The sequence below is a fragment of the Synchiropus splendidus genome, chromosome 18 (assembly GCF_027744825.2).
Source record: "Synchiropus splendidus isolate RoL2022-P1 chromosome 18, RoL_Sspl_1.0, whole genome shotgun sequence".
Lineage (NCBI taxonomy): Eukaryota > Metazoa > Chordata > Actinopteri > Syngnathiformes > Callionymidae > Synchiropus > Synchiropus splendidus.
The window spans coordinates 2,325,180-2,434,970 of record NC_071351.1 but is presented as its reverse complement, the minus strand read 5'-3'; the positions used below and the strand labels follow the sequence as shown (position 1 = coordinate 2,434,970).

The 109,791-nt window shown below is 44.7% G+C and overlaps 7 protein-coding genes across 27 annotated transcripts; 6 read left to right on the top strand and 1 right to left on the bottom strand.

Annotated features, from left to right (window-relative positions):
* The first annotated feature begins 6,849 nt into the window (after positions 1–6,849).
* On the top strand, positions 6,850–22,727 carry LOC128749215 (cryptochrome-1-like). Its single transcript, XM_053848581.1, has 15 exons — positions 6,850–7,020; positions 9,292–9,455; positions 13,959–14,067; positions 14,135–14,277; positions 14,356–14,540; positions 15,631–15,719; positions 15,834–15,974; positions 16,044–16,355; positions 16,429–16,580; positions 19,336–19,538; positions 19,783–19,896; positions 19,963–20,109; positions 20,244–20,324; positions 20,416–20,534; positions 20,656–22,727. The coding sequence occupies exons 2-15, from the start codon at positions 9,298–9,300 to the stop codon at positions 20,662–20,664; spliced, it is 1,962 nt and encodes a 653-aa protein (XP_053704556.1). The 5' UTR covers positions 6,850–7,020; positions 9,292–9,297; the 3' UTR covers positions 20,665–22,727.
* Positions 22,728–23,184: 457 nt separating this feature from the next.
* Positions 23,185–25,072, top strand: rps21 (ribosomal protein S21). Of its 2 annotated transcripts, XM_053848582.1 has the most exons (6): positions 23,186–23,225; positions 23,691–23,761; positions 23,850–23,913; positions 24,543–24,614; positions 24,758–24,813; positions 25,023–25,072. In XM_053848582.1, exons 2-6 carry the CDS (start codon positions 23,712–23,714, stop codon positions 25,030–25,032), a joined length of 252 nt encoding a protein of 83 aa, XP_053704557.1. In that variant the 5' UTR covers positions 23,186–23,225; positions 23,691–23,711; the 3' UTR covers positions 25,033–25,072. The 2 variants fall into 2 exon arrangements, with proteins under 2 accessions (XP_053704558.1, XP_053704557.1); XM_053848583.1 differs by lacking the exon at positions 25,023–25,072 and having other exon boundaries at positions 23,185–23,225; positions 24,758–24,817.
* Positions 25,073–26,035: 963 nt separating this feature from the next.
* Positions 26,036–76,717, top strand: lama5 (laminin, alpha 5). 4 transcript variants are annotated; one of them, XM_053848754.1, is made up of 83 exons: positions 26,036–26,168; positions 27,479–27,526; positions 27,791–27,886; positions 32,458–32,764; positions 36,568–36,720; positions 48,117–48,234; positions 49,711–49,829; positions 49,988–50,158; positions 50,769–50,866; positions 54,802–54,917; positions 57,258–57,376; positions 57,451–57,541; positions 57,627–57,761; positions 57,837–57,899; positions 58,061–58,201; positions 58,685–58,822; positions 58,895–59,029; positions 59,209–59,343; positions 59,419–59,556; positions 59,705–59,757; positions 59,868–59,967; positions 60,047–60,099; positions 60,179–60,284; positions 60,361–60,460; positions 60,591–60,747; positions 61,115–61,253; positions 61,891–62,033; positions 62,109–62,212; positions 62,342–62,495; positions 62,581–62,744; positions 63,441–63,549; positions 63,691–63,788; positions 63,855–64,068; positions 64,258–64,384; positions 64,449–64,588; positions 64,659–64,774; positions 64,851–65,062; positions 65,136–65,337; positions 65,455–65,599; positions 65,673–65,813; positions 65,898–66,059; positions 66,415–66,522; positions 66,600–66,683; positions 66,950–67,180; positions 67,257–67,370; positions 67,445–67,575; positions 67,651–67,731; positions 67,815–68,029; positions 68,105–68,205; positions 68,335–68,518; positions 68,611–68,751; positions 68,822–68,973; positions 69,037–69,147; positions 69,223–69,334; positions 69,424–69,597; positions 69,665–69,861; positions 69,922–70,038; positions 70,161–70,315; positions 70,817–70,946; positions 71,005–71,107; positions 71,179–71,292; positions 71,380–71,562; positions 71,627–71,769; positions 71,841–72,020; positions 72,080–72,219; positions 72,292–72,451; positions 72,531–72,664; positions 72,732–72,897; positions 72,968–73,102; positions 73,177–73,325; positions 73,392–73,524; positions 73,600–73,743; positions 73,802–73,932; positions 73,993–74,163; positions 74,226–74,352; positions 74,419–74,573; positions 74,645–74,834; positions 74,907–75,044; positions 75,112–75,271; positions 75,330–75,460; positions 75,525–75,618; positions 75,784–75,903; positions 75,978–76,717. In XM_053848754.1, the coding sequence occupies exons 4-83, from the start codon at positions 32,474–32,476 to the stop codon at positions 76,124–76,126; spliced, it is 11,088 nt and encodes a 3,695-aa protein (XP_053704729.1). In that variant the 5' UTR covers positions 26,036–26,168; positions 27,479–27,526; positions 27,791–27,886; positions 32,458–32,473; the 3' UTR covers positions 76,127–76,717. The 4 variants fall into 4 exon arrangements, with proteins under 4 accessions (XP_053704729.1, XP_053704728.1, XP_053704730.1 ...); XM_053848753.1 differs by having other exon boundaries at positions 27,791–27,890; positions 32,454–32,764; XM_053848755.1 differs by lacking the exons at positions 26,036–26,168; positions 27,479–27,526; positions 27,791–27,886; positions 61,115–61,253 and adding an exon at positions 61,557–61,686 and having other exon boundaries at positions 31,562–32,764.
* Positions 76,706–79,491, bottom strand: adrm1 (ADRM1 26S proteasome ubiquitin receptor). 2 transcript variants are annotated; one of them, XM_053848756.1, is made up of 10 exons: positions 79,359–79,491; positions 78,576–78,808; positions 78,392–78,508; positions 78,107–78,317; positions 77,960–78,038; positions 77,759–77,895; positions 77,520–77,648; positions 77,291–77,448; positions 77,123–77,225; positions 76,706–77,040 (listed from the first exon to the last, which is right to left on the bottom strand). In XM_053848756.1, the coding sequence occupies exons 2-10, from the start codon at positions 78,783–78,785 to the stop codon at positions 76,952–76,954; spliced, it is 1,233 nt and encodes a 410-aa protein (XP_053704731.1). In that variant the 5' UTR covers positions 78,786–78,808; positions 79,359–79,491; the 3' UTR covers positions 76,706–76,951. The 2 variants fall into 2 exon arrangements, with proteins under 2 accessions (XP_053704731.1, XP_053704732.1); XM_053848757.1 differs by having other exon boundaries at positions 78,576–78,805; positions 79,359–79,417.
* Positions 79,492–79,707: 216 nt separating this feature from the next.
* dnajc5ab (DnaJ (Hsp40) homolog, subfamily C, member 5ab) lies at positions 79,708–87,006 on the top strand. Of its 4 annotated transcripts, none has more exons than XM_053850113.1 (5): positions 79,708–79,910; positions 84,696–84,844; positions 84,997–85,210; positions 85,286–85,457; positions 85,650–87,006. In XM_053850113.1, exons 2-5 carry the CDS (start codon positions 84,738–84,740, stop codon positions 85,745–85,747), a joined length of 591 nt encoding a protein of 196 aa, XP_053706088.1. In that variant the 5' UTR covers positions 79,708–79,910; positions 84,696–84,737; the 3' UTR covers positions 85,748–87,006. The 4 variants fall into 4 exon arrangements, with proteins under 4 accessions (XP_053706088.1, XP_053706090.1, XP_053706091.1 ...); XM_053850115.1 differs by having other exon boundaries at positions 79,708–79,915; positions 84,699–84,844; XM_053850116.1 differs by having other exon boundaries at positions 79,708–79,915.
* Positions 87,007–87,313: 307 nt separating this feature from the next.
* tpd52l2b (tpd52 like 2b) lies at positions 87,314–102,807 on the top strand. Of its 13 annotated transcripts, XM_053850091.1 has the most exons (12): positions 87,341–87,913; positions 88,001–88,015; positions 88,082–88,234; positions 88,911–89,092; positions 89,154–89,328; positions 89,443–89,538; positions 89,593–89,670; positions 89,741–89,896; positions 90,048–90,070; positions 90,191–90,315; positions 91,070–91,479; positions 91,734–92,126. In XM_053850091.1, the coding sequence occupies exons 1-12, from the start codon at positions 87,899–87,901 to the stop codon at positions 91,818–91,820; spliced, it is 1,515 nt and encodes a 504-aa protein (XP_053706066.1). In that variant the 5' UTR covers positions 87,341–87,898; the 3' UTR covers positions 91,821–92,126. The 13 variants fall into 13 exon arrangements, 12 of the variants coding, with proteins under 12 accessions (XP_053706070.1, XP_053706066.1, XP_053706067.1 ...); XM_053850092.1 differs by lacking the exon at positions 91,734–92,126 and adding an exon at positions 94,564–94,717 and having other exon boundaries at positions 88,001–88,234; XM_053850090.1 differs by having other exon boundaries at positions 88,001–88,234.
* Positions 102,808–103,709: 902 nt separating this feature from the next.
* On the top strand, positions 103,710–106,957 carry ppdpfb (pancreatic progenitor cell differentiation and proliferation factor b). Its single transcript, XM_053850104.1, has 5 exons — positions 103,710–103,885; positions 105,094–105,191; positions 105,386–105,463; positions 106,251–106,344; positions 106,447–106,957. The coding sequence occupies exons 2-5, from the start codon at positions 105,137–105,139 to the stop codon at positions 106,559–106,561; spliced, it is 342 nt and encodes a 113-aa protein (XP_053706079.1). The 5' UTR covers positions 103,710–103,885; positions 105,094–105,136; the 3' UTR covers positions 106,562–106,957.
* The last annotated feature ends 2,834 nt before the right edge of the window (positions 106,958–109,791 follow it).

The following is a 109,791-nucleotide window of genomic DNA, read 5'->3' as shown; positions in this document are numbered from 1 at the left end:
TGCATAATAAACAAAAAAGGTTTGGTTTTTTTTTTTTTGGTTGGTTTCTACCCTCATGTAAGACTGAATTAAATGGGTTGATCTGATATAACTATAAGAATATATAAATAATAGTATTAACAATAATAACAATGCATAATAAACAAAAAAGGTTTGGTTTTTTTTTTTTGGTTGGTTTCTACCCTCATGTAAGACTGAATTAAATGGGTTGATCTGATATAACTATAAGAATATATAAATAATAGTATTAACAATAATAACAATGCATAATAAACAAAAAAGGTTTGTTGTTTTTTTTTTGGTTGGTTTCTACCCTCATGTAAGACTGAATTAAATGGGTTGATCTGATATAACTATAAGAATATATAAATAATAGTATTAACAATAATAACAATGCATAATAAACAAAAAAGGTTTGGGTTTTTTTTGGTTGGTTTCTACCCTCATGTAAGACTGAATTAAATGGGTTGATCTGATATAACTATAAGAATATATAAATAATAGTATTAACAATAATAACAATGCATAATAAACAAAAAAGGTTTGGGTTTTGTTTTTTTTTGGTTGGTTTCTACCCTCATGTAAGACTGAATTAAATGGGTTGATCTGATATAACTATAAGAATATATAAATAATAGTATTGACAATAATAACAATAAATAATAAACCTCTTTTTTTGGTTGGTTTCTACCCTCATGTAAGACTAAATTAAAATTCACTCAAAATAGAGCCATCCCATTTGGGGAGTTAGATCAGACTATCAGACCAAGGAACCGGACATGTTATTTAACCATCTAAAGCTGATAATGTGTCTCTCATCAAAACAGTTCCTCAAGAGATCAAGGACTATCCACTTTGGGGAGTTTATTTTCAGGCACACCAAGGAGAACAACAGTGACATGTCTTTGTTTGGCTGGCTTTGTTTTGATATTGTCTTGGCAAATGAGCCAAATCCGAAACAGGAGTTGTGATAGTGATTCATCCTCCGTCGCGCACTGAAACATGTTTTCAAGCCAACTGGCCCATTTGGCACGCCAGACAATCTGTCATTGTGTGTGAAGGCGATATTACGAATACTGTGAGGACATCTTGTTTTCTGATGGTGACAAGGTGTCCCTCTCTAAAAAAGAAATCGAGGTTAGTAAGACCAGTAAAGTATGTCAGCGCTCGTCACTCATGTAAACAGAATCTTATTGGTCAACAACAAATTGACGAAGTTGGGGGAAATGACAAAATGTGGAGGAGGACGAACAGCTGTGATGATGGTGATGGAGACGTAGATGGGGGCAGACGAATATGGAGCGACGGATCGTCGGAATTGGGAAAGCAGGAGGGAAGCTAGGTCATTGTCAATGAGATGAATCTTTGGCAGTGTTGTGTTATTTGTCACTGGCAACTGTTTTCAAATAAGGATCAGACACTGATTTATTTTTAAATTGAGAGAATCGATAAACCCATCAGCTAACAAATCTAAAAAAAAACAGTGCCACTTTTATGATCAAATTGCACCAGGATTTCTGTGCAGTGAAATGAATTATTTAAGATCAGTTTCACATTGAGCAACTTTGAAAATTCCTAGCAAATGAATGCGTTTGAGTCTCTTCATGTGGGATGCTCAAATTAAGTCAGCTAGGCAATAAATTGATGGATAGCATGTGTCTCATTTTCAATTCAAAACCATTTTCTCCCCAGCGCCTAATCCCAGGATCTGTGCGATTGGTTTGACGTCAGCGGCTCATCCAGCTTCTTCAGTTGTTGCCCCTGGAGACGGGACAACGGGGGCATCTTACCAAATAGGGAGCGATATGTCCCTGTATCCTGTGGCTGAGCGAGGTGAGTCAGAGCTTTTGGTTTTGAATGAAACAGCAACATACTTGCTGACCCTTTGTAAAAATGAATGGACAGGCTGTTAGATCAAATGTCTGCTGGATTGGTTATTGACTCTGTTCTGCTTTACTGTATTCAGGGGGCAAATAGATTAAGAAAAATATACCTTATAGTCAAATGCTGATCCATTGCCAGGCTACTTGTTTTTTAGGTGCGAAAGAAGAGAAGAATAACAGGAGAAAGTTACAAAGAAAGTGAGTCTGGCCTCCCTACAAATCCTTCCCTATGTCCTCCTCAACTCTGCCACTTCTTACTCTGCTTCTTGTCTTTGAGTCAGAACATTCGTCTCTAAGCCAGACCTGGGCAACGTGCAGCCCTTTGCTTGGCTCTCATGAGCTTCCTGCAAAGCTACAAAATTACATTGTACATTTCAGTACTATTTGATTTCGAGATAAAATTCAGGTATTTCGAGACCTTTCATTTCAGCTTTTCTTACCCCTTAACTATTGGTATTTATATCGTAAACTAAAAAAAGTTTCTTTGAACAGTATTTATTGTCCTGCAAAATGAATGAACGCTGTCTCCAACATATTCACCACACAAAATATAACTTCCTAAATGTAAAATATAACTCAATAACTTTGAAATTCTATGGAGAATCTTTATATAAGATCTGTATTTGAATATACTGTAATTGCACCTTTCCTCCCGTATTTTTCTTCCGTCTTTCTTCTAGCTTGACAGTGAAAGTTTTTTACCGAATATTCTCAATTTTTCATCAGAAAGAAATGAGAAAGAACCAAAGACACTGCATGTTCTAGAATTTGACTTTACTCTATGATAGTCATGGTGTTCATAAAAGATGATGATGACTTAGGTATGCTGTTGAAACACTGTTCAGATGAATGTTTTGTAATCACAAAAAAAGTATGTGCCTGTCCTCATCCTAAAGAAGCACTCGATGATGTAGCCAAGTGGGTGGAGGGAATCAGAAACAATTCAGACATAATAAGTGGTGAAGGTTGAACAACCATTAAAGAGAAAGGGAAAAAGCTAGATGTTTTCCTTCACAGTGTGGAGCGGATGCAAAATAAAGCAGGCAGACGTTGGCGGGCTCTGAGATGAGACAGAGCAAGTCATATTATTATTCAAGCATAATTTCAAGCCACAGACCTCCAGAGAGAATTTAAAAGCCAAGCAATCACTGAACCGGAAATGAGTGGGACATGGCAACAGTTTTGCTCCTGTGCCAGACCGTAGAGGAGGTTTAAATGATATGGATGGATTATGCAGATGACAGAAGACCAAAGTGCAGCACCGATACTTTTTAAAACAGCTTGTTCATTCTTAAAAATGAACTCGCAATACAAACATTTGATTTATTTGTTACTTCTGTTATTGCTGTTTATTTGTATTCATTTTTAATTTATTTAAATAATGTTTTATAATGTTCATGTTTGCATGTTATTCCAGAGCACTTTCCTCGTTTTTGGGATCCTCACTGACCATGGCAATAAAGCTGATTCTTATTTTCAAGCTGGAGCTGTGAGCTCTTCCATTTTCATATGCTGAAATAGAAATGGCTGTTGGTACAACTGAAAGTGTTCTGTCGTCTGATTCCAGTTCTACGCAAATAAAGAAGTCCTTAAATCAAGTCTATATGTGACAAGAAGCTACTTGAGCATTCCTTGTTATTTCTTATTATTTACGTTATTTCAAGTTATTTCCTATTATTTATGAACAATACGTTCAATTGAATGATGTAAACATTGAATGAATGCACCTATACATTTCAATCGACATCCTGACTTGTGAACGGATGACGGCTATAGAAGATTCAGAGGGCGAGGTAGTTATTTATAACCACCAAAGCACAGCAGGGGAGCTGGTGCTGAAAATGGGCCTTTATTAACTCTGACAACAATGGTGAACAGCAAGCTCCAGCCTGCTAGTTCGACTCCTTTGGGTATTTGCTTCAACTCAGGGTACTTTTTGAGGGTGTAAGAAAAAAATCTGAAAATTACTTAAGTGGCCACCATCAGACAATTGACGTCATCTTTCCCTTGGCTTAAAACATAATAGTTTGGCTCCCTCTTAAAATGGGACCATCATTTTCTTTCATATGATGTGATATCCTTTTTCCTCGTGTACCAGTTTCCATAATTTGGCGAGTACAAACGCGCTGTGTTGCCTGTTTACTGCCTTTTTTCATCCATCATATGCTTTATTAAATACATGATGAAAATGAAAAAAATAAAACTGTTGGGTTAGTATGAATCCAAACTACTTTGTTTTCATATTTGGATTTTTTCAGCTGTACCTAATGGGTCATGTAAGAAATGTGGTTTTGTTCACTGAAAGGGTTAATGCTGCATTAATTATCGTTTATCGAAGGCAAAGGGAGACAGAAGGCACAGGAGGAAGGTGTCTCCCTCCAGAAGATGAGGCCTCTCGGTGTGAAAACGAGGCGAAGAACGTGCTGAGTGCGGCCACCTAGTCGCATCCTCCCACAGCTTGAGTCAGTCAAACATGCTGCGTCCTCGTGATGAGGTATACGCCAGCAATTGCAAAGGGGTGTAGGAGATGATGCGCATGGATGATCGTGTCAGGACTCGTGGATCTGGAGGTGGTACAGTTGGAACCACTGACACTGTCTATGGCGAAATCCACTGCATTGTTTGTGAAGAGAAATAAAATGAATAACACATGAACTTTAAAGGTTTAAGTACTGAGTATAAATAGTATTATACAGACAAAGAATCTACCTTTGCTGGACACTACAGTGATTTTAAGGCCACCTCTTATCCAAGACAGCGTCCAAGAATAAAGTTTTAAAAAGCTTGAATATGACCTCAAAAGAGAAAATTGTTGTGTCTATTAGGATAAACTGGCACTTCTCATTTACCTTCAGATTGGGTTTCCATTTATTCAATTCTTGCCAATGAGGTCGACAAAACACTGGACAGTGACTCAGCAAATCCCATCTTCCAATCCCGGAGAACAACCAACAGAATGGCCGGATGTCGGACAGATGGACGCTTGATCATTTTGCGTGGCTGCAGCAGTCGTCATCGGAATGAAATAATTTCCCACACGTCTTCTGTTCCAAGTGACTGAGTTGAAATTGTTCAGCTGTACATATTTTTTGACGTCATACTTGGTCATCATGGCAATTAAAAATACACGTGTAACAGATCTGATCGACTGATGCGTCTTCACGTTCTCATTTAGAAACAAAGCCACCTGCTGATCAAAACAATTCTAGGATTATTGTCTTCCTCACATGATGAAAATATCAATTAAATGCCTTGATCCTCCATGTAGGTATCCATTTGTCTTACGTTTTAAATGTAAAACTTATGATTAAAGTGCTGCGTAAGTAAAATAAAATAATCACAGGTTATGTGCTCTTTTAAAGACATAATTTTAAAATGTATAAAAAGGAGAGAGATCAGGAAATACATGGCCATAAATGCGTCAACATTAGTAATCTTCCGAGACATTGTATTTGCATCATTGACGCTTGTGTAAGGTTCAGAATAGTATGTGCCTCGATAACAACTATTTGCCACGTTATCTTTTTCAAACCTTCAAACGCTAGTGTGGATAGTTCCCATTTCCTCAGAAGTCACGTACAACCTTGAGACAATACGTCACTTGCATAAAGGAACGCAGAAGGAGTAAAACTATTTCGATCCTTGACATTTTCAACTGGATGGTGTGACATCACAAACAGATAAAATACATCATCTACCACCTGCGACTCCTTAATTTAACCCTGAAAAAAAGTCTAGTCCATTTGTTCTCCACTTGTTTGACTTTATGAAGGTCAAAGGGCCAGCAAACCTGAGGACTGTGCTTGGGACAGTAGTGTAGTACATTTCTATCTATTCCTTTCTACCTGTGACTGTGCTCTCCCATCTAAATCAAGGCTTTCTGATAAGTAAGTCGCCTTTGCCCTCTGTGATATAAGTTTCCTTTTTACTGTCCGATAACTTAACATAAGAGACCATGATCAAGTCAGAATGATTTGACATTTGTCACAATTTTTTCTCATCAGGCATTATGGATGTAAACTGAAGTTTGAAGAGGATTAGTAAGAAGAACTTGTGTAAAACTATATTTCCGGAGGCAAAATATACATCTTTATGATTATTAGATGGATGTATTTATGCATTATTAATTTCAATAAGTCACTAATAAATATCACTGGTCTGTTGGTAGACTGAGGTCAACGAAACACACACCATTACTTATTAATTTAAATCATAAAAATGAAAATGAATGATTTCTATGCAGCCCAATGTCACAGTGAAACATTCGTATTAAGGTGACGCTAAATTCCGCGTAATTATCTATTTATATATAAGCATTCAGGAGTATGTAAAAACAATAATACGCTCTCACTTCGATGCTCTAATATGCGTGATTGACGACGACCGCCGTGTACATCGCTGTGCACTGCACAGAACACATGCCGATCTGTTGTGTGAATGAACTTCCGCCTTTCCATGCCTCTTAAACGTGACTCGGCAAAGCACACGTGTCCACCAACTGACCAATTGAAACGATTTATTTCAAGCTCGCCGGGTTTCACGTTAATGGTGCGTTTGTAGGGAGTTGGATAAAATAGCTCTCCAAGCTTTTTCATCTAATTTCCGTTTTACATTTAATCTTTACGTCTAGATACGCCATAGGCGACGCCATAACTCAATAGCCAAGTCATTTAAGACCAAATTCAACATAAAAACAATCCCGCAAAGATAAAAAATACAACGAACAGAACAACTCTGAGAATATTGACGTAAATTGATGAAATAATTAAATACGATATCGTTTGTAATGCCATCATGCTCCATTCATCATTCCTTCTAATTTTATCATGCAACGAATGTCCGAATATATTTGCCGCTCACAAACTGTATGAGGTGGGACGAAGCGATTTCCGTTTCCTTGTTTGGTCCCTTAATGCAGCACAAGAGTGTGGAATTGGGGCCAAGCATGCGCAGTGAGTGAAACTCTTATGAAACCAACTAGTGCGGCATCAGGTAGAGTGAGGCCAGAGGGAGACAAGTAGGTTGACTCCAGGCAGTAGGCTGACACACAGGACACCCCTGCACCTCAAAACCAAGGGAAGAAATGCTTCTGTCTTTGGGCTTGACATAAATATTACCCCCGGGGAGCCAGCGCAAGGTAAGACGGCATGTTTTGTTGGGTTTGGAGAGTAAGTGAAGAGGCTATAGAATAGAAAAACAGCGCCACTCGTTACATAAGGATCACTCTGGTGACCCCGTTTTGATGTTGTTTCCTTGGACGTACACTTGGACTTCATCTGACTTATCTTTTAATACTGCGTTTTAAACAACTCGCTGTGCCTTACACAATAATTCTGCATTGTAGTTACACATTTGGGTAGTGTTTATTGGCGGGGTACAGTGTGTGTTCACCACCATTCACTGAGGAACGGCGTGACCTAATTTCCATTTTGAGAACTCACTGGAACTTTTTTAATGCAGTTTGATGATTTTAATAAAATACATTCAGCATTTTAAATTAAGAATAACAATAATAATTTCCTGGGTAGTTCATTTTTTTTCAGTAATTACTGTTTTCATATTTTAGCCTAACTATAGCCAACATTTGGATGTTTAAACATTCTCTGGAAATGCAAATATCACCCAAATCTGGGGTTAGGTCAAGTATAATGAATCAAGAAATGATGTGTTGATGACATTGAAATGTATTCCAACACATGTTTATTGTCCTCAAATAAAGTTGATACACATATTTTTTAGATTATTTGTGCCTGGTCTAACAACGCTAAACAAGTGTGACATTATTTTTGCCATATCTCATTTGCAGGAACAGACTGAGCATGTGTTGGCGTTTGAATGAGCTTCAATGTTTTTATGAATGAAATGGACTGTGGCCCCATTACTTTTCCTTTTAATGAAAGACTGACATATGGGGATGATTAATAGGTGGGAGGACGATAATAAATCAAAAGTAGTCGATGAGGGTTATTTCATGTGTTGGTTTAACTCATTAATTAGATGCATTATACTTGTGGTTTAGGGAGGCTGTGAGAAATGTGTACAGCATTAACATTCATTTGTTGCTGTATCTGTTTTTGTGAAACTGTGGTACTCCAAATGTGTTCCAAAATGCAAGGTGCATGTGTGCACGTCTGACTGCTTAATCCATCGAGTGCTAGTGTGGGCATTTGATGGGCCTCATCACATACAATGATTGTTGTGTCAAAGCAAAACTCAGAGGGCGTGAGAAAAAAGAAGCCTTAATGAAGGTCAAAGGCACCTTAAAGAAAAATGATGTGAATTGGATCCAGTATTAATGTCAAGTTAAAGATGTTGGTAATATTGGAAAACAAATCATTCTCTTACGGAATTGGAATTTCATCCCTCAAAAAAGAAATGATCTAAATGATCTCGACCAGGGATCTTGCAAGATTCTTCGTCCAACTCATCACCAGAGACACAGGTCACATTGGTCAGACACAGGTCACACTGACACACTTTCTAAAGGAAACCCACGAAAGAGGCGAGAAGTCACGTAATCGATGTTAGTATGTGTCCTTGATGAAATTAGAAATAAATGCTGCTGTTCTTGTTCATTTCTTTTTTGGGGAAATTGTCTGCTTGTTGCATGATTATTATTGTTTGTGTTTCAAAGTTTTCATGACTATTTATGTTGATGAGCTGTGTGTGCTCATAAAGCAACATGTTATGAGAAGCATCGTTGTGAGACTTGAAATAAATGCTGGGTTGTTATTCGTCCACTAGAGGGCACCGTGTAGCGTCTCACGCTCCCGAATCTGCCCTCCAAAAATCCATCCACTCATAATTTACAGACAACTACTTCATAAATTGACATCTTAATCAAGTAGGTTTAGATTATTTCTTTGTTTGACGTTTGTGTTGTTGTGTAGCTTCCAAGGCTTCTGCCCACTCTCCAGGCTCTTGCTAGTCCTCATTTACTTCTCTCAAGTCTTCAATGCTGTGAAATCCTTTGTGTGGGCCATGAGAAGGAGGCGTCCTGCTCTCATTTTTTGGCAGTCCTATTGCCAGATCATAGATGAGCAGAAGATGTGTCCCCGCCAAAAGAAGGTCTGAAGAAAAAAAAAAAAAAAGAACAAAGGGGTGTTTGTTAAAATACACTCAAGCAAAGTTGAGCATCACATCAGTTGCTGAAATGAAAATGGGTGAAATTTGGACACAAGCAAATTAAATTAACTTGTCAGCCCATTCCCTATTAGTGTCACACGATTTTCGATGTGCAAAATGTTATTGATCACTTGGGCAATTAAAAGGAGACAGTTATTGAGCATCAATCACCATTGTGACCCTCACCAACATATTTGTGGCGCATGTGGTTTTGCTCGAAAATACTTAGATATAATTTGATAATAGTCAAATAGTCACAATTTTCCTTTTTTTTCTCTGGCAGATAAATATGGCCCCAAATTCCATCCATTGGTTCCGTAAGGGACTCCGTCTCCATGACAATCCAGCGCTGCGGGAGGCGATTCGGGGGGCTGGCACAGTTCGCTGTGTATACTTCCTGGACCCGTGGTTTGCTGGCTCTTCAAATGTCGGGGTCAACAGGTGGAGGTAAGATCTGCTTCTCCCGATGCATGAACTTCTGAATGCAAACTCCAACTGACTCAACTCAGGCAATGATCCACTGCCAGCCACGGCAGGTGAGGTGCATCACCTGAAGCATCCAACTGTGTTGAGCTAACTTCTGGCCAACCATGAGCGTAACATATTCATACATTGGTTAATAATTTATGCTGCAGCTGATGCCTTACACTGCTATCATCTGGAAATGTATTTCAACTTATCATTTGTCACAGAGACGTGTGGGAAATTGGGTTAGTGCAACTCACCTCAGGGTATTTGAGTGAATAAAAAAGTGAATGAAACATGATGACTATCCAACCACAGTGTTTACCTCTTTGCTGTTTTTTGTGCTGGAAATTGTTTTGCTGGAGGGAATTTGTCTCCAGCACACTTCACATTTGTTTAATGATGTGCAATTCAGGTCCACAGTACTAATGGTCTGATCCACCAATTGTCTGTCAAATGGAGATGCATTCTGAAAGGAGAATCGGGTTTGTGTTGCAGTTCCCAAATCAATCAGCCTGATGTCAGTAGTTCTCTGTTTTTCATCTCAATGTTGTTCTTATATGAGGCTGTCAAATTCGAAGGGTTGACTTAAATCCACTCATACTGTCAAGTGCTTCCAATCATGTCACTGCTATTTGGCTGCCTATCCAAAGTGATGTATGTTTCACAGGATTGCTGAACCACATGAGGGGCTGCTGCCCTTTACGCCTATTTGCCTCATGTTCACACCTCTCTCTCTCTCTCTCTCTCTCTCTCTCTCTCTCTATCTCTCTCTCTCTCTCTATATATATATATATATATATATAATTATTTATATTATTTTTTTATTTATTTTAGATGTAGGTGTTCTGTGGGGAATAAACAGGTCATACTGGTTGGGTTATTGCATAAAGAACAATCTCTTTGACTTGGCTGAATCATCATATCACAAAGACAAAATCACCACCCTGCAATTAGAGGGAACAACATGCACAGCTGACATCGTTCTTTTCTTTTTGTTTTGAAGTGGGCACTTCTTGTACATCTGTGATGCACAAGAGGTGTTTGTGTTAACTCAGCAAAAGTATTCTCCGCTCCACCTCACCGTTTTTAGCTTCACTTCCCACCACACAAAGCATATGTCGGCTGCAGTAATAGCTCAGCTACAGTCAGATCAGCATTGCAATCCGTCCAGCTGCCATGACACCTGCTTGTCTGGACCTTGCAGACTGTCAGCCTATTGGCTTTGGTATTGCTGTCTTAAACCAGGTGCATCGTGTGAGTGTTAGCCGCTCTCGTTAGAAGGCCAGCACTAACGGGAATCTCATTAAAACAGTGCCAGGTTGATGTTTGTATTCACACTTGTTCATCACGCAAGGTGACTAATAAGACACACATTGTAGGTATTTCAAACTTGACTGTGAAACGTGGTATTTCTGAGTTTCCCGTGAAATCTTTTTCCATCCCAGTGCTACTCGCCAAAAAAAACCTTGAATATGAGGCGCAAGTACATTGGCACAATTATTTGGAGTTGGTCATAAAAGGCCTGCCATGTTTCATGCCAAAATTAATTTGATCAATGTTTAATAATGCTTCTAAACAAGGTCAGTGCAAAACAATTAGGTCAGGACTACAGAATAATGTGATCATTAGCATGTTTTGAGATGATTTAAGTAATTCTTATCAAAGATTTCATAGTCAGTATTTAAAAAGTTAGATATGTAAAATATAGTAAAATATTATTCTAATGACTTTGTATCCTGACTATACAATCACTTGTCTTTATGTCAAGATAATTGACATAAAGCCTAAGATTGTTTTTTATTACTCGAGGATTTGTCCCTCCATTGAAATGTATGGGAATCTCTTCAACTGCTGACTGGCTGGCTGTCTTTCATGCGACAGATGCCGTTCAGACGTATATTTTAAATATATCGCATACACTGTCTTCCAAAATCAGTTCTGCTCTTATCTTGTGTACACTTGTCTTTCACAACAGCACATGTTTAATGTAAGACAATCTGTATTTCAATGGTGCCGACAAAATGCACCAACCACCACGGTTACATTCTAGCCACGTGCTGCGATGATCTTTTTCCCTTTGCGGGGGAAACACTGTCCTTATATTCTCATAATAACTGCTACATAAGAGGCTACATGAATAAATAAGAATATAGTTTTTTTCCACTTAATTGTCAAGTTGTTCCTTGATGGAAAATCAGCTCGCATATCATAACCTGAACTCACAGTCCGAGCTTTAGCTTGCTCACATATTGCTAGGTTATGAAAGATGCGCTCCATGGTTACGAAGTAGATGGAGAAGATCAATAGTTTGTTTTTTTATTGTCCACTCAAAATTCTGAGAATGTGATGTGGGTCAGTGTGCCAGTGCATGAAAATTGTCAGTGGTTGTGTGATTGTGACCTACTTGTTCCGAGGCTTTCTCGCGTGGCCAGTCATCTGACGGATACACGCTAATTCACACTCAAAAGCGCAGATAAAACGCAATGGTGGAATACTGGTTTTATAACTGCTTACCAGATCAACATGTTAATGTTGCCTCTGAGGATTTGAGGAAAGGCTGTGGCCAAAAGTTGTTTCCTTTCTCATTTTTATCCTGACTGTCCATGTCCATGACCCATATGAGGGTTACTTTTGGATCATTTTATTATGAAAATAAAATTTAGCATAAAACTCAGTACTTTTCTATTTATTTTATCGTTGGCATGTCTGTGAAACCACAAATATATTACGCAAATAATATCTATTTTAAGATATAAAATTACTGAATTAAAAAGCAGAGTAGTTTTGTTGATGGAATTTCCTTCATTTCATTAACCTCCTTTTGTTAATTCTGTGTCTATTTGACAAGAGTTAAGATTTTATTTATGTTATCTTTAGCAGTCCCAACAGGACTGAATGAGTCCTTGCACTATGTTCTTTTCAACTTTTTTTCCTGTGACATATATCTAATGATTTATCTTCTCTTCCAGTCAGTATGGTTTTGGGCTTTATTCTGGGGTACTATGGTGTGACAAAATACAGGACATATAAATGTATTTACCAGCACCTAATCTCTGCAGTCAAGTTTGACAGTGTCTGCAGTTCTGGTTAATACTCTGTTGAATTTAAAAATTAATAGTGCATACAAACAATTGAACAAGTAGAGTTAATGCCACGTCATGAGGCTTCCCTCTTATACTGAACTGTACCAGAGGTCAGAGTGAAAATATGTACAGTGACCAGTAATCCTATGAATAAAACAGATTATCCTCTTAATTTTAACACATAGTATTTACATATACATGAGTATTGTCAGCCTGAAGATAACTGGCCCTCTTTCAAACATTTTGATATCTTTGGCTTAAGGTTGCATGTTTATTGCATGAAAAAACAAGACTATTTCACTTCATGTTTTTGCTTTGTTCTGTCAGAGAAGTTTCACCTTATGAATGAATGAGTGTTGTTTCTCATGTGTGGATGTGTGTGAGTGTGCGCAGACAGAAAAGAGGTCACTGGGCTAAGGGATTGTGCTTGTGGTGAGGCTGAAATGAAGTGTCTATTCCAGCAAATGTAGGTCGTCAGTTATATAAGGATCTGCGCTTGCACTGCCATTACTGCAGAGGGCAGATGAGCCGGCTTCTACTTCCTTCATAATTTCCCATGAGTACATTAGATTCCTACTTTTTTGCAATTTAAATGATGGATAACAATGCATAGGTATTGTGTGTATCTATTTTTTAATGTGTACAGTACATTATTAATAGTTGAAAGTACATAACTTCTTTATTACGGTTCGCTAGAGCACACTCCTATAGAAAGTCAAGAACGAATGTAAAATATTTTGGTAACTGGCTTGTCAAGATTTTATATGAAGAGAAACTAGTTTGGCGTGAGAAGAAATTTGAATCCAATGATGTTAACATAATTTCGTATGAACAGTTTTCATGGATTCATGCGACAAATTGATGAAAACCACTTCACAGGTGAGTGGTTAAGTCTCCTAGATGCCTTGTGTTTTTTCAGTGATTGGGGTCAACCCAATACGGCAAGCCTGTAGCCTATTAGAGTCACATGTGCACGGCAGACAGGCGACGTCTCCTCGCTACTGCTGCCTCGCGCCTAGCATGGGTTAAGTTAATCAATAAACAAGGGCTGGACTTCCTCCCAGGCAAAGCTCCATTTGCTCCCAATCCCAACTAGGCTATTGCCAACAGAGCGGTAGTCCAGTATGTTGTAACATACTTCATATTCTTTGCAATGTCAAAGTTGAGTTTGATTAATTCATTTATTTCACAATTATCTGTTTTTCTTTGCCTTGAAAGTGCTGAAACAATAAATTAGACATGATCACCTTCACATTGTGTTAAATTGGATCTTCACCTCAGCAAATACTGGTGGTGAAACTGTCAAATGAATAAACAAATGTATAATAATATGCTGTGCAAGTTGTCCTGTGAATTCTCATAGCATTGGTAGATCATTGTTCCAACTTTTTTTTCCTAGGTTTCTCCTCCAATGTCTGGAAGATCTGGACGCCAACCTTCGGAAGCTCAACTCCCGCCTTTTTGTCATCAGGGGCCAACCAGCCAACGTGTTCCCACGACTCTTTAAGGTCAATGTGCTCAACATAAGACAAGTAAAATGAAGTTTAAGGTGCTAAGTTTTGAACTTGCTTTCAGGAGTGGAAAATATCTCGACTGACGTTTGAGTACGATTCAGAGCCGTTTGGTAAGGAAAGGGATGCTGCCATCAAAAAACTGGCCATGGAAGCTGGAGTGGAGGTCATCGTCAAGATATCGCACACCCTCTATGACCTGGACAAGTAAGAAAGATCGGCTGTGCATCTGTTTTTATCATGCATAAAAGGTCTGATAATGAATGAGATCGGTGCCCCCTCTAGGATCATTGAGCTGAATGGTGGCCAGCCTCCTCTGACGTATAAGCGTTTCCAGACCTTGATCAGTCGAATGGATCCACCTGAGATGCCTGAGGAGACCCTATCTGGTAGCTCAATGGGTCGCTGTGTTACACCCGTCTCTGACGACCATGGAGACAAGTACGGGGTACCGTCACTGGAGGAGCTTGGTGAGTCAACTTAGTGCACAATTTCACCAATAAAACACCTGGTTAAAATTGAGACAAAGGTTCACTGTACCCACCGTATCCTCCAACTACAGTCTTCAACAGTGTGGACCGTAAAAGGTTCATTGCTGTCTGGCACGTTATTGACATGCAGAGGAATTATATCCATTTGGACAATGCTTAGATGCTTATTTTCATTCCTGAGAAACTAAGAATTAGGGCAGTCTACACTGGGTGAAGCAGTCTTTGAGCCTCATTTAGTGCTTATTTACGGTCAAAGGGCACTTTCCTAAAGAGTTTTTAATGAGCAGTTTTCAATATCCTTCCTTCCTGCATGTGATGATCTCAGAAATTCAAGTCTCTTTGTTATTGGTAAACAAATGAATTGACTTAAGACGATATAATGACAATCATCCTGGCTTATTCATTCAAACCAAGAAAAATGATGAATAAAATTCTATGTACACTGAAGGAGTTCTTTCAATCCTGTGAAACCTGGCGACAGGTTTCTGTTCAGTGTCGAGGACATTCTGTCACCATCTGCTGCTGACACCTGTTATGTGTGTTCAGTTTGATTAGATGTTAAAGGTATGAAGCCTTAAATACCAGCTCCTTTTTAGGCTTCTCCCAGTCATGATTTATCCCACTCAAGCTGTTAATTTGTCCTCAACGTGCCACGTGACATGGTAACCCTCTTACCATCTGTCTGATTCCCATTCATAGATCTGCCCATTCTCGCTGCTGAAGTCCTGACGCCATCTGCTTTTCTATGTTGATCTATTTCAGTGCTTCCTGAAACTTTTTCTGGGGCCGATGGTACCCTCTGAAATATCCTTCAAAAGACGAGGCCAGTAGGCAGCGCCACTTGCATAGTTACTAGGCAACAGAGCAGTGCACCACTGAGGATCCTGTACATGAATGTTTATGAGTGTAGAGCCCGTTTGTTTTTGCTGTATCTTGTTGGCCTCGCAGGCTGTACAATTGTAGAGAGAGGTCAGAAAGGTCACACAAAATTTTCTTCTCTATTCTGCAAGCTTGTTATGTGATGCTTTTTTACTTGCATTGGAAACTTATATGAGCTAAACATTTGTAGGCTTTGACATTGAGGGACTGCCTTCAGCAGTGTGGCCGGGAGGAGAGACTGAGGCATTGACCAGAATTGAGCGCCATCTAGAGAGGAAGGTCGGTAGTGAATTTTCTTGTATTGATAAATGTGTTTTTCTCCACATTTTATAGTATTGTCACCACTTTTGTGATCACATTTATTAAAGAGGTTCTCTGGTCTTTCTCCTTCAGGCATGGGTGGCCAATTTTGAGCGTCCCAGAATGAATGCAAACTCCCTATTGGCCAGCCCCACCGGCCTCAGCCCCTACCTGCGCTTCGGCTGCCTGTCTTGCCGCCTTTTTTACTTCAAGCTCACGGACCTCTACCGCAAGGTGAGCTGACTACAACTCAGTATATGTGTCGGAATATCAGTGTACTTACATACTGTTGTTCATTTTTAGGTGAAAAAGAACAGCTCCCCTCCACTCTCCCTTTATGGCCAGTTACTCTGGAGAGAGTTTTTCTACACTGCCGCGACCAACAACCCACGGTTTGATAAGATGGAGGGAAACCCCATTTGTGTTCGCATCCCTTGGGACAAAAATCCTGAAGCACTTGCAAAGTGGGCTGAGGCCAAGACGGGCTTTCCTTGGATCGACGCTATCATGACCCAGCTTAGGCAGGAGGGCTGGATCCATCACCTGGCCCGACATGCGGTAGCCTGCTTCCTCACGAGAGGGGACTTGTGGATCAGCTGGGAGGAGGGGATGAAAGTGAGTCATTTCCTGTCGCTAGTCTGCGCCTTAAGCTGTGTCGATCTAACGTGATTTCATTGCGGCACCGCAGGTTTTTGAAGAGTTGCTTCTAGACGCTGACTGGAGCGTGAATGCAGGCAGCTGGATGTGGCTGTCTTGCAGTTCATTTTTCCAGCAGTTTTTCCACTGCTACTGCCCCGTGGGCTTCGGCAGACGGACCGACCCCAACGGGGACTTCATTAGGTGGGTTCCTTTCTTGGCATCGACTATTGGTGCCAACTGCTGACCCCCGCTGGATGGCACCCTTCCTCCTTCTGTCTCTCTGCACGACACACACTCAGGCAGCCATGGAACCCCGCAGTAGCTTTTAGAGATCAAACAAATGCCCAGGCATTCTGGTTTAAATCTGTGTGACAAATCCAAAAAGGCATTCGGAGCACCGTAGTTTAGCCATAGATGTCACCTCAGCTTCTTGACCGTATGCTGTCATAGTAACACTTCAATGCTATGTGCACTGATGAAATTCCATATTCCTAAAGAGAATCAAAGCAGATGTTGAGATGTCTTAACAGATATTAATGACCCCATAACACAAAACCCCACACACAACCATTTCGAGGGAGTAACGAGAAGATAGGGAGAGGGACAAATGGGACTCCCTGATCTCTTGGTAAGTCAAAAAGAGGATACACATCTCGCCACTTATTTTCAAGCGTCCGTGTGCTTTATGTTATACTTCTATGTGAAGTGTTTACAACTAGTCTTGTCTTCTGTTAGTATCCAGTGCTCAGTTTTCAGTGACTTTGGGAATGTCTGGTGACTGTGTACACGGGTGTTTGTGTAGTTTCTGCTGAACATTTGTCTCCAGTTTTTTTTTTCTTTTCCCTCAAATGGCTTAGATTACTTCTTCACTTTCTTTGGATGTGGCTATGTGTCTTTGTTTTGGCTCATTTGTTTTCAGGGGACCTTGGAGAGAGTTCAGCTATCCCTCTCTCCTTCTTAGATTGTAGCTGATTGCTTTTAAGTTGATTGGCCATTCTCACACCTCCGGCCAGGTGCAGCTAGTGCTGATAGCCAGGGCTGCCTTGGATGGAATTAGAGTGCCGTGGTGAGAATTTGTGGTCGATCTTGTACTGTACTTGTGCACCCCTGATGGACGGGTCTTTGCTCACTATCCAGCAGCACCCTTAAGGCAGGTTGGTCATTCGGTCGCTTCTCATTTCGTCAAAAGGGACTCCAACCACTTTGAAGGGAAAACGTCGTGCCTTCTCTGCATTCATTGGATAGAGGACTATGAAGCATTTCTTGGAAGGTAGTGAGAAGATGGCCAGCTGCAGGACGGCCATGTTTCTCACTCACAGATCTTTGCTGAAGCGCTGACCAAAGCCCCTCGTCTGACCTTTCCTGAAATGCTCAGTGGTGCTCTGTTTAAGAAATGTAGAGCTGCTGTTGTAGGTGCTCCTGGGAGAGTGGTTGGTTTAGACACTTACGCACCATTCATGACATGAAACCAATCATCTGAAGTTTTCCAACAAGCTTTTGCGCCCCATTACGTAGATTTGGAATGGAACTTCTTGTGTATTTTAATGTGGATCCTTTTGCACCATGTTTGTGTAGCTTCTACATAGATGGACTGGAAACTCCCCACTCACCACTTTCCTCAGTGAACACTTACTGGCAGGCTTCTCATCTTCAGAGGAAAGGGTTGTGGTCACTTTTGTTGAAATGAGCGGACCTCCATGTTTTCCCGCCTTAATAGTGTTGCTGCGGCTGTGAGATGGGACAGTCGGCAGGGGAGCCTGTGGCCGGCTGACCACTTAAAAGACAACGACTACACTCTGAAAGGCAGAGGGAGTAGAATGAGCTCTTTTCTTAGTCCACCACTGTTTGATCGTGGGAGGGAGGTTGGGGGGTTAGTGGAAGGGTCAGACCAGGAGCTGTGAGGTATATTGGAAGACTTCTGTCATCAACAAATGACTTTTTATTTCACCTTTTGATTTTTTATTTAATTGTAAAGCTCATCACAATTTACAGTAACGTTACATGCAAGCACATATGACGTCCACTAATGACATGTTATTTTTACTTTTCAATACTGTTGATGATGCAATTCGTCCACTATGCACCTGCTCTGGTCAGGGTGGGATGGGGGGGTGGGCTGCAGGTGGGTAGGGTTAAAAGCGCTCTGCTTTCTTATAGTAGACACCTGTAAGCAACATCAACCCATTTGGCAGTGATCTTTCTAGCAATGGGGCAATCTCCGTAGCAACCGGAGCACCATCCGCCGCATATGTGTTGGTCCTCAAGGCCGCACCGCCCCGCCCCACCCCTCTCTCTGCCGCTCAGGGCTGCACTGTGCTGCTTCCCACAGTTCCACTTGCCCCCCTCCTCTATCCTGTCTGTCTCCCCTCCTTGGACTCGGTAAGATTGGACCAAGTGTAGGTAGGTGGCCTCTCTTTGTCACATGGAGCAAATTCAGACCAGCCCTGGAAAAAAAAGCGACGTCAGCAAGTTGTACGGCTCTTTGAGATGTCGATGTCTCTGGTTAATCATTGTTGGAGTCTCATTTCTGGTTTGGCTGCCTGCTCACAAGCGGCGCATGTTGTTCAGGACCACAGAGCCCGTTGTTTCCTTTGTCTGCACTGTGACTTTTAACTGATGTCAGTGCTGGTATATTACTCCATAAGAGCTGCAGAGCAGTGATTCGTTTCACAATTTTTTGTACTGTAGCCATACTGTGCTGTGACTGTTTGTGCCTTCATTTTAAAGAAACTAATTCCTTATTGACTGTAAACGTGAAGTAATCGATGAATGAGATCATGTATGCAAGAAATGAACAACTATTTGCCCAGCATTATTTTTCATCATAACCTATATCAGAGCTCAATGTGTTTAGAATTATTACGACAAAGATACACACGTCTTTCTCCGCTTCATGCCACGAGTTTTTAAAACCCCTTACGCAAGCATGTGTATCTAATCCTCCCTGTGCTTTCAGACGATATTTACCTGTCCTCCGAGGTTTCCCTGCCAAGTACATTTACGACCCATGGAACGCGCCAGACTCCGTGCAGGCAGCTGCCAGGTGTGTCATCGGTGTCCACTACCCGAAGCCCATGGTTCACCATGCAGAGGCAAGCCGTCTCAACATCGAGAGGATGAAGCAGATCTACCAGCAACTCAGCCGATACAGGGGGCTCGGTAAGACACCGTCCTTGGGGGAGTCATGCAGTGAAGCCCACTTGACCAACCTTATGTTTTACGCTAGTGATTTATAATTATTAGAGGTATATATAGTTTGCGATTTTTCCATGCGTTTTGAGCCATGACTTCACATTAAGCAAAACACAACAGTACGCCTGACACCTGTCTGTCATCGATGTGTGGCCCGCCCTCACTCTGCAGAAAAATAAAAAGAATGAACACCTCCATTCTTGTCATGTAGGACTGCTGGCATCTGTGCCATCCACAAATGGCAACGGAAACGGAGGGATGATGGCCTACTCTCCTGGAGAGCAACAACCAGGGACCAACAACAACAACAGCAACAACTCACAATGTAAGTCCATTTAGTGCAAATGTGGAGCGTATTAACTAGCTAATCACGATGGTGCTGACCTCCTAGGTTCAGGAGTGTCCGGGACCTCTGTCACAGCAGGGAACGGAAGTGGCAGCATCCTCCTCAACTTTGACAGTGAAGAACATTCGGAGTCCAGGAACGTTGGACAGCAGCAACAGCGTCCACCATCACTGCCTCAACAGCAACAGCAAGGTGCGCTGGGACCCAGTAGTTTCAACACACAGCTCATCCGAGAACATAGATCTATGTTGGTTTTTGTGACCACCGTAACTTCAGTTGTACTTTACCTTGAACGCAATAAGAAAAATGTGACCGCTGTGTCGCAGGATATCACTCAGTGCCAGATGCCAGCCAGACCATCACCAGCAGTCGGCTTTACCACGAGTTTGCTGTGCCTCAAAATCCAGGTGAGGAGGTCACGGAAGGTGGAGAAACATTTGCATCCGCTGTAGCACTGTTTCTCTCCAGTTCCCTAAATTCGAGTGTCTCTCTGCGCAGGACTCTTACACTCAAGAGGCGGGATCACAGGGAAACGTGAGCGTGAGTCGGAGCGGCATGGATCGGGGGAGGAAGATGCCGTGTCCTGCTCTGTGCACAAAATGCAGCGGCAGACTGAGGTGTGTAATTATATGTGTAGTAGTAGACCATATTACATACTCTGAAGTGCTCAGGTTGATGTTGAGTAGAAATATTTCTGAGTGTGTAGTTTTTAAAGATCCTCCTTCTGTCTGCCTGCAGACCACCTAAAGAAAGAGGAGACTTTCTTAACTCACATCGCCATCAAACCAGCAGAGAGGAAAACGCAGCATCATTGCCTGTCCTCCAAACACACACGCAGACAGGGCTGCCTCCTCGTCCTCCTCCTCCTCTCCCTCATGCTTCCCCTCCTACTCCTCCGTCATATCTCAAACTGTTCTGGAGCCTTTTTTCATTCATACACTCATCGGGATGGAAAGGTGAAAATGTGATTTTTAAAAGCCCAGAATATTGTCTTAAAAAAATGCTGACACCAGCAAGTGAGTTCCATGCTGGCTCAGTTGTCAATGTGAGCAGGCGAATGTCATGAAGCGACAAAAAACACACACTTATTTCATCAGACTCCACTCCGTCGCTTTGATTTGATTGTCTCACGTACGCCCTGTTGTCACGGATAGTTGTAAATAGACATTTTTACCACAAACTAGTCCATTGCTGTTTGTCATCAGCGCTCACACAGGTTAGCATCTTCTCGCCGACACACTTACTGCAAAGGTAGCTCTACATCCATGATGGCAGCTAAAACAGAGTCACACAAAGCAGGGTGGTGAACAAGTTTACAAGTGAGATATCAGGTTTCCCTTGGCTGTACAACTGCCTTTATTATTGTGGCATTATTGATCTTTGTAGCTACGACATTTGACAGTCTTTACTCAGACAAACTGACGGAGCATTTGCAACAAAACATCAATATTTCATTTAGAAGTCACATTTTCACCACCATATCCCCCTGCATCACCAACTGTCCGAGGATGTTTTCTACCATCACTGAAACATTCTGTTATGTCAGAGTGAGCTGAACCTTTTTTTTTTTACCACTCTTCATGTTCAACAACCAAAACCAAGAGAAACCAAACCCAGGCTACTGGAACAGAACGCTCCTGTTTGATCATGTACACCTAACAAGTAGCCGGTGAGGGGCTCAAACCAAAAACACAAAGACTATAAATCAGACGACGGCGAGCTGGGATTTGATCCAAACCACATTCCTCTGTAGAAGAACACATGAAGGATTTTCAACATGTCATCACACATGAAGCTACATCCACGAGAGCAACCGTCTTGGTAAGAAGAATGCCGTTGAACTGAACCAGAGAATGTACTGTTAACCTGATAACATCTCCATCTTTAGCTTCTAAGCCCACAATGATGTTTGCATACATTGTATTTAAAGGAAAACTCTTGATATATAGACTTTTTTTTCGCCAAGTTTGGAAGAAAAACCCAAAACATTTTGATGTCACTTGATTAAATAAAATACACTGATATCTGATTTTTTTTTCGTCTTTGATTTTGTAATCCATTTTTTTACAAAGTGAAATATTAACATGCACCCACTACAGAATCACGACAATGCTGAAAACGAATCATAAGTGTATTCAAGTAACGGGAAACTTGTCTTCTCTCGGAGCCCCAATGTGATTGTTCCAGCGCCCTCTGTCGGTCAGTCGCTGTAACACCAGACGAGAAATAAACTACGTTTCCATTTGACAAACTGGTTGGAAAATATGACGCTTTCCGAGTCTCCACTGGACTGCTGTTATTTCATTGTTTTTATATTCACGGTGTCTCTGCAGGCACTTACTTTGGAATTCAGTTGTAATCTTTCAGTTGTGCATCCATCAGAGCTGTGCACATTGGGGCTGCGACAAGACGGTTTCACAACACTCTCGAGAATTTGTGGTTTCAGTGGAGCTGTGGTGACTTCTGTCTGTGTACAGTACTTAATAGTTGTTCACCTGTGATTGTACTGTCCTCGGCTTCAGGGGGGTGGGGTGGCACGCTCGAGGGGCCAGGAACGCAGAAGTGTTTTAATGTGTCTGTATTATGATTCTGTATGTTCTCTCCGCAAACTTAGTTTCATAGCGCCGTAGATCCAAGTTTTCTTTTGGCTTCTTTTGTGCTCCCTTCTGTGACTTGAAGGTTCCAGCCGATGCAGTCCATCATCGTTGTAATATAACGCTCTTTCTGTCCATCTTTGTGTTGTGGAAGGCTTTTCTTGCGCTTGATCGAGCTTAAAGCAGAAAATTAAACTTGTTACAACATGGAAGAAAGTTGGCTCCCTCATTATTTAAAACTTTTTATTTCATGATTTGCTGCTTGAGAAGGACCTGGTTTTGCCTGGAATATAGACTGGATGTTGTTCGATTGCAGTGTCGTTGGCGAACACTTCAGGAGATTAGCAAGATTCAAGAGGCTCTTTCAGAGTCAGTGGTCTCGTGACTGGATGAAGCACGAATGCCTCCATGTCATTGACATGACAAGCAACTTAAGATACAGTTGGATGGCGTGTTCTGCCTTAAAATGGATCAACAAATGTTCATCCTGTAAATATAAAATAAATAGTATAATACTGCCAATTGTACTCACAATCCCAGGTCTGAAATGTTGGACACACACGTAAAATTATCATGATTTATTGTTTTTATTCACGTTCCTTTGAATGCTTTCTATGTACAGCCCAACAGGGGGCGACAGAGACCAGGTCAAATGGACATCTTTCCTTCCGGGTCGGTCGTCCTTCCTTTCCTGTCGGCCATTAGTCGCATACGGTGGGTGTCTCTCGCGCTCTTGTTTTAGAACGCTTGAAAAACTACATTCGTCTCCTGTTTTGCGTCTTTTCGCCATCCAGTATATACAGTTATACCACCGGCGTAGTAGATGTGTTGCTAAAAGACTGTTTTGGTTAAACAAAACGGGTAAACGACGTGTTGTGAATGGCTTCGGTGGACAGTCACATGCGGCCAGATGCTAACGGCTAAGCTAGGTGGTTTGCACCGTTTGATTGATGTGGCTGTTAAAACACTGGGTTTCTATTATAAATGTGTTGTCGATGTTTCATATTCATTCGGTTGCTTTTCAACATGGTGAGAGTTGCTGTCAGTGTTTATGGTTTCTGTCAGTGTAATTGGTCCACGAAGCGTCTAATTTACGAGTGACTTTATTTCCTTCTGTTAGACGTTGAACGTCTTTTCCTCCCTGTCACTTGACCAATTACATCCGTTATTGTATTTCAGGAGACCTTTCATCTGTCAATCATGCAGAACGACGCTGGTGAATTTGTGGACCTGTACGTCCCACGTAAATGGTGAGCTTATTGTCATTTTAAACGTGAGCAGATGTAGCTGTTTTGGTTTAATCTCAATGTCTCCTTTCTTCTGTATTGCATCTTTTAGCTCTGCTAGCAACAGAATCATTGGTGCCAAGGACCATGCATCTGTCCAGCTCAATATCGCAGAGGTACGGTTTGGTTTAATCGCTTGATGTGCCTTTTGTTTTTATTTTTCTCTCGCCTTTCTGTCACCAGCTTTGTTGTTTTGTGGTGGCTGATCGTGTGAATGTGTCAGGATTGTCTTATCGGTTGAGCACTTTCTAGGTTTCTACTTCAGTCTATTTTAAAACCCTTACTGTCTGCCAAAGTAAACTTTGTTCTGAGTTCATGTAACTGAGTTATTTGAATGTGCTACATGCGAATTGCAAAATGTGTGTAGTTTTTAACAACATGACATCTGCGCTGTTACCATGCTTGTTTTTAGAAGTTTCCTCAGTCTGTCTCCCCAGGAAGCGTGTGTAGTGTCCTGCACTGATAATATAAAGCAGAAATGAACCGGGGAGCGAGACTGAACGCATCATTTAAGATGTCATGCTTATATTCTGATTCAAATGAAACACGCTGACCATGAGGTGCATGTTTGTACATTTATGTTTTTGAACTGTTCACAAGGCCCTCGTTCTCACTTAGAAATTGGACTGTTGAGCTCTATCAACAATTTTTCTTAAATACATTAGGATAAATGTGGTTGTTCTCATCTTCTCATTACTCACCAATGGCTTGAGGAAAACTATTTCAAAGCTTCTGCCTTCTGCAGGTTGACAAGGTGACTGGACGCTTCAACGGTCAGTTTAAGACCTACGCCATCTGTGGCGCCATCCGCAGAATGGTGAGTGGTTGTGCGTGTGTATTGAATGTCGAAAATATTCATGTTCAGCAGGGTTTTTTTGTGCACTGCGGTTGAGGTGGATTGTTGTCATTAGATTACCAGGTTATATTGCTGTCGATTTTAACTGTTTTGTCATTCAACAGGGCGAGTCTGACGACTCCATCCTCCGGCTCGCTAAGACCGACGGCATTGTTGCAAAGTAAGAAGCCGTTCAGTCCATTTGAATGCTTTGAAGTGGTCTGCTGTGTTAATATTATTATATCGAACATGAATGTGCATTGAGTCAATGGGCTTAGGAGCTGCAGATTTGTGTGAACAATTTTAGTGCCAAGTATTGATGTCATGTCTGACAGGTGCATTCATCGACAATAAGAATATTGATGTGCTTCTGGTACTTGTCTTCTACAGGAACATCTGAAGCTGTCGAAACTTTGTAAAAAATAAAAATGACAACAATATCTTGGTCTTTTCTTTGTTTCCAAATGAATGGCTGCTGATCAAAAAGGTTTTGAATAAAGTGTTTAAAAAGGAAAAAAAGCTCCTCACATCGGTGAACTACATACAACTATCCATCACTATCTCTTGTCTTACTCGGGAGAGTTTCCTATGGATTTTTATGGTACCTCAGCCCCATGATGAACCACAATAAACGTTACACGTTTAAGGTGTCAAAATTGTTCAATTCCCGTTGAGGAATCTCTATAGTTTTTCAAAAATTAAAATGAAGGAGTTGGTCACATGGAAACTGCTATCCACATTAACTACTCCAGTTTCTTCATGGCTTGATTTACCTGAGCAGGTAGTTGTTCAAAATAGACTCCTTTTTGGATGTCATTCCTGTGGGTTTTTTTTTTCCTCTCGTCCTTTTTGTCAAGCCTCTTCAAGACATACAAGCTTCATTTCCTGTGCCAGTCACGCCTGTGGCTGACGAATTGAAGACGTACCCTGGTCAAGGTTCAGCTGCAGTTGTGGATTATTCCAGCCTGAAGAAGACGACCAACACATGAAGGTAGCTGCTTGTCACCAAATGGAATGTAGGAAAACATATTGTGATGCTTGTGTGAATGTACTTACTGGTACAGCTGGAAGGTAAGGGCATTCTTAAAGTATGATGTGGGAATGGACAAAATGGATTTCAAAAGATACTTTTGACAAATACAATTCAAATGTTCTCGGAGTGAGTGAACTTCGTTGACTGCAATTTGGAGTTCAGAGTTCAACCCATTGTAAAGTTACTTATTGAAGGTGCTCTATTCACATTCACAAATTGTCTCCCACCGAATCATTAATTCTAACATTTATAGACGTATAAACAAGTCGCTCTTCCCCCAACAGCACTTCCGGTTTTATACCGGAAACGTTTCCATCCGTGTCGGCTAATGCTTTATTCCAGCTCTGACCACAAGGTGATAGCAGAGGACCGGAAATTGGACTTCAAAACCGCCTTCTCCTTGTTCACGTCTACCGGTTAAATGCCATTTAAAGTGCACGAATTTTAAGTAACATGTCTCCATCTGTTCCCATGTCAAAGCCTTGCCAAGGAATACGTGACAGGTAATGAGTGAAACAGGTCAAATTGTATGTATAAAAGGTGTCTTTTTGTTGGTATAAATCACGCTGCACCTCTGTTTTCACCATTAATAATGTCTAAATCACTGGGGTCATTTATTAAAAATTGCAAAGTCATGCTGTTTACACCAGTAAATAGCTACAATAGCATGTGCTAGCCGTTGGGCGCTAACATCCAACTTTGTTCAGCTCATTTAAGTTTTAGAGTAGAATGAAAAGCTTTAAAAACTTAAAATATTTCAACAGACACCGTCACATAGATTTGTGAAGGCGAGGTTGAAGTCGTGGTTGATGATTTGAGTCGATCAGAACACGCTGTGTTTGCTCGACTTCCTCTCTGTCACACCTGGCCTGTGTGGACGGGAGCAGGTCCCACAGAGAATGACAGGGCATAGTGAAGGTTACACCGGTCATTAGGCTAAACACAGTGGATGGTGTGTGAGAGCGCTCTCCGGGCTCCTTTGACCCTGTCCACAGTTAACAACGGCTGTCATCAACTGTTGCTTTAGTGCTTTTTCCCACACATTCTCTCTTTTTTTCCCCCTTCAGGTGAGTGGAAGACGGGGCAGGGGGGATGTCATCATCGCCTCCAGCTCCTCCTCCACCCTCTTTTTTCTCATCACTCCTCATGCATATATGAGAAGCCACGAAACCACTGATATTTTTTTAAAACATCAATTTTATGACCTTTGTTGTTTTCATTTCCTATCAATTTTAACACAATTGGATGCCTCATCCAGACCACATTTAGTTTTCAGAGACACACACACTGTTATATTTTGAATACAAACTCACGGGATGCATCGAATGTCAAACACTGGTGCAAGTCACAGCTCGCCAAACAATGGCCTGAACAGAAAAAGGATGGAAGCCCCTCGCACGGGTGCCTAACCCCCTCACCTGGCCCTCTTGCATACCTCCGACACACACACACACACACACACACACACACATAGACAAAGAACCCCCTGTTTGAGCTTTGAGACAAGAGACTTAGAGATGATATGCACCTATATTAGAGGTCTAACAGAACCCATTTTATACATGTATATTTTCAGAATTAACCAAGCATTTTTTGAGGATTTTTCCGGCATTTTTTAAAAGTAATTCACCAAATATCAGCTAAGATTTTTCCCTGCTGTCACGAAGTTTAAGGCGTATGTCACAACTTCACTCATTATTACAAGCTGAGCAACTTTAGCTGCAGAGTTTTGCAACTATTTTACCTGTCAGCAGAAAGCTCTTCTCCTATCTATCCTATCTGCATGCTCATCTTTTTGTCCATCTTCCGACAGGCATGTCTCTGTGCATCTCCATTCAGACCCTAGCGCACTTCAAAACAGGTAAGCTCCATGAAGGGGTATGATTGAAAGCTCAAGTTTGGAATGAAAGCTGAAGGAAAGGATCTGGAGACAATGGTAGCTTGAAACTGCACTAGTTTTTTAAAATAATTAAGCAAAAGAAACAAAGCAAAATGTTCTTCTTCTATTCAAGTCTTTGCATTTGTGTCTTCTTCACACAATAAGAAAATTGAGTACACTTTAGCACATGAAACATTTGTGGTGTAAAGCAGACACGAATATCAACCTGAGACTCTTGTTCGGCAGATAAAAGAGGAACAGAAGTGCACGAGAACGCAGAGGCCCCACGCCGAGTCTGTGCGGTCTGAAATGTTTTGTTGAAGGAGACAAAGAGAAGGACATGTAGGTACCTGTCTCACACACACTATTAAGTCCGCTGTCAGCCCCAAACATCCCCTCCCCACCCCAGAGCACTTCAAACAGATCTGCCCTCATCTCTGGGTGCGTGTGCATTTGTCTGTCCATGTTAGAGTCCTATCTGATCCACGAGGCAGGCAGAGCATCAGAAGAATGCAGGAAGGAGACAAATCATATTTATTCAATACAGTTATCGTCAATGTTTTGGCTGCTGCAAGGATATTCAAATCATATGCTGGCATTTGGTTCGGTTTAGGCGTATAAAAAATGTTTACAAGGAGGAGATTAAATCTCAGTTTTCAGATGACGAAGAGAGATTTTTTGCATTTTCTGCACCTCAAGTTGAGCAATCTGAACATCATTTTATAAACAATTGGTGATTGTGGAACAAATGCAAATATAAAACAGCACAGTAAATAAAAATAAAAAAAATAACCACAACAGAGTTCCATCAAGAACAGTGGCTCTCAACTGGTCTCCCCAGAACTAAATGACAAGGACTTCTTTACCCAGCAAAAAGCCTCTCTAAATATGTGTTTGTAACCCGCTTTTGGCTCCTGAGCCACTATTTGAGAACCACTACTCTTAAATATCAGTGAGGAATGGCATAAATTAACATGGACACAACACTAAAAAGTGTGTATGGAATGTACAAAATAAGCTGCTATAAATGAACTGAATCCTGGTGTGTTTAGATCTTACACTTGAGGACAGAAATTCATATGCAATGGTCAATTTATTTGAGTGCAATAAACGAATATTCTTCCTATTATATTTCATATGCGTATCGACCTCTTCGTTGGTCAGCTTGTTTGTGTGTTCAAATTGTGACGCCGCAACTCAGCATGTGGTGGAGCTGTGCTCAATTGATGCAGCAGTTAGCAGTTTCCACGGCTACAAGTGGCCCGACTCTCCCTTCCATTCTGGTCCTCCTGGTAACCAGGAAGCAGATTAGTTCTAGAGTTTAGGGAGAATGCAGGGATTAGAGAGGTGAGACCAGAAGCCGCCTTTCATCTCGTCACTTGGTTTTTTTACCCCCCGCCTGGTCCGCCTTTTTTCTGTCTCCTCACATGTTTGTGTTTTTACGGTCTGGAGAGGATGATCTGCTCACAGTTATGCTCTGTCATTCATGGAATAATGGAGACGCCATGTCCGATTCCATTAGAAGAAACGCGGCAATGGCTCCTTAATCACTTTAAAACAGGAAAAACTCCCACCTTCATCTGATAATTACAGTGTTGAGAGACAGGAAATTCACCACGGGCTTAAAGGATCTCAGATCTTTTGCGCCCTAATAGTTACCCCCACCAATGACTTACTTATATGCTTATTACCAAATGATGAGAGTGAGTCATAAAATTCTGATAAGTGTGAGAGTTCATCGATCAGTCCCTGGATGTCTGTGTTTGACACAATAGACTGTGGAATGTTCTAGTGTGTCAGTGAATGGAGTTCTCCTGCATTAACACACTGCTTCAAGACTCCTTTAAACGACAGGAGGTCACTGACCCCTGCCAGTTTGTGTGTGTGTGCGCGCGCGCTTGTGTGTCTGTCTACCTATGTGTGAGTGTGACAAGGAGAAGTTCACGGGTCAGAGTTCAGCGGGCGACGGAGGAAGTGGACGTGTGAGGGCTCTGGACAGGCTTGAACTGAATTACAACTTTGATACACAAACGATCAGCTAAAGCACTGCTTGAACTCTCCTCAGCAGATGTTACCTGTGCTTGGGTGTGTGTTAGTGAGGGACTCTTTCATCCTCTAATGTGGTTCCTGTAGTTTAATTAGATGGTGCTGCTCAGGTACACATGAGAAAAACACAAATACACAGCTGTTCAGGTGCTTCCCGGGTACTTTTTTTTTTTACCTGCAATACAGTACATGCAGTGTTTCTGCATCACCCAGAGCCTTATCTTTGGAGCTGTTTCACAAAAATATATCAGAAACATTTAACCCATGACACGTTTGAATATTCACACATTTCGACGTCCCTTTTTCAGATGCAGTTCCTGGGAACTCCAAACACCCTTTAACCTGTCCTTGATGCAATGCCAGTCCTTGTGGGGCCGCATGCATCCTAAACTGCTTCCAAGTTCTTTCTGGTGACTTAAGTGTCCTCATATATTCTCCTCCTGCTGTATTGAGGCCAGAAGGCTTGCGCAGACTGTGAGCCAGAAACCCCTGTTTTATGTGACAGGAGCCTTTGGAGGGTTGTGGAGCTTGTGTTGAGATAGAGTGATAAGTTGTTGCACACCCCGATGTCTGTTTCAGAGCCAGGAAGGGAGACACTCGACAAGTGCTCATGTTTACAGTGACAGGACTGTGCTGGTGTTGGGGCTCCCAGGCTCGAGCTGACTTTGAATTCATGCTCCGAGAAGAGAGATCTAATCTTACAATCGTGTGTTTTGGCCTGAGGCCTTGTTGTCGGGAGATGCAAGAACAGCTGATAGAGGGGCAAAATCATCACACCGCCTAAAACAGGTCATGTTATTTAGATCCCAATAGTGCTTCAATTAACTCATGAAGAGAACCTCTTAATCATCAAGCCTCACATTACAACCTCCATGACTCCTGACTTCCACCATGTTTTTATGCCTGCCAAGAGCAGACGAGCGCAAATCTTACAAACCATGCGTCACGCCAGTGTGACATCATCAACAAGTGACATATTTTCATTCACAAGATTGATAATTTTGCATATAAATATTTTATGTTTCAAAAATTGCGCTAATAACAGTGTCAATAATGTGTAACAGTGTTAATAATGAAAACATATTTTTGCGCGAAACTGCGTAGCGTGACATAATCAACAAGTAACATATTTTCATTCACAAGATTGATAATTTTGCATATAAATATTATGTTTCAAAAATCGTGCTGACAGTGTCAATAATGTGTAACAGTGTTAATAATGAAAATATATTTTTGCGCAAAACTGCGTAGCATGACATTATCAACAAGTGACATATTTTCATTCACAAGATTGATAATTTTGCATATAAATATGTTTCAAAAATCGTGCTGATGACAGTGTCAATAATGTCTAACAGTGTTAATACTGAAAATATATTTTTGCGCAAAGCTGCGTAGCGTCACATCACCAACAAGTGACATATTCTCATTCGCAAGATTGATAATTTTGCATATAAATATTATGTTTCAAAAATCGTGCTAATAACAGTGTCAATAATGTGTTACAGTGTTAATAATGAAAACTTATTTTTGGGCGCAACTGCGTAGCGTGACATCATCAACAAGTGACATATTTTCATTCACAAGATTGATAATTTTGCATGTTACTCTTACGTGTTGCCAAAATTGCGCTAATAACAGTGTCAATAATGTGTAACAGTGTTAATAATGAAAATATATTTTTGTGCGAAACTGCGTAGCATGACATTATCAACAAGTGATATATTTTCATTCACAAGATTGATAATTTTACATGTTACTCTTTTATGTGTTGCAAAAATTGCGCTAATAACAGTATCAAAAATGTGTAACAGTGTTAATAAGTGTTAATAATGAAAACATCTTTTTGCGCGAAACTGCGTAGCGTGACGTCATCAGAATGCGGCAGCGCGGACGCAGTGTCACTGTCGTCCCTTAGCGACACGCGATGTATTGCGCATGCGTATCCGGTAGGTCTGCCCGTCGAACTTTTGTCGTCAGGATCGTTTTAATGACTTCAACTGTTGCTCTGTGTCATGGACGTTGTGGAGCAACACAAGTGGTTCAATTCCATTTTACTGGCGGTTTATGGAGCAGTGTCATTGGCTTTTAGGGATGACGTGCCTGCCGTACAGTATTGAAAATATATCTTTCAGGATTGAGCTCACGATGTGGATATGAGAGTACAGTTGACAATGCCACTAAATCATATCTCCAGTTGTGTATTGAGATGTCAAGCAGACTGTGTGTGGCCGTCTGTGTCCCCCGTGTTTGTTTTTGGCACCTGTCTGTTTCTGTTTGTGCTGAGATCCCCAGGTTTGCGTTTGAGTGTGTGTGGTTGCTCCACTTCCCATTTGCTGCTGTGTCGCTTGGCGGGGGGCTGCAAGGCAAAGGAATGGGGAAAATGCATCATGGAAGAAAAGCAAACGATGTTAGATTAGATTCTATTCATGGAATTTAGGAGCGCGATTTAAATGGGATTAGTCAGGCCAGAACTAACATTTGCAGGCTACCCAAGCGTTTTATAGAGTGGTGCGTTTGAGTCCTTTGTAGTTTTCAGGTCAGTGTTGTTGAGGCTTTTTTGTATTGTTTAAATGAAGCAAGTGTCTTGGGCATCCAGTCAGTGGGAGGACTGAGGAGATCCTGGAAAAGTTGGCAACACTTGGTTGGTGGCTGTGCCCACCTCCAGCCACTAGGGACGGACCTGCAGACAGAAAGGGGGAGGGAGGACTGAAGTTGGGAAAAGGTGCCTCGGAGAGACGGGCCACAACCTTTACTCCTGCTCCTGTTCCCCTCGATAATCCGTACAGATGCCGCTTCCCCACAGAAGGTAGCAGCTCAAGCCCCGTCTCTGACACGTATCTTCTCTTGCTTATTCTCGGAGCGAGCGGACAGGTGGATCTGATGGCGAGGGGATCGTCTCCGCTGCTGCCGGCTCCTGGCAGCCTGGTGCGGGTCGCGCTCCTGCTCGGCTCGCTGTCTTCCATGTGCCGGATCTTTGCGTCGTGCCAGGAGTTGCCCACGAACGGAGTGAACGGCTACAGCCTCCACCCGCCCTACTTCAACCTGGCGGAAGGCACCAAAATCACGGCGACGGCGACCTGCGGGGAGGACGACACCGGCAGGACCCTGCACGACTTGTACTGCAAGCTGGTTGGCGGCCCAGTCTCTGGAGACCCGAGTCAGACCATCCAGGTGAGTGGAGCCGTCCTATATATTATTTATATGTTGAAAAAACTTCGTAGTGTGGTGTAAACATTTCCATGATGCCACTTCTAGCGGTTACACATGACACACTGGTTCGTCCCAGTTTCATTTCGAAAGTTTGAGCCAAGTGTGACCTGTTGAAATACTTAGAATAACTTTTTTCAATTGTATGTGTTGCGTGTTACTCATCCCCCCTCATCCTATCACGTGAATTACATTTTCCATTTAGTCGTTTGGAATTATTATTTACATAATGCTGATTAAAAAAAAATAAAATTTAAGCCTAAGAAGTAGTCTCAGAAATGAATCTAGCTGTGGCTCTGAGCGGGTGATGCCTTTTATGACCCAAATGATCCGCTCCATACAGTCCAGTCACTTTCATTTCTTTTATCTGAGCTCGTATTTGCAGGCTTACACACTTGACTGCGCTCAGAGTTGAACAGAGGGGGTCAGCAGTGTGCATAAATCTGCTGCTACCCTGCCAAGTCATTATTTCATGCACCGCTTCCTTTGTGGGACTTGGCATCTCGGTCCACTTATGTAAGGACTGCTCTCCCCATCGTTCACTAAAATACAACTTGTCGTCTTTTGTGTTGTGTTGCATGCTCACACAGATGACTTTATGAAGTGCTGATGAGTTTACAGGCCTCTGTTAGAACAATCACCAGCTCATTGTGTGTTGGACCATTAAGCTCCAAGTATCACTAGTAACAGGATTATTGCGGTTCCATGGATTAACCATTAAAAGCATCACTGCAGGCAATAACAGACACGCTCGCTGCTCTTTCTGTCTCCCACCTGCTCCCCACATTCCTCATGGTGATTGACCCATGTCCTCCAATCAGCCTGGGTTTATCTGCGCCGCAGCCAAAGATTATCAGAATGTCGGTGCTGCTCTCTTTGGGAGATCTTGTCTTTTTTTTCCCAGGTCAAGTTCAGCCGTTCGAGAGGCAATTGAAATTTAAACTGACAGGAAAAACCAAGAATGTGTGGCTGGTAACATGAAGATAGACGAGAGGGAAGGAGTGGAGACAAAGAACATGCTGCCTCAGGCTACTGTGGCACAGAGAAATGCCTGACAAGTTATCCTGAAGACAGGACCTTCCTCAGTCATTTCAACTGCAAATATATACACTTAAACTGCTCATATTTTTGTCAGAGCCGTAACAGTTTAAATGCTGACCCATGTAAATGAATGCTTAGTCCCAGTCGAATTACTACTACCCAACTATGACTTGTGACTTGATCAGGACACATCTACGTTTGAATTCGTTTCAAGGCCTACGATGACAGGTCAATGCTGTGCATCTTGTAAGAGTACTAGCAATGACCTTAGGCCCAGATTAGCGTCTGGTTTTAATGGATAGTAATTGATCAAAATGAAGGAGATAATTTCCCGATTATTATGGATGTTTTTGAGTGTTCCCATGAAGAGAGGATAGGTTTTGAAAAACAAGTACAGAGTGCAAGTGCGTTGCTGTGCTTCTAAGTTGTTTCTTTAAATGATGTGAATTTCTGCTGTGCATCCTCTCATCAGTTTTAACTCTACTCAATTTGTTTTAAGTTTGAAAGTTGCTCTGCAATTGACTCAGGAAATCCCCCAAATGTGCCTTAGAAATCCAGTCATTAGATCAAGGAATGGTGCTTCATGTGTTCAGGGCAAGAGGTTTAGCTCACATTGGCGAGCTATTGTGGCTCTACTCAATCCCTCCCTCTTCCACTACAAAACACGCACTTTTTTGTACTCGGCTTAATCCTGTTTTTATTTGGTGGAGAGACGCAGCAGTGTTTTTATTAATTAAAAACAGCAGGACAGTGGAATGTGTGTGTTAGTGTGGGAGACACCTGTCTCATAGACAGCCAATGATAGCTTTGTTCTCACTTACTGAGTAGATCCGACCCAAACCTGCATCACTTTAGCAAGTAAAACCTTTGTTATATATTATATTGTATATCATATTCATGAGACACAGTAGGTAAAAACAAAGGATATGGAACTTGTTTTTTTTTATTACAATTTTAATTATTATTTAAAATGTTATTAGTTTAAATTGTCCATTTAAATCATTGACTATTTGTACAAAGAAATATGGATGGGGAACAAACTTTGGCGATAAAAATGTTCAAAACAACATCACTATTATTCTGTTCATTGTATTACATAAAAAAGAGAGTTTGTGGCTAAAAACCCACTTGTTTCAATTATGATTTTTTTATGCTACATTATTGCCTTACATTTATTGTATCTGTATATGTTGCACTGGAAACATTGCTGACTGCAGTGGGCTAAATTGACAGGTGGCGGTTGCAAGATGGAGGCCCTATGACACACACGAAGAAGAGATTCTAATGAATGAAAAAAACCCTTTAAATGTTTGTGAATACAGATGAAACCAACACCAAACTCTCATTGATTTTAAGTTCGGCTTTTCCAGTTGATGATAAAGTTTCATTTATGAAAATTAAAATAATGAGTGGTAGAAAAATAGTGTTTGACCCTCCTCTAAAATATGAGGAAACGGTGTCTGAGAGTTGGTCACATACTGAGGAAAGTGAAGTGGTTAGGTGACATTGATACCAAGAATCCTCTGTTTAAAGGAGTGAGATGGAAAAAAAAAGGTATTTCATAAATTGACAGGTGTTCCTGGAGAAGCACATCCCCAGGGGACATGGATTCCTCACCCAAAACGTCTGACTTATGCCCCTGAAAGTGTGGAGAGAAATGGGAGTCTCTCTGAAATGCGTCTCTCCCCGATATCCAGATTGAATCCGTGTGTTTATATGCAGGTGACTCCTGATGAGAGGACGTAAAGTTGCAGAAATGATAGAGGATTAACTGTCGATGCATTTCAAGTAGTCTGTTTTTTCTTTCGATTGGTTATCAGGTTAATTGACTGCTAATAGTGATTGTGAGTGGAAGGCAGGAAGGGAAACCAAGGCAAATAGTGGGCAGCGACCTTTGACTCCACTCACCTCCCGTGATAACATCTCCTCACTCATCCTTTTGTTTGAGCTGGCGCTTGTTTAGTTTATGCTAATGCTCTCAGAGCTGACGCTCGTGCTCAGACAACCACCTTGGATTAGACGGGGCAGAGGGAGGGGCCAGCTCAAGTATTCTGTTTTCAGAGTGGCCTTGATTTTAATGTATATTTCTGTGGGGGTTTGGACACTCATATTATGTGATATCGAATAAGATGTGTGTCATGCTATCCTGTAAGTGGTCTTAGAAAGGGTCATAGTAGCTGGGTGGGGTCACATTTCTGTTCAAAGAAGCTCAACTTGGGGCCTTCGGGGTGATTTGTTTTTTCTTCTTTTTGACTGTGACTTTGACTTGTTGGTGTCAAGATAGGACCCGCTCATTGTAACTGACACGTGGCTTTACACACGAGCGTCATTTCGTTATTTGGAGGAAAATGATAAACTTCAGTTGCTGACTGGTTTTGACAGTTTCCACCGCTGCAGGTGAGCCTCTCGTCGGCGTGTTCTGCAGTGAAGCCAGCTGCTGCGTTGATGGACGTGAACTAAAAATATCAGGGTTGATGAAATATGTAATCATCCAAATGTAATTAGCGGCTTTCATCAGTGGAAAAGGGAGGGAATAAGTGTTCAAGTATTCACTTGATTTAAGCGTTGCTGCTGTAAATTGTGTTTGCTGGAAGTAAGCTGTGAGATTGAAAATATATTCACTGTTAGAAGGTGTATTTGACTATTTCAGCGCAGGTAATATTGTTGAGCGGTCTCTCATGTTCTCCCTAAACCTGAGACCTTTTCTCATGCCTCTGTCTCCTCAGGGCCAGTACTGTGACATCTGCAGTCAGGGGGACAGTGATCGCGCCCATCCAATCACCAACGCCATCGATGGAACAGAGAGATGGTGGCAGAGCCCACCTCTCTCACGCAGCACTGAGTACAACGAGGTTAACGTGACGCTGGATCTCGGGCAGGTAAGAGTTTGTGCACTGAAACACCTATGTGTTCTCTCCTTACACAATGTAATAAAAGTTATGAAATTTAAGGCAGCCATTTTCACATTAAGCATTATTTCAAAACAATCCACTCTGTTACTTCCTGTGCTTCAAGTGAAGTGTATTTAAATGTCAGTCTTTCAATGCTGTGCTTTTGTGCCAAGCTCTCCTGCTCGAGTGCCTTTCTTACTCATCAGGAGAGAGACATTCATTCAAGGGTGTGTGCGCGCGCGTGCGCGAGTGTGTGGACTTGTGTTTCCCACTTCTGTGTTGTCTGCCGTGACAGCCTTTTCCCTCGTTCTGTCTTTTATGTTTACTCACGACCGTCGTTCCTCCCTCTCATGCCCCTCGCTCAATAGAGAGGCAGAGAGCTGTGACTGTCACTGTTAGTGTGGGAGCTGCTTGTGAAGGCTTTTAATCAGCTTGTTTACCTAGTGGCGGTAAAAGAAGAATCATGCAATCTCTGGTAAAGCTGGTAAAATGTAAAGAAATGTTACTCAACGCGGCAACATGATTCTGAGGGATTTGCTGCAGTTCCATCCTGCATTTTAATTCTTTTTGTTGTTGTTGAAAATGTGGACGTTCCACCTGCCTTTCCTCTGTAAAGCCAATAATATTTTAAATATTTTGCATGTTTTCCAATTTAAAAAATAGTTGTGGTCTATTGTGCAAACACAGATTCAGAGAAAATCTTTTTACACTCAAGAGATGGAAGGTCAGCGGGAGAGAGAGATTTGTCCTTCATAAATTTGTTGTGTCCAAAGGTAAGAATAAGATACACTTCGCAAAGGTCGTCTTGTAAAGCTGACCTGTGGCGGTTTAGTTAATGCTAAAACCTCAGTCAAGGAGTAGTAGATGGTAAAGGTTTACCACTGTTAAATATTCCCAGGTCGTCCACCAGGACAGATAAAATGCCAGTTAAGACAGGAGAGCGGGATCTGCTTCTACAAAGTGACCCCCACACAAAATTCTGTCCTCTGTCTGAGTGGGAAAAAAAGGATGGAAAGATCGGAATGTTAGTTAACCTGTCTCAACCTGTGAAGGGGAGGGCTTTTTAGATTACCCCCCATGTTTTCTTTCACCCTCCAGCCATGGCTGTGTGTGGAGCAAGTGCTTCCACCTCTTTCCCACTGTACCTTTCAAAAGGCTTCGCTGTTATCTGGCTAATTGCTGTGCTAATTAACAGCTCGGGTCATTTGAGGTTGAGAAGGGTGACATGGCTTCAAGTCAGTTCTGGCTGGCTGAAAGAAGCTAAATATGCATCCTTTTTTCCAATGAACTTCAGTCAAGAGTTTGCCGTTACAAGCTGCCTATCGGTGTTTCTGTCTGTGTCGCTGTGTAGCGTAGAGAGAGGCACCCTTTGAAACTATAGAACCTGAACTGTCCTTTATAATGTTGTGAAGAACAAACAGATTTTTTCAACTTCATGGTGGATTTTGTTTTAGAATAGAACAAGTAAAATTAGTTATAAAAAAGGATGTCTGTATTTCCGTAACGGTGCCCAAATGAATATTCTTAAAATAATCTAATAATTGTATCTATAAATCAGATGGTACGGACAAAAACAACAACCCATTATAGCAGCTCTACGTCAATGGCTGGAGAACGGAAGCGTTTGACTGACACGTTAAACAGCTCCCAGTGCCTCGAACAATCTCAATTCAATCAAACATGGCAAAACAAAGATGGTCCTCATTCAATAGCGGAGGTCGGTTATCAAAGAAACACACACTCTCTCTCAAGTGGCTTTGGTTTCCTGGTCGTTTGGCAGATGTCCCTGTTAGTCAGATATGTGCTGCTGAGGTAGTTGCATTGTTCGCCCAGCGCAACAGTGTGTTTGGTGCCAACTGCTCCTGTTTGCATGCTTCCTGCTGAGCTTCCTGCCATTGATGTGGTTAGAATGTTAGCGTCACCTGTGCAGTGCCACGGACATGCCAGAGTCAGGGGTGTTATGGCATCGGTGAGATTTTATTTTGGAAAATCTCTTATTTTCTTAAGTTAGTGCCCATAAGTTAGGTTTTTTTGTTGCATTTAATACAAGCCAGGTGCTGAAAAAAAATTACACAGTGATCTTTGAACGTATGAGTCAGTCAAACTTGAGCTCTTTTAACACTGAAGTTTGTTCAGTTTAACTTACCGAACTTCATCTTTCAGTCCTACTGTATAATAGATTTGGCTTTTTTGGATCAGTCATTCACTCTCCATCACCAATTTTGGCTTATCACCCTGCGTTGTTCTCATCTGGAACCAAAGAAACTCAATGTTTGTCTGTCATTCAAAGAGAGTTGGAAAAGGAGCTTGAGGAAACAGAAGAGAATGACCTTAATAGGAGAGATTCTGAAGCTCAGAGGAGATGCATACTGGATCTTGTTATTGTGACCTCTATATAAGAGCCAACATTTAAAGTTTAGCTTATAGGGTTAGATGCATTTTTGAAGTAAGGAGGAGGTCAAGCAGACATAGATTTTCTGTCAATCAAATCTGTATAATTGCTATGCCACAGCAACCAACCACTTCCATTTATGGCTTTATCTCACTGCTTATTCAAACATGGCTTCAATCTCTGCAAACTGCCCCTCACTACTGGAGCTCCCTGGTCATGTCTTCAGCTCCTCTATGTCTTTACCATCCGTTTTCAACCCATCCATCTCCTCATGTCTTATCTGTCAGCCTCTTCCTCCAGCTTTCTGTCACCCTTACGTACTCCCATCAGTCTGCTCGAGCTTCTCCCTGACCTCCTACCGCAGGAGAGATAAGTCCAGGGCAGGCCAAAGGTGTTGCAGAGATTGATGGGCAGCTGTGAAAAAGAGGAAAAACTTAAATCACTGGCTGCACTGTTTCGCTTGACATTCTCAACCTGCTAGTTTTTACAGTTGTCCTTGATCCACCATCATGCCAATTTGAGTATGTGGTCAATGCAAACAGGCAGCAGTTAGCAAGTATGGAGGGGAAACTGGGTGTGAGTAGTTTTAGAAATTAACCAGCAAACTGATTTGTGTAGAAAACAATGTTCAATGGTAACTCGAGTAGATCAGTGTGCAGTTGAATGATACAATTAAAGGGAGTATAATGGACTTTCTGTGCCAGCACTGTCCTCAGAGAAACCAATGGCTTGAAACTGTTTACTTCTTGCTCTCCGGACCCAAGAATAGAATGATGCTAATGCGGGTCTGCCATGTTTCCAGAGTTCATTTAATGTCAAATAAGACTTAACCTGTCTTCTATTTCAGTCGGTGCCACTCAACTCATAATTTAATTTCTCATAATAGCGTATATGCTGCCGTGTGCCTGGAATGAATTCAGGCTTGAAATCTACCCCGAGTCTGTTATCATTCCTCGTATTTAACTTTCCAATATTTTCATGAATGGAGACAGATAGGCTGAGCCCCTGACAATCATTTTAAGAAAGGGGCCAGGAAGAACAGAAACCTGGAAGGAGACACAAAAGTTCAGAGACAAAGAAAGAGGTTTGATTGTGGTAATGTGAGAGCAAATATTGGTTTAAACCAGGTCAACCCAGTGTTTGAGTTTCCCTGCTTTTCCCTAGCGCCTGCTTTCAAAAGGTCAGTGAGTTCACATCTACTGATGCTAGGAAATGTGCTTATTCATTACCAAATTTAGTTTCAGTCATTCATTTGTTAAAAGCATATCTCAACCAGCTTCTTCAGTTCATGTTTTCACTTTTCTATATCCCTGTTTTGTCATAAATTGCAGGTTGATTTTGATGATTTAAATGGAATTCTACGCGTTACTAAATGCAGGGAGCGCCGGCATGTTGACCTTAGCGCACAGCTTTTTGGTTGCCGCCCGAAAGTGACCTTTAAGTCGTGCAGATTCAGGAATGTCCCCCTCCTCAGCAAATAAAGGAGTGGATTGAGAGATGAATCAGGAGGAAGATGAGTGAAGCAATCACGTTTTCCCATCGTCATAAATCTGTGACTTGAATGGTGTCTGTGTACATAGTGGTGTCACAACTGGGTGTGTGGATGAGACAATCCACACAAAGAGAAGAAATCGAAGATTTTAAAGTCACTCGATTCATAAGACTCTGGGGTATCCAACCATCTGAGCCCACAACTTATGGTGCGCAGCCATAAATATTGTTTGTCACAACCTGTCAGAGTTGCAACTTTAAATTTGTCTTTGTAACAAACGCCACGGCATAATATAAAGCAGTGTATATATTGATACCTTGTACCCAAGTTATCAATAAATACTCTTCCCAGATTGGATGCTGTAAACAATTCTGTTCATGTTGGTTGTGTGCTCATATTCCTTCTTCTCTTCTATGAGTTTAATGAACGTGAATTGGCTTTTGTTCACCTCTGTGAGGAAATGAACAGGGTCTTTTTAGAAGCTTAGTCAGAGTTCAGCGACTGTGACCGACTGAAGGGCTCCACGGGGGCAAAGTCTGCATTTAAAGCCCAATTACACTGGGAAACTATGGCGATAACCATTGAAAGGGAGGGAGTCTATGCTCGTTCTGGTTCACATACCTCTCTTTAAAAACCGGGGGATTTGACGCATTAAAGAGACACCGTTAGTCGTCAGAAGAGTTTAATCTTTCGGCCAACTGCCGGCTTGTTCTCCTCATCTAAGCGGCCACTGATACATTTAGATATTTGCTGTGACAGGCAGGCTGAGAGAGGTGTTTATGGCTGAAGGAGGCAAACAAGCTGTGCAACTGTGACAGCTTCTATTAAACCCAACAGCTGGCCAGACTCAAGCCAACATTCAAATGAAGTCTTTAACTGTAACACATGCTGGGGATTTTTCAAATAGCAGGGCGCATCTCTGGCTTCACTGCTTCCAACATTATGTGCCTGCGCTAAGTCATGCTTTATATTGCTCTGAAATGTCCATCTCTGACTGATTTCTGTCATTTTTTTTGCCACTGAAAACATTTTTCATTGCTTGAGCTTATCTATCCCTCTTTGTTCTTATCACACTGCTTCCCATCACCCATCCCTCCCTGTTTATTAATTTGCCCTCGCTGTCTGCTGCAGAGAAAGATTCCAACAAATGAAAGGAGTTGCACAAGTGGAACGTGCAGAAAGTCAAGGTCATGGCAAGGGAAGCCTCCCTTCCTTCTGCCTGTCCTCCCTTTCTTGGCCTGTCTCCTTCATTAATTTTCTCTTTCCTCTGGCTTCCGAGTGTTGCCACAGTTGGGATACTTGAAGTTCCAAGTGGAACTGCTCTCCTTCTGCTGGAAGCATTTCAGGCTGTAACATGTCAGACACTTGACATTTCAGTGTAGAGAGTTTTTTGAATGAGTCCTCTCATGAGAGGATGGGGAACAGGAGATATTTATCTTTTTATGATGCCTGTTTTAGCTCCATCTGGAATTATTTTTTGTGCTTTATTTCTTCTGCATAGTAATGGTGATGATGATTTACACAGAGCTGTTGCTTATCCTGAAACAACCCACTTCTCTCCTAAACCCCAAGGAAGGCATTGAAGTGGTGGAACCAGGTTTGTCAGGATAACAAGGAGCCAACACTTTCAGCAGTAGCAGCCCAGTCCTCAAATTTATCTTTCCTACCTTCCTTTCCAGCTCTCCAGCGTCAGCTCCTCCCGCACCTCTAGACATCCCTCTTTATCTTTTCCCCTTTGCTGTCTCGGCCTTTTTCCTGACTTCGTCTGATAAGAAGGCTGAGAAGACAGCGAGGTCGGCCTTTCCATGACGACACCCTTTATCTCTTTCCCTTCTCTGACCAAGGACTCTCACAGATAGTTTAATCTTTCGCTGCTTGTTCTCTGGTTTTCTTCCCTGATACCTTCAAGTCAATGATTTTACTGCTCGAGTTGTGGCACACACTCATGTTCAAGTTCCAAGGTAGATACAGTGTTGTGTGCAGGTTCTCCTCTTCCCTTGACATTGATTCAGCATCAGTGGTATTTTGTCGCTGTGGGTTTCGTTTAGGCAGTTGTCTGGTGCGGCTCTGTAATAGGAACTTAGCATTTGCTTGAGACTTGGAGTAGCGTTGCTGCTTCTATTCTTGGAAAGGTCGCAAAGGAGGTCAGCGCCAACACTAAGCCACCCACCTGTGCTGCCACAGTGTGTCGATCAACATAAAAACAATCAAATTTGGACTGTTGTCTTGTATACCTTGAGTATGCTTGATCATGCTGTCAATTGTTAAGCTAGTGGGCTATCAAAATAGTCAGTGCTAGTCAGTGTTCTCTTTCATTTGGAACCACCCATCCTGCAGGCCTCATAAAGTAACTTGCCGGTCAGATGTGGCCCCCGGGCCTTTGGTTTGACATGCATCTCTCACATTAATAGGAGTTGGTGGACTCTTCACCCAATGTTTGCAGGGTAATATGATGATGGCAAGCTCACCTACCATCACAAACAAAATGTCCATCAGTGGCAGTTATTTAAAATGTATGGTTCATTTTGGATCACAATTAATTCCATCATCAAGTGTCCTGATATTGTTCCATCCCAGTCGTTGTTTCGCTGAAGACTTGCACAAAGTCCTGCAGCTTAAGTTGCCAGTGGCATGTGACATCAGCTCAGAGATTTCCTAACAAAGTCACCGCATTCCTTTTGTAGGAAGTAAATATTTCCGACTTGGTGACATCCCTGGAACGCAGCTTATCACCACGGCTTAACCCCACTTTTCTGTCTTGCCGTGACATGTCAGAACTGTTGGAACATATAGGTATGTGCCGCAGCTCAGCGAGAGGCTGGAAAGATGAAGACAGACGGCCTGTAATCTTTACATTTCTGGAGTGTTGTAGAAACACTGGCTGAGCGTGTACAGGCCGGCACTTGATGAGGAGATGCTCTGGATGTTTCTGGATATCTGTAGCCTGTGGGCAGTGAAACACCAGCTGGAGAACTGTGGGATTCAAATATGGATAGCGAGGACAGCCCAGATGTTTTCCATTATTGGTTTCATTTTAAACAAAGGCAGGACTAGTGGTGGTATTTTTGCTCATGTTTTGATCTACCTTTCCCTGGTTTGCAGAGGAGAGTAAATTATTATTACCTTGGGCTTTAACCCTATTAGCCCAACACTTACAGGTCAGTTTGGAGTGTGGTCACTCCCAAAACGACAAAACGAGTTTTGTATGTGGGTCGTTCACACCCTCACCCTCCCCAGGGCAGCCAAACCCCTCCAGAGAACCACTATGGCCTGGGGCTGAAGACATAAAAAGCTGGAGAGATAGCTAACCTGCCGGAATGCTAGTTTGGTTTCCTTGGGGTTTCATGTCAGATTTCCTCACCAACCTCAGCGGTTTTACACTAGTCAGTTCACCGTTCTTACAAAAACGCTCCTCATCTCTTAAGTAAAGGTAATGACCTGGATTTTGACTTTTTTTTTATCATGAATTTGAGAAGAAAAACCACTGTGTTGCTCTTCCATCTTGACTGGTTCTGCAGGTTATTATGGGAATATTACATCTCCATGCCGCATTGCTTCACATGAAAAATGCCTTGTGTTTTAAGATTCCTCAAACTGGCAAGTGTAACATTATATCCTGTGAATGGAGGGTGTCGCTGTCCAGCCGTCCTGCTATTAAATTTTACACAAAATTTGATTTTGGCTGCCGTCACTGTTGGGACAACACTGGACCATGCTGTTCCCACGTTCAGCCTTTTATGTAAAAGGCGTAATAACGGCAATTTCTCCGCCTCGAACAGGCTCAGTAAAAGACCAGCACAATGGCTGGCTTTTTACACTGCCTTCACCCGAGCCATAAACACACCAGGCGTGTTCAGACAACCCTTCATACAAGCGCCTTTGTTTTGTGCATAGTGAACCCCAAACTGCTTTTGTTTACCCTCGCCAGCAGACTGAGAACACGGCTTCACACCGTGTCAAGTCCTCAGTCAGGCGGATAAATCAGCTGTCAGGTGAAGTCAAACCCGGCTCGCTTCTTATGGAGTTGTTATTCGGCAAGTGGTAAACGGTGAAGCACACATCTATTTGCCGGAACATGATACGAGTGAGAGTATTCCTTTCAGATTCCTCCATTTGAATTGCGTCTGTCGGTGCTCTTCAGGAATTTCAAAGGAAATGCAGACATGCATTTCAGAACCCCTGGAGAGATGACGCGCCAGCTGGAGCAGACATGACAGATCTGTGTTCCTTCCCTTCTCATCTCTTCTCCCTGTCATTTTGTATTGTGTTCTGTAAAGTTTGCAGGATTTAAGAGCCAATGTGATAGAGGGTTATCTCTGCTGTGGAGCAATAAACTGACGTGGGTTTTTGGCAAGCCATGAAAGAGCCAGATCGATTCATCACAGAAGTGAAAGGGATTTTTTTTTCCCCTCGAAAACATGAATGGAACAAAGAGTGGAGAAGGATGACGAAAGAAGAAATTAATACACGTCCAAGTGGGATTAGGACTGGTACAAAGGTTCAAGGAAGACACGTGCTGTAACTTGGAATGCATGGAATGGCCCTGGTTCCTGAGACACTGGTACATACAGACTCAAGCTGGCGTTATTTTGAAATTTGATGTCAGGATCAGAACCGTGTATTTCTGTGTGCATCCAGCTGTCTTCTGTCTGGCACCACCTGATGTGTCACAATCATTGCCAGACAGCAATCTCATAAAAGGATGATTTAGTGGAAGCCGAATAAATTCATTGTACTATTCTTACTCCGTATAACTAGTTCTAACTTGAGTGTAAATAAGGATGATGATGTGAAACATTTACAGTATGTAGTGGCCATTTTAAATCATTTTCTCTATCAATCTTTTTTCCCCTTTGATTCCCCCATGTGATGCAGCAGTAATGAAAACATGCTCAGGACACGATGTCTTTATATAGGAGCTGTTCCAATAATCTCTTCATATGGCCCAGATTGGTAGAGTCTGGTCTTCGCTCACCAGCTGCATCAATTCATCACTTTGATAGGGCTCATTAGTTCAGCAAGGAAACCAGGCAGTTGTCCAGATAACGGCAAGTAATCTCCCACTCAATCACGTCATGTTGGCACTTCTATCATTAGAAGAGTGGCAGCAGCTCAGCAGGCTGTGTCTTCTCTGCAGGAGGTTTTGGACTCAAATGTTCATCTGCTGTGCGTCCCTCAGATCTTTTCCCCAAATTTTTGGTTTCACTCTCTGCGTTTGACATTTACCCATCAGCAAAACCATTTCATTGATAACATTTTTCATGCAAAAGCCACTTAACCCTCACACTTTTTAAAGCATTAAAGCTACCTCCTTGAAATGGCAATTCCTAGCTTGACATCTATTTATTGTTGTCTTATGTTTCTCTAGTCTTTAAAGTGCCCTTAATTCAAATAGGTGACCTGCTCCCCTGCGTTCAGGTTTCCCTCCTCCATCCTTTCGCTGTCCCTTTGTTGTCCCCTCTTATCTCCATGGTTACCTGAGGCACTGGGAATGTGGTGCCACCAAGGAATGTGTACAATTATTAAACCAGCCAGGAGCCAGACACACAAACACACACACACACACACACACACACACACACACACACACACACACACACACACACACACACACACACACACACACACACACACACACACACACACACACACACACACACACACACACACACACACACACACACACCTGCATTCTTTGCACATAGATTGTTGCCTATATGTGGTTGGTATTTCTGAACCTTCATCAGTGTTTGAACCGCAATAATGGATGTAGCTTTTCGTTTTCTGGTTGTGGGTCACCTGTGGTTGCATTTCCACTTCTCCTTATCCTTCACCTGAGTTTGACCCGGTTCTGGCTGTTCAGTTCCACAGCAATAGTGGACTGATTGATGGGTCTGTAGTAGATTTATGGAGACTGACCTCTAAAGCTGCTACTAATCCATAAATTCTTTGGTGGTGCGAGTGTGAGGGGCAAAATGAGTGTCAGAGACGCCAGCCCTTTGTGTGACTGTGTGTGCCATGGACCTTATATGTAGCCCAGTTCTACTTTCATAGTCTGCTTGAGCTTTTCTTGAAAAGCGAAGCAGAATGTCGGCTGCTTCCTGCAAGACATTTATTCCAATAAATTGTCTTGAAATGTAATAAAATCTGTCAGATTTTTTTTCTTTCCGTCATGGTGTTGCACCCAAGCTTTATCTGACATTGAAAAGTTTCATACACATGATGAAGTATTCCTCTCCTCCTCCGTCCTCTTTTCTTCTCATCTGTCAGCTCTGAAAGCTCTGCCCTTCAGAGTGATGGAGTGATAGTTATTTTGAGTAAGTTAGTGGATGTGTTTGTGCCTTGTCATCGCCGAGCCAGAGCCGAGTGTCAAAGGAGGAAGTCTGGAGATCTGAGGCGTCACCTCCATGATGGATGATCAAAGCGTACGTGTTTGTATACATGGGTGTGCAGGAGTGCATGCTTGAACATGTGTCGCTGTGAGGAGAACTCTTCTAAAGCGACCGCTCAGAAGTAAAAAAAGAATAGTTTGGGCCAAATCATTTGTAAATCTTGTTGAAGGTCTTTCAAGATAACTAGATTCAAGATAACTTATCAACAGATGTTAATAGCACTTGCTGTCATGCTGTGTGCACAGAAGAGGGCGGGTCAGTCGCAGCATTTAGATCCCACAGTCCTGATCCATCCAGGGTGTCTCGTGGTACAAGAGCAGTAGGTGAAGAAGACTGACTTATATCTCTGGATTAGTTTGGCATTCGGTGGATGTCTTTTTTCTTCTTTTGCACTTTGTGACTCAGTTACAGAAAGTGAAAGTAAAGTTGCTGTCCTTTCTGTCTCCTCTTTCCCAGCCTATTTAAACTTGTGGATCTGTTCTTCTTCCTCACTCATGGTTTGTGTAAACCCTGGTGTCCTTACTCATTTTGATCACATGCCTTCACATGTTTCTTCTTAAGTGATGCGGTCAAAAATCAGGCTGCAAGTCATCTCACTCACGGAGCTAAAATCTGATGGATTTTTTTAAGGGTTCCCTATTGCAAGGTGCAACACCTTTTCTCAGCATTATTTCTGTGTCAGGCGTGTTTTCTCTCAATGAAGCAATGTCCTATTTCGACAAGTGAACCAAGTGGCTAACCACCCCCGGGAGAATTGTCCTGGTCATCTAACCTGCGTTGCAGTCTGTCAGGAAATGAATGCTGGAGAGCAAAGAGCAGAGGAGCGAAGGGAACATCTGGAGTGTATTACAGACAGGAGATGTAACATGATGTAACAAGACATCAGAGATCAAACAAGGTGCAATGAGAGAGGTGACGAATCCCCAGAGGTTTTACTGTCTTCCAGTCAAAGCAATTTTTCTCTGGCATAAATGGGGTAAATTGAGTTGCCGTCACTTCTTCATTAAATGCATTAATGTCGTCATCCATGAATTTGATGGTTTTAATAGCTCAAATCAGCGAGTCATTTTTATTCATCCAAACCTTTTTTTCTCCGATGTCTTTGCAGCTCTTCCACGTGGCGTACGTGCTGATCAAGTTTGCCAACTCTCCACGTCCAGACCTCTGGGTTCTGGAGAGATCTGTTGATTTTGGCCAAAGCTACCAGCCCTGGCAGTACTTCGCTTGTGAGTAGAAATACCTCTATATTCTGTAGCAATACTCCTGTATGTGACACAAGTCCAGATGGTGAGATGAGCGAGACAGATTCCATCAGCATCACTTCATGCTTTCCTAACCTCCCCCTGGGTTAGACTCACTTCTCACTAATCTCCGGTGAAAAAGCCAGCCTGAGGGGGCTGCTAAACATCCGCCGGTGTTTGGGGGGGGCGTTGCGTCACAGGGCGGCCAGCTGATTGGTCCCAGCAGCTGTCAGTTTGGATGAGCTGTTGGGGAATTCCAGGCATTTTACACTACAGGTTGCTGCTTGATGTTCACCTGAGAAACAGTGGAGGGTCCGCTTTCTTTACATTGCTTTAATCGAGGTCTCCAAAGCTTTCAAGAACCTTTTCTTCATGTTTTTTTTCATGCTAGTACATGATTGACAGCATGCATTCAACCTGCTATTTATCAGATGATGTCAGCAGACATTTAACTCCATGCTCTCATCCCGCTGTGAAAACATTGACATAGTTAAAGCAAGTATGTCACTCATGTTCCAAGTCACTTATCTATTCTCAGTTTTGTGATGTTGGTTTTTATTTTAAATTGGCATTACACATCCACGTTCCCAGTGCATAAAAGTGATGTCAACCTGTTTTCAAGTGGAAAAAGATGGGGCAAGTAAAAACACGTTTTGGTTGCTGAGTCTATATGCTTGTGAAAAATGGACAGGTTCAGCTCAAAGTGTCGTTGAAGCCACGTTTCACAATTTGTTTTATCATTGTCTCATGCTGTTTGAAACCTACGGAGCTGGAAGCATGTCTTGTATGGGGAACCAAATGACACTGTCTTCTCAGGCCGTTTCCAAAGTGAATCCTAAAATTCAGGCTTCTGCGAGCATGAGCCGTTGACAAAGTAAAGTTTATTGCTTCCACTTTCTCTTCCACGTTGAGGATAAATCATGGACCGAGCACCGCAGGAATGTCCCCTCATGCGTTGGCAAACATAGACAGTTGAAATTTCTGTACCATTCTCTCATCATAGCTGAACAGGTCACGTCATGCTGTCGATCGTTGATAAAAGCACTGATACAGGAATTTAGTCTGCAGCTCACAGTGAATATGTCTTTCTTTTATCAGTACTGTTCTTGAGCATCCTGCTTGTACCTGCCTTCACTTTTCTCACCATTGAATTTACTGGTCCGGGGTGCGAGGTTGGAATTTAAGAAAGTTCTGCAGATGTGTGGAGTCAGTTGAGGCTAATGATGGCGATGTTCCAGATGTTGTGAAGCTCCAGCCGGGCTGTATTTAAAAAGGTCTGAGCCGGACCACCTCTTTAATTATCATGCAGAGACGCGTCATTAAAATGCCAGGAGATAGTTTACGCTGCTCAAGTCAAGCGTGACAAGATGTTCGCACATTTCAAATACGAGATTCTCGCTGATGAGAAGTTTTTCTCTCCCCCTTTCGCTGCCTCTTTCTTCCGTGTGTGTGTGTGCAAAGCTTCCAAGAGAGACTGCATTGAGCGATTCGGCCAGAGGACCATCGAAAGAATCAACAGTGATGACGACATAGTCTGCACCACTGAGTATTCACGCATCGTGCCGCTGGAAAATGGAGAGGTGAGTGAGTTAATACAGAGTAATTCCAGCTTCATTTCCTTCACCCCAGTCCAAAATAATAAATGTTTGTGGTTTCCACTGTTCTATTTTATGTGTAACAAGTTTGTTTTTCTGGATCAATTCTTATTCCTGTGTAACGGAACTTTTGATTTCCTTAGATTGTGGTGTCTTTGGTGAACGGCCGACCTGGAGCGATGAACTTCTCCTATTCGCCTGTGTTGAGGGAATTCACAAAGGCAACTAACATTCGACTGCGCTTTTTGAGAACCAACACCCTGCTGGGTCACCTGATGGGAAAGGCACTTCGTGATCCCACTGTCACTCGGAGGGTACGCCAGTGCATCATCTTTGATTCTTACTTGATGTCAATGACAGTTTTGGCATCGTGATCACCTCTCTTTTTCTCATCTAAATTCAAAATAATTCTTCATCTTCAGACCTCTTCAATGAGTTGCTGCCTTGCATGTTGTGAAATAAGGTTTCAAGTGGGAAGAGAAATCAGTTACCCGTTTCTTTTTTCAATGTTTTTGTAAATTATTGAGTGTAATGAGCTCAAACGGACAGCAGGTGTCAATAGCACGACAGAGGGCCTATAACGCCCACGATACAGACGTGAAGAAGAGGCCGCTCTGCTGAGTATTTATGAGCTTCAAAACATTGGTACTTCCACATTTGATCAATATGAAAGTTGCTTCATGACAGTGATTCAATTGTACGCTGTGTTTTAATTCGTCAAAATGTCTGGTGTCTGCTGTTTTTAGCCTCATTGAAAACCAATGGGGGATTTTTAACCCCAAACCAATGAAAGGAACATCACCAAAATCAAATCGCTGTTATGTAATCCCAGTCTCAACAAGTTCTGAGTGTTTCAATAAACATTTTTATAGTTGGGATTTGAAGTCGCTTGCACAAATGTTCATGTTTGTTCTATCTTTGCAGTACTACTACAGTATCAAAGACATCAGTATTGGAGGCCGCTGTGTGTGTAACGGTCATGCCGAAGCCTGCAACGCCAAAGACCCGAGCGATCCTTACAAGTAAGCCCCAAACATTTGCAGTCCTCCATATATATGTATATCACAAGATAACAGGCTCATTCAATAGATAAGACTTTCCACTCACTTGCTGTCATTTATAGTTTCATTTGGTTGAAGGGAGCAGAGGGTCATAAAAGATGATTCTCGTCAGACAATCCTGCACTTCAATATGTGTCTGATCTCCCTGAAAGACAGATGAGTCGACTTGCAGGCATTTAATTTGCGTAGTTTAGAGTTTCTTTTGGTGCCAATTCTCATCAGAGTCTCATTACTGCAGCATTCCTGGGATGATAATAGTGGAGGTTTGTGGCCACACACATGATCCTGCTTGAAGAGGCAGTGTAGAGCTGTCAATTAAAGCCAGTTATATGGATGTGTAAATATACAGCCGCTCGTGACACGAAGAATCTGGCATTAATTTCAATAAAACCATGTGTCAAGGGTCAATTTTCCAGTCATAAGTCATGACTCTCAGTCGAGGAATTTGAAAATGATGTGAGTGTTTAAAGAGGCGTCTGTGTGAAAGCTTCGAGTAGTTCAGCCCTTCATTCAAGGCCAGCAGTTCTGACTACTGGCTCTGGCTTGTTGTAATTCTCTGGTGAGCGGCGAGATTGCTGTGTTGAGCTCACCTTTATTCAGAAAGAGAAATGTCCCACGGTGAGGCGCGAGACTGATTACTACTTGGATCCAGATAAACTTCCTCTCTTTTTATTGTGGAGACGCATCAGCAAGATGGAACATGCTTTGCTTCATTTGGTGAGGATGTGCGGATAAGTACAGTGCAGCGGGGAAGTGGACGGTGTGTGATTAATTTAATGATACAGCAGTCGACTACAGTGTGTTTCGTCGGTGTGTGTATGCATGTATGCATTCAGTGAGTATGTGGGTAGGTAGTGTGTGCAGTTTCCTGCTGGATTTTACAGTCATCTGTCATCTGTTGATTCCACCGTGTCTCCCAGAGGCTCATAAACATTTATGTTTAGTTCAACATATACGTGGGATCGCATTCAGTCAGCCACCCAGTGAGTGCCCTTCTATTATCTTGCATCCCTCCCACCAGTGTATTAAACAATGGATTCATTGACACTCGTACAGACTTGTCGCAGGCATCTGCTACCTCAGAAACATTCAGGGGTGACGTTTCTTTTTCCATGTTGCTGCACCTGAGAGATGTGTGAAAAGTGGAAGGAGTGATGTGAGGTGTTGATGGCAGGGTTTTCCATGTAGCTCGCGCCATGACATGGAAATAAATAGAGAATGTGTCGTCATTTCCAAATTTAGTGCTGCATACTCTTCAAAATCTGTTGTTATATTGTCTATGCTTTTATATTGTTGTGAGTAGTGAGTGATGGGTCTGTGTCCGCATTGCTGTGGCAGAGGCACACACACACACACACACACACACACACACACACACTCAAGAACTGGCGGTCATTGTTGCATAAATGCCTGGAACTGCACCAGAGGTGCACTGAGGTAACACAAGTCAGACGACCAGTTCGGAGATTATACACTCGCATATTTCTTGCGTCCCATTCCCAGCTGCAGGATGCGTGTATGTGAGACAAAGTCCATTGTCGGCGAGAGCGTTTCTTTCAAACAGATGCTCGCTACTCCACATTCCTCCTCGCTGATACAAACCAGACAGTGAATCTACAAAACCTGATGAGGTCATTCCTCCTTTCGTGTTCACATCAGTCAAACATACACCTGAAAATGTCAGTTCAGACTTCATACTGATGCAGTGCACGATAGAATCTCATCCATAGTGATGCATTTATTGCGATCACGGCCGTGATATTAAGTTTATTTAATCCATTTTCATTTTCATTTCATGGTTATGTTTTCCAAGCTTTGCTCCAAGAGTTAATGGTTTTCTTCCTCGGCTTATGACCAAGTTATCCCCGAGATAATTGCGCTCTAATCCTGTTTACAGACAACTGCTTAACAACGACGTATGAAAGCATGACCTTCTTTATTGCTGGACTCAAACTCACCTTGATGAAATGCACACAGAAACACAACCCCATAAGCAGCGATAACGCCTTGCCCAGATGTTCTCTCACCCCCGTGGGTGCAGATCCTGAACTAAAGGTGATGTGGCAAAGTGAAACCAAATGTGTGTCCTTTGGCCAGGTGGCAAGTGTATCGCTGAAATTGTCGCCAGTTAAGTTTTCCCCAAACCAACTTCTAGAAGCTACTGATGGGAAAATATTTTTTATATATTACAAGCTAATGAATTGAGGAATTTCACAATATTATAAACTGAGATGTCGAAACATTTCACCAAATAAATATTATTTTCCTACAGAAATGTGTTTTAGTAACTGATGTTGTTGATGCTGGATCATTTTCAGTCAAAAATAAGTAAATAAATATTGAGTGAATGGCTGAATAGAATACCATTTCTACCGAATACATTTGATCAAATTACATTAAAAAATGAGTGAGTTTTTTGAGTGTTCACAAACACTCCACTTCAAGTCCAGACATACTGAAACCACCTGCAGATACAAGAAGACCAAGAGGTTAGATCTCAGCATTTTTTGCAAAACCCCCCATGGGATTGAGTATCTTAAATTGAATTGGATCTGGTGTCTGTCTACATGAAGCAGACTGAAACTCAAATTCCTTTGTGGGGATGTTACGGTGGGTGAGTTTTATTCAGAGAGAAACTTTCCCATCTAACAAACAACAGATGCCATGATTTTTTTTTCATTTCACATTCAAATAAACGATGTACTCAGAGTGTAACCTGACCACAACAAACATTTTGTGCGCTGAGCCCAGAAGTTGAACGAGGAAGTGTTGAATTTGAACGGAAAGCCTCCATTGAAAGTCATTTCCTTAAATTAGATTACCAGGCAGGAAAACAAAAACTAGAATGGGGATCAGCGGAGTTAGCCGGGGCTCTGGGGATTCAGACACGTGAGAAGGCTGGCCTGGCTGGTTTTGATAGTGAAGGTGAAAGCTGCGAATGCAATCAGCTTGTTGAAACTCAATACACAGATGTGTTATCAGCGCGGGACAGAGCACAACACGGAACAAGACACCAATGTCAAGGCAGTTCCAAATGTTCTGACAAAGTGCCAACACAAGTTACTAGCTGCCGTGCTGGACTTCACTGCATTGCATTCACTTCAATTATTGACGTCACTTTGTTGGTATTGAAGCCTGTGTGCGGTGTACAAACGCTCAGTTCCGGCGTCAAGTCTGTCATATAGTGAGCCACTTAAAAACGCACACGGCTCTGGCATGGACACAACAGCAATTGGGTCTTTGACTGTAATTCACACAGCTGATGCGCCTAATACCAAGAGCCAGGTCGTCACACTTCAAACATCGATGAAGGTTTTTCTTCCCCAAGTTCTTCCCTGCAGTGTTTTGGCCACAGTCACCACAGGAAGCAGCTTCATAGACTAATCGGATTGCGTGCAGCGAGGAAGCCTTGTCGGTTTTTGTCAGGGATGAATAAAAGTGAACTCTCTGTTGTGGTTCGTCTTTCTGTCTGCGGTAGATGAACTTAGGAGTAAAGTTCAATTCATGTTTTGACCAAAGCATGTGGTAAATGGCGTCAGACGAAACCGAATGTTTGAGGCATTTGTGACTGATAAGATGGCTTACTTTTCTGAATACATAAATGCTCATTAACAATGAAGGAATTTATATCGCCAAAATCTAATCATTAAAAGTGAATCCATTGCAAAACTGTCTTTTTTGCAGTTTCCCTTTTAACTTACAGGATGTTTATTGGAAAGTGTTTGTATGTTGCCGAGGCATATTAAAAATACGTACAGCAAAGTAGAAAGCATTTAAGACGACGTCCACAGCAGGGATTTGAACTCACGGGTCCACAAGTCTCTACCATGCCATGCCAAGTAACCATAACAATGTAGAGTCAACCTGTTGAGTTTATTTTGTTTTGTTGCAAACAGGTTACAATGTGACTGTCAGCACAACACCTGCGGCGTGTCGTGTGACCAGTGTTGTCCCGGATTCAACCAATTGCCATGGAAGCCAGCCACGACCTACAGTGCAAACGAGTGTGAACGTGAGTACACGCACAGCTGTTTTCATCACTGATCCTCACAGAAGAATGTGTTTTCCATCATGTGTTCCTGGAACACAACATGAAACTGTGTCAATATTTGGGGTTTTCCCTCGCAGGGACCTTGAGAGTCGTCTTATCACTTTGTTGGTGACACACAGAAATGCCTCCCACTGGATGGGCAGAAGGCTTGTGAGGCTTGTGGCTCAAATTGAGACACGCTTATCGAGACTGTTGCACTGTGTCGCGCTCGAGATAGCGCTGTCGCCGTGATAGGGTTAGAGGGTGACCCACCATGAAAGCCTTCATTTCCCTTAAATTTAATTCAATAAGACTTACACATTGTGCCATCATTCAGAATGTCAACAACATGAAGTTCCTCTGTTAATTGAGCTTGAAAGTCCGACAGTACAGTCAGAAAACCGTTCAGTGCATGACCATTTAAGGGCATTTTTTTTGTTGTGCTGCCTTCGCTGCCTCCCGAAGTCTCTCCTGACAGCATGTGATTTCCGACTGGCTTTCTTGTCACATCAGCTTTCACAAGTCAAGAGTCTTATCATCTGACCTGCTCTTCTTAAATAGTCTTTTTTCTGGTTATTTAAAGAAAGACAAATGGGCCTTCAGGTCATGTTTGAACACTTCAACAATCATTCTGAAGGGATAAGGAGCACTGGTTTATTCCGCCGCCACCTTTCAGGTGCTGAGTGGAGCGATAAGAACTCTCTGAGTTTCACTGATTCTGTGTGAAGAGAAGAGTTTGATCAGGGATTTGTGCTTGTTTGCGTCGTACTTCTGCACTCTTTGTGCCTGTTGGAGCATGTGAAAGTATCATTTACGGCACTAACTCAGCTCGACGGTCACCAAACACTTCTCCCAACATCCTCCATACATATTTACTTCAATATATGTAATGCTTTCCCAAATGTTTTCCATTTATATTCTTCCTGCCTCGATTTATTTCAGACGTTCGGACATCTGCTTTCAAAGCCCTCTTTTTTAAGAGAAGCATTTGAGGCTTCTCTAGCTTCTGAAAGGGAAGTTATTAAAGACCAGGGGATTATTTTCATTTGAAATGAACCAGAAAGGAACCAGATGCTGCAGCACCAACCTTGTGGAGCCTGAAATATATTCTGTACGAACGTTCTTTGACACCTATTGAAGTTTTCCAGTGTAACCATAAATCATTCAAGTCCTTGTCGGAGTGGAGACCCTTTTATGCCTCATAAAACTTGCCACTTGTGTGTAATTTAAGATCAAGCTCCGGATTGCAGCGCTTCCCTCTGGTGTATGTTAATTAGATGTGGTTGTATTAATGATGGCTTCTCTTAGTTTTGGACGGTTTGTTCGTGCATGACCCTTGGAGTCTTTGATCTTGGCTAAATGAGCTGCTGTCAGAAGAAACATGATAGAAGCGACTTCACAGAGACCCTCCTGATTCATGTGTGAGGTCGCGCTCCCTGTCATGTTGAAAAAGATGACTTCAGAAAGGTGTTTTGAGTTGAAAGTCCAGGTTAATATGCAACTTTTCTTTTGTGTTTAAAGCTTCTCTTCCTGCTGATTTCACTCATATTCAGGTTTCTGCCACTTTAACAACTATTTGAAAGGTTTTTCTAGAAGAATTTCCAATGATTTCATTTAATTATTAGATGTTGTGTTGAATATAAAGTATATACATTGAGGGGTTTACATAAGGGGTGTGATCAGAGTGAAATTGTGTTGTGAAATTAAGGCAAGCTCATTCTGATATGCATTTTCATGTGTTGATATCTTTAATTATATCTGTGCACATACTAACTACACTATCCCTGCTTTGTTTTCCTTTTCTTCCCCTATTTTTTTATTTGAAATTTAATTCATAGTTTCATAAAATTTTATTCAAAATTACGTATGACACGTTAATTTTTTCTCTTTTTTTTTCTCACATTTTTTCTCAATCAATACTCTTTACATATAAATTTGTTTTTTGACGGTTTGTTATTTATCCAATTATGTTAAATAAATAAAATCACGTTAATAATAACAATAATGTTTTAATTATATTATTTTAAATTCGTATTTTAATAATTATTGAATGCCTCTGTGACGGATGACCCATTTGCCACTTCTGTGAAAAGTATTTCCCTTCATAGTCTCATGTAAAAATAGTTGTTTACCCAAGAGTAGGGAACATATATTGCTATTAAACAACTTATTCATGTGTATATTAGCAGCATCTCAGCCAGTGAGTAACCATTGTAAGCCTGACTATCTTTGACGCTAGCATGGTCACCAACAGTTCACTCTGAACAACAAGTTTGTTTGTGGTTCTTTTTTTTTTCATGAAGCAACTGTTTGTATCCTCAGAATGTAACTGCCATCGCCATTCATTTGACTGCTACTATGACCCGGAGGTGGAGCAGAGGAGAGGCAGCCTGGACATGCATGGACACTACAGAGGTGGCGGCGTCTGCCTGAACTGTCAGGTGAATACATTCAAAATGCCCAAGCTTCATTGACAAGCATTTTGGTCGCACGATCTAAAAAAACGTTTTTTCAGCATCATACCACTGGAGTCAACTGTGAGCGCTGCATCCCTACATATTACAGGTCACCTGACCATTCGATCGATTCCCCACTGGCCTGCTCTCGTAAGATATAGATTTGTCTCCTTAAAAAAATGGCCTCATTTCCTACGCAAGGTGTTTAGAATATGTCTCTTCCATCTCCCTCAAGCCTGCGACTGTCGATCAGAGTTCACCGACGGCACTTGTGAAGACGTGACTGGCCGTTGTTTTTGCAAACCCAACTACACTGGAGAGAACTGCGACTCCTGCGCCAGCGGCTTCATCAACTTTCCAGAATGTTACCGTGAGTCGCAGCGAGAAATACGGCTCATTTTGAGCTGATCAAGACTCACTCATTTATTCTATATTCCACCATTAGCGATCCCCACTTATCCCACCAATAACAACAATGGTGAGGCCAAACCAGCCGGCGAGATCATCAGTAAGACTTTCCTTTTTATTCAATGTAATCATCTCAGCTCGATAACCTTCACTGTATTCTCCTCAGGGTGAGGAACTGCTATCACAACACGGCTGATGCTTTCTCACAGCAGAGCTTTCGTCCTCAGCTCTTCACCAAAACAAATGTGTTTCTGTCCTCAGATTGTGAGTGCAGTGCAGCTGGTACAGTAGATAACTCCTGTCGGCCCGATCCACGCACGCGAACCTGCATCTGCAAAATCGGCTTCACCGGCGACCACTGTGACACCTGTGCTCCCGGCTTCTTTGGCCTCAACTGTCAAGGTCTGACTTCACTCCATCGTTTTAGTCATCATCCATAGAAGCCATTCTGTAACGGCCGACATGTTTCTATGCAAGTCCATGAAGGTACATTCAATTTTCCTGACTTAAATCTTAAGTCACATGATCCTCTAATGTCCAGTGGATTTCTGTGCCAAAGCCACTAAGTCACACAGATATCCTGTCCTGCTCCAAGTAGAAGTTCTGAAAGTCCGCATGTCTGTGGAGAGAACCTACAAACGCCTCACTTACATTCTGGCACACAGATGCAGCACACACAGTGCTTGGAATACCAGACACTGTATTTGCTGTTGTGTTTATTGATTTAGTCTTAGTGCAACCCCCTAGGAGTAAACACATGACACACACACACACACACACACACCTGAATCAACATCATTCCTAAAAGCCTGGCTGATCTTTGTAAGTCGCTCACGCTGCTAACTGTAGTCCTTTAAACCTCTAACTAATGTGTGTCCGCTCCAGGTTGTCAGTGCTCTGGGCCTGGCTGTCTGGATGGGTCATGTGACATGCTCACCGGGGAAGGTGTGTGTCGGAGTGGTTTCCAGGGTCACCAGTGCGACCAGTGTGCTCCAGGCTACTTTAACTACCCGCTCTGCCAATGTGAGTCGTGAGTCCAATCCGTGATGTTGAACTCGCTTCGTCCCCATCTCCAACGGCCTCTTCTCGTTGCAGTGTGTGGGTGCAGCGCGGTGGGCTCCCTGCCTGAAGGCTGCGACGCGTCTGGTCGATGCATGTGCAAACCTGAATTCCAGGGCCCGCGATGTGAGCAGTGCAGATCGGGATTCCACTCTTATCCCAACTGTCAAGGTGCCAAACTCAAACAGAGACTCTATGAAGTAACAAATATATTTCCCCTCAAAACACACTCACACAAAGAGGACCACACATGGAAGCCACAGTTGTTATGAGGTGTCTGACCTGAATCCATCTGAATATGTTTCACGTCCATAAAGTAACAGACTGGATTGTATGCGTTATCTTCCCAGAGTGCACCTGTGATCCTCGCACCTCATTGGATGCCAGCTGCACTGCCTCAGGACTGTGCAGCTGTCGACCCAACTACAGCGGCGCATCATGTGACCAGTGTGCACCTGGTTACTACAGTTACCCAAGCTGCACCCGTACGTCCTGCCACGGAACATAAACGTATGCATCTTTTCATTGTCGAGTTAAAATGAATCCTTTCTCTGTTGCAGCATGCCTGTGTTCCACTGAAGGCTCCCGCTACACCAGCTGTGATCAGGTGACCGGCCAGTGTGTCTGCCTTCCTCACGTGGCTGGACTGAGGTGTGAGAGCTGCGCGCATGGGGCTTATGGCTTCCCCAACTGCCAAGGTAGCACCCCAGATACACACGCAAAAATACACAACACGTCCATCTGCTGGATTCACTTTGATTATAATTTGAATTAAAATGATTTCATTTACAGGTGAGCAATATGTATATTAGTATTGGGGTTACTTACAAACTTTTTTTTTTAAAGCTGGCACCTGTGACCCGGCTGGATCCGTCCCGTACGTTGTGCCTCCTCCAGTGGTATGTTTTTCTCTTGATGCTGTTAACCGCTTGTTCATATAATGATGATGTAATCTGAGCCAGTCCACCTGCCTTTGTCCTCCGTGTTAAGTCAAAGTTCTTCTTCTCAGGGTCAATGTGAGTGCCGGCTCCACGTGGAGGGCCCAGCCTGCGACAAATGTAAACCTCTCTTCTGGAATCTCTCCCCGGACACTCCTGAAGGATGTTCTAGTAAGATCCATTCATAAACACATTGTCATCTTCGCCACTGTAGAAGGTGCAAACCTTGATGTATCTGCTTCCTTTGCAGACTGTGAGTGTAACATCCCCGGAACGTTAAGTGGCGTTGCTGAGTGCGCGCAGGTCAGTGTTTTTATTTTGAAGTGCTGCAGATAGCATAGATAGAATTTTCTGATGGTTAAGTTGTGAATTCTTCTCCCAGGAAACCGGTCAGTGTCACTGCAAGCCAAACACCTGCAGTGGAACCTGCTCCACCTGTAAAGACGGCTACTTTGACCTGCAGGAGAACAATTACTTTGGCTGCCAGGGTCGGTGTGATTTTCTCTGCAACAGTTAGAGAAAGTATAGTTGATCCTTAGTCGTTATTTTTTGTGGCATGTGCAGGTTGTCAGTGTGACATTGGAGGCTCAGTGGGTCAGTCTTGTGGGGAGCGAAACGGTCGATGTCGCTGCAGGCCCAATGTGGATGGACTTCAGTGCAACATGTGAGTCAAAAAAGTGGTCAAATTGAGCAGAGTTGTTTTCATTTCTAATCTCACCTTTGATGTCCTGGAAATGGTTTTTCGAAATGAACACGATTGGCCTGCTTTCTAAGTAGTTTCACTGTTTTTTCAGGCCTCGTCCTGATCATTACTTCCCAGATCTCCATCATCTGAAATTTGAAATCGAGGAAGGGACCATGCTGGATGGGAGACCGGTGCGCTTTGGCTACAACCACCTGGAGTTCCCACATTTCAGCTGGAGAGGTTACGCTCAGATGACCCCAATTCAGGTAGTGAACGATTTGGTTTTGTTGCTGTGAAGATTGTCATGATGTAAAGTTACTATCGATGATGATCATTTTTAATGCCGAAATATCTTCACTCTTCATGTTGTTTTTATCTGTGGCCCTCTATCTTTGAAGTACTTCAGTACATTTTATTGGATTCACTCCAAGCTAAGCTCCTCTGTGATGAAGGTGGTGGTTTTCAAAAGAGGCTTTGTGGTGTCAAAATTCTCTTTCTCACCTTAATATTGTCTACTTTGTGATTCACGTACGGTCATCCCTAACAGTTACTTTTCTTATCTTTCCCGCTGTGCAACTGTCCTACCTTCTTCTCCTCCTTCTTTCCCACGTTCCTCTTGGGATCCGTCTGCAGTCCAGGGTGTTTGTGTCGGTGTCTGTCACTTCTCCGGACCTCTTCCATGTGGTGCTGCGATACGCCAACTGGGGGGGGTCGGATGTTCAGGGCCGGGTTGCCGTCCTGGAGGACGGCTGGAAGTACTTCTGTGGTAACTGTAAGTGTTGGTGTGGGGGAATCAGTTGGTCCTTCTTTCTTGCAGTTTTCCTGTCTATTAACTCTCTTGTTTCGTTTAACCATCTCTGAAAGCAAATGCATGGTTGAGTGTCTATCCTTTCTCAGCTTCCCGGTTTACTTTACCTTTAGGGCCACAGATGAGTGTAGAGCCCAGAGTAGTAATTTTAACGTTTATTTTCCACTTTTTTTCCCCTCAACCCTGAAACCTCCCTCACTCGTTCCTGCTGGTTCTTCTCCTGTCTCACCTCCACCTCCTTCTCTCACCTGTCTTCTGGTCTCATAGAATGCAGTGAAGCTTCAGGTTTATGTGAGCGAGGCAGACGTCTATCTGACTCGCTTCATTCTCAGATATGTAAACTCTGAGGGCCAAACCTCCAATGGTAAAATAACAGCCTATCAGGTCAACCGCAGAGGTAGGTCTTCACAAATCTATTCTTTGAGTGTTACTGAATGCAAACAAAAGTAGAAAAGATAGTCAATTCAAATGCTGATGATCATTGCAGTGCGGTAGCCAAGAGTGTGATGTGTTTGAATTATTTTTATAGCCAATCATCTGTTGTCTTTCACGAAAACTACCTTCATTCACTGTGAGTCATCCCAGTTACGTCATCTTTCAGGTTCGGAACAATCGAAACAGATCGTCTTTGCTCCCAGCGTGGAGCCGACGTTTGTTAACGTACCTCAGAACAACTTTGTTGAGCCCTTTGTGTTGAACCCCGGAACGTGGACTGTGGTCATCGAGGCTGAGGGAATCCTTCTGGTAATGTAGACTAGTTCTGGGATCTTATGTCAATACAAGGTGAGACTGAAGTGTAACCAATCTGTTTCCCCATAGGATTACTTGGTCCTGCTGCCCAGCGCCTATTACGAAGCTCCCATCCTGCAGATCAAAGTGTCTGAACCCTGCACTTACAGCTCTGTGCCTGATCCCAATGAGAAGTAAATAATGACTTCACATAAGTCACAAGACTTTATATTGTTGACCCTGGAAAATGTTTATTTTATTCCAAATGTTTTTTTGTGCTTGCAAGACTTGTCAATAAAAGTGATGGTCTTGTCTCTGTCCAGCTGTCTGATGTACAGCTATCTCTCACTGGAGTCGTTCCCCTCCATCTCTGGCAACGATGCAAACTGCCGCCTCGATAACCACCTTCCTCGTCCGTGCCCGTCTGAAAAGGTCACCCCACGTCACCCCGACATGGCTGTCTGCAGCGGCTATGATGTAAACACTCTATGGTTATATTGCGCATGCGTTCCAATTGCCTGAAAAGTAAGCGTCAATAATCACATTTTTATGTTTCCTGAAGATGAGTGTGGAGCTGCGAACCGATCTGAGCGCTCCGGGCGACTATGTTCTGGTCGTGGAATATTCAAGTGAAGAAGAATTACCTCAGACTCTGTCAGTGGCTTTCAACTCACCGGGAGCTCGCAGACAGCAACACACCATCACTCTGCTGCACTGTAAATACAGGTAATAAAGCTCAACCATGTTTATTTGATATTTTTTTATATGACAGAAACCATCGTTGTTTGCTTTGTATTTGGTAAAGTTAAATATTAAATTGTATACTTCTGCAGGCGAGACTTCTCCTCTGAGTTGTGGAGTTTAATGACACCTGGTGATGGTTTCCGGTGAAGAGTTTATTATTGCCTGAGTTTATTGTAGACATAACTCTAAAACAGACCATATATTTCAATGGAACTACAGGGTTACTTCGTAGGGAAGGTTTGTTTGGATTTACAAATGTACCCTATTCATTTCTTCCAGACTTTTCAATCTCAATATACCATAGAATCGCTGAAAGAAATGCTGGCCGAGCTCCTTTACGCAGCTGCCACCTGCTGTCTGAGTGTATTGCATGAGGAATGTCTCACATTTTATAGATGAAATACGTGCAGGGCAATAATATGAAAGGCACAGTTTGGGTGAAAATGAGTGGCTCGCACTATCCCGGAACATGTCCGGTTCACATACATACCTACAGAAGCAACAGACAGGACACGGCTTGTCTGCATTTGGGGAGCTGTAAAACAGTTTTTGTGTGTGTGTAGTTAAGTCCTTGTATGCCACTGTAATGTGTAGACTCAGCTGGTTGGCAGTTTACTGTCACCGACGGTGCTTTAATAAGTCTGTCAACAACTCATCATCACAATGTGTGTTCTACAGCTTCCTGTGCCGAGTCGTGGCTATTGACCAACAGAACAGGGTGGCAATCTTTCCTCTTCCTGCTGACACTGAGCTGCAGCTCATCTCTGACCGCGCCTCCTTCTTCCTGGTAACCCATTTCCTGAGTTGTATCAAGAATTGGTTTGTTTGGATTAATTCAGGTGTAAAATGAATAAATGTTGCATATGAATGTAGTTATCAGGTCCAACTGCATCAAATTTATAATCGTGTTTTTACTTTGTCTTTGAAGCACAAAGTGTATCTGGTGCCAAAAGATCAATTCACAATGGAGTATATTGAACCTAAAGTCCAGTGCATTGGCAGCCATGGACAGTTTGCACCAGACAGGTAGAGTATTTTGGAGGAACTGTATTTCTGAGTAGACCTTTTGACCTTTTATTTTGTCCTCCTCAGCTCCTCCTGCGTACCCTCACGCTTCCAGAACCCATCAGACTCGCTGGTTCTGAAGGAGGGTCAGAGTTCCTCCATGCAGGATCACTTTCAGGCCACCCCTGCTCCTGCTCCTCCTGTACCCTACCAGCAGAGAGACGATCCCTCCTGGACTGTTAGGGAGCGTCCTCCTCTTGGTGCAGACAACGGTGACCACGTCAGACTGGATTCAGAACAGGTACATCCGTTCAATGAGCAAAGGGAAAGCATCATGTCAAGCAAAAGTAGAGATGATGCAACATGAAATTTACTTTATTTAATGCATTTAAGTATCAGCTGAAATAGAAAGAGCAGTTTGTGTTTTAATAGCATGAATGAATAGCGTTGTATTTGAATCCTTAAATAATTTTTTTTTTTTTATACCCAGAATGCAGCAGTTTACTCAGCCCGCGTCCACGCCCTCGGACGTTATGTATTCATCCTCCACTTTCACCAGCCACAACATCCGACCTATCCGGTCCAGGTTTTCATTAATGGCGGTCGCATCTGGCAGGGTAAGAAAGGCGGCAGATTCTCTCCATTCTGATCATGTTTCTAATGATGGTTTCCCTGTGTCAGGTCATGCAAACGCCTCCTTCTGTCCCCACGCTTACGGCTGTCGCAACATCCTGGTGTCCGAAAACAAGATCATCCTGGATGTGACGGATCACGAGATCTTCGTCACCGTGCAGATACCTGCTGGCAAAACACTCTGGCTGGTGAGATCCAGTTTTTCACCTTTTTAATTGAATATTTGTGATGAATATTTCTGTGCTTTTCTTGTGACAGGATTATATTCTGGTCGTCCCCGAGGCAAGCTACAGTTCCAGTTTCCTCAGTGAAGAACCGCTGGATAAATCCTACGACTTCATCAGCAACTGTGGCCAAAACAGCTTTCACATCAAGTAAGTGTTGCGGGTGTGGCTGCTTCATACTCTGACCCACTGAAACCATGGTGCTTATTTTCCTCTTTGACCGCAGTCCGTCTTCAGCCTCTCCATTCTGCATCAGCTCAGCTGTTTCTCTCTCCGCCTTCTTTAACAATGGGGCAATGCCGTGTGCCTGTCACGAGTTTGGTGCCGAGAGCGAAACCTGCGAACCATTTGGCGGTCAGTGCCAGTGTAAACCAAACGTGATTGGCCGGGAATGTTCCATGTGCGCCACGGGCTACTGGGGCTTCCCCAACTGCAGACGTAAGTCCTCTTTTCTCTCTTGATTTTTCCTGGAAATATCCTAATATGCCACTTCTCTTTCCTGCAACTTCAGCCTGTAACTGTGGTTCTAACTTATGTGAACCTGTGACTGGTGATTGCATCTGCCCCCCGCGCACCGTCCGCCCGGACTGCACCCAGTGTGAGCCTCAGACTTTTGGCTGTCACCCGGTGGTTGGGTGTGAGATCTGCAACTGCTCTCGACCAGGAATCATATCTGCCGACTACAGCTGTGACACTCTCAGTGGACAGTGCAGGTACATGTTCAACTCATACCAGGATGAAGATCTGCTCTTCTTTGCATTTGAATGTGTTAGACTTTGCTGTCTCTCATGACCTTGGAAGAACCTTTTCATTCTCTATCGTTTCTCCAGATGTAAGAACAACATCGTCGGCCGTCAGTGTGACCGCTGCGCCCCTGGTTTCTATGGCTACCCCAACTGCAGGCAGTGTGACTGCAACGAGGCTGGAACTGAGGAGGAAGTGTGCGACTCCTTCACTGGACAGTGTCTCTGCAAGGTGAGCTGACACTCACACTCACAGAGGGGGAGTTCAGATCTTGACCTCCTCTTTGTGCCTCATTTTGTTCTAGGAAAATGTTCAGGGGTCCCGCTGTGACCAGTGCAGAGTTGGGACATTCCACTTGGACCCAACTAACCCCAAGGGTTGCACCAGCTGCTTCTGTTTTGGAGCCACAGACCGCTGTCGCAGCTCTGACAAAAGACGGTTTGAGGTATACAGTCATGACAAGATGGATGAATTTGTCTGCGGCATGGTAGCCTTTTACGCTTGTTTACGTCCTCCATTTTCTGAACAGGTGATGAACATGGAGGGCTGGGTGCTACTCAGTGCTGACAAACAGGAAGTGCCGGTGACATCGTACCCAGGTCAGGATCTTGTAGAGGCAGATCTCAGCGACGTGCCCGATGTCTACCAGGATCTCCACTGGCATGCACCCAGGACTTATCTGGGTGATAAGGTGAAGACAATTCCGCATGATTATGGCAGCATTTTAAAGTGCGAGGTTACTCTTGTAACTCATAAAACAGGTCATTGAGAGCATCCACTGATCATAAAAAGTTCATTCATCTATGTTATCGTGAGTTGGAGATCAGTACCTAATTGCATGGATTGGCTCTCCTCCAAACAAGGCAGTGGAGTTGGTGTCTGGATTTTAGGATCTTAATGTTGAATTGTGCAAGTGTTCGTCTGAGCCAGAGAGCCTTCTTTTAATCTGCAAATGATTGCAGGGCGTTCTGATGTTGCCTCAACATGCAAGGTGACTGTAGATCTCAGATCTCTGAATGCTCATTGGTGTTCTTCGTGTTCTGCAGGTCTCTTCCTATGGAGGTTATCTGAGGTATCGTCTCCACACTCAAACTATGAGAGGTGATGTTCTGTCACTGCCAGCGGAAGCCCCCAGGCCTGACATCATCCTCAAGGTACGCCTATCCTTCTACACAGGGCCGTAAACATTCACCATATACATGTCTACAGATCGATTTCTCTCTACCTACAGGGCAACCAGATGACTCTGGTGTTTATGGAGCGTGAGTATTCATCGCCTGAGGAACCTCACATTGGAATAGTTCACATAGTGGAGGTAAATACACCCAGCATGGCCCAGTGGAGCAGAAAACAGAACCTGTGCTTTTTCTTCCGAGTCATGTTCTACTGAAATGTGTAAAAAAGCAACGAGGACAGTGATTTCAGGCTAGATGGATTCAAGACTAATCCATATTTAAGATACATGGGTACTTAAAACGGGCATGCAGGTGGCAGGGTTGTGGCTACATATTAATGTAAGGTGTTTAACATTTAATATGGTTTTATTGAAGTGACTTTACACGTCCTGCCATTGTCTCGCAGGGAAGCTTCCGTCACGCACAGACTGGCAACTCTGTGTCACGTGAGGAGCTGATGATGGTCCTGGTCGGTTTGGAGTCTCTTCAGATCCGAGCGCTTCACTCTCAGTCGGCCCACTCCGTGTCAATACGAGGCGTCGTGCTGGATGGAGCTGAATCCCGCCCCACTGGCCGCCATGCAAACAACGTGGAGATCTGCATGTGCCCTGCGAATTATTTGGGAGATTCTTGTCAGGTGATTCATAAAAACATAAATATTTACCTGTAATGATTCAAATTTCCTGCTGCTAACCAACATGCTTCTGTCGCAGAAATGTGCTCCCGGTTACTACAGGGACACCATTGGTCTGTTTTTGGGCAAGTGTGTTCCCTGCAACTGTAACGGACACTCTGACACTTGTCTGGATGGAACTGGCATCTGCCTGGTGAGCCTCCCAAAACCATTTGATCACTGAAAACAGGTCTTTTTTTGTTTTCTCATTGTCTGCGTGTTCCACAGAACTGCCAGCACAACACCGTCGGCGACCACTGTGAGAAGTGCCAGGGTGGCTTCCTTGGCAACAACTCCCTGGATGGACAGGCGCTGGCATGCTCCAGTTGTCCGTGTCCGCTCCGAGTGCCATCCAACAAGTCAGTGCCTGGTGTTTAGGCAAACTCAAGGCCACACACTGTAGCAAGTTTGACTGATTTGTCTTGTGCGTTCAGTTTTGCAGAGGGCTGTGTGCAGAAACAGGAGAGGATGCAGTGCTTGTGCATGCCGGGATACGCAGGACCTCACTGTGAAAGGTTGCTGCACAATCATATTTGAATTGATCAACTTCAGTTTGATCTGACTTTTCTGTCCACGTTTCAATTTGTGATCACCACAGATGTGCCCCTGGTTACTACGGAAACCCCATGGTGCTGGGAAGCAAGTGCCAGCTGTGCGACTGCCACGGCAACACAGACCCAAACATGTTGTTCACAGACTGTCACCCTCTGACTGGTGAATGCCTCAGCTGTATGCACAACACCGCCGGGCCACACTGTGACGTCTGTGCTCCCGGTTACTATGGCGATGCCATCCTTGCCAAAAACTGCACCAGTGAGTCTTGTTTCTTTCCCTCTTGACGGAGTCATAGTTTCAGTCTCTGATTTTGCTCTTTGACTCCACACACAGAATGCAACTGTTCTCCATGTGGCACTGAGTCCTGTGATCCTCACACCGGCCGCTGCCGCTGCAAACCAGGAGTCGCTGGAGCTCAGTGCGACCGCTGCCTGGTAAATGATCTCACAGCCATGACAAAGTCAGGATAATGTGAAGTCACAGTCAACAATGAAAAGCCCAATTTTCCCTTCAAGTTGTGAGGTATTTCCTGTGCGGCACTCTCACTGTGCTGTTGGTTCCAGGATGGAGCGTTTGGCTTCGACACCTGCTCTGGCTGCCGTCAGTGTGACTGCGATGCGTCGGCCGCTCTGGTCCAGCCGTGTGATCCTCAGAGTGGTCAGTGTTCGTGCCAGCCGGGAGTCAACGGGCCCAACTGCAAACAGTGCGCGCCTGGCTTCTGGGACTACGGGCCCAATGGATGCAAGAGTAAGGAACACAAAGCTTAAAGGGTTTTAAACTAGTCACATATTTTGGGGGGCTTTTTGTTGGAGAGTTATACGTTTTTTTGTCTTCTGTAGAATGTCACTGTAAAGGTGGCCACTGTGACCCGCGGACCGGAGAGTGCCGCTGTCCTGATGGCATGACAGGCAAACAGTGTGACGTCTGCGAACACAAGTACAGCGTCCCTGTGGAGCATGGCCACGACATGCACTGTGAACGTGAGTGACACAGCATTCCATCACCAATCCACCTGCGCCTCACGTTGCATCGCCTGCCTCCGACATCCAGGCTGCGACAGCTGCGTCATCGTGCTGCTGGAGGATCTGGACCAGATGAATGCAGAGTTCCTCCGAGTCGCCGAGCAACTGAAGAATCTCAACGCCAGCTCCATTGCCTGGACTCAGCTGCAGAACCTCAACAAGTCCATGGAGGAAATAGCTGTACGTTGGCACCTACTGAGTCGCTGTTCAGTGCTTGAGGAGTAAAGTTTTATATTTTCCTAGAAAACCATTGAGAACTACAACAGCACACTGGATGACAGCAGAAGTCGGGCTGATGTGTTGGAAGCTGAAATTGCCAACATTAATTCAGACATCAACGAGCTGCACGATAAGGTCAGTGAACGTCCGTCACCCCCATTTGTTATTGTACAACCAAGCGGTTTCATTTGTTATGTATGCTGAGTCCAGTCTTCGCTGACGTCAGACCGAGTGGGTGACTTGGACAACAGTACCTCAGACACCCACCAGAGGGCGGCAGAGCTGCTGTCATTCGTCCACAACATGACCATGGAAATAAATGGTGAGACAAAATGGCTTTTCAACTCCTTTTCTATTCCCTTGAATATCAAATGAGCTGCAATTTTTCTCTTGGAATCTACTCGCCTGCAGACATCTTGGTGATGGCGAACCGCACGTCAATGAATGAGACTGAAGACGACCAGGATGACGACGAGAGGGCGCGGAAGATGGCAGAAGTGCAGTCCATGCTGAGAGAGATGCGGTTCAGAAGCTGCGTCGGACAGAAGAAAGTGGCTGAAAAGGAGAAGAATGAGGCGGAAAAATGTAGGTCATCCAAACATTTGGGTCCAGCAGATCAAATTCTGAAGACTTTGCTTACATTTAATTCTAGTATTGAATAAAGTCAACAAGTCGTTCAAGGATCGCCAAATGGAGAACGACGACACAGCCAAGGCTATTAGAGACCGTTTGGCCCGCATGAATTCTGTGATGATGGACCTGCGAGACGCTCTGAACGACGCTGTGAACAAAACGGCTCAAGCTGTAGAGCTGAACAACGCCAATGAGAAAACGCTGGAGGATAATCAGGTATGTGTTGGTGTCCACAGAAGAAATCAGTCGGACACTAACATGTGGAATCTTTTTCAGAGGAAGATAGACAGTTTGGTGGCTGATCAGAAGGAGTTAGAAGACCAATTGAGCAGGGCAGAAGACGGCGTTGCCCAGGTCAATGACATGCTGCCAATGCTGCAAGACCTCAAGGAGGTAAACAAATGCTTTTGCTGTGTGAAGTCAATGTGTTTTGGTTTTGTCTATTCTATTAAATATAGCGCAGTCTAGTTCGTAGAGCCGTTCTGGGCAGCATTGAATTCATGATTTCCACCCAGGAGTACGAGCGATTGTCGGCCCAGTTGGATGGAGCTCGAGCACCGTTGGCTAAGAAAGTGGAGAGTTTTGGTTGGGTGGACTCAAAGATTCTCCTGGTGGAGGACGCAGAGCGACACGCGGCCATGCTCAACACTTTGGCAAACAATCTGTCCAGGTAGGAGCCCGGGGCTACAGTCATGTGCTGCTGTGGAAGCATCAACATACTCTCAGTTTCATGACGTTGAATTTCTGTCATTAGGATTTGGGGCATTAAACAGCTTTTTTTTCGAATAAAAAATATAAAATCTGTGTGATGAAATTACTGTAGAAACAAATCTGATGAGATAAAACATTCATTTACAACGTCTGAGACTTGAAGGGATAGCCATTGATCTTGAACAACAATACAGAGAGAGCAATAGCAACCTAGCAGAGCCGCATCTGTGTGTAAAATATAAATTACAGTGCAGGTCTGTCAACTCAGCACTGAATTTATTTCACGTGTTTTTTACTCTGTGTTTAAATAATCATTATTTAAATATAATTCACTGTAATTCACAACTGTTACTCAAAATTTAACGGAAGGAAAATCTGTGAGCTTTATTTCAGTGCAGAAATAATACATTTCAAATTTTCAGTGAAGGTAAATATCAAATAATTCCTTTTCTCTCTGCAGTTTGGTGGAAGATACCAAGGGTGAGGGCTTTGTCGACGTAACCAAGGCGTACAACAACATCATCAACAGCATCAAGGAGGCAGAGAGAGCAGCTAAAATGGCCGACAAAGCTGCGACCACAGCACTGGAGGTAGAGAACTTGTCGGAGTTGCATGGTTTGATATCATGACTCATGACACGTGTTGCAGAATGTGCAGGACCAAGACCTTGGCCAGGTGGCTGACTCGCTGAGGAACCACAGTCTGGAGCTGAAGGATGAAGTCACCGGTCTGCGTGAAGAGCTGGAGAATGGTAACGGTTTGACTGAGTGTTGCGTGTTGTGTGTCGAGGTCAGGACGGTTGAATCAGCATCTGCTCCACAGATCTGAAGCCACAGCTTAAAGATGCAAAGAGACGACTGGAGGATGCGAAGATGAAACAGTCCGACGTGATGAAGGAGCTGAAGAGTGCTCAGGAGAGCCTCAACCTCACCTCAGGTCGTCATACGTTCATACGTACCAGAAGATTGAGTCCCGATCTGTGTCGTCACTTTTGGTTTAATTTGGGCTTCCACTCCTGCGTAGATGCGGGACAGCTGATAGACGAGGCGAAGCGAGCTGCCGAGCTGGCGAACACGACTGCGACAAACGTCAGCGACACTCTGCGACCCATCAAGGAGAAGCTGGACCAGTGGCAGCAGACCTACGGCGACGCCAACGCCACCAATGAGGACATCAACAAAGCCCTAATGGAGGCCAACAAGACAGGTAGATATGTCTGAAATGGTGAGGAGTCTCCGGGAGCTTTCTTTCATCCTCCGTTTTATTGCAGTGAACATGCTGGGAGACACCATTCCTGTCCTCCTGAAGAAGCTGGATAAGCTGCAGAATCACTCCACACAGATGCCCAACATCTCCGAGGACATCAGCCGTATTCGACAGCTCATCCAGCAGGCCCGGAATGCTGCCAGCAAAGTAAGCATTTCCACCACCAGCGTTCACGTTCCACCCACCGCGACAGGTTTCTCATGGCTCAACTTGTGCAGGTCAGCGTGCCAGTCAAGTTCAACGGCGCCTCTGGCGTCCAGGTCCGCACGCCACCCAACCTGGCTGACCTGGCCGCCTACACTTCCCTCAAGTTCTACATCACTCTGCCCGAGGCGGCGCGCGCCCGGCGGCAAGGAGACAACGTCAAGCAGTTTGTCTTCTACCTCGGCAACAAAGACGTAAGCTGGCACGTGTGCGGGGTTCTGTGGGCGAGATCAAAGAACGCTTGTCTTTGTAGTCTTCCAAGGAGTTCCTGGGCATGGCTCTGGAAGGCAAGCGGCTCCGCTGGTACTTCAACGTCGGAGGAGAAACCGCCGAGGTGCTCATGTCTGAAGACGTCAATTCCAATGGGAACTTCAACAGCATCATGCTCGAGAGGCAAGTTTACACACACTTCTCCAAGGGCTGGTGTCCAGACAAAGCCGCTAAATCCAACGTGTGCGGACGTAGAATCCTGCAGTACGGTCAAATGGCCATGTCATCCGAGGCCACGGAGGGAGACCAGCGGGTGACCAAAGCCTACGTGGAGGCTGGAGGAGATCAGGGTCTGCTCAACCTGCTGACCGACGACACCGTGTTCTACGTGGGTGGCTACCCGAGCACGTTCAAGGTCAGCGCCGAGTCTTGTTTCTTTAGCCAGAGTCCTGACCTGTGCTTCACCGCTCTCCGATGTCTCCGCCCGCTTCCAGCCGCCCTCGGCCCTCGCCCTGCCCAACTTCAAGGGCTGCATCGAGCTGGACACGCTCAACGAAGAGGTGCTCAGTTTGTACAACTTTGAAAACATCTTCAAGCTCAACACCACTGAGGAGAGGCCGTGCGGCAGGTCAGCTTCGCCGCTTCCACGACAACGCGCCGCACAAGAGCCTCGCCTCACGATCTGTCTCCATCAGGGCCAAGCCCGTGCTGACCCAGGCCTGGGTGAACGACGCCGCCTACTTCGATGGAACCGGCTACGCTCAGATCACCTTCTCGGATGTGTCTGCCAACATCCAGCGCTTCGAACAGGAAGTGAAGCTGCTCTCACACAACGGGATCTTGCTGCTGCTGCAGAGCGGGGTAAAGACTTCAACTCTCAGCAGTTAGACTCAGAGGAGGCTCTTCACCTCCGTCTCCTTTTCTCCTCCAGAGTCAGTTCCTCTGTCTGGCGGCTCGTCACGGAATCCTGAAGGTGTTCTATCAGTTCACCGGCGGCCTGTCGGAAATGCAGCCCAAAGACCCGACCTCCGATTCGCTGAAGATCAGCGATGCCGACCCCAAAGCTGTAAGTGACTGACAGGAAGGTTCGACTCTGCAGTGAAGCAAGCGACGGTGAGAAGTTCTTGTTTCACTGTCCAGGTGGAGATCATCATCATGCGCAGCCAGAAACGCGTGGTGGTGAGGAACAACCGGATCATCGTGTACGTGCACCAGTTCCAGGAGGACATCCCTCCATTCAGCGGCCACTACTTCCTCGGAGGAGTCCCGGACAACCAGATGCCTGCAGGGTACGGAGACACGTCACCCTTTGTTTTCTGTTCAGTTTTGTATCTGCTGCTCTGCTCTGTTCCCAGGTTGAAGTCTCAGTTCCGCAAGCACGGATCTGTGAAGGGCTGTTTCCGGAACCTGAAGGCCGAGAGCTCCCACATCGACCTGAAGAGGATGAAGAGCTCTGGAGTCAGCTTTGGCTGCGACAGCGATCTCCTGGTGAGGCGACGTCAGAGCCACAGTCAGCGGGGAGGTGTTTCAGGTCGATGTTGAAAGGTTGGTTTTGCCCTGCAGGTGGCGCGAGAGGCTCATTTCTCGGGTCAGAGCTACCTGGACTTGGCTCTGACCGATGTTCCCACCCTGAGGAACAATTTCTACGCCAGTTTCAGCTTCCGAACGGAGAAGAGGGACGGCCTCATGTTCTACCACCAGGACAAGGTGGGACCCCGCTGTCTGAGCTGTGTCTGCAGATGCTGAGCTCCGCTCTCCTCCGCAGGACGGCGTGTGCCAGGTGTTCTTGAACGACGGCCACGTGGTGGTGAGAGCCGGCAACAGCGAGGTCAGGACGCAGAAAACCTACAATGATGACAACAGCCACTACGTCGCCATCTACAACAACCTGCAGGGGTAGGGTCTGCGCTGCGACGTCGCTGCGGAGGGTGCGCCAGCTAACCTGCGTGTCCCCAGGATGCGGCTGTACATGGACGACATGCTGGAGAAAGCCAAGGAGGGGCTCCGCCTGGACAGCAGGAACCGAGCCGTTTCCAGCGTGTCAGAGGGCAGCACGTTCCTGGGAGGAACTCCTGACCAAAGCTTGAGCAACCTCACCGGGTGCATCAGCAACGTCTTCATCAAACGGTAGACGCTTTTCTCCACTCCTTCCTCCGTCGTTCGCCTCAACGCCCTGTTATTCCCCTCAGGGAGTCTCAAACCCAAGCGGTGATGAACCTGCTGAAGGTGAAGGAAAACGTCAACGTTCCTCTCGACTGTCCTGCGGCCAAAAAGCCTCAGCAGGTGGTGGCGGCAGCTCCCAAGCCCAAGACCCGGGTACGCACACTTGCACACCCTCACACAGACGTGTCAGCGTCCACTCATTTCTCATTGGTCACTCAGGGGAAGAACAAGAAGCCCTCGGCTTCACGCAGCCGTAATACCAGAGAGTCCTGCAAGGGGGAGCTGTCGGACCAGGAGGCTGGAGCCACTCACTTCAGCGGCTCCACGCACAGCTACCAGAGGTTCGACTCCCTGCCCAGCGCGCTCAGTTCCAGGTTGGTGAGGTCGCATGAGGTCACGATTCCCATCGTGGAACGCCGTCACCTAAAGTGGGCTCCTCCCGCAGACCTCACATCTCCATGGCCGTCAAGATCAACTCGTCCGAGGGTCTGGTTCTTCACGTGGCCGGCGGCCAGCGAGGGGCGCTGATGTCACTGGGCGTCTCCGACGGACACCTGCTGCTGCTCATCGACGGAGGGAAGAAGAAAGTCACCCTGCGCAGCCGCAAGAAGTACAACGACGGCCAGTGGCACACGGTAGAGTCACATGACCCGCGGCTGCTGCTTCTCACCTCGGAGCCTGCTCTGACTCCTCCTGCTGGACTCCAGGTGTTCATAAAGCGTGAGGGAGAGAAGATGAGTCTGATCGTGGATGGCATCAGCGCCCAGTCCAAAAGAGTCCCAGGAGGGGAGCGCAGTCGTCTGACCGGGCCGCTCTACATCGGAGGAGTTCCCCCGTCCCTCGTGGTCAGACGTCAGAAACACACGCCGCTGTTCCAGCGCTGCTGTCTGACTGGGCTATGTGGCTCCCCAGGCTTCCGGGTCAGGCGGATTCATCGGCTGCGTCCGGGATCTGACGCTGAATGAGGCTCCGTCTGGACGTCCCGACCACAGCCAGGGGACGGTGCCGTGCTTCCAGAACTCCCTCCTGCCCGGCGCCTACTTCTCTGGACAGGGCGGTCACATGACCATAGGTTGGTGACTCTTGGTCGTGTTGGGACCAGATCTTGCGTGACAGTGGTGTGTCCTCAGACGAGTCCTTGATCCTGGGACGGGATTTTGAGATCCAGCTGGAGGTGCGGCCCGTGTCCGATTCTGGACTGCTGTTGCACGCTGGAGCGTCTGCTGACCAGCACCTGACCCTGGTCATCAACCAAGGAGAGGTGAGAGGCGTGAAACGACGTCCTCTGGAGACTCTAATGTGAAGGCCTGTCCACGTGCACGCAGGTGACCTTGGCCATGAACAGTGGCAGAGGGGAACATTCGCTGTCCCACACTCCGGATGAGGCCTTGTGTAACGGACGCTGGCACACCATCACAGGTGAGATCGTCCGTGTCCTGGACCTAGTTCAACTTATCCCTCTGGTTTATAGTCCTTCATGTAAACCAGTTGCAATGCTGCTCTTTAACCAGTAGGTGTCAGTGTTTCACAGTTGTTTTTATTTTGTCGCTCTTCATATGTTATTTGGACGATTTGCGCCTCCAGTGGTGAAGAGAAACAGCATCCTGCAGCTCCATGTGGATTCTGCCAGCGAGCACGGGTTCGGACCCAAACAGAACCGCTCGTCCGGGTCCAAGGAGATTGTTTACCTCGGGGGAGTTCCAGGTCAGGTTTTGCTTCTTTTCCTATCCTGGCTCAGTTGCAGCCGGAGCTTGATCCGACTCGCTCTCGCTCCTCAGACGGCGTCACCGTTCCGGGTCTCCCCCTCGGCCTCCCGGCCTTCCACGGCTGCATCCGGAAAGCCTCCATCAACAGCAAGGCCGCGTCCCTGGTCAAGCCCCTGTCGGTGCACGGCTCCGTGGGGACGCGGGGCTGCCCCTCCATGTAGGCTCTGGACACACACTCACAGACTGACTCGCATTCCTCCCGACGTACCTGGTGGTGGGTGTCATGTAACTGTAGCTAATTTAAATATATATATATATATATATTTGTGAATATTTATTTTCTTCTCAGAAAATGTTATATTTCGGATGTGTCCTCACAACTTGTGCTACAGGGTGCTACAACACTGACGACTGCCTGCATGCAAGCGACTCTGACGTCAGCTTCTAAATAATATTGATGTAGTATATTGTAAATACATTTGGATTTGACATGATTATTTTTGCTATTTACAAGACCAATTAGGCTGCGTATTGCTCTAGCTGTGAATGTGAAGTATATATCCACACGTGCTGAGTCGGTACACTGAACTTTACCTGTTGAAATCGAAATGACTGCAGTTTGGCAACTCGTGTAAAGAACCACGCCTGAACTTGACCCGTCCAGACTGCAGGGACTATTTTCTCTCCACCAAACACAAGTGTGACTCTTCGTAACCGCCTTATAATCACACTGTTACCATAAGCTGTCAGCCCCCTACACACCCTCCTCCTTGTACATGTACCTTTTGAAATAAAGATTGTTTTTCATACCACCTGTTTCAGTTTGTATTTATTCAGGGAAAGGGGAAGTGTACTCAAGCATGACGGTCACGAGCAGAAACGCCATCTTAAAACTCAACAAAAGCCTCGGTCCTCACTGCTTCATGAAAAAGAACTACCGTCGGCTTCTAATGTTTTGGGCAGCCATCGCAGGACCACACACGTCAGCGCTGGTACTGCAGCAGATACAGTAAAGAGAAAGGGGAGGCCACAGGGAGGAGGGACGTCTAATCCAGACTCATGTCCTCGTCGTCGTCCTTCTTGTCCTTGGAGTCTCCTTTGCTGCCCTGCATGGCCTTGGCGAAGGCCTCCACGTCTGCGGTGAACACCCACCAGGTAAATATGGCTCTCACTCCATGAGAAACATGACTAACGGTCTGGTTTGCTGCAGCGCTCACCTCCTCTGTTGGCGGCGTCCACGGCGTCGGCAGGCAGGCCGAACTGACTCATGAGGGGCCCCAGCTGCCCGGAGGCCAGGGCGCTGCTGAACATGCTCATGGACTGAAGGGAGGAAATTCAAGTTCAGTGGGTGACATGACGGCAGAGGGTCGCGGCGGTGGCGTCACCTGCTGGAACTGAGGCGAGCTCAGGGTGTTCTGGATCTCCTCGGCACTCTGAGGTAAACTCTCTCCGCTGGGGAGGAAAGGCAGCAGCCTCTGCTGGACTTCAGCGTTGGCCAGGATGGGAGCCATCATCTCAGGGGTGCAGACGCTCGCCAGGTCAACTGAAGACAGACGCTTGTTCAAAACACCCTCCTCCAACAAGGTCCCGTGACCTCCCCCCTCCAGCACCCACCTGCGGATCCCTGGGCGGAGGCCGGCACGTTCATGGTGGCCAGGATGCTCTGGAGGTCACTGAGCTGGATGGGCTGGTGGGAGGTGGGACTTCCAACAGACGCTGGGACCAGCGGAGCCTGAGCTGCAGCTGCAGCAGTTTTACCACACGGGTAACTATTACTTATGGGAACGCATCATGTGTCCAGGGTTTCCAGTTTCAATCCGAATATGACGGCTGTTGGAAGGTAGCTCACTGACCTGGTGTTGTGGGAGCAACACTGGTGGGGGAGACGGCAGTCGCCGCAGGGGTCACAGGAGTGGTGGGAGCCTGTGAGGAGCTCAGTCGGGGAGCGCCACCTGAGGAAGGTGTCGCAGCAGCTGACTGGCTGCGAGAGCTGTTGAAAGTCCAAAAAGGTTACAGCACGGATGCACTGGGAGACAGCTGCAGGGGCTTCTGACCTGGAGGAGGAACTGCTGGTGGCAGGGCCTCCGCTGCCCAGCAGGTTGGCAAGTCCTGGTCCGGCCAGAGCTCCGAGACCTACACCAATCGAAAAATATGTTTTTGTTTTGTTGACATTCCACCGCGGAGCGCGACGCAAATCTCACCCAGTCCTCCCAAACCGGTGGGTCCGATCAGCTGCATCAGCTGGTTGTGACTCATGTTCCCCAGCAGGTTCTGCAGCCCCCCCTCTCCACTGAGAGCAGAGAGTTCGTGACCGCTGCCGCCCCCGCTGCCCGGCGCTCCCGGAATGGGCGGGTTGTTGAGGTACTCGTTGACCTTGCGGCAGTACTCGTCGTCTTTGTCAGTCTTGGGCTCCTGTTGGAGAATGAATACAGCTGGAGCTGTTGCTTCCTGAAGGGATGATTCCTTCCCACCACACGGATCCGTACCTGCATCCAGAAGAAGAGCCTCTTGGACCCAGCCTTGAACTTCAGCACAAACACTCGTCCAGTCGTGCACTGGTTCACCTTTTTAAATTCACAGTCATCGGGGAAGATGATGAGGTCCTGAAAACAAAAGCAGAACGCGTTGATCAGTACTTTGCTGAAACAAACGCCGCCAACACTCCCTCACGTCGTCGACGTTCCCAGTGGTCCGGTCCTTCCAGCAGAAGTGAATGAGAGAGTCGTCCGACTGCTGGATGTACACCGTCCCCTTGCGCTTGTCCGGTGTCACCACGTTCCCCTGCAGAGTCATTTTGCCCGCTCGGAACTCCACCAGGTACTTGCTGGAGCTTCCTCTGGAGCCGCTCACCAGGCTCGGGAACAGAGCACCCGAGGACATCTTCAGGTTGCTGTCGGCTGCTTCTGAGAAAAGACAACGTAGTCAGCTTGCTGGCAGCCATTTTGGTCTCACTGAAACAGCTGAGCAGATTCATTTCACAAATATTAACGCTGTCATAAACATGGTAAACAACACTCGCATCGTCTGAACGTGTCCCACCCTTGAACCTACTCGACAGCTGCGTCACTTAACGTACTTTAGCTGTGAAAATACGGGAAGTATTTCAGTGTTTATCGGCATTAAAGTCTAAATTGGAAGAAAAATAGTTGTTGAACGAACAATAGGGCAGATACAGATTCGGGGACAACAAACATGCTTAGTGTTCGTGGTTTGCTTCTCGTGTGATCGGTCCAAAATGATAAGGAAACTAGAATTACCTTGACAAAAAAGGTAGCCGTGGCTAATAAAGTGCTAATGTTAGCCGATGACTAGGCTAAAACGGCGATCGGCGTTTCAACAGAAGCAGCCCGAACAACAAGGAACCGCAGCACATATACAGGAGACCGTTTAAACAAATAATTACGCATGTGTAGAATAATGTACAATATATATATACATGTAGTACTAAAATACCTTAAGTTTCCGTAGCGAAGTTCTGAGCTCCTCCGTTCGCGTCGCTTGCTTGTTGGACGAATGACAGTAAATGTAGTAAACGAGCGCCACCTGCTGTGGTGGAGTGTCAGAACGGGAGGTTGGATGAGTCACAAAGCTCTCGTCAGCATTAGGGGCGTCCGTGAAATGGTTACAGAAGTGGCTCTAATCCTACAGCAACCCATTTCTACCAGTTACTTAATTTTTAGGTCTTCGTGAAGGTTTAATATTTCACGATTTTATACATCGCGGTTCGATTTCTCGTTGAAATTCTTCGCCATGGGCTTTAGAGGGCGCTGTGGTCACGGGAGCAGCTTCCGCGTCCTCGCGGAACCACAGAAGAAGAGCTTCCGCGGGACTGACAGCCGCCGCTCGCTCCCGGTGGTTTAGCTGCTAGTAGCTCCGTGTTTGGACCGCCTCCGCTTGAATGGTGTAACGGCGGAAACCGAAACTCAACTGGGATGTGTGCGTGAGACTGCTTTGGGCTCAACATCGCCGGGGGAGAGACACAAAGTCTGTTGGACACAGGTGAAGGTAAGGTAAGCTTGAAGAAGAGCAGCGTTTGCCGTCCTTGGATTAGAGCTAGCCTACAGGCTAACCAACATGGATGCTGTCTAGCTTCTCGGAGATTATCCGCTTTAACCATCGCTGCGCTCCTTCCTTTCCGTACTTTCGTTCTTGCTCGACCAACACGAACCGCTGAAGTGAAGTGTAAACAGCCGCTTCCGATGTGTCGTTCGACTGAGCGCAGGTGCTGTCGTGACCAAGTGTTGGCACAAAGGTGGCACAAGTGGTTGCCACGGCGAGATTAATCCGGATTTGTCTGTGTCCCAGTGTGGACGTTGTTTTAATCTCAGAGCTGTCATTGGAGTTGTTGTTGTTGTTTTAAACTCGGAACTTCTTGTTGGTAGTTTTGCTTCCGTTTGTTCATTTCGTGGGTGAACAATGGAGAATAACTATTTCTCCTTTTTGTATGTTGTAACGCACGCTGACTCCGTGTGTTATTACACTCTCACACATTAGGTACTTGATCTTACGTAAATGTCAGTGTTTGAGAGCTTAATAAGTAATGTATGTTAAGGAATAGTTTGGATTCACTCAGGAGTCAAAGTTGTCATTCTGCCCTTCCACATTGAAATCCATGTCTTTTAAGTCTCTGCTTTTATATATGATTTTTTTCCTCCCATCCATTTTGGTGTATTTTTGTAACATGCCAGAAAAAAACCTGATCCCACCCTGTTTCCATTGATCTTGTGAATCAGCAGTTGCCCTTTTCAATGATCAATAAAATATATTACATTGACAAGACATGCAGCATTTCCTCAATGAGAAGGCGTGAATAAAGCTCGCACGGCACCCGGAGTCATTGCACTCTTTTGAAACTCATGACCAGAAGTGCAATCAAAGCTTTTTAAATTCGAGGCCAATGAGGGTCATTTATCTTGTGTGTGTCAGACCAGACTGGATAAGAAGGAATCAAAGGGAAAACCTGTCACTATATCATTTTATTAATGTTCCTTCTGATTAATAAACAATGAGTTAGAAAGCTGGTTGCTGTTTTGAACCTGGATTTGTTGCTTGACCTTTGACCATGTTGTCTATTTCAATGAGAATCCGTTTGGTTTATTGCCAGAGTTCTTCCGCGAAGTGGAGTGAGGGGGGAACGCATGACTGTAAATGAAGTCATGTGTCCTCGAGGTAACTGGTGACTCATTCAGAAGCAGTTTTTTTCAAGTCAGTTTCAACCAAAGGCGACTGTGCAACGCTGGATTAATCACGAGAGGTAAATGATTTATTGTTTTTTAATGGCCTAAACTACATGAGATCTTGGATCTCTTCGTGACTCTGCCTCATTTCTGTAGCCCTCTTTTTTTCCGTGAGCTGGGGTTGTTTATTCCACCATATGGAACAGTGACACAGTTTCCCTGCAGCCTCTGTGTGAAGCCTGAATCAAACGAATTGAAAGCTGCAACCCATTTTGTTTTTGCAGGGCCCTTCAAGTCACAGGAAATATTCCTCACACACAAAGGAGCCGCTAAAATTAGCGTGATGACGACGCCAGCTGTGAATGAATTTCACTTTCATGTTTGGCCAAAAGTATCCGCTGCTGGTACACATTTGTGTTGCAGCTCATGTTGTCTAGTTTGACACCTCTGTTGGTCAACCACCATTTTCCTGTGGGTGACTGTACTGACTAGTTTTGGGTCATGAGATGCGTCACCCTTGTGACTGTATGTTGCAATCACGGTGCTTCTCCTAGTTTTCTTCTTGGCTGACTTAATGTGATGATGTTTTTTCCCCCACAATATTCCAGTAACCACCCCTGTTACATAGTAAAGGTGATGCCTTGGATTGAAAGGAAGAGCATCAATGTTAGCTGAACTATGTTTGCAGTCATTCAGAAGCCTCAATTCGACTAGGATCATTGTGATTAAAAACCATTTGTGAAAATGACAGATTTTTTTCTCCATCCCTTGAAGGCGTGTTATTTGTGAGGGACAGCTGTGTTGACAGTGCCCGGGGCAACCAGGAGGTCACATTACCTTCTATTGAGAGCCACTGGCTGCGCCTGGTCGCACACAGATTCCTCACTCTCAGGACCAATGTGGACGATGGAGGAACTCGCATAAAAACTCACATTAATCTCAAAATAAAATGAGCTCAACGCAGACAATGATGCCATGGCAACAGTCACCCAATAACAAAGACAAAATCATTCTGATCTCCTTATTTATTTTTCTTCCGCGCCTGTGCCGACCGCAGGATCCCATTTCAAACAGCTAATTGACGGCTGATTCCACATAAAGCAGTTCATAAAAAATGAATCCGCTCATGCAGCTTTGATGTCTCCAAAGTTGGGCCACAGTGTGAAGAAGAGCTTTAAAGAGAAGCCTGATCCCACGTTTCCAAAATCCCTAAGGAGGATTATTGCAGTATGATTCCTGCATTCACTGTTTTTAGACTTATTTTTATTTCTTACTTACTCACTTACTTTGTGCAGAGAGGAAACTGATACTTGGGCCTATTTATTATTTAGTGCTGTGGTGCAAATATTCTAGCATGTAACAGAATCCCGCCGCTCAGGTGAACAACGTCTTCTGTGTCTTGTCAACCCTCCTATTTGCAAGGCAGCCATTCGGCTCAATCGTTGAGATACATTGGGGAGGTGATGATAAGAACTCTGTGCATCCTCTTCACGTCACTTCATCATTGTTTAGTTGTGAACGTGAATCGAAAGCTGTTGGGATTCCATGCGCTCAAATCCAACAGTAAAGACCTAGAGCAACCAAATAATTAAAAAGCTCTTGTGTGGTTTGGAATGTTCAGATGCTGGGCCTGTGGATGCTCCAGGGCAAGGTTTGCTCGCCAGAACGTGCTGTAGCAAAGACCAGAATTGCTTCTCCCATGTGGTGAGGCAAATGTTCCAGAGTAAAAAAATCATGAACCAAACGGGTGAAAAGCCAGTGGATGTTGGTGTGTGCAAGGGTGAGATGTGTTGGCTCTGGTCCCGACCCGAGCTCCTTACCGTCTGGATAGTTGAGAACCACTGTGGTGACATCACACGCCGGAGAGACGCTTTCGATGCCACATAACTCAACTGTTATCAGCGTCCAAAGCCCGCTAAAATACAATGTGAAACTCTGTCTCGGTCGTGTTTATAATATGACTATCCTGTTTAAGTGAAGCCTTGTTTCAGCTTTTCATGAAATATTAGAAAATTAACGATCATGAATGTCTCTGTCTCTCTCCGTTTGTGGCATGATCCAAGCTTCCTGTCGTCTTTGAGAACACAGTATCTGAGAAATCGATCTACGATGAGCCTTACCAGAATCAGTGTTGAGTGTATTTTATTTTTGGTTGTGTTTCTGTCGCTACGTCGTAACACGTCTAAAGAAGTCTGACTATAAATAGAATGTGTCGTCAAGGATGTGAAATTGAAAGTTTCAACAATCTTTTCAAGGTGAAACCAGAGCAGTTTATGCAGGACTTGTTTCATTTGAGTATTAAACCTGGCTCATAACTTTAAACTGAAAACCAAGGCTCTGGCCTCATGTTTTCAATGTGCAACGTGAAGGCAAGCTTCGATTTTCCTGCCAAACTGGCTGGACCACAATCCTCCATGCCATCTCCTCCTGCTGCTCCAGAGAAGTGGACAGATGTTCTTTTGAATGCAGAGTGCAGCTGGGCTTTTGTTTGATGATCATCTGAAGCTGAGGGGAAGCCAGCTGAAAGTCACTCAAGGAAAGTCAGCTGGCAGCAATTTTGGACATATTTTAGCAATAAAACATGCTTGAGAGGAGCTGCTTTAGATGTTTTACAGCCTCATTCGGCACCATTTTTAAAAGCAGATGACTCCTGTGGTTTTGTTTGTTCCATTTAGTCTCATTATCTGAAGTGAAGAAGGTGTTCTGGTGGGTCCAGTTCTCTTCCTTCCCGTGAATGACTGTGTTCTCCATCACACAGGAAGTCATCACTCCGAGCTTGCTCAAGGAGTCAGATGTGATTATTCACACCAGCACTACCTCAGAACAGATAATCCCCCAAGAACGTTTCCACCGCTCCCATTGGTTAATCCGGTGCAGGCAGAAGAGGAATCAGTGTTGTGAGTGGCTAATCCCGGGTGGAGTGGCATCGAGGGTTGTGTTCACTCACTGCACTGTCAGGCACGTTGAGGTGAACGCTGTGGAGCGGCCGGGGTGATGCCAGCCATCTGCTCAGATTTGGAGATTCCAATGGCTTGACGATTTCTGAGCGCAAGCTGTCTTGGTGGGGAACAACAACAAATCGAACATTGGTGTCCTCCACACTGGTAAACATCATGCACCGTCTTAAACCCGCCTCCTCTTTCCCAGGAAACACAGGGGAATGAATGTGCATCGTGACCCTCGGTTCAGACGCCGTGGCCTGGTCTATCTCTGTCCTCTTTTGTTCTCTCTGAAGTCAGTCAGTGTTCAGTGACTTTTTAACTTTTTTTTTCTTCCCCAAAATGTACAACAACAACAGGTCGCTTCATTCTTAACACACTGCCAAAACAAGTTATTTTTAAAGTCAATTTATTCCTACTTTACATGAGTGCCCCTAATAAAATACACATGTATTTATCTTAGGAATGATACGGTGCAGGTTGAAGGTCTGTTTTATCTGAGACCCAAGTTTGCAGTCTTCGGTTTGTTTGCCCTCCTCTTGTTACAAGATCACTGCTGCGGCAGCTGCTATAGTTTCTTTACATTCTCTTGCGCTCGATCTGTTCATGTCATTGAAGAAAAACCAGCAAATGATTGAAAACCATTTCCAATGTTCTTTTGTTTTCTGTTGAAGTAGGTCGGGCAGGTTAGAGGCTGAGTGAGAAGGACAGAGGCCATGGAGCAGCAGAGGCAGAGGGCTCTCTCCACGTCGGGAGAATCCCTTTACGCTGTACTGGGAGTAGACAAGAACGCCACGACAGAGGACATCAAAAAATGTTACAGGTGAGTGACCACGTGTTTGAGGGTGGACTGAGGAGGTTCGTATGTGTGCGTGACGAGAGGCTTCATGTTGCGACTGCAACGCTCGCTGAAAGTCAGAGCGTTGTCGCCCTCTAGCGCACGTGTTTGCAATTGCAGTTTTCCTCTGTTGACAGGAAGTTGGCGTTGAAGTTTCACCCAGACAAAAACCCCGACAACCCAGAGGCAGCCGAAAAATTTAAGGAGATCAACAACGCTCACTCCATCCTGGTTGACGCGACCAAGAAGAATATTTACGACAAATACGGCTCGCTGGGGCTGTACGTGGCCGAGCAGTTCGGGGAGGAGAACGTCAACACCTACTTCGTCCTGTCCAGCTGGTGGGCGAAGGTACGGACTGGTGACTTGGGTGTGTGGTGCGTGGAAGCCCAGAGGCTCATAGTTGTTGTCGTCCCTGCCACGCAGGCCTTGTTTGTCTTCTGCTGTCTGTCCACCGGCTGCTACTTCTGCTGTTGCCTGTGCTGCTGCTGTAACTGCTGCTGCGGCAAGTGTAAACCTCGGCCACCCATGGACCAGGAGCCTGAGTTCTACGTGTCCCCTGAGGACCTGGAGGCCCAGATGACTGCAGATGAGCGAGGTGAGCTGAGAAGAGGATGTAGTGGTTTGTTTTTGTGAAAACAAAAGAGAATGAGGCTTTCGTTTTCACACTTTTTTGTGTTTATTTTGAAATTCAAACCGTATCCTCCCTTTTGCTGACTCATAAAAGCCCCATGAAGATGAGCTTCTTCACCTTGACTTTCGTGTGTGTGTGTGTGCTGTTTCCCCACAGATGGCAGCGACCCCATCATGACGCAGCCGTCCTCCGCCACAGAAACCACCCAGCTCACGTCGGACGCCCACCACAGCTACCGGACCGAGGCGTACTAACCACACACACACACACACACACACTTTCGACCGTCACCCTCTCCAGAGCCGCGTCTCCAGCCAGTGGAGGAATTGATTTTAGGGAACACGCTACCTTCAGTACGGCCGAACCTTCTTTTTCTGATGGACCGGACGCTGGAGTTCTGGAGCGCTCTGGAGTTTTTACTTTCGGCAAGTCTTGGAGGAAGCAAGTGTTTTGGGAATGATATGCACCGAATGATCAAGTTTAGTTTTATATACATCATCAAGGTCACACTTCAAGAGTTCCCCTGCAGTCACGGTCGCCACCTTGACTGGCAGTAGTGGGACTAGTCTGATGCAAATCTGCATTATTTAAACAATAGTATTTCCTCTGAATAAGTACTCGAGGATGGCTCATTGGAGACGTGGTCTTCAGAATCCAGTCTTCCACAGGATGATGCTGGAGACCCTCACCAGTCACGTCCTCCACTCACGCTCGTTCCTCTTCACTTTCTTCCTCCATGAACTCCATGTTTTCCTCGAGAGCCGCGCGGCGTCTCACCTGTGGCCGTCACGCCACCAGTGTTTTTAAACATCAATCACAGTCTGAGCCTCCGTTCTTTTGTCGATAGTTTTTGTTTTGTGAATGCTTTACATGTGGTGCGAAATTGTTTGCTTAGATTTGATGTCACCTGTTGAGTTTTAAGATGTAAACACAGTTTGTAGATTTCAAGTTGTAAGTTTCTTTTATTTATGTTGTTCAGGAAGGGACGCCGTCGTCCTCAGTTTCCAAGTGTGTGTGACTGGATACATGACGCCACGTTTTGTTGGGACCCACAGAACCCAAATTCAGTCCGTATGTTTCGTACATATCATGAGAACCGTGCAATACAAGCAGACAGAACTGCATTTGAGTTCATTGGGATGAATAATTCTCTGACTTTTAACTGATGCGAACCTGAATTCCCTGTCATGGTTCAGTCAGAATTCATGTTTGGAAACGATGGCATAAATAAAAGGAGCCTTGCCCGTGCAAATAGAGTAATCAGATGGTTTTGATTGACTTTATTTATTTTACTTCTTTCTAGTTTTATTTAAGAAATCGGCTAGATTGTCCTTAAGACGTGTCGTGGTTCAGTCACGGACTGGTCAACCTGTTGTGTCAACAACAAGCAGCAGCAGTGCAACTAAAGATGTAGAGGTTTTTAGTGTGGAATGAACCATGTGTGCGACCTGTGAGACACACGAATGATTGTTGAAGTCTGTTGTAAAATAAATGTTTCTAATGATTAAAGCCACCTGTCTGGTTTGTGTATTTTCATGTAACGCAATCAGAAACAAAGCATTCATAAAATATTTTTGTTAAAAGTGATTTGTTTTTCACTTCAATTTGTTTTAACTTTAAAACTGAAACACCTGCGATTAAAACCCAGAAACTCGCAGTTTCTTACAGTCCTCTTATGCAGAGTGACCTGCATTAACTCGGTGCATTTTTATTTGTTCTAAAAAGCGGACTAAATCGGTGTATTTTGTTCGTGACGGAAATGTTGCAATGTACATTCATAACCGCTTGAGGGCGCTGTTTGTTTGCAGTGTCGGGGCCCTGTTTGGTCTCAAACCGAAGAAGAAGACTTGAGTATTTTGTGAGTTTTTGACTGTTTGTCGGACGCTGCTGGGGAGGAAACACTTCCAAGGTAAACGGTTGTAAAACGCTCTTGAATCTGGCCAATTGTGTTTGTTTATTGTACATTCAAAGCTGTTACAGACGTGCGTTTATGGCTCCTTTTAATGTTCCATGTCGTCAGTTTTTGACACTGAACTCTTGCTCAACAATAAACCTGTTGATATTATATGTTAAAACAAACGCTACACTGAAAAACATCAGTCCCGGGCTGCTCTTCCTGATACCCGTCTCCACATATGGTGCGTTGGTGCGTGTGTGGAGGTTCGTGTGATTCACTTCAGGGTTGAAACCTGAATCCGCCCCCCGCTCCGCTGACCCCCCCTCTCCCACACTCAAAATAAGTTCACACCGTACGAGAGCGCATCGAAGGCAAACACGGAACCCGAAACAGTGGCGTGGAGTGGCACAATGTGCGTGAAAAGGAGCACGAAAGCCACGCGCTCTTTCGCCCTCGTTTGATGAAGTTTCTGGAGCAGGAAGGTACTCCATGACCTTTGAACCTTTGGATGACGTCAATCAAAGTAAGTGAAACGTGATTCACTTCTCTTTCAGTTAGTTCAATAACCTTTAAGGAAATGAAATAAAAAGCATTTCTCCCTGTGGTGCAGGAGCTCTTCTGCCAAGTGAGTCACAAGTCTGAGCCACGTCCACAGGCCATGTCGCTTCCCACCGACCTGAGTGCGCTGCAGGGGATGGTCCAGCCAGCAGAGCGGGAGGCAGCTCTGGCCGTGCTGGAGAAGCAGCTCACCTGCCCCATCTGCCGTGAGATCTTCAACAAACCGGTGGTCATCCTGCCCTGCCAGCATAACCTTTGCAGGAAGTGTGCCAACGAGCTCTACCAGGTCAGAGGTCTGCATGGCTCAGTGTTGAGAGCACCTGCCGTGGGAAACACCTGCCGTGACCCAGATCTGCTGCCATTGTTTTGAGCGAAAAACGGTGTCAAAATCTTATCGTCTGTGAAACCACATTCACAAATACAATACATATTGACTCTCCGGTGTGTTTTTCTGAGTCACACTTCTCTAGTTTCAGGGCTATATTTTGTGTTGACATTGCATTTGCCTTCACCATCCTAACAACTTGTAATCCCCCTGTCAGGTCCAGCAGCAGCTGAGGATTATTGAATGCCTCTATTTTAGGCACTTTACCCTCTTGTTCCCCTCCACTGCCGCCTTTATTCAACATCTATTCAACTCCCAAACCAAAGTTGCATTGGCTACTGAACTAGCTGTTGTCATTTTACACCGAGAGACGTTTATTGTTTTCATGTCATTTTTCCACAATTTCCTTCTGACTGTCAGTGCCACATCACGAGTGGTCGGTCAGACCACGCCCACTCAATATGGTGAGACTCTACTAGATTGTATATTTATGTCTATTCAGTACCTCGGTGGCTGCACCTGGGCCCAAAACAATTTTACACGCCAATGAAACGGGCAAATCCAGCCCTTTAAGGTTGCTGTGTCTCTGAAAATATGCAGCTTTTTCACTCTTTCATGGACTTTTGTTTGGGCCCAGCCCTCTTTGTTCCAGGCTCGAACCACCATGATGGTCAACAGCGGGCGTTTCCGGTGCCCGTCCTGCAAGTTCGATGTGGTTCTGGACCGCCACGGTGTTTACGGTTTGCAGCGCAACCTGCTGGTGGAGAACATCATTGACATTTACAAGGAGGAAGTCAGCAACCCCAAAGGCTTCCCCATGTGAGGGAAAGGTTGCTGCTGGGCTCCTGAGCAAAGATGCTAATGTGGAGCTTCCCCTCAGGCCGAGTCCACCGCTGGAAGCTGCTGCCAGTGTGACCTGCTCAGATCATGAGGGGGAGAAAGTCAACATCTTCTGTGTGACCTGCCAGGTCCCCACCTGCTCCCTCTGTAAGGTGTTTGGGGCCCATCAGTCGTGTCAGGTGGCTCCTCTGACCGACATCCACCAGCAGCAGAAGGTGAGTTGACTCTGCTCTTGGTTTATTATTGACACCTGTTTGACTGAAAACCAGTTCTATGTGTTGATGCAACACAACAGCGCTGTCTGAGGAAGATGTTCATTGACTTCTCAGGATGAGCTGAGCAGAGAAATCAACTCCCTCAAGTTGATGACCATCAGAGTCCAGGCTTTGGTCGGCGAGCTGGAGGAGTCGCGCCGAAGCGTAGAGGTGTGTCTCCACTTGAGTCCAACGCTTCGGGCTTCATTGTCGCGTCTGCTGTAGGAGAGCTGCGACGTCCAGAGGCAGATGGTGCGCGACAAATTTGACAGAATGTTTTCCATCCTGGAGGAAAAACGGAAGGTGGGGTTCCTGCGCGGAGGCGCCGGATTTGCTGGGTGCGACCGCTGAAATGCCTCGCGTCTCAATCCAGGTGATGACTCAGCAAATCAGCTCGGAGGAGGAGGAGAAGACCGGGAGCAGCCTGGTACTGATGCGTCGCTATGGAGACCGTGCAGCGGCCAACAGCAAACTGCTGGAGCAAGCGAGGAGCAGCATGGAGGAGGCAGACGTCGCTGAGTTCGTGCAGGTCAGTCGCTCAGAAGGAGGCGCTTCCCTCAAACAGATTCATGCTTTTGGTGGAAAGTTCACACTGAAGTGCAAGTGAAGTTTTTTAGTGTTTGACTGTTCTTTTTAGCTGCAAATCAGATGATAATCCGTGACTTTGATTGTCCCCACAGAGCTCTCGAGAGCTGATCACACAGTGAGTATTGGCAAAATGTATGTTTTGAATTTTAAGTCCCTTCTGTCTCTTTGAAATAAGCCGTGACTTCTCAGCCGTATTCATGACTGCTCCCCTTTGCTGCTCTCTCTCTCGAGCCAGAGTCCTGGCAGCCGCTCACAACTGTCAAGCAGAGACACCTGAACCCGCGGTGGAGAACATGAGCCACTACAGATATAACTTTCGCCGACAGGAGCGAGCGCTGAGGAGCGTGGACTTCGACAAAGGTGAAAACAAAAACCAAGGAGGACACTTCTGGTGTTTCATTGGCTTTGTTTACAGGAATGTTTTCGTGACTTCGAATGCTGTATTCGAATCGCTGTCAACATTAAACATGTCATTTTTACTCTGTAATACTATAGCACTTAGGGTCTTGACAAAAATAGATTTAGTGACAGAAAGTGAATTTACAATGTGCTTCTTGGCACATCATGACCAAAATACACGAGAGTTGAACGGTTTTCAATGATCAGTGGTTCAGTTCAGTCACTTTGCTGATGTGTGATTTAATGAGGCTGAATGACAAACTGCTAAAAACGTTTTTTTTAACCTACAAAGGCCATGTTTGTTGGTTTTTGAGTTACTTTCTGCAGTTTGATTTTCAACGGGCCTGGTAGCACATCCGGTCATGTGACATCTCTGTTTCAAATGGACAGAAAAACATCAGTTTTATTCTGTTAAGTCAATATAAATCCATGTATTAAATCAATTTTTATGTAATTACGCCGACAAAATGTGGACAGACATTTAATATGAAATAACAAAATGAAGAAAAATACACGTAGGACAATGATAAAGTAAGCAAAGGTAAAATAAAGTGGATGCAAGTTAGTGGCTTGGCAGAGGTCTTGTCTTGTTATTACAACATGCACGCACACACACAACACACAGACCTGAAACTCAATTTGGATTTTTATCCATGTGGTGCGTAGAATAGTGAATCCTTAAGATCATATTCAGTATTTCTTTATGCTCTTTCAGATGAAGAAGACAGTCCTGAGGAGTTTGAGGATGAGCCAGAGCCAGCAGAACCCGACGGTCCACCAGAGCAGGATGCTGAAATAAAGCCAAGTCTGGACTCTTGTGTCGGCAGACCGGAAGGTGTCCAGGAGCAGACGCTGGTTTTCACAGCAGAAGCAGCAGAGGTTCCACCACCTGAACCGGTCATACGTTCTGTCTGTCCCACGCCGGTGATGGATTGTGAGGAGATGTTGGAGGTGGATAACCTCCCTGGTGCTGAAGACATGAGCGCAGAGGTAGTGGGCCAAACTAAGTACAAGCAGGACGAGGAGCGAGAGCACGTGATGAGTGATGTTGATGGTGGATGCGCGACCAAGACCCACTCAGAACAAAACACATATGAAGAACCAGAAGGGATGAGTACACAGCAGGTATTTCACCGTCATTATCTGAGGTGGTTTTTACTTAATTTCAGCATACCGTGGCTTTTTATTGCCATGCACTGCTGGCTTTTGTATGATGAGGGTGACTTCATGTTTGAGTTAGTTCCCTCCAGTACAACGTGTTTTCCATGACCACCTGGCCACGTCTTCTTTGATCATGATGCTTTCCTTATGTTCCATCCACTTTTTTTGATATTCCAACTCTTCCTCTTCCTCTCTGCTCTTGCTCTCTTCCCGAACAGGCTGTCACGCTCATCTTCTACCTGCTGGCCTTCCTGCTCCTCCTGCAGAGGTTCTGGGCTTATATCGGCTTCTTCATCTGCACATAACAAAGGCTCAAGATTCACACTCTCACTCTGGTGCAAACCTGCGGGCCATGGCCACGATAGCTCATGCAGTGTCGAGTTTCTTCTGACACCCTGAGGTTGACTGGTGTTATTACTCCTCGTTCAATTAGAACCCCCCTTCTTATTACCTGGTTATTATCCCAGCTACTCTGGGCTTGAGGCAACAGACACCCGGTACTGTATACGATCATGGTGGTAGTGAAGCTGGGGTCATCATTTGTTTTCACGTTTGTGTTTTCATCTGCTGGAGGCACTGGTATTGTCAGACATAAATCTGATTTTTGTCTACATTGTTGTGTGTGACTAAGCTGCGATCTCTCAGAGAAGAGACCACATCAGTTCGTGAGGATGGATTATACTTTGTTTTAGCATGACAATTCATCCCCCAAAATTGAGGATATTTTGAACCTTTTTGATGTTATTAAAACTCTGCTCAACGCCGGTCAAATAGACACTAAGAGCGTTCGTTTAAATTTGAAATATAAAGGCGGCCAACTTTATTTTGAAATCCTCACCGGATGCGCTACATTTCGTCAGCGAGCAGACGGTTGGTGTTTGGGCAGAGCTGCTGACAGTCGGGTTGTTGACGACTTTCAGTTTGGAAGCAGTCGTTGTAACATTGCTCTTTCTATCGAGTGAACTGTTCGGTTTGTCATTTCTCCTCACCGTTTGATACAAGAGTGTTTCCTGCGCTGCCAGACCTGACGCCATGGACCCCGCCAGTCAAGGTAACTCCAACTGTTAGCTTAGCACTCAAGTTAGCTCGCTCGGAGCTTTGTCTCTCGTCTTGTTTTCACCGCAGACGCACAAAAGACGACACGATTCAATACCAGACTCGAAGACGGTCTTATCTGCGCCATGCAACTGTTCATCTTTACAACTGCCTCGGGCAATGACGCTGCATTATATTACGTAAATGTCGGTGTGTTGTCCACGTTTCCTGGTCCCGTCATTGTTGTCAAAACGTCCATGACAAGCAGTTGGTTTTAGTGTGACGCGTCAGTTTCTGGCTGATGATAAAGTTAGTCGATGAATCGATTTGAGCCATGTCATGAGGTGTCGAGTCAATGTTATCGATGAATTCCTTCCTACTGTTCTCAGTGAAGAGCCTGCACTCATGAAACAGGAGTCGTGCCACCAAGTCCACAGTGTTTGTTCTCAATGGATCCAGTCAATTGGAGTTGAAGCCCCCCGCAGACAACCGTACTGTGATTTGTTTTACCATGAATAAACTCACTCCACAAGTCCTCCTTTAATATTGATGGGATACCCGGTAGAACTAAGGCGAGAAGAGAGCCATTTTTATTTAATTTTCCAGGGTTCCAGAGTGTTACAATTGCAACAAAACACAAGTATAGGACAAAAACTACATAAAAACTAGGAAGAGAAATAGATACTGTTATGTATACAGTTTGTTCTGCTTCTCCCTAAATGTTGAAGTTGAAACTAAGCATATATTTGTGCTGCCCCAGCTAGCGTATTTTACCTCTTCATATTTCAGCAATTATTATGTATAAATGGCCACTAAATGTTGACTCAGGTGGTCAATTCAAAATCACTCAAAGTGACATGTAGGTTTTTTTTAGTTGTCTCGAGGCTGACATAATCCGATCTGCGCTGAATTTAAAACTATCTTGGACAGAACATTGTGTGGTTGCATAGTCTGACATTGACTAACTTTGTATCTGAGTGCGTCCATCTGTCTCCCTGTTCTTTACTCCCAATCTTATTCAATATATCTGCAGGGTGGAGCCAGCAAATCTATCTCAAGCTTGTGAGCAGCTGAGTACACAACACTAATCGAGGTCTTTAGCAATATTTGTTATGTTGTGCGAGTTTGTTTGCGTCATTTAACCTGACATTACCCGTCTTGAATTAAGAAATAATGCAAGTCGAAGAAAACCCGAGCTCAAGTCTCTTTGAGTAGAAGAGAGCTATTCTTCCTTGATTTTTTTTTTCAAGGTTTGAGTGTGACGATATTATTCACGAAAACACAAGGAAAATTAATGTTTATCATGGGCAAGTACATGAATAAACTGTGGTCATAAATATCAGGAGGTTAATTCATCTAGTTTTGTCACATAGATTCAAGCCAAATCTTTCAGTACAATCCTTTGAAATCAAATCGGGGGCATTCACATGCCTAAAATTCTGTCTTTTGTCTTCCGTTTCCATAAATAGTCGCTGCAGTGTTAAAGGTTATAGGTTCATCAAACATTTGCTCGCTGCTGGGTATGTAATGTGGCATTAACCCCTGGTCAGTTTGATATTCGCCCCCCCCCCAAAAAAAAATATGGTGATATTCCATGTCATTAACATTTGAGTTGCAATCTGAAGCTGGCAACGTTTTTTTTTTAATCATCAGGAATAGGAGCAACTGAGTCCTCCACCAAAATCTATTTTTAGAACTGAAGGCTCAACTTTCTTTTCATCCCTTTTCTCTCCTGTTGTCCTGGATGCCAGTTAAGAGCATGAGCTTTGCCAGTTCTCCACCTTGATCACGGCAGACTTTCCATTACCCCTCAGTGGAATGTGAAAGTGGCCGGCTGGGGAGGCTCTTCCCTGAAGCTCCCGGACAGCTCCTGCCTTCCCTCTTCCTGCAGTATGTCAGGAGTTGGCAAAATTGCCGTATCCTGTCCTCAGTTTCAAGTGTGCATGTGAAGAACGTTCACTCCTCTCCACAGCCTACAATGTCTCCTGACTCGGCTGTCTTCTCTTGCCCTAGATATCAATTTGAACTCTCCCAACAAAGGTCTTGGTGTGGATCATTCTGACAGCTTGTCTGATGTGCCAGTGGAGGGAGCAGTGGGAAACTCCACCAACCCTCTCCCACCAGGCCTGACGGAAGAGGAGGCAGAGGAGCTCCGCATTGAACTCTCCAAGGTCAGATCAAGCTTGCTTTCAAGAGGTGGAATATGATGATGATAATAATAACCTCAAATGTCTTCTTATAAATTGTTTTCCCGAAGACCAACAAAACCTATTTGATTTTTTTAAGAGCATAAACTTCCTGAAATTCAAATTAAGATGAAATGATCTGCATTTTTTTCTTCTTGTGAGTGAAGTCTGTAAATGAACTGTTCCGCTGTCTGCCGTTTCACTGCAGCTTATTTTCATAAGAGTAGAAGACGTGGCCATGAACAGCAAGTCATTTTGTGTTTCAGGTGGAGGAGGAGATCAACACTCTTCGTCAGGTTCTGTCAGCCAAGGAGAGACACGCCACAGAGCTCAAGAGGAAACTCGGCCTCAGCCCGCTCAATGAGCTCAAGCAGAACCTCACAAAGAGCTGGCAAGACGTGCAAACATCGAATGCGTACGTATCAGTAACTGCTGCAAGATGAATGAGCACAAACCATACACCGTCTTGAAATATTACATCATTCGACGTCTCCGAAGTGCTGCTGTGAAGCAGAGGCTTTTGTGAACTCACACTATTAATTCACAAACATACGAACCTATGAAAACATATGAAACATGAAAGTGTTTTAAACTTGTGACAAATATTTCTGTCTTGTCTCCAGATATCCACCACGTGTTTTCCCACCTTGCCATTGTGTGCTTTTTGTGGTTTCTCTATCGCTTTGTTGTCAAGCCGGTGCTTCTTTCTGAAGTCTGCTTTACGCTCTATTGCTGAGACTGTTATTCTGCGAGCTTCCTTGCATACACAGAAGGATGTGGGACACTCCCTTGTATTCCTTTGAAAACTGTTGCTTTCCTAAAAGAACAATAATCCCCTTTAAATGAAGCAGGACTGATGACAGTTTTAGAATCATGATTTTCTTACCCAAAAAGCAAATTGTTTTGGTTCATTTTTGGTCCTTTGCTGGGGCAGACGGCTTCGCTGACCTTCTGTGGCGTAACACCACCGTGTCTCTGTTTCTAGCTATGTGAAAACCACAGAGAAACTGTCCGAATGGAATGAGAGAGTTGGCGGTTTGGAGCTGTGAGTCCATGCACTGTTTGCTCGCCGGCGATGTCTTTGCTTCCGTGATGTTTGCTCTCACACACTTGACTTTTACGCTGTCTGCTGTCTCCTCTCCTTGCGCCTGCTAACCCAGTTTGAAAAGGCTTTTGGGTTCCTGTTTGGTCATAAAACAAAAAAGGGGGCTCTTGTGACTGCCTGCCTTGCTTGCTGGAGTTGAGTAAGGACTTGCTCCCTGGGGAACTGGCTTGGATTATAATCTGTGGGACTAGGATTTATAAATATCATGAAGGCATCCATACAGCTCATGAACCCACCTAGTGTCAAGATCTATTCCTCATATGGACGCTTTCTTTATAGCCAGTACGGCAGGATAAAGTTGAGTATTGATATTCAACACATCTGTAGCTGTGTACTCTTGCTGTATGTCTCTCCGTATCTAGGGCTATTTGAAGGCATGCACCTTGTTGTGTAGTAAATCAGAGTTCAAATCTTACTCTTCAAGCTGTTAATACCTCCCAGGCGTTGGGCACCGTCTCTTCCGCCATCCAGAAACATTAACGCATGTCCACTACTTCTATTCTTCCTCTTCATGTTGCTGTTTCTTCCCACAGTTGTCGGCATGTCTTCACATTTCCCACGTCAGTCCGCCTGCTTGGACCTGATGGTATTATGTTTGACATTCACAGTTAAAAGTGGTCAACAAAATGACTTGCTTCATGACCTATAACAGCAATATTAGTTTGTGCATATTTTAAGTAGCAAGAAAGGACCGAACCAGCTCAGTGTTTTCCTTTATCAGGATGACAGAAGCACATATTCAGTCCTGCGGCCTGACTTAAGCATTGTCATTATGGGAGTAATATAAGCCCAGAATTCTGCGGTGGTTCCGATGCTAATGGAATTTTCCATGCGGCTGCTTCTGGAGTGAACAAGATTGGCCAGATCAGTCAGTGTGTTCGTGGAACTTGGTATGCTGACTTCCACGCCCATACGAGTGTTTGCACTTCTGCATATCGAAGTGGACAGTGACATGTGACACTTTTTTTAGCTTTATTCATGAAGCCAGTTTAGTTCTGCAGCTCCCTTCTAAATAAGCGTGAGGTAGAAAGGAGCGTTGGAGAGGAACAAAGTCAGATGTTGGAGAGTTGAGGAGTAATGACAAAGAACTCACTGCCTAATGGATTTTAAATAATTAATAAGTTTAAAGTGCAAAGGCCTTGGTCGATTCCTTTATCTGTGTGAGTGGAGAGATTCAGGCTTCGCTCTTTCTGTGTGAGGGGAAGCTGCTTGTTTTGTTGCAGTGGAATAATAACAATAAGCAGAAGAAAAATATGAATGCAGTTATCCAGTCAAGCACGTGGCACAGTACAAACGTGTGTGTGTTCAGCCAGCTGTGTGAAGTCACTGAGCTGTGCAGTCAGAGACGTCGGTCAGCTGGAGATAAGCTCACAGTTGATCCTTGTTTACAGCAACACAGTCCTCTGGGGGGGACGTCACTTGACATTTATCAATGAGACGAGACACGCACTTTATGATCGTATCAACAATTAGCTTCCACCACCATGCTCCCTATTATCCTCAGGTAATCACAACATCCAGGGAAATGTTTCCCTGTTTTTATTCCCAGTATTCTGGCCTAGGGCAACATGCATTTTAAGAAAAAAAAAGGATATATATATATATATATATATATATATATATATATATATATAGTGCTCATTTCAATGTCACATTTTAGTGTTGGTAGGTTTGAGTTTTTGTACGTTTGTCGCTGCTGTCCTGTGATGTCTGTATGTGCCTCTGTATCATGATCCTGCCGTTGTGTCTTCAGATATCTGTCTGCCTCAGCCACTTTGGATGACATTACCCGCTCGGAAGCGTGAGTTGACCCCTTTCTCTTCTGTGTTTCTTCTCATGCCCCGGTTGTTTTGGTGTCATTTTCGGGACTTGGGACGTTTAACTGTTTTCTGCAAGGACTGAACACGCTGAAGCTCTGTTTGAGGAGCCAGTGCCATGTGTTTATTTCTCTAGGGTGACTATGAAGTGCTGCTCGTTCTGGTTGTTGTTTTGGAGAAGCATGTTTTTTTTAAGCATTAGAACCATCTAATTTATTGGCCAACAAATATTTGGCAGGGGAGAAGTACGAGACCACACAAATAGAATCTTAATTGAGGAGAGGTTCATGTTGTTGCCTGAGGGAAACATGGTGGTTCTTGCTTGACTCAATGGTGTGAAGCATACTTTGACTGAGTGAAACCCACACCAGTTGCCTGCATCTCACCTCACCTATTTTCCGGACTATAAGCCACTACTTTTTTCTCATGTTCTGAACCCTGTGCCTAATACAACAACGCGGCTAATGTATGGATTTTTACTAGGGATTCTTCAATCGATCGGCCATCGATCATGAATGGCTGATCTTGGCGTGATTGGTGAATGCCATTGTGTCGTTGCCAATCACAAAATCCGATCACATGTGACAGCCGGTGCTCTAATGAAGCCCCGCCCATGTTTTGTGATGCGTCCGCTCCTCCCTCCCTCCCTGCGACTCGCCGCTCACTTGGCAACAGCATGTCTACTGTGGAGGTTTTTTCAGTCTGTCATGTAAAGTTTGCATCCTGCATCACATGCACGTTAAAAGGCATCAACGGCACGAATTAATGCAATATTTAAACAAGAGTTTTCCGTGCTCCTGAAGGTGAAATTGCAGGAACTAGGGGTCACTTACAGACACTCGATGGTCTGATCGTGACTTTTGGAACACTAAGCATATTGGCCAAGAAATGATCATTCACTTCACCGAGCCAGATGACCAGCGTTTCTCAGCGTTCCTTCTCTCGGAGCGTCCCTGGTTTTTACAGTCTAAAGAGCGTCATGCTGGCAACAATGTTGAGCCTCTTCCCCACATCATACCGATGACATCACAGGCATTTTATTTACCTTTAAAGCGCTCAAATTTTGCTGTTTTCTTGCGTGTTTCCGCAACTCTGCCAGAATATCCTGGTGTGCTCTATAGTCCGGAAAATACGGTACCTTCCGCAGGTCCACAGCTGTCTTGTGTACTGTTACTCTTACCAGGGAGTTGTTCCCATCTCAGTTGAGGGGGACATTTATGAGCCTGTCATAGACTGTCATTGGTTGCATTTGTTGCTCTGTTTGTGCTCCTTCACTCTTTGTTCCAAACGTGATCATTCAATTGTCAGAGACAAGGTCGATGTTTTTTTTGGAGTTAAGATGATCATCACACTTGTTGAAAATGTCAGAAGAAACATCTTCACCTGGCTTTTTAATTCATTTCAAAATGCTCGTGTTTGTTTTCTCTTATCATGTGTAAAAGAAGGTGTTGTTCTTTGTCTGCCTCCTCAATGGGCCTGCTGACTCATCGCTATGTGTCAGTGCTTCCTTTTGCCAAGTTGCTGTCGTTCAGCTTGGTGTAACTCATAACCATTTCACTGCGAACACTAACATTTCAGTGGTGAAAGACGGAGAAAAACCATGAATGAGTTTTGGATTTTGCTTGTGATGGCTGGAGGGCCTGGGTCCATCTGATGTCTCTCTCTTCTACCCCTCTTGTCCTCCTCTCACTTCCCCTTGTTCTGTCTCTTACTCTTTCATCCATCCTCTGACTTCCATCCTCGCTACCGCCCCCTGTAGGTACAAAAAGACTCAGGAGACTCTCTCCCAGGCCGGACAGAAGACCAGTGCGGCGCTCTCCACAGTGGGCACGGCCCTCACCAAGAGGCTGGGCGACATGAGGTGAGTCAGGTTGACAGCTCTAAACCACTTGGCATGAGTTGACCCGAGTCTCCTCCTGTTCGTACGAGAAGCATGTGACTAGTAGTTTGCTCTGCATGTTGCATGAAGTTCTAGCGGTGATGAAAAGTAGTTGGCAGTTTTGTTGAGTGAAGAACTTAAACCTCCGGAATTCAAAGAGGTCAACACCATTGCTTTTATGTGTGTGTCATCATAAAAAGGCAAGGAGGAAGCTCAAGTTTTAGAACTGTAAATGGGGTTAAAAATAATCACTTTTTATCCTGGTTGAGACAGACTAACAGCTACACCGTGTAGCTGTTAGTCTGTCTCAACCTGTTCAGATTTACCAAAGCAACTCCATAAAATGTGCAGGTGTTAAAAATGCAGGTTTTGTTGTCCATTGTCCCAGTTGTTGTCCGCCAAACCATCAGTCAAACACAGAGGATAGAAGCAACTTTCTCTCTTCATCTCTGGCGCTTGCTCGCTTGGTTACCCGGCAACACTCCGCCGCTTGTCTTTCATTGTGTTCACCCTGCCAACCCTGCTGATAACATGGCTGTTACTAATCTCCCTGTCAACTGTTGTGGTTTTGTGTGGCTTAAAATTCTCTTTTTCTCCCTCCTCTGCTGCGTTGTGTTCCACAGGGCGCTACCCTTCTCTAATTCTTTTAGGTAAGACTAACTGCCTGCTTGTTTCAAAGGTGCTTTTCAGTACACGTGGTCCAGTGCAATAACAGTCTTATCATGCTGCAGTCAAACTGAAATATGTTTTTTAAGATTTGTATACATGTTTGTCCTCTGATGAGCTTCTTAACTACTGAGTAATTCAGTCATATTTACTGCTTTTGCTCGGGTGCTGACCCCCATGATGATTTTTGTGTTGCCTTACTCGCTAATGACCAGCAGAATCACAGTATGTGTGTGTGTGTGTGTGTGTGTCACTGCTTGCTGTGCTTTAACACCTGCACTTCTCTTCTCTCCTCCTCAATGCTTTCAAAGTAGCAACTATTCCATTCGCCACTCGATAAGTATGCCCGCCATGAGGTAAAGTAGTCCTGCTCTCACTGTCTCCCTTGAAACCTGTTAGCTCGGCGGAAGCTCCTTACAAAGCCATGACTCATCTGCCTCGCAAGGCTCTTGTATCGTAGACATATTTACTTCTTTTATTACTGAGGTGGTGTTATCAGTCATAACATGTGTTAGTACTGCTAATAACTTGTCTGTTTAGCTGTGTATTCTGACTTAGTTCAATGGCGATGTCGGAGCTGTTGCTTCCGTATGCCTTTATTCTAACTTCTCCTACTGTTTTACAGGAACTCTGCTACTTTCAAGTCATTTGAAGATAAAGTTGGGAACCTGAAGGTGAGAGCTGTGAAAAGTCTTTGCTCGTGTTGACACCCTTTCACGGCGTCGGCTGTTGAGCTGGTGTTTTGGTGCGGAACTGTTCTTCCCTGGAGTGACCGACCACGGGAAGCCAGAGTCTGGTGAGTCAGAGTGCTGATGCTGGCCTGTTTCCTGGTCTACAGTACAGGGTCGTGGGCCCCAAGGGGAACGGCGACGCGGTGGGCTCCCCGACTGACACCACCCCAACTCAGGAGAACCCGCCTTTCTGAAGCCACTCCACCTCACCGCCACCTGCCCCACAACCTGAGACTGTACTGTTTTCACCTCCCCCTCCCTCGAGTCCCGACCCCGGGGTCTGAAACCATTGAAGCGAGACGAGGTGCCACCACTGCAGCTCTCCGAGCCTTCATCTCTCTGCCTTTTGCCGAAATCATTCACTGATCTTGCCTTGTTACATCACCTGCGTTCCCGTCTTCGATCTACTCAGGTCACGTGCTCCTCCGATGGCTCTTGTTTTCCGTCACCACGAGACATCGATCATTCAACGGCGTGAATGAATTGGACAGATTTGAAGCTATTGTTTGTGCAGCCTGAGACGTCGACCCACTTGCTTCAGTTAGCACTGTGAGCACCTCCGAAATTCACCCCTCAAACCCCCCCGTCTCTTTGTTTCTACCCGTAGACTGACGAGCACCACAGTACGTGCATGTGCATATCATCTCAGCTCGACACACGACAGTGTGCGGCACACATAAAGCATCCCTGGATAAAAGTTGCAATTTGTATGATAAAGAATTTTTCACTGCTTTGCATAATGTTTTTACATAACTTTTAACAACCTGTACAAATGTATAATGCTGCTGAGGGGAGGCGCAATTGGAAGCAGTTTAGCTGGTAGAATTGGACTGTTTTATACTCCAGAAGTGGTGAAGCCAAACTCCGTGGCCTGCCATGATTCAGCGACACCTCAGATGACTAGACGCTTGCACTCATACACTGGTGGGTTTCAGCACTCTGTGGGCCTTCGTCACCTCAGTGGTGATGAGTCCAGGTATTTTTGTATAGTTGTATAGACCGGGTGGTTTGAGGAAGGGGGCGCGAGAGTGGAGAGCCTGATCGGAACGAAATGGACTTGTAGAAACTTGCACTCCTGAAACACTAATAGCTTGTCGCCCTGATGTAGCACAGAGGATCTGTCTTTACGATCAAACTGGTCCATGTTCCTGTTCACACTCCCCAGTGGCTCCCGAGCTCTGTGTGTGGGTTACTGCACACAACTCAGTTGAACATCGCATGGCAGTGATCCACACTTCTACTAGAGTCCAGTGAGTAACCGTTTGCCAAATCTCTCACAAGCGCTTCACATCTGTTGCCAGTGCGTCCTTTCGTCAAATACATCGTGTTGATTCTTGCTAACTGTCTTCTCTTTAGATTTGATTTGCTTCTGCTGGGAGGAGTTTTGTGTCATTCAGCCAAGCTGTTTATTTGCCATCGTGTTGCATCATTTGCCAATATTTCAAAGTCTGTTACAAATGCAATTCACCGTCATGAAAGAACCATGATTTGGTCATTTTATTGAGTCACGTTTTTCCAGGCCGGACAGGATGGTTTCCCTCATACATGAGTTCCACAATGGTAGAATGGTGGACTCATGTATAAAAAAGGACTGTTGTGCAGTGTTCCTGTCATGTTTGCAACGGAGACAAATAAAATTGGAAGAAGATAATGCTTTTATAATTGTGGCTTTAATTTCCCAGAGACCATCCGATGCAGAAGCTGAATGTAGAACACGCATAGCTTTACTTCAGGTCCTGGACCTCACTGATGTAGAAAATGAAAGGGATCCGATTTGGGAAAAATACAGAAAACTAATAAGTGAATAATTAGGTTTTGTTGTACATGTTATCTATGGTATGTGCATATCAATAAAGCATTCCTTTAAGAGGCAGATGGGTGTCTTAAATGCGTTTGTTTCTTCATGTTTACTCTGAAAGAGACGTGAATTATTGCTTTATTCACATCCGGTAATGAGGGCGGTGATGTGTTCGCAATGATTTATCGTTTTATGTGAGCGAAATAATTTAAAAAAGTGATATACAATGGTGTTCACGTTGTGTTTTGGTCTGAACACGGGAGAGACGCACTTTCTTCTTCGTTGTTACGGTCTTGTGCGACTCGAGCAACGTCCTGAACGCTACTGCCACCTGCTGTTCTATTGCGATATTTGCGTTCAGTCCATACATACTTTAATATAAATACATTCCAGAAGGGGAATCAAATGTGTTTCAATTTGAGAAGCATTTTAGTCAACTGGCTGCAGGTGTCGACTGCAAGTTAGTACTGGAAACCAGCTGTGAATGTTGTGTTTATACTTTTCTGTGGATAACATTTAATTTTTTTAAAATATTTTAATCCGTTTAGCACAGTATCAAAGCTGCTTCACGTCAGAAACAAACCAATAGTCACTACACCGATATGTAAATGTACAGCATATCAAGCACGCGCCCCTGATCCGTCCAAACGGAACAACAGAACCCGACAGTCAAGCTTTGCCAAGCTGCAATACAAGAACTGCACCACTAGTCGGCGTTTTCAAGATGAAAACGTGTGTTGGCAAGGAAGGTTTTGTCGGTAAACCAGTGACAGATGGTGACGAACTCAAGCCAAAACACATGATATCACCGTAACACGATGTTCAATCGTGTTATTTTATTGAGTCATGTCGCCAAGGACTGAGTTTCAGCGTGTGTTGAGGGAGTTTCCAAGCGCTCACTGATGGGCGGGGTGAGGAGGATGGCCACGCCCACTCGTGAGCCGTCACTCCGTGTGTATATAAGGAGCCGTGCTCGGTCGGAGGCGTCGAACTGCAGCGTTGAAATCCTCTGGGACGTTGGAGGGTTCCGTTCACCCAAACCTACTTTCAAATGGGCCCCGTCGCCTAGCGTTTCACCCCCCCTCCCCGGCCTCGCTGACTGAGTCGAACTGAGTGCTCGCGACCATCCAGCACGTCTGGCTCACTGTTGAAGGTGAGTGGAGAAAATGGTGGACGCCTCTGGACGGGGCTCTGCTTCTGCTGTGCTCCGCGTGGAACCACGACGACTCGACGATTGGATCGATTGTTTGTCTCGGTGTTGGTCTGCGCTGACCGTCGGGTGTCAACAAGACCTTTGTTTCAGTCTCTGTTGGCGTCCAAGTGGAGGGACGCTCCACTTTCATGGCGCCGTGTAGAACGCTTATTTCATGTGAAGAATTCGGTGAAAGGTTCGTCGTGTTCTCCAGAATCTCCCACATCAACAAGGGCCTTGCAAAACAAGGCGTGACGTCATTGTTTTTTTTTCTTTCAGCCGCTGCGGTGTTGTTGCGCTGCAGCTCGCCGCTTCATGGGAATGAATGGAACCGACTCGGGATCCTTTACTGGATCACAAATGCGTTCGATTCTATGATGTTAGATGAGGCGAGATGCCTTTATTCTGCCCACCACGGCGACATTTGGCCGCATACAAACATAACAGGCGTGTGTTTTCAACTCGATGTGTGACTTTTAAAAGCTATTTCTGGGTTTTGGTGCCTTCAGCATGAAATGCACCACTGAAAATAATCTGAATTAAATTGGGTTTATTGCATTTTTTTACACTGTCAACGCCCACATCTGGAAACTGGATGGTTTTCTTCTGGTGCAAAGATGCTGTGGTACATTTATTATTTTTATTTTTTTTAAACGGTGTTAGAAATGGTCTTCAAACAGAAGCAAAGATTTATTTTAAAAAAATCCACAGAAGCAAAACAGGAAGTCAGATGACGAAGGTGACAAATGCTGCGTTCAAGTTTGCATCGGATTTTTCACAACATCTGCGTGTCGATGCGGCCAACCTAGAACATTGAACGCATCACCTTCAATCCTTTTCATACATGGATAGTTTTCCTACTTTAGGACATGAACATAAGGAAATAATACATTTGCTTTGTCAGTTTACACCGATGATTACGTCGTTTTTCTTTTTATTGTGAACCGCACCAATTAAAATATGTATTTTTATGACGTAATCGGTAAGAAACCAATGTGAAAATGGATTATTTGTACAGTTTGAAAACGCAACAAAGACAGTGGTAGTGTTGCGGTCCGCACACCTGACATCAGACTTTCTTTGAACGAAGTTGAGCCACGGCCTTCGTGTGTATTGAAAGTGAGAGACAAAGCAACAGTGTCCCAATGTTTTTTGTTTCTCCATTGCAGGTTTCCATCAAGCACACTAGGAGCGGTGACCGCAGACAGTCCAATGGCAGCGATCCCAGCAGGCGGGTCTCTGGTGGCCACCACTGACTACTACCGAAGTGAGTGTCTCCCTGATCCCACCGGATGAGATGCTTCATGAAGGAAAAGCCATGCAGATGACTGTGGCTGTGTTGCCTCCGCATGAGAATGACGCTGGCTGAGTTCCCTGCTCCAGGCTGCGTGTGTTGCCATGTCATGTTTGGACGCGACTCCTTTTCAGTGTGCTGTATGAAACCATGTTTTCCTTGTGCAGGGCGCATCGGCTCCACATCCAGCAGCAGCTCTTGTGGCAGTTCGGAGTACAGTGGCGAGGTCATCCCTCACCATCCAGGTGAGATCAGAGCTCGTGCTCCTGCTGCTTCATGCACTGCTTTAGAAGGAGCTGCTGTATAGCAGAAGAGACGATATAAGTGGCTAAATATCATGTCATGCAGAATGTATTTGCTGTTGCGTACATCATAACTGTCGTCGTGGACAACGGTAGGAACAAACAAAACAGCGCTGGACAGCTGCTGCTGCTGCTGACTCAGCTGTTGCCTCATTTCTGCTGTGGTGACTGGCTCTGACTCACCCATGACGGGTTGGTCTGGTTTTTCCCCGGCCTTAAAGGATAAGGTGTCTCGTGTGCTGTGGCTTTTTTGTAATTGGATCACAAGGATTCAGACTCCGTTGCTTTCACTTGTCACTTTTGGTTTTATTTTAATCTTGGCTCTAAAGCCACCACCTCCAGGACGTGCAGTCGGAAAGTAGGTGAAAGGTTGAGCTCCAGTTTGTTTCAAAGCAGATCAGCGCTGCAGTGTTTGACTCCCACGTCGGCCTGTAAACTAGGCTGACGCTGCGTGTGAGTTGCTTATATTTGCCTCACATGTTCAGTCGTCGGCAAACAAGAGCCACTGGACAAGTGTTCTGACCTAGAATTGGTTGGGAATGTCAGTGCACTCGATCAGAACCCTGCGAGGAGCAGCAGCAGCAGCTGCTGCCAGGAAGGTGGCCAGGCCACCAGAGACCTTCTGACATAGAGCCAAACACTCAGTTGGAACAAATGTATACTGAGGCTTTAAAATGGATTTGATCCTTGTCCTAAAATAACATTTTCATTTTTTTGATTGCCTCCTCAGGCCTCCCCAAACAAGACTCTGGTCACTGGTGGTCGAGTTTCTTCTTTGGGAAGCACCCAGGGATGACCCCCCTGACTGAGGAGGCCCAGCAGAAGTAAGTCCCAAACACACTTCTGCTGGGAGTCACTTTTAAAAAGAAGTGTTTTGTGATCAGATCATGGGCAGATTTGAGGGGTGTTTTGTTGCGTCTGCGCAGGGCGGGGGTTCAAGGTGCAGTGACAAACGGTCAGATCACCTGCGTCGCCAGGGAGATGGTGATGCAGCGCCAAGTGAGTGAGAGCAGTGAAGCGGGAAGCCCCACCTCCCCCTGATGCTGTCACCGCACCCCTCCAGACCAACAGACCAACGCTAGGTGACGGGAGGACGTCCCATTTTTCTCTTTTTTTTTTTTTTTTTTTGTACCATTTTTTTGTCATCACATTGTAGTGTAGGCTGCCATGTCTGTTTTTTATCGGAGACCAAAAAAGTGAGGAAAAAAGAAACAAAAAAAGAATTGTAACTGATAAGCTCCTGTCATCATGTGCCTGTAAATGCACTGAATAGACACATTTATTGTTTTTTTTAACATTTGTACTGTTCCATGTTTGTACTACTGTGGCGTGTTGGACGCACTTGTGTTGTCACACATTCAGCGCCAGTATTTTTCACCTTTGTCACCATGTAATTGAAGAAGAAAATGCAATAAAGTAGACTCTTTGCAGCCTGAAGGCTTGTGTCAGTGAAGGTTCTTGTTTGCACGTGTGAAAAAAACATGGCCAGAGGGTGGACAGGTGGAATCTTTGAATGATCATAGTGTAGCGTGACTCCACAGGATGCTTGAATCAATAGTGTTGACAGTGTAACAGTGACATTATTCAGTGCTTAAATATGCAAATGTATGTTATTCAGTCGGCATTTGTCGCACCTGAACTCGGTCACAGCAGATGAGTCAAAAAAAATAAAATGGTTTCCAGCCTCTGGATCTCTTCTGGCCCAGAGTGAGTCCCGCTGGCTGGAAGCGCACCCTTCACTGAGGAGGTTATGCCACTGGTGGCTGGGTGTCAACACCCACATCTGGAAACTGGACGCTTTCCTCACAGTCCTGGTGCAAAGATGCTGTGGTACATTTGTTTTTTTTATTTATTTATTTGGTTTTTTTTATGTTGTCAGAAATGGTCTTCAAACAGAAGCAAAAGTTTATTTAAAAAAAAAAAAAAAAAAAGGTCGTCACGACTGTCCACAGAAGCACAACAGGAAGTCCTGAGGTTGAAAATGCTGCGTTCAAGTTTGCATCGGATTTTTTCATCGATTATTCCGTCGTATTTCTTTTGAGCGTGAACCGCACCAATTAAAAGATGTTTTTTTTATGACGTTAATTGGTAAGAAACCGATGTAAAAACAGAAGGACAACGATGATTATAAACGTATGTTATAAAAAAAAAAACAAACAGGTTCAAGTGTTTGTGACGTCACGCGAGCGCCGATTGGTCGGCGGCACTAATTTGTCGCAGGTGTTGCAGTGACTCAACAAAACGCCCGGTAAGTTGAGTTAACTCCATTAAAGAATTGGTTTATAATAAAACACGAGTTTGGAGTTTGAACCTCCGAACCGGATTTCCGAAGCGGAAGTGATACTGGTGGTGGCGGGAACAACGTAAACAGTTTGAAAGCGCAACGAAAACAACGGTGTTGTGGTGTTCGGAGGGAGTGTTGCGCTCCTCACACCTGACATCAGACTTTCTTGGATCGAAGCTGAGCCACGGCCTCCGTGTGTACTGAAAGCGAGAGACAAAACCGCACGGCGTGTGTTTATCAGGAGCAGGCGTCCAACTGGGGCTCATGCTAACAACCAAGTAGCTGACGGAAGACGCTGCGAGCTGATGTGACTCGGTCGTGTTCCAGCCCTGGTGTGACTCATGACGAAGCAAAGAGCTCAGCCAGGGTCCACGCACTGTGCCTCTTGACCCCTAAAGGCACCGAGGAGAGCAGCCCAAACCCTGGCGTGTTGCTCGCACTCACGCGCTCGGTGTCGTCAGTCTGTCTGTGGAACAGAGGAAAGACAAACAGTGGTCGGCGCGAAGGCTGTTTGTTCTCCGCTGCTCTTTGGAAATGAAGTTGGTTTTTCCAGGTCAGTGGCTCATTTCCTCTGGGTCACATAACACAGTAGCTCTTTCATGAAGTAGAAGCATTGATTCCGCATCAGCAGCATGCACAGAAACGATCGTCATATTTGGTGTTTTCCGCCTTAGTCACGGGTGCTGATCGTTGGTTGTGTCAGCAAGGGTGAGGAGACTGAGGACAGGGCTGTGGTGCAGGATGGTTCAGCTCCCCCCAAGCAACAAAGTCCAAAGAACTGGTGGTGGACCTGAGGAGGACCAAGTCTCCTGTGACCCCCGTTTCCATCCAGAGGGTCAATGTGGATACGGTCCAGGACTCTAAAGAACTGGTGGTGGACCTGAGGAGGACCAAGTCTCCTGTGACCCCTGTTTCCATCCAGAGGGTCAATGTGGATACGGTCCAGGACTCTAAAGAACTGGTGGTGGACCTGAGGAGGACCAAGTCTCCTGTGAGGCCCTTTACAAAAAGAGCCGTATCCACTTCTTGAGGAGGCTCAGGTCCTTCAACATCCGCGGGACAATGCTGAGGATGTTTGATGAGTCGGTGGTGTCCAGTGCCATTCTGTTGGCTGTGGTTTGCTGGGGCAGCAGATGAACGTTGGCGGACACTAACGGACTCAACAAACTCCTCCACAAAGCTGGCGATGTGGTGGGGGTGAAACTGGACTCCTTGGAGACGGTTATGGAGAGAAGGATGCTCCTGAAACTAAGGAGCATCCTGGACCACATCACCCACCCCCTCCATCCGCTCCTGGTCCAATACAGAAGCACACGGGCCAACAGACTGAGACTGGCCACCTGAAGGACCGAGCGCCACAGGAGCTCCTCTCTTCCTGTGCCAATAAAAACGTGCAATTCGTCCCTGAAAAACATACAGTGAAGGGTTTGTTGGCACATTTTCTGTTCTTGAACTGCATTTGTTGCTCATAGTTTTTCTCAGATCTTTTGTATCAGTTCTTTGCACTTTATAATATTTCTTTTTAATTTATTGTGGTATACTGTGTACAGAGCATGTTACAACACAATTTTCCTTGGGATTAATGAAGTTTTTCTGATGCTGCAGCATGAAGACGGACATCCCCGGGAGCAGATCCTCTCCAGGACCACACAAGCTCCTCAAGTCAACTCAAGCAGAGGCGACTCGGTGTCCTGGACCTGAGCTGAGAGCAGTAAGAGGGCATCAATACTTTCTATGACTTGGTTGTCAACTCACTGGGAAGACCAGCCTGGCGTCTCAGCTAGGTTTTTCATTTGTTATGGACTCTAAAGCTCTTCAAACTAAAAACAAAAATAATGGTACACTCTCTTATCTGAAAGGTTTGTATCTTTGTGTCCACTGGCCAGTGCCGTCCTTTTCAATGCTTTTCACATTTTCTCAGTGTCTCTTCCTCTGACTTGGCACCACATGCGCGTGTGTTTGTGTCCATTCGGACCAGGTGGTCCAG

What these genes read in the sequence shown, in the direction of transcription:
- dnajc5ab (XM_053850113.1), top strand. Translation starts at nt 84,738, where the DNA reads ATGGAGCAGCAGAGGCAGAGGGCTCTCTCCACGTCGGGAGAATCCCTT. An exon ending in TGTCCAGCTGGTGGGCGAAG is followed by an intron (nt 85,211 to 85,285) that starts GTACGGACTGGT and finishes CCTGCCACGCAG; the next exon opens with GCCTTGTTTGTCTTCTGCTG. An exon ending in GATGACTGCAGATGAGCGAG is followed by an intron (nt 85,458 to 85,649) that starts GTGAGCTGAGAA and finishes GTTTCCCCACAG; the next exon opens with ATGGCAGCGACCCCATCATG.
- rps21 (XM_053848582.1), top strand. Translation starts at nt 23,712, where the DNA reads ATGCAGAACGACGCTGGTGAATTTGTGGACCTGTACGTCCCACGTAAA. An exon ending in TCCAGCTCAATATCGCAGAG is followed by an intron (nt 23,914 to 24,542) that starts GTACGGTTTGGT and finishes TGCCTTCTGCAG; the next exon opens with GTTGACAAGGTGACTGGACG. An exon ending in GTGGCGCCATCCGCAGAATG is followed by an intron (nt 24,615 to 24,757) that starts GTGAGTGGTTGT and finishes GTCATTCAACAG; the next exon opens with GGCGAGTCTGACGACTCCAT.
- ppdpfb (XM_053850104.1), top strand. Translation starts at nt 105,137, where the DNA reads ATGGCAGCGATCCCAGCAGGCGGGTCTCTGGTGGCCACCACTGACTAC. An exon ending in CACCACTGACTACTACCGAA is followed by an intron (nt 105,192 to 105,385) that starts GTGAGTGTCTCC and finishes TTCCTTGTGCAG; the next exon opens with GGCGCATCGGCTCCACATCC. An exon ending in ACTGAGGAGGCCCAGCAGAA is followed by an intron (nt 106,345 to 106,446) that starts GTAAGTCCCAAA and finishes GCGTCTGCGCAG; the next exon opens with GGCGGGGGTTCAAGGTGCAG.
- tpd52l2b (XM_053850090.1), top strand. An exon ending in AACCCCAAAGGCTTCCCCAT is followed by an intron (nt 89,093 to 89,153) that starts GTGAGGGAAAGG and finishes GCTTCCCCTCAG; the next exon opens with GCCGAGTCCACCGCTGGAAG. An exon ending in TCCTGGAGGAAAAACGGAAG is followed by an intron (nt 89,671 to 89,740) that starts GTGGGGTTCCTG and finishes GTCTCAATCCAG; the next exon opens with GTGATGACTCAGCAAATCAG.
- lama5 (XM_053848754.1), top strand. Translation starts at nt 32,474, where the DNA reads ATGGCGAGGGGATCGTCTCCGCTGCTGCCGGCTCCTGGCAGCCTGGTG. An exon ending in TGACGCTGGATCTCGGGCAG is followed by an intron (nt 36,721 to 48,116) that starts GTAAGAGTTTGT and finishes ATGTCTTTGCAG; the next exon opens with CTCTTCCACGTGGCGTACGT. An exon ending in GCCCTGGCAGTACTTCGCTT is followed by an intron (nt 48,235 to 49,710) that starts GTGAGTAGAAAT and finishes GTGTGTGCAAAG; the next exon opens with CTTCCAAGAGAGACTGCATT.
- adrm1 (XM_053848756.1), bottom strand. Translation starts at nt 78,785, where the DNA reads ATGTCCTCGGGTGCTCTGTTCCCGAGCCTGGTGAGCGGCTCCAGAGGA. An exon ending in GGCTCTTCTTCTGGATGCAG is followed by an intron (nt 78,318 to 78,391) that starts GTACGGATCCGT and finishes ATTCTCCAACAG; the next exon opens with GAGCCCAAGACTGACAAAGA. An exon ending in CACCGGTTTGGGAGGACTGG is followed by an intron (nt 78,039 to 78,106) that starts GTGAGATTTGCG and finishes CGATTGGTGTAG; the next exon opens with GTCTCGGAGCTCTGGCCGGA.
- LOC128749215 (XM_053848581.1), top strand. Translation starts at nt 9,298, where the DNA reads ATGGCCCCAAATTCCATCCATTGGTTCCGTAAGGGACTCCGTCTCCAT. An exon ending in GCTGGGAGGAGGGGATGAAA is followed by an intron (nt 16,356 to 16,428) that starts GTGAGTCATTTC and finishes GCGGCACCGCAG; the next exon opens with GTTTTTGAAGAGTTGCTTCT. An exon ending in CCCAACGGGGACTTCATTAG is followed by an intron (nt 16,581 to 19,335) that starts GTGGGTTCCTTT and finishes CTGTGCTTTCAG; the next exon opens with ACGATATTTACCTGTCCTCC.